The 125,770-nt window shown below is 51.8% G+C and overlaps 5 protein-coding genes across 7 annotated transcripts; 2 read left to right on the top strand and 3 right to left on the bottom strand.

Moving 5' to 3' along the window:
- The first annotated feature begins 27,895 nt into the window (after positions 1-27,895).
- On the top strand, positions 27,896-45,869 carry GPATCH4 (G-patch domain containing 4). The gene is given in 8 exon segments (XM_038768657.1): positions 27,896-28,319; positions 31,823-31,950; positions 38,944-39,017; positions 39,126-39,218; positions 41,633-41,719; positions 43,297-43,391; positions 43,501-43,551; positions 45,143-45,869. Coding segments are annotated over 8 exon segments (1,017 nt in total). The 5' UTR covers positions 27,896-28,209; the 3' UTR covers positions 45,522-45,869.
- Positions 45,870-46,020: 151 nt separating this feature from the next.
- Positions 46,021-56,733, bottom strand: NAXE (NAD(P)HX epimerase). Its single transcript, XM_038768712.1, is given in 7 exon segments — positions 46,021-46,324; positions 47,390-47,537; positions 48,399-48,512; positions 48,625-48,705; positions 48,707-48,736; positions 50,643-50,751; positions 56,362-56,733. Coding segments are annotated over 7 exon segments (1,011 nt in total). The 5' UTR covers positions 56,688-56,733; the 3' UTR covers positions 46,021-46,121.
- Positions 56,734-82,330: 25,597 nt separating this feature from the next.
- On the top strand, positions 82,331-87,758 carry MEX3A (mex-3 RNA binding family member A). 2 transcript variants are annotated; one of them, XM_038769005.1, is made up of 3 exons: positions 82,331-82,541; positions 82,662-82,934; positions 86,587-87,758. In XM_038769005.1, exons 1-3 carry the CDS (start codon positions 82,331-82,333, stop codon positions 87,756-87,758), a joined length of 1,656 nt encoding a protein of 551 aa, XP_038624933.1. The 2 variants fall into 2 exon arrangements, with proteins under 2 accessions (XP_038624933.1, XP_038624932.1); XM_038769004.1 differs by having other exon boundaries at positions 82,331-82,934.
- An 8,139-nt stretch (positions 87,759-95,897) lies between these two features.
- Positions 95,898-104,863, bottom strand: RAB25 (RAB25, member RAS oncogene family). Its single transcript, XM_038768896.1, has 5 exons — positions 104,710-104,863; positions 97,689-97,884; positions 96,496-96,689; positions 96,226-96,306; positions 95,898-96,091 (listed from the first exon to the last, which is right to left on the bottom strand). The coding sequence occupies exons 1-5, from the start codon at positions 104,750-104,752 to the stop codon at positions 95,970-95,972; spliced, it is 636 nt and encodes a 211-aa protein (XP_038624824.1). The 5' UTR covers positions 104,753-104,863; the 3' UTR covers positions 95,898-95,969.
- A 6,445-nt stretch (positions 104,864-111,308) lies between these two features.
- LAMTOR2 (late endosomal/lysosomal adaptor, MAPK and MTOR activator 2) lies at positions 111,309-120,691 on the bottom strand. Of its 2 annotated transcripts, none has more exons than XM_038768762.1 (4): positions 120,570-120,691; positions 115,012-115,174; positions 114,812-114,897; positions 111,309-111,449 (listed from the first exon to the last, which is right to left on the bottom strand). In XM_038768762.1, the coding sequence occupies exons 1-4, from the start codon at positions 120,635-120,637 to the stop codon at positions 111,413-111,415; spliced, it is 354 nt and encodes a 117-aa protein (XP_038624690.1). In that variant the 5' UTR covers positions 120,638-120,691; the 3' UTR covers positions 111,309-111,412. The 2 variants fall into 2 exon arrangements, with proteins under 2 accessions (XP_038624690.1, XP_038624689.1); XM_038768761.1 differs by having other exon boundaries at positions 114,812-114,901; positions 120,570-120,686.
- Between the last annotated feature and the right edge of the window lie 5,079 nt (positions 120,692-125,770).

Below are 125,770 nucleotides of genomic sequence, written 5' to 3'. Positions count from 1 at the left end.
TCTCTGGGCCTCAGTTCCCTCATCTGTCAAATGGTGATGAAGATGTGCGCCCCACGTGGGACAACCGGATGACCTTGCATTCATTGAATTGTATTTATTGAGCGCTTACCGGGTGCAGGGCACTGTACTCAGCGCTTATATCTACCCTAGCCCTTAGAACAGTGGTTGGCACATAGTAAACGTTTAACAAATGCCATTACTATTCTATTTCCTTCCCTACTTTGACTCCTCTTCCCTCCCCTCCCTTTCCCTTCCCTCCCTCTCCACCTCCTCCCCCTCCCTTCCCTCCACTTCTCTCCCTCCCTTCCCTCCTCTTCCCTCCCCTCCCCTTCTTTCCCTCCTTTCCCTCCCTCCCCTCCTCTTCCCCCCTTTCCCTTCCCTCCCCACCCTCCCCCTCCCCTCCCTTCCCTCCCCTCCTCTTCCCTCCCCTCCCTCCTCTGCCCTCCCCTCCTCTTCCCTCCCCTTCCCTCCCCTCCTCTTCCCTCCCCTCCCCTTCCCTCCCCTCCTCTTCCCTCCCCCCCTCCCCTCCTCTTCCCTCCCCCCCCTCCTCTTCCCTCCCCTCCCTCCTCTGCCCTCCCCTCCTCTTCCCTCCCTACCCTCCCCTCCTCTTCCCTCCCTTCCCTCCCCTTCTCTTCCCTCCCTTCCCTCCCCTTCTCTTCCCTCCCTTCTCTTCCCTCCCCTTCTCTTCCCTCCCTTCCCTCCCCTCCTCTTCCCTCCCTTCCCTCCCCTCCTCTTCCCTCCCTTCCCTCCCCTCCTCTTCCCTCCCCTCCTCTTCCCTCCCTTCCCTCCCCTCCTCTTCCCTCCCCTCCCTCCCCTCCTCTTCCCTCTCTTCCCTCCCCTCCTCTTCCCTCCCTTCCCTCCCCTCCTCTTCCCTCCCCTCCTCTTCCCTCCCCTCCCTCCCCTCCTCTTCCCTCCCTTCCCTCCCCTCCTCTTCCCTCCCCTCCCTCCCCTCCTCTTCCCTCCCCTCCCTCCCCTCCTCTTCCCTCCCCTCCTCTTCCCTCCCCTCCCTCCCCTCCTCTTCCCTCCCCTCCCTCCCCTCCTCTTCCCTCCCCTCCCTCCCCTCCTCTACCCTCCCTCCCTTCCCTCCCCTCCTCTACCCTCCCTCCCCTCCCCTCCCCTCCTCTTCCCTCCCCTTCCCTCCCCTCCTTTCCCTGCTGTAATTTCCCTCCTCTGCTCTTCCCTCCTTCCTTGCCTGCGTCCCGCCCGGCCTTAGCAACGGCGCCGAATAAATATTTCCCGTTGGCCCGGGCCAGTCCCGCCGGGCCCCCTGCGTCACGGCCGGGGCCGGGGGCCGGGGGCCGGGGCCGGGCCCAGCCCCGCGCCGTCTGCCCTTGGAGGCGGGCACATCGGGGGGCACCCCCTCTCCAGCCCCCCAGTCACTCAGTCGTAGTGATTGATTGCTCACTGTGTGCAGAGCACTGGCCTAAGCGCCCTGGAAGTACAATTCAGCCACACAACGGGCCCACAACGGGCTTTCCCCTAGCCCCCTTCGGAGCAGGGGCAGAAAGTCGGGGGTCTGGGGGGGGGGGGACGTGGGGTGGCGAGGAGGGTAAACAGAGGCCCATCCGGAGTGGAAGGACTCGAACTCAGCCCCGCGGGAGAAAGGGGCGAGGCATGCCCCCCCCCCCCCCCCCCCCCCCAGCCCTCTGCCAATTTTCCCTCCTTCTGCCAGGAAACGGCGGGTCCGGACTGACTCACCAATTCTAGCTGTTTCCTCCGGGCCTGGGGGCCGGGGTCTCCCAGGGGGGCCGGGCATAACAGGGTGGATGAAAGGAATTTCAGGAAACAACTCCAAGTCTGGACCCACTCCCCACTCTGCCACCCGGACCCTCCCCCTCCAAAACAGAAGAAACAGATTCGGGGTGAAACCGGGGGGGTACAGCAAGCCCCTTCCCCTCAGATCCGTAGAGAAGGGGTTAATCGGGGGCAGGCCGGGGGGCTTCTGGAGGAGAGAGAGCATTGCAGGCTTCTTTTTTGGTTTTTTAATAATACTTGTTAGATGCTTACTATGTGCCAGGCCCTGTACTAATCAGGTTTGGCCCCAATCTGGATCCCACGGGGGCTCCCAGCTGCAGTCCCCATTTTACAGGTGGGGTAACCGTGGCACAGAGACGAGGGGTGACGTGCCCGAGGTCACACAGCAGATGCGTGGCGGAGCTGGGATTTCGGAACCAGGTCTTCTGGTTGCTGATTCTCAGGCCTTTTCAGAGAGAGAGAGAGAAAACAAGGGTGTGGGTGGGTTGGAGTGTGTCTCTCAGAGACAGAGATGGAGACAGAAGGGGATGGAGACACTCAGGGCCGCCTCCCTCCCTTCTCCCTCAACGGGGTGGGCCGGTGGGACCGGTTTGCCCTGCCCGCTTGAGCATGGGCGAGGGGAGCCCTTTCCCCGTCACTGTCCCGCCCCAGGCTCTGGGCCTAAGGGACCCAGAGCCCCTCATCCTCATCAATCATATTTATTGAGCGCTTACTGTGTGCAGAGCACTGGACTAAGCGCTTGGGAAGTCCAAGTTGGCAACATCTAGAGACGGTCCCTACCCACCAGTGGGCTCACGGTCTAGAAGGGGGAGACAGAGAACAAAACCAAGCATACTAACAAAATAAAATAAATAGAATAGATATGTACAAGTAAAATAAATAAATAAATAGAGTAACAAATATGTACAAACATATATACATGTGCTGTGGGGAAGGGAAGGAGGTAAGATGGGGGGGATGGAGAGGGGGATGAGGGGGAGAGGAAGGAAGGGGCTCAGTCTGGGAAGGCCTCTTGGAGGAGGTGAGCTCTCAGTAGGGCCTTGAAGGGAGGAAGAGAGCCAGCTTGGCAGATGGGCAGAGGGATTGGGGGCATTCCAGGCCCGGGGGAGGACGTGGGCCGGGGGTCGATGGCGGGACAGGCGAGAACGAGGTACGTTCTCGTCAATTATGCCCGCCACTGGGTTTTCCCGAAGCCCGCTGCCCAGTTTCTGACAAGCGAGTGAACAAGAGTCTTAAAGTTCACAGTAATTGTGGCATTTGTTAGGCGCTTACTCTGTGCCAGGCACCATACCCGCCGCTGGGGTGGATATAAGGTAATCGAGTTGGACCCAACCCCTGCCCCACATGGGGCTCACCGTCTTAATCCCCATTCTATCGATGAGGTAACTGAGGCATAGAGAAGTGATTCACCCAAGGTCACACAGCCGACCATAATAATCATAATAATAACTGTGGTATTTGTTAAGCGCTTATTACGTGCCAGGCCCTGTTTTGAGCACTGTGGTAGATACAAGCTCTTTTAGACTGTGAGCCCACTGTTGGGTAGGGACTGTCTCTATATGTTGCCAACTTGTACTTCCCAAGCGCTTAGTACAGTGCTCTGCACACAGTAAGCGCTCAATAAATACAATTGATGATGACTGTCTCTATATGTTGCCAACTTGTACTTCCCAAGCACTTAGAACAGTGCTCTGCACACAGTAAGCGCTCAATAAATACGATTGATGATGATGATACAAGCAGACCGGATTGGAGCCGATCTGTGTACCATACAGGACTCACAGTCTCATTTTACAGATGAGGTAACTGAGGCCCAGAGAAGTGAAATGACTTGCCCGAGGTCACACGACAGACAAGTGGCAGAGCTCGGATTAGAAGCCATGAGAACCAGCGCTTAGAACAGTGCTTTGCACATAGTAAGCACTGAATAAATGCCATCAGAAAAAAAAAAAGCAGCGTGGCTCAGTGGAAAGAGCACGGGCTTGGGAGCCGGCGGTCATAGGTTCTAATCCTGGCTCCGTCGCTTGTCAGCTGTGTGACTTTGGGCAAGTCACTTAACTTCTCTGGGCCTCAGTGCCCTCATCTGTCAAATGGGGATTAAGACTGTGAGCCCCATGTGGGACAACCTGATCACCTTGTATCCCCCCCCAGCGCTTAGAACAGTGCTTCGCACATAGTAAGCGCTTAACAAATACCATTATTATTATTATTATTATAACCTTCTGACTCCCAGGGGGAATTGGGACTAGAACCCAGATCCTTCTGGCTCCCAGGCCTGTTCTCTGGCCACTAAACTACGTTCCTTCTCTGGGCAGCTCTCAGCAAAATAACCTAGGCAATGGGTAGCATTGGACAATCAATCAATCAATCAATCGTATTTATTGAGCGCTTACTGTGTGCAGAGCACTGGACTAAGCGCTTGGGAAGTACAATCGAAGGAACCTTTTAATTCAAGCTGCCCATAATGCCCGCCATTTTTTAGGTATCATTCAGTGATTTGGAGGGCAACATTCTGACATCTGCTCAGGTGTTTGCACAAAATCCTCTAAAGATAAAGGATTGAGCGCACTGCCAATCTTTGTAGAGTTGGGAAATAGTCCCCCCAAAGTTCCGTGTTCGATGCTTCCAATTAGGGAATGTGCCTACCAGCTTTGTTATAATAATAATAATGGCATTTATTAAGCGCTTACTATGTGCAAAGCACTGTTCTAAGCGCTGGAGAGGTTACAAGATGATCAGGTTGTCCCGCGTGGGGCTCACAGTCTTCATCCCCATTTTACAGACGAGGTAACTGAGGCTCGGAGAAGTTAAGTGACTTGCCCAAAGTCACACAGCTAATTGGCGGAGCCGGGATTTGAACCCATGACCTCGGACTCCAAAGCCCGGGCTCTTTCCCACTGAGCCACGCTGCTTCTCTCCGAAGCGCTTAGTACAGCGCTCTGCACACAGTAAGCGTTCAGTGAATGTCATCGATCGTTTGATCGATAAGCTCCCTGCCTGGCGTTCGACGGGCCCCGCTGCCCGATTTCTGTTGGGCCCCCCCGTTGAGCTCCCTGGCCCTGCTCGCCCCCGGCCACAGTCGCCCTACAACCCAGATCTGCAGCCTCCCCCCAGCTTCTGAGCAGCCAATCGTATTTACTGAGCGCTTACTGTGTGCAGAGCGCTGTACTAAGCGTTCGAGAGAGTACAATTAAGAATAATAATAATGATGATGATGGCATTTGTTAAGCACTTACTATGTGCAAAGCTCTGTTCTAGTCCCTGGGGAGGATACCAGGTGATCAGGTTGTCCCACATGAGGCTCATACTTTTCATCCCCATTTTACAGATGAGGTAACCGAGGCACAGAGAAGTGAAGTCACATGGCTGACAAGCAGCAAAGCCGGGATTAGAACCTATGACCTCTGACTCCAAGCAGGGGCTCTTTCGAAGCAGCGGTGGAAAGAGCCCGGGCTTTGGAGTCAGAGGTCATGGGTTCGAATCCCGCTCCGCCACATGTCTGCTGTGTGACCTTGGGCAAGTCACTTAGCTTCTCTGAGCCTCAGTTACCTCATCTGTCAAATGGGGATGATGACTGTGAGCCCCACGTGGGACAACCTGATCACCTTGTATCCCCCCCAGCGCTTAGAACGGTGCTTTGCACATAGTAAGCGCTTAACAAATGCCATCATTATTATTATTATTATTATTATTAATGGGTTCTAATCCCTGCTCCACCCCTGGTCAGCTGTGTGACTTTGGGCAAGTCACTGAACTTCTCTGAGCATCTTTCAAATGGGGATGAAGCCTGTGAGCCCCATGTGGGACAACCTGATCACTTTGTATCCTCCCCCAGCGCTTAGAACAGTGCTTTGCACATAGTAAGCGTTTAACAAATGCCATCATTATTATTTCCACTGAGCCGCGAACAATAACCTGACGTATTCCCTGCCCACAACGAGCTTACAGTCTAGAGGGGGAGACAAACATTAATAGAAATAAATAAATTACAGATAAGGACATAAGATCTGTGGGTCTCCAGCGCCTGAGCCCCTCCTGCGTCCCCTCCCCCTCCAGCAGCCCCTCTCAGTGCTTACTGGGTGCAGAGCACTGTACTAAGCGCTTGGGAGAGGACAATAGAACAATAAACACAGTCCCTGCCCACAACAAGCTTACAGTCTAGAGAGGGAGACAGATACTAATATAAGTAAATGACAGATATGGACAAAAGCGCACAAGATCCGGGGTGGTGCTACTCCTGGGACCTTTCATTAATTCATTCAATCGTATTTATTGAGCGCTTATTGCGTGCGGAGCGCTGCCCTCAGCATTTGGGAGAGTATAATACAATAAACAATAAGAGAAGCAACGTGGCTCAGTGGAAAGAGCACAGGCTTTGGAGTCAGTGGTCGTGGGTTCAAATCCCGGCTCTGCCAATTGTCAGCTGTGTGACCTTGGGCAAGTCACTTAACTTCTCTGGGCCTCAGTTCTCTCATCTGTAAAATGGGGGTTGACTGTGAGCCCCCCCGTGGGACAACCTGATCACCTTGTAACCCCCAGCACTTAGAACAGTGCTTTGCACATAGTAAGCGCTTAATAAATGCCATTATTATTATTATTATTATTATTATTATTATAAAGTGTCGTTCCCTGCTCACTATGAGTTTACAGGCTAGACGTGAGGTGAGAAGCATTAATACAAATAAATAAAATGACAGATATGGACAAAAGTGCGGTGGGGTTGGTTGGCGGGGAGAGCAAAAGGAGCGAGTCAGGGCGACGCAGAAGGGAGCGGGAGATGAGGAAAAGTGGGGCTTAATCCGGAAAGGCCTCTTGGAGGAGATGGGCCAAGGAGAACCTGAGGGGGAAGGAGGAATGGGGGTGCGGGCTCCAACCGCTCGTTTGCCTGGTTGTTTGCATGGGCAGGAGATTCAAATCTCTTCCTGCCCATCCCGCGGGCCCTGGGCACTCCCTCAGCCCCGGCTCCCTGGCATCGCCGTGCCCCTGGACTCTGCCCCCTCTAACTGTACCTCCATCTCACCTATCCGGCCATCAACCCCTCTGGCACGAAACACCCTCCCTCCTCATTTCCGCCAGGCGCTGATTCCCCGCGCTCCCCCCCGTTCAAAGCCTTATTGCAGGCCCCTCTCCTCCAAGAGGCCTTCCCTGACTGCGCCCTCCTTTCCTCTTCTCCCGCTCCCTTCTGCGTCGCCCTGACTTGCTCCCTTTATTCATCCCCACCTCCCAGCCCCACAACACTTAATAAGAATGATGGTATTTGTTAAGTGCATACTCTGTGCCAGGCACTGTACTAATAATAAAACAGTGCTTTGCACATAGTAAGCGCTTAATAAATGCCATTATTATTATTATTATTATTACTCTGTGCCAGGCACTGAACTAATAATAATATTTATTTTATTTGTACATATCTATTCTATTTATTTTATTTTGTTAGTATGTTTGGTTTTGTTCTCTGTCTCCCCCTTTTAGACTGTGAGCCCACTGTTGGGTAGGGACTGTCTCTATATGTTGCCAATTTGTACTTCCCTAGCCCTTAGTACAGTGCTCTGCACATAGTAAGCGCTCAATAAATACGATTGATTGATTGATTGATTGATTGAGGTGAGTGATTAAGACTGTGAGCCCCCCGTGGGACAACCTGATCACCTTGTAACTTCCCCAGCGCTTAGAACAGTGCTTTGCACATAGTAAGTGCTTAATAAATGTCATTATTATTATTGTTATTATTACTCTGTGCCAGGCACTGAACTAACAATAGTATCTTGGTTTGCTAGAGAGCTTTTATTAGCAAGGCGCTCTCACATTAATTAGTTCTTTTCAACCCTCAGCGTGGCTGAGAAGCAGCGTGGCTCAGTGGAAGGAGCCCGGGCTTTGGAGTCAGAGGTCAGGGGTTCAAATCCCAGCTCCGCTAATTGTCAGCTGGGTGACTTTGGGCAAGTCACTTCACTTCTCTGGGCCTCAGTGACCTCATCTGGAAAATGGGGATGAAGACTGTGAGCCCCCCGTGGGACAACCTGATCACCTTGTAACTTCCCCAGTGCTTAGAACAGTGCTTTGCATATAGTAAGCGCTTAATAAATGCCATTAAAAAAAAAAACCCTCACAACACCCCTGTGGGGTAGGGACACGGGGCAGGTATTACTAGCCCCATTTTACAGATGGGTAAACTGAGGTACAGAGAAGTTAAGTGACTCACCCATGGTCACATGGGCTCTCCAGTTTCTCTGGGCCTCAGTTACCTCAACTGTACAATGGGGAGTAATACTGTGGGCCCCCCGTGGGACAACCTGATCACCTTGTGACCTCCCGGGCGCTTAGAACAGTGCTTTGCACATAGTAAGCGCTTAATTCTATTTATTTTATTTTGTTAATATGTTTTGTTTTGTCGTCTGTCTCCCCCTTCTAGACTGTGAGCCCGCTGTTGGGGAGGGACCGTCTCTATATGCTGCCAACTTGTACTTCCCAAGCGCTTAGTCCAGTGCTCTGCGCACAGTAAGCGCTCAATAAATACGATTGAATGAATTGAATGAATGAATAGACCGGTTCCCCGCCACTTCGCCACAGTTTCCAGATCTGACATTTATTTATCGCTATTTATGTCCGTCTCCCCCTCTGAACTGTAAACTCGTTGTTGGCCGGGAATGTGTGTGCTTATTATTGTACCGAAATAAGCCCACTGTTGGGTAGGGACCGTCTCTATGTGTTGCCAACTTGTGCTTCCCAAGCGCTTAGTACAGTGCTCTGCACACAGTAAGCGCTCAATAAATGCGATCGATTGATTTGTTAAGCACTTAACTTCGTGGCAGGCACTATACTAAGACGTGGGGTGGATACAGGGAAATCATCATCATCATCAATCGTATTTATTGAGCGCTTACTATGTGCAGAGCACTGGACTAAGCGCTTGGGAAGTACAAATTGGCAACATCTAGAGACAGTCCCTACCCAACAGTGGGCTCACAGTCTTAAAGGGGGAGACAGAGAACAAAACCAAACATACTAACAAAATAAAATAAATTCGGGTTGGACAGAGTCCCTGTCCCCCCATACAGCTCGCAGTCTCGATCCCCATTTTACAGATGAGGTAATTGGGGCCCAGAGAAGTGAAGTGACTTGCCCAAGGCCACACACCAGACAAGTGGCAGATCTGTGATTAGAACCCATGACCATCTGATTTCCCAAGCGCTTAGTACAGTGCTCTGCACACAGTAAGCGCTCAATAAATACGATCGATTGATTGATTGATTGAATCCCAGGCCCGTGCTCTATCCGCAACCCCACGTTGCTTCCCAAACTGGGTACGTTGCTCTGCACACACTAAGCGCTCCATAAATACTACTGAAGCAGCCTGGCCTAATACATAGGCCTGGGAATCAGAAGGGCTTGGGTTCTAATCCCAGTTCTGCCACTTGTCTGCTGCGTGGCCTTGGGCCAGTCACTTCACTTCTCTGGGCCTCATCTGTTAGCGAAGCAGCGTGGCTCAGTGGAAAGAGCGCGGGCTTTGGAGTCGGAGGTCGTGGGTTCAAATGCCGACTCTGCCACATGTCTGCTGTGTGACCTTGGGCAAGTCACTTAACTTCTCTGGGCCTCAGTTACCTCATCTGTAAAATGGGGATTAAGACTGTGAGCCCCACGTGGGGCAACCTGGTCACCTTGTATCCCCACCAGCACTTAGAACAGTGTTCTGCACATAGTAAGCGCTTAACAAATGCCATCATCATCATCATCTGTAAAATAGGAATTAAGACCGAACAGCGTGGCTCAGTGGAAAGAGCCCGGGCTTGGGAGTCAGAGGTCATGGGTTCGAACCCCGGCTCTGCCACTTGTCAGCTGTGTGACCTTGGGCAAGCCACTTACCTTCTCTGGGCCTCAGTTACCTCATCTCTGGGGCAACCTGATCGCCTTGCATCTCCCCAGCGCTTAGAACAGTGCTTTGCACGTAGTAAACGCTTAACAAATACCATCATTATTATCATTATTATTCATTCAATCATTTATTGGGCATTTACTGTGTGCAGAGCACTGTACTCAGCGTGTGGAAAGTACAATACAGCCACAATACAGCGAGATAAGGATGGTGTCCAACCCGATTTGCTTGGATCCACCCCAGCGTTCAGTACAGCGCGGGGAAGCAGCGTGGCTCAGTGGAAAGAGCCCGGGCTTTGGAGTCAGAGGTCATGGGTTCAAATCCCTGCTCTGCCACTTGTCAGCTGGGTGACTTTGGGCAAGTCGCTTAGCTTCTCTGGGCCTCAGTTCCCTCATCTGTAAAATGGGGATGAAGACTGTGAGCCCCACGTGGGACAACCTGATTACCTTGTATCTACCGCAGCGGTTAGAACAGTGCTTTGCACATAGTAAGCGCTTAAATACCAACATTATTATTATTGTTATTACAGTGCCTGGCATATAGTAAGCACTTAACAATGATCACAATTACTATTATGACAATGGATAAAGGCTCCCCGTTGTGACCCCCTTCCCCACCCTCCAAGCCCCCCGTCCTTCGGGATCTTGTGCCCCCTGATCCTACTAGAGAAGCAGCGTGGCTTAGTGGAAAAAGCCCGGGCTTGGGCGTCGGGGGTCGTGGGTTCTAATCCCAGCTCCGCCACTTGTCAGCTGTGTGACTTTGGGCAAGTCACTTCACTTCTCTGGGCCTCAGTTACCTCATCTGGAAAATGGGGATCAAGACTGTGAGCCCCAGGTGGGACAACCTGATGACCTTGTATCTACCCCAGGGCTTAGAACAGTGCTTGGCACTTAGTAAGCGCTTAATAATAATAATAATAATAATAATAATGTTGGTATTTGTTAAGCGCTTACTATGTGCAAAGCACTGTTCTAAGCGCTGGGGTAGAAACTAGGTCATCAGGTTGTCCCACGTGGGGCTCTCAGTCTTCATCCCCCTTTTACAGATGAGGGAACTGAGGCCCAGAGAAGTGAAATGAGTTGCCCAAAGTCACACAGCTGACAAGTGGCAGAGCCGGGATTTGAACCCACGACCTCTGACTCCAAAGCCCGGGCTCTTTTCACTGAGCCACGCTGCTTAACAAATAACAACATTATTATTATTCTTATTATCATTATCATTATTATTATTAATTAGTCCAGCTTCCTCTGCCCCCGCCCCACCCCCCAAGGGTCGGCGCAGCGCCCGCAGCGCCCCCTCGTGGTGCCAAATCAGCCCCGCAGGCTCCTGCACTCTAATCCCGGCTCCTCCACTTGCTTGCTGTGTGACCTTGGACAAGTCCCTTCACTTCTCTGGGCCTCAGTTCCCTCCTCTGTCAAATCATCATCATCAATCGTATTTATTGAGCGCTTACTATGTGCAGAGCACTGTACTAAGCGCTTGGGAAGTCCAAATTGGCAACATAGAGAGACAGTCCCTACCCAACAGTGGGCTCACAGTCTAAAAGGGGGAGACAGAGAACAAAACCAAACATACTAACAAAATAAAATAAATAGAATAGATATGTACAAATAAAATAAATAAATAAATAAATAGAGTAATAAATATGTACAAATATATATATATATATATATATATATATATATATATATATATATATATATATATATATATATATATATATATATATATATATATACAGGGAAGTGCTTGGGAAGTCCAGGATGGAGAATGTGAGCCCTCTGCTCCTCCTCCCCTCCCCATCGCCCCCACTCCCTCCCTCTGCGCTACCCCCTTCCCCTCCCCACCACACTTGTGTCTATTTGTATATATTGATTACTCTCCTTAATAATAACAATAATAATGATGGCATTTATTAAGCGCTTACTATGTGCAATGCACTGTTCTAAGCGCTGGGGAGGTTACAAGGGGATCAGGTTGTCCCACGGGGGGCTCCCAGTCTTCATCCCCATTTGACAGATGAGGTAACGGGCCCAGAGAACTTAAGTGACTTGCCCAAGGTCACACAGCAGACATGTGGCGGAGCCGGGCACTTATTAATGATGTGTATAGAACTATAATTCTATCTATTCTGATGGCATTGACACCCGTCTACTTGTTTTGTTTTGCTGTCTGTCTCCCCCTTCTAGACTGTGGGCCCGTTTTTGGGCAGGGATTGTCTCTGTTGCCGAATTGTACTTTCCAATAATAATAATAGCGTTAATAATGATGGTATTTGTTAAGCGCTTACTATGTGCAATGCACTGTTCTAAGCGCTGGGGAGGTTACAAGGGGATCAGGTTGTCCCACTGGGGGGGCTCACAGTTTTAATCCCCATTTTACAGATGAGGTAACTGAGGCACGGAGAAGTGACTTGCCCAAAGTCACACAGCTGACAGTTGGCGGAGTCGGGATTTGAACCCATGACCTCTGACTCCAAAGCCCGGGCTCTTTCCACTGAGCCACGCTGCTTCTCACTACAACAATAATAAAACAATAAATACGATTGATTGATTGATTGAGTAGTACAACCTGTATATATGTATATATGGTTGTACATATTTATTACTCTATTTATTTATTTATTTATTTATTTTACTTGTACATTTCTATCCTGTTTATTTTATTTTGTTGGTATGTTTGGTTTTGTTCTCTGTCTCCCCCTTTTTAGACTGTGAGCCCACTCTTGGGTAGGGACCGTCTCTATGTGTTGCCAATTTGTACTTCCCAAGCGCTTAGTACAGTGCTCTGCACATAGTAAGCGCTCAATAAATACGATTGATTGATTGATTGATTGAGCAGGGGCTGAGGGACAGGGAAGGCAAGATGGCGCCCGCCCGGGAACTACAGCCCCCACAAGGCACCGCGGCGGCCCCCAATCCGGCGGGAAAAGGGGAGCGCGCGAGTTCTCGCGAGACTTTCCTGGCCCGAAACTAGGCCGCGAAGCCTTCGATGGGGTGGCTCCCATGAGGAGAGGGCGGGCAACTGGGGCTTGCTGGACAGTGTGGGGGGCGAGGAGTCATTCATTCATTCCAATTTATTCATTCAATCATCATCAATCGTATTTATTGAGCGCTTACTATGTGCAGAGCACTGTACTAAGCGCTTGGGAAGTACAAATTGGCAACACATTGAGACAGTCCCTACCCAACAGTGGGCTCACAGTCTAAAATCGTATTTATTGAGCGCTTACTGTGTGCAGAGCACTGGACTAAGCGCTTGGGAAGTCCAAGTTGGCAACATACAGAGACGGTCCCTCCCCAACAACGGGCTCACAGTCTAGAAGGGGGAGACAGACAATGAAACAAAATATATTAACAAAATAAAAGAAATGGAATCGTAAATATGTACAAGTAAAATAGAGTAATAAATCTGTACAAACATATATACAGGTGCTGTATATATCTTACCTCCCATCTTACCTCCTTCCCTTCCCCACGGCACCTGTATATATGTATATATGTTTGCACATATTTATTACTCTATTTATTTTACTTGTACATAGCTATTCTATTTATTTTAGTTTGTTAGTATGTTTGGTTTTGTTCTCTGTCTCCCCCTTTTAGAGAAGCAGCATGGCTCAGTGGAAAGAGCACGGGCTTTGGAGTCAGAGGTCATGGGTTCAAATCCCGGCTCCGCCAATTGTCAGCTATGTGACTTTGGGCAAGTCACTTGACTTCTCTGGGCCTCAGTTCCCTCATCTGTAAAATGGGGATTAAAACTGTGAGCCCCCCGTGGGACAACCTGACCACCTTGTAACTTCCCCAGCGCTTAGAACCGTGCTTTGCACATAGTAAGTGCTTAATAAATGCCATTATTATTATTATTATTATTATTATTATTATTTTAGACTGTGAGCCCACTGTTGGGTAGGGACTGTCTCTATATGTTGCCAACTTGTACTTCCCAAGCGCTTAGTACAGTGCTCTGCACACAGTAAGCACTCAATAAATACGATTGATTGATTGATTGCTGTGGGGAGGGGAAGGAGTCGTGGCCCAGTAGTTAGAACCCGGGCCTGGGAATCAGAGGGACCTGGGTTCTAATGCTGACCCCACCTCTTGTCTGCTGCCTGACCTTGGGCGAGTCATTTAATAATAATAATAATAATAATAATAATATTCAACTTGTACTTCCCAAGTGCTTAGTACAGTGCTCTGCACACAGTAAGTGCTCAATAAATATGATTGATTGATTGATTAATAATAATGATAATGGCATTTATTGAGTGCTTACTATGTGCAAAGCACTGTTCTAAGCGCTGGGGAGGTTACAAGGTGACCAGTTGTCCCACGGAGGCTCACAGTCTTCATCCCCATTTTACAGATGAAGGAACTGAGGCCCAGAGAGTACTAATAATAACGGCATTTATTAAGCACTTACTATGTGCAAAGCACTGTTCTAAGCTCTAGGGAGGTTACAAGGTGATCCCCTTCTAGATTGTGAGCCCACTGTTGGGTAGGGACCGTCTCTATATGTTGCCAACTTGTACTTCCCAAGCGCTTAGTACAGTGCTCTGCACACAGTTAGCGCTCAATAAATACGATTGATTGATTGATTGATTGGAGGGTCCTGAATCCTTCTCAGAGCTTTGTCAAGAGGGCGATTGTTTCTGAGGGAGAGGATGGGAGCTGGACGGAAGAGGAGAGGGAAGGGCCTGGGGATGGCCCTGGGCATTCCTTCACTGTGGGATCCATGTGGATTGGCAGGGAGATGGGACAATTGAAGTAGGAGAAGGAGGAGGGAAGGAGTCTAGGCTCGGGGAGAGGGCAGAGGTGCCAACCCGATCATCAGTCGTATTTATTGAGCGCTTACTATGAGGTTTTGGGGAGGGAAACGGTCCGAAGGGCAGAGGTGGTGGGGTGAAGGCTGGCTTTGTCCACGAACTGGGGAGGAAGGGGTGGGGGGTTCGGGAGCCAGGATGCCGGGAGGGAAGGGCATGGCAGCCCGCCCGCCTTCCGCGAGGGCAGAGTTGGGAGAGTAGGAAAAATTCAACCCGGCTGGGGCCACTTGAGGGTGTTGGCTGGGAGCCACCCGTCCCAGCTCAGGAAGCAGATGGCCCGGGCTGGGGCCGCCGTGGCCACTGGGCCCGCCTCGGGACGATTCATTCTCCTTCGGTCAGTCAGTCCCGTTGACTGAGCGCTTACTGGGTGCAGAGCACCGGATTAAGCGCTCGGGAGAGGACCGGGCGACAATAAACGGACCCGTTCCCGGTCCGCAACGAGCTCACAGTCTTGAGGCGGGGAGACGGACGTGAATATAAAGGAATAAACGGGAGATGGGGACATAAGTGCTGTGGGGCTGGGAGGACAAAGAGAGCCAGGGTGACGCAGGCGGGGAGTGGGAGAAGAGGAAAGGATGGGCCTTCAGTGCGGCTCTGAAGGAGGGGAGAGTCATCGGCTTTGAGGACGGAGGGCATTCAAGGCCAGAGGCAGGACGTGGGCGAGACGAGGCCTGAAGCGCTAGAGGAGCAAACTGTGCGGCCTGGGTTGTAATAATAATAATAATAATGATGATGGTATTCGTTAAGCGCTTACTATGTGCCGAGCACTGTTCTAAGCGCTGGGATGGATACAAGGCGATCAGGTTGGCCCACGTGGGGCTCCCAGCCTTCATCCCCATTTCCCAGAGGAGGGAACTGAGGCCCAGAGAAGTGAGCCCGCTGTTGGGTAGGGACTGTCTCTCTGCGTTGCCGACTTGTACTTCCCAAGCGCTTAGTACAGTGCTGTGCACACAGTAAGCGCTCAATACAATTGATTGATTGATTGATTGATTGAAGTGCCCTGCCCAAAGTCACCCAGCGAAGTGGCGGAGTCGGGATTGGAACCCGCTTTGAAGGAGGGGAGAGTCATCGGCTTTGAGGACAGAGGGCATTCAAGGCCAGAGGCAGGATGTGGGCGAGACGAGGCCCGAAGCGCTAGAGGAGCAAACTGTGCGGCCTGGGTTGTAATAATAATAATAATGATGGTATTTGTTAAGCGCTTACTATGTGCCGAGCACTGTTCTAAGCGCTGGGATAGATACAAGGCGATCAGGTTGGCCCACGTGGGGCTCCCATCCCCATTTCCCAGAGGAGGGAACTGAGGCCCAGAGAAGTGAGCCCGCTGTTGGGTAGGGACTGTCTCTCTGCGTTGCCGACTTGTACTCCCCAAGCGCTTAGTACAGTGCTCTGCACACGGTAAGCGCTCAATACAATTGATTGATTGATTGATTGATTGAAGTGACCTGCCCAAAGTCACCCAGCGAAGTGGCGGAGTCGGGATTGGAACCCACTTTGAAGGAGGGGAGAGTCATCGGCTTTGAGGACGGAGGGCATTCAAGGCCAGAGGTAGGATGTGGGCGAGACGAGTCCCGAAGCACTAGAGGAGCAAAGTGTGCGGCCTGGGTTGTAATAATAATAATAATAATGATGGTATTTGTTAAGCGCTTACTATGTGTGCCGAGCACTGTTCTAAGCGCTGGGATGGATACAAGGCGATCAGGTTGGCCCACGTGGGGCTCCCAGCCTTCATCCCCATTTCCCAGAGGAGGGAACTGAGGCCCAGAGAAGTGAGCCCGCTGTTGGGTAGGGACTGTCTCTCTGCGTTGCCGACTTGTACTTCCCAAGCGCTTAGTACAGTGCTCTGCACACAGTAAGCGCTCAATACAATTGATTGATTGATTGAAGTGACCTGCCCAAAGTCACCCAGCGAAGTGGCGGAGTCGGCATTGGAACCCGCGACCTCCCAATAATAATAATAATAATAATTGGCATTTGTTAAGCGCTTACTATGTGCAAAGCACCGTTCTAAGCGCTGGGGAGGATGCAGGGCGATCAGGTTGCCCCACGCGGGGCTCACAGTCTTCATCCCCGTTTTACAGATGAGGGAACTGAGGCTCAGAGAAGTTAAGTGACTTGCCCGAGGTCACACAGCAGACGTGTGGGGGAGCCGGGATTCGAACCCATGACCTCTGACCCCCAAGCCTGGGCTCTTTCCGCTGAGCCGCACTGCTTCCCCTACTCTCCTTGTAGGTGAGGGAGGAGGAGGAGATCTGGGCTCTGCTCCGGCCCAGGGGACGTTGCTGGGGACCAGCGGGCTGCAAGCGCGCTGTCGCACACACACAAAAGCACACACTGTCACACTCACACACACCCCCTCCTCCTCGCCGGCCACCCAGCCGCCCGCCCCCTCACACCAGCCAAATGCCCAGTGAGGGATCTGAAGGTGACACCCCTGAGGCGCCCAGGACAGCTGCCGGAACACTTAATCCTGCTGGGGGGTGGGCCACGCACAGTGTGCATGCGTGTGTGTATGTGTGTGTGAGTGTGAGTGTGTGTCTGTATGTGTGTAGGACGTGGGGACATGCAGGGACAGGTGGGGGTGCCCCCCCCCCCCCCACCCCCACCCCCAGCCCACCAACCGCAGGAGAGCCCGGGAACACCAGTTCCCCCTTGGGATGTCTGGTCACTCATTCATTCATCATCATCCTCCTCATCAGTCGTATTTATTGAGCGCTTACTGTGTGCAGAGCACTGGACTAAGCGCTTGGGAAGTCCAAGCTGGCACCATCTAGAGACGGTCCCTACCCAACAGCGGGCTCACAGTCTAAAAGGGGGAGACAGAGGACAAAACCAAACATACTCACAAAATAAAATCAATAGAATAGATATCATCATCAATCAATCGTATTTATTGAGCGCTTACTGTGCGCAGAGCACTGGACTAAGCGCTTGGGAAGTCCAAGTTGGCAACATCTAGAGACGGTCCCTACCCAACAGTGGGCTCACAGTCTAGAAGGGGGAGGCAGAGAACAAAACCAAACATACTCACAAAATGAAATAAATAGAATAGATATGTACAAGTAAAATAAATAGAGTAACAAATATGTACAAACATATATACATATATACAGGTGCTGTGGGGAAGGGAAGGAGGTAAGATGCATTCACTCATTCATATTTACTGAGCGCCTACTGTGTGCAGAGCACTGTTTTAAGCACCCCGGAGAGGATGACGGTCCAATAAACAGACAGGTTCCCTGCCCACAATGAGCTCACGGTTCCCTCAACCCAGTAATAATAATAATCAATCAATCGTATTTATTAAGCGCTTACTGTGTGCAGAGCACTGGACTAAGCGCTTGGGAAGTCCAAGTTGGCAACATCTAGAGATGGTCCCTACCCAACAGTGGGCTCACAGTCTCAAAGGGGGAGACAGAGAACAAAACCAAACATACTAACAAAATGAAATAGAATAGATATGTACAAGTAAAATAAATAGAGTAACAAATATGTACAAACATATATACATATATACAGGTGCTGTGGGGAAGGGAAGGAGGTAAGATCGGGGGGATGGAGGGGGGGACGAGGGGAGAGGAAGGAAGGGGCTCAGTGTGGGAAGGCCTCCTGGAGGAGGTGAGCTCTCAGTAGGGCCTGGAAAGGAGGAAGAGAGCTAGCCTGGCGGATGGGCAGAGGGATTGGGGGCATTTCAGGCCCGGGGGATGACGTGGACCGGGGGTCATCATCATCATCATCAATCGTATTTATTGAGCGCTTACTATGTGCAGAGCACTGTACTAAGCGCTTGGGAAGTACAAATTGGCAACATATAGAGACAGTCCCTACCCGGGACAGGCGAGAACGAGGCACGGTAATATACGGGAAATATGGAAGTTCTGGAGAAACAGAAGCAGGGGGGCAGGTGCCAATTCAGGTCTGCTTGGCGCGCCAGCCTCCTCCCACAGGGGCTGCGCGGGTACCCGGCCCAGCTCGGAGCGGGGTGGGGGACCCCCCGGTTCACCCTCTTACCACCCTTCGCCCTGACTGGAGGCGGTCCCCCGGGGCCCGGGCACCCCTCTCTCCCCGCGGACGGTCCCGCCTCAGTCCCGGGGCTGGGCAGCCTGGTGGGCGACCCCTCCGTGGCTCACTGAAAAGAGCCTGGGCTTTGGAGTCAGAGGTCACGGGTTCAAATCCCCACTCCGCCAAACATCAGCTGTGTGACTTTGGGCAAGTCGCTTAAACTTCTCTGTGCCTCAGTTACCTCATCTGTAATATGGGGGTTAGAACTGTGAGTCCCCTGTGGGACAACCTGATCAACTTGTAACCTTCCCAGTGCTTAGAACCGTGCTTTGCACACAGCAAGCGCTTAACAAATACAATTATTATTATTATTATTCCTCATTCGCCATCTGCAATCCAGGGCGGGCAAGGGCGGCGGGGTGGGGATGGGCAGTGTGGAGGGCGGGAGGGCGGCGAGACGGTCCCTATCCAACAGCGGGCTCACAGTCTAGAAGGGGGAGACAGACAACATATAAACCAAATAAATAAAAAATAAATAGAATATGTACAAGTAAAATAGAGTAATATATATATACTCAAATACATGACATATACATATGTACACATATATATACTCAAACATACAAATATGTATATATACATATATACATACATATATACACATATACTCAAACATACAAATACATATTGAGTAATTACATATATGTACTCAAACATACAAGTATGTATATATACATATATACATACATATATACACATATACTCAAACATACAAATATATATTGAGTAATTACATCTATGTACTCAAACATACAAATATGTATATATACATATATACATACATATATACACATATACTCAAACATACAAATATATATTGAGTAATTACATCTATGTACTCAAACATACAAATATGTATATATACATATATACATACATATATACACATATACTCAAACATACAAATATATATTGAGTAAATATATATATATACTCAAACATATATACATATATATATACATACACACACACACATATATATATATATATATATATATATATACAGGGATATACATAGATACAGGGATTAGGGGCTTGAATGTCAGCTGTGATGAATGCCATTAAATGATGCAATAAATCCCACTGTTGGGTGGGGACCGTCTCTGTATGTTGCCAACTTGGCCTTCCCAAGCGCTTAGTACAGTGCTCTGCACACAGGAAGCGCTCAGTCAATACGATTGAATGAATGATTGAATGAATGAATGAATGATTAAGGGGCGCCTCCTTCTCCCCATTAGGCCTGGTCCCTCCTACCACGTGGAAAGAACGGAGGCGCTCGGGCCGCCCGGAAGTGCGTCACTGCGCAACCAGCGCGGCGGGAGGAAGTGAGAGAGAGATAGAGGGGCCCCGCCCTACGACCACTTCCGGTCCCTTCTAGGCCCTCGGAGGACTCCGTCCTTCCACGGCCACCCGACGCCCAAACCGCCGACGGGAAAACGAACACTAACGGTTTTATGAATGAATAACGGGTCCGGCTCCCTCCCGGCCCCGGGGAAAGGGGGCGGGGACGCGACGCCCACCACGTGACCGCGCGGGAATGCGGAGGGGCAAACCGGATGTGGGCGGGGGCACTTCCGCCTTGGGCGGGGCCACGTGACACGCCCAAACCCCGCCCACCGTGGCTCTCAGCCAATGGGGAGTCGTCTTCTGCAGGGCGGGGCGGGAGGGGGCGGGCGGACAAAGGAATCATTCATTCATCCATCCATTCATTCAAAAGTATTTATTAGTCAATCAATCAATCATATTTATTGAGCGCCTACTATGTGCAGAGCACTGTACTAAGCGCTTGGGAAGTACAAATTGGCAACATACAGAGACAGTCCCTACCCAACATTGGGCTCACAGTCTAATTAATCATCATCATCAATCGTATTTATTGAGCACTTACTATGTGCAGAGCACTGTGCTAAGCGCTTGGGAAGTACAAATTGGCAACATAGAGAGACAGACATCATCATAATAATGGCATTTGTTAAGCGCTTAATCATCATCATCAATCGTATTTATTGAGCGCTTACTATGTGCAGAGCACTGTGCTAAGCGCTTGGAAAGTACAAATTGGCAACATAGAGAGACAGACATCATCATAATAATGGCATTTGTTAAGCGCTTACTATGTGCCAAGCAGATAGGGGATTAGAACCCACACCCTCCGACTCCCAAACCCATGGGCAAGTCACTTAACTTCTCTGTGCCTCAGTTACCTCATCTGTAAAATGGGGATTAATAATAATAATAATAATGTTGGCATTTGTTAAGCGCTTACTATGTGCAAAGCACTGTTCTAAGCGCTGGGGTAGATACAAGTTGATCAGATTGATTGATTTATTTTATTTGTACATATTTATTCTATTTATTTTATTGTGTTAATATGTTTGGTTTTGTTCTCTGTCTCCCCCTTCTAGACTGTGAGCCCGCTGTTGGGTAGGGACCGTCTCTAGATGTGAAGTTCATTCATTCAATCGTATTTATTGAGCGCTTACTGTGTGCAGAGCACTGGACTAAGCTCTTGGGAAGTACAAGTTGGCAACATATAGAGACGGTCCCTACCCAACAGCGGGCTCACAGCCTGGAAAGGGGAAACAAACCAAAACATATTAACAAAATAAAATAAATAGAATAAACATGTACAAGTAAAATAAATAGAGTAATAAATATGTACAATCAATCAATCAATCATATTTATTGAGCGCTTACTGTGTGCAGAGCACTGTACTAAGCACTTGGGAAGTACAAGTTGGCAACATATAGAGACAGTCCCTACCCAACAGTGGGCTCATATACATATGTATATAGTAAGTGCTTAACAAATATAACGATAATAATGATAATGATGATAATAATAATAATAATAATAATAATAATAAAGCATTCCATATTTTTGATGTCTGTCTCCCCCACTCTAGACTGTGAGCTCGTGGTGGGCAGGGAATGTCACTGTTTATTATTGTATTGTGTTTTCCCAAGCGCCTAGTACAGTGCTCTGCACGGAGTAAGTGCTCAATAAATACGATTGAGTGAATGACTGAATGAGCAAGCAGTGGAAGATTGTGGTCAGGAAGGGAAGAAGGGAGGGGCAAGTGTTTTAATAAGGTGCAAAGAAATAGGTGAAGGGGGTGGATTTTTGAGGGAAAGTGGGAGATCTCCTCTAGAGATACTGTTGGGAAAGATGGGAGAGTACAAGAAAGGGACTGGGAAGGGGTAGGGGAGCTTTTAGGGAGATCGTATCTGAAGATAGTTTAGATTTTTTTTCAATAAAGTAGGTGGCCTTTACTGGGGGCAAGGGATGAAGAAAGCAGGGGGCTTGAGGAGGGAGTTAAATGTCTGGAACAACTGATAAGAGGAATGGGCATGGGTGTCAGTACGGATGGAGAAACAATTTTGCAGAGCAGAGGAGAGGGCAGAGCTAAAGCACACCAGAGTTAATTTGACGGGGATGAGGTCGGCCTGATATCTTGATTTTGCAGAGCAGAGGAGAGGGCAGAGCTCAAGCCCACCAGAGTTAACTTGAAAGGGATGAGGTCGGCCTGGTATCTTGATTTCCGCCTGCAGCAGAAGCACAAAAGGAAACAGATATTGCGGGGGGAAGTGGGGAGGCAGATGTCAGATTTGATCAATAAATGGTATTTATTGAGCGCTTACTAGGCATACAGCACTGTGCTAAGCGCTTGGGAAAGTACACTGTAACCAAATGAATTCATTCAATCATACAGAGTATCATCATCATCAGTCGTATTTATTGAGCGCTTACTATGTGCAGAGCACTGTACTAAGCGCTTGGAAAGTCCAAATTGGCAACATCTAGAGACAGTCCCTACCCAACAGTGGGCTCACAGTCTAAAAGGGGGAGACAGAGAACAAAACCAAACATACTAACAAAATAAAATAGATAGAATAGATATGTACAAGTAAAATAAATAAATAGAGTAATAAATATGTACAAACATATATACAGGTGCTGTGGGGAAGGGAAGGAGGTAAAATGGGGGGGATGGAGAGGGGGGCGAGGGGGAGAGGAAGGAAGGGGCTCAGTCTGGGAAGGCCTATCTCTGTTGTGCTTCAGAGATACTATCTGCCTCCCCCCGCAAACACAGGGAATGGAGTACAATGAGGTTATGGTCTAGAGGGGGAAAAAGACATTAATAGAAACATAAGTGAGAAGGAGTGGAGCTTCGGAGTCCCCGTTTGACTGTCACTGAGACTGTCACTGACACTGAGACCTGCCGGTCTCAGCTGCGCAACATTGCCAAGATCCGCCCTTTCCTCTCCATCCCAACCGCTACCCTGCTCATTCAAGCTCTCATCCTATCCCGTCTGGACTACTGCACCAGCCTTCTCTCTGATCTCCCATCCTCGTGTCTCTCTCCACTTCAATCCATACTTCATGCTACTGCCCGGATTATCTTTGTCCAGAAACGCTCTGGACATATTACTCCCCTCCTCAAAAACCTCCAATGGCTACCGATCAATCTGCGCATCGGGCAGAAACTCCTCACCCTGGGCTTCAAGGCTGTCCATCCATCCCCTCGCCCCCTCCTACCTCACCTCCCTTCTGTCCTTCTACTGCCCAGCCCGCAACCTCCGCTCCTCCACCGCTAATCTCCTCACTGTACCTCGTTCTCGCCTGTCCCGCCGTCGACCCCCGGCCCCCGTCCTCCCCCGGGCCCGGAATGCCCCCAATCCCTCTGCCCACCCGCCAAGCTCGCTCTCTTCCTCCCTTCAAGGCCCTGCTGAGAGCTCACCTCCTCCAGGAGGCCTTCCCAGACTGAGCCCCTTCCTTCCTCTCCCCCTCGTCCCCCTCTCCATCCCCCCATCTTACCTCCTTCCCTTCCCCATAGCACCTGTATATATGGTTGTACATATTTATTACTCTATTTATTTATTTATTTATTTATTTTACTTGTACATTTCTATCCTATTTTATTTTGTTGGCATGTTTGGTTCTGTTCTCTGTCTCCCCCTTTTAGACTGTGAGCCCCCTGTCGGGTAGGGACTGTCTCTATGTGTTGCCAATTTGTACTTCCCAAGCGCTTAGTACAGTGCTCTGCACATAGTAAGCGCTCAATAAATACGATTGATTGATTGATTGATTGTCACTCCCAACTGCGGGCCGCGAGGGACTGAAAATTACTCTCCCCTGCTTCGAAGCCTTACTGAGGGTCCATCGCCTCCAATAAGGAAGACGGCTTTGCACAGAATAAACCGTTGGAAACCCCCCTCTGACAGCAAATTTGTACCCGGTGGAAAAAGGAAGCCGGTTTCTATAAAGGCCTCCGTCATCCGTGGAAGAAGCAAAGAGGGATTCTGAGAGTCATTGATAACCGATCTGGCTTTCCTTTGGGACAACGGGGGTTTTGAAAGGTCTGTTTTTATATCGTTTCTCTGGGACGGTCCAAATAGGTCCTCTCCGCATCCTTTGGAAACAACCAAATTCCCATCTCCTTCCTAACACTGACCTTGCTTTTCTTTTTGGCATTTTCACTTCCGTGAAAGATGAAAACTTCTTATAAATAAACTCCTGCTTTGTGATACCTTTTCTACAACACTTGTTGGGGCTAGTTTGTTAGATCTCGGGGGACGGTCGTCTTTGCATTTTAGAGCCATCGTGGATGCCCCCGCGGTGTTGCCGACTTGTACTTTCCAAGCGCTTAGTACAGTGCTCTGCACACAGTAAGCGCTCAATAAATACGATTGAATGAATGAATGAATAAGACTTCCCTGACTAAGCCCTCCGCCCCTCTTCTCCCACTCCCTTCTGCACAGCTCTTACTCGGTCCTTCGTATTTCCTCCCTCCCATCCCCGCAGCACATGTGTATCTATCTGAAATTTATTATTATTAATAATAATAGTAATAACGATGGTATTTGTTAAGTGCTGATTACGTGCCAAGCACTGGGGCAGGTACTTGCCAACTTGTACTTCCCAAGCGCTTAGTACAGTGCTCTGCACATAGTGAGCGCTCAATAAATACGATTGATGATGAGGTACAGGGTGATCAGGTCATCCCACGTGAGGCTCGGTCTTAATCCCCATTTTAGAGATGAGGTAACTGAGGCACAGAGAAGATGAGTGACGTGCCCCAAGTCAGACAGCTGACAAGTGGTGGATCCGGGATTAGAACCCACGACAGATTAATGTCTGTCTCCCCCTCTAGACTGTGAGCTTGTTGTGGGCAGGAACGGGTCAGTTGTTACACTGTCATCATCAATCGTATTTATTGAGCGCTTACTGTGTGCAGAGCACTGGACTAAGCGCTTGGGAAGCACAAGTTGGCAACATATAGAGACGGTCCCTACCCAATAGTGGGCTCACAGTGCTCTGCACACAGTAAGAGCTCAATCAATACGACTGACTGAATGAATGATGATAATGGAACTTGTTAATAATAACAGTAATAGCATTTATTAAGCGCTTACTATGTGCAAAGCACTGTTCTAAGCGCTGGGGAGGTTACAAGGGGATCAGGTTATCCCATGTGGGGCTCACAGTCTTAATCCCCATTTTACAGATGAGGGAACTGAGGCGCAGAGAAGTGAAGTGACTCGCCCAGAGTCCCACAGCTGACAATTGGCGGAGCCGGGATTTGAACCCATGACCTCCGACTCCCAAGCCCGGGCTCTTTCCGCTGAGCCACGCTGCTTAAGTGTGCGAGCCCCATAAGGGACGGGCACTGTGCCCAACCTCATTACATTGTTTCCACCCAGGGCTTAGAAAAGTGCTTGATGATGATGATGATGGCATTTATTAAGTGCTTACTATGTGCAAAGCACTGTTCTAAGCGCTGCGGGGATACAAAGGAGGCCTTCCCAGACTGAGCCCCTTCCTTCCTCTCCCCCTCGTCCCCCTCTCCATCCCCCCATCTTACCTCCCTCCCTTCCCCACAGCACCTGTATATATGTCTATATGTTTGTACATATTTTTTTACTCTATTTATTTATTTAATTTATTTGTACATATCTATTCTATTTATTTTATTTTGTTAGTATGTTTGGTCTCTGTCTCCCCCTTTTAGACTGTGAGCCCACTGTTGGGTAGGGACTGTCTCTATATGTTGCCAATTTGGACTTCCCAAGCGCTTAGTACAGTGCTCTGCACATAGTAAGCGCTCAATAAATACGATTGATGATGATGACAAAGTGATGAGGTTGTCCCACGTGGGGCTCACAGTCTTCATCCCCATTTTACAGATGAGGGAACTGAGGCCCAGAGAAGTGAAGCGACTTGCCCAAAGTCACCCAGCTGACAAGTGGCGGAGCCGGGATTTGAACTCATGACCTCTGACTCCAAAGCCCGGGCTCTTTCCCACTGAGCCACGCTGCTTCTCTATGTGTCAAGCTTCCCATGCTTGACCCATGGGACATGCTTAACAAGTACCACAATTGGTCTTATTAGCTGCTAAAGTACTTGTTAAGAGATTATTATGTTTAAAGCATAATAAAACTACAATAATACTGTACTAAAGCGCTGTACTAAGGAGGGATAAATAAATAAATCCCTGACAGGGATTCTTCAGTGCACTTCCTCCTCAGCTCTTTTACAGCTCTTGCCAAGCAACCAGAGGATCGGCTACTGTGTCCAATCAATCAATCAATCGTATTTATTGAGCGCTGACTGTGTGCAGAGCACTGGACTAAGCGCTTGGGAAGTCCAAGTTGGCAACATATAGAGACAGTCCCTACCCAACAGTGGGCTCCAATCAATCGATCATATTCATTGAGTGCTTACTAAGTGCAGAGCACTGTACTAAGCACTTGGGAGAGTACCTGCCAACTGTGTTGGATTGTTCTGTCCCAATTGATCAACAGATTCATTCATTCAATCGTATTTATTGAGCGTTTACTGTGTGCAGAGCACTGTACTAAGCGCTTGGGAAGTACAAGTCGGCAACACATAGAGACAGTCCCTACCCAACAGTGGGCTCACAGTCTAGAAGGGGGAAACAGAGAACAAAACCAAACATACTAACAAAATAAAATAAATAGAATAGATATGTACAAGTAAGATAAATAGAGTAATAAATATGTACAAACATATATACAAGTACAAGTACAAAGTACAAGTAGAAGAGAATGGGGAATGGGGAAGCAGCATGGCTTAGTGGAAAGAGCCCGGGCTTTGGAGTCAGAGGTCATGGGTTCAAATCCCCGCTCCCCCACTTCTCAGCTGTGTGACTTTGGGTAAGTCACTTCACTTCTCCCGGGCCTCAGTTACCTCATCTGTAAAATGGAGATTAAGACTGTGAGACCCCCCGTGGGACAACCTGATCACGGTGTAACCTCCCCCAGCGTTTAGAACAGTGCTTTGCACATAGTAAGCGCTTAATAAATGCTACCGTTATTATTATTATTATTACAAGTACAAATAGATGCCCTTGATGGATGGATTACAGAAGCAGCCTGGCTCGACAGAAAGAGCACGGGTTTGGGAGTCAGAGGTCTTGGGTTCTAATCCCATCCATGCCACTTGTCAGCTGGGTGACTTTGGGCAAGTCGCTTCACTTCTCTGGGCCTCAGTTCCCTCATCTGTAAAATGGGGATGAAGACTGTGAGCCCCCCGTGGGACAACCTGATTACCTTGTATCCTCCCCAGCACTTAGAACGGTGCTTTGCACGTAGAAAGCGCTTAGCAAATGTCATCATCATTACTATTATTATTATTAAGAGAAGCAGCTGTTGCCCAGTGGAAAGAGCTCGGGCTTGGGAGTCAGAGGTCATGGGTTCAAATCCCAGCTCCGCCAATTGTCAGCTGTGTGACTTTGGGCAAGTCACTTCACTTCTCTGGGCCTCAGTTCCCTCATCTGTAAAATGGGGATGAAGACTGTGAGCCCCCCGTGGGACAACCTGATCACCTTGAAACCTTCCCAGCGCTTAGAACAGTGCTTTGCACATAGTAAGCGCTTAACAAATGCCATCATCATTACTATTATTAAGAGAGCGAGTTCCCATAACAACGGCCAGCCCAGGGACAGGGAGGACTAGGACTCTATCATCAGCGTTCAAGCAGCCTAGAGAGGCCCGTCCCGGGTGTCGGGGAGGACTTGAACTCTATGGTCGGAGCGTTCCAACAGCCTAGAGAGGCCCGGCGCGAGAAGCCCCCTGGGAAGATGGCGACGCCCAGCGTTGGGAGAGGGAGCCGACTCTATGGTCGGAACATTCCAGCAGCCTAGAGAGGCCCGGCCCGAGATGCCTCCTGGGAAGATGGCGACGCCCAGCGTTGGGAGGGTTGCCCCGACTCTATGGTCGGAACGTTCCGGTAGTCTGAGGCCCGGCCCGAGATGCCTCCTGGGAAGATGGCGACGCCCATTGTTGGGCGAGGGACCCGACTCTATGGTCGGAACATTCCAGCAGCCTAAAGAGGCCCTGCCCGAGATGCCTCCTGGGAAGATGGCGACGCCCGGCGTTGGGAGAGGGACTCGACTCTATGGCCGGAGCGCTCCAGCAGCCTAGAGAGGCCCGGCCCGAGAAGCCTCCTGGGAAGATGGCGGCGCCCAGCGTTGGGCGAGGGACCCGACTCTATGGTCGGAGCATTCCAGCAGCCTAGAGAGGCCCGGCCCGAGAAGCCTCCTGGGAAGATGGCGGCGCCCAGCGTTGGGCGAGGGACCCGACTCTATGGCCGGAGCATTCCAGCAGCCTAGAGAGGCCCGGCCCGAGATGCCTCCTGGGAAAATGGCGACGCCCAGCGTTGGGGGTGGGACTCGACTCTATGGTCGGAGCGCTCCAGCAGCCTAGAGAGGCCCAGGCCGGGAAGCCTCCTGGGAAGATGGCGGCCCCCGGCGCCTCACGTGGCGCTGTACTGAAGACCCCGACGTGAGGGTGAGGAGCTGCGGGGGAAGGCAGTAAGGAGAGAGCATTCATTCATTCAATCAATCGTATTTATTGAGCGCCTACTGTGTGCAGAGCACTGCACTAAGCGCTTGGGAAGTGCAAATCGGCCTGTGCCTGGGAGTCAGAAGGGCCTGGGTTCCAATCTTGCTTCACCCACTTGTCTGCTGTGTGACCTTGGGTAAGTCACTTCTCCCCCCACCCCCCCTTCTAGACTGTAAGCCCGTTGTTGGCAGGGATTGTCTCTACATGTTGCTGAATTGTTCTTCCCAAGCGCTTAGCCCAGTGCTCTGCACACAGTAGTTGCTCAATAAATATTTACCATTCTGTTTATTTTGTTAATGATAATAATAATAATGATGGTATTTATTAAGCGCTTACTATGTGCAAAGCGCTGTTCTAAGCGCTGGGGAGGTTACAGGGTGATCAGGTTGGCCCACGGGGGGGGCTCACAGTCTTCATCCCCATTTTCCAGATGAGGTCACTGAGGCCCAGAGAAGTGAAGTGACTTGCCCAAAGTCACCCGGCTGACAGTTGGCGGAGGCGGGATTTGAACCCATGACCTCTGACTCCAAAGCCCGGGCTCTTTCCACTGAGCCACGCTGCTTTAATTCTGTTTGTTTTGACGACTTTGACACCTGTCTCCATGTTTTGTTGTCTGTCTCCCCCTTAATAATAATAATAATGTTCGTATTTGTTAAGCGCTTACGATGTGCCAAGCACTGTTCTAAGCGCTGGGGTAGCTACAAGGTGATCAGGTTGTCCCACGGGGGGCTCACAGTCTTCATCCCCATTTTACAGATGAGGGAACTGAGGCCCAGAGAAGTGAAGTGTCTCTATATGTTGCCAACTTGGACTTCCCAAGCGCTTAGTCCAGTGCTCTGCACACAGTAGGCGCTCAATAAATACGATTGATGATGATGATGATGAAGTGACTTGCCCAAAGTCACACAGCGACTCTCTATGTTGCCAACTTGTACTTCCCAAGCGCTTAGTACAGTGCTCTGCACACAGTAAGCGCTCAATAAATACGATTGATGATGATGATGATGATGAAGTGACTTGCCCAAATTCACACAGCGACTCTCTATGTTGCCAACTTGTACTTCCCAAGCGCTTAGTCCAGTGCTCTGCACACAGTAAGCGCTCAATAAATACGATTGAAGGAATGAATTGAATGAATGAACAAGTGGCGGAGGCGGGATTTGAACCCACGGCCTCTGACTCCAAAGCCCGGGCTCTTTCCACTGAGCCACGCTGCTTCTCTAGACTGTGAGCCCGCTGTTGGGTAGGGACCGTCTCTAGATGTTGCCGACTTGTACTTCCCAAGCGCTTAGTACACTGCTCTGCACACAGTAAGCGCTCAATAAATACGATTGAATGAATGAACTTGGCGTCTCTGGGCCTCTTTTCCCGTCTGTCTAGAGGAGAAGCAGCGTGGCTCAGTGGAAAGAGCCCGGGCTTGGGAGTCAGAGGTCGTGGGTTCGAATCCCGCCCCCGCCACTTGTCAGCTGGGTGACTTTGGGCCAGTCACTTCACTTCTCTGGGCCTCAGTTCCCTCATCTGTGAAATGGGGATGTAGACTGTGAGCCCCCCGTGGGACAACCTGATGACCTTGTATCTACCCCAGCGCTTAGAACAGTGCTTGGCACACAGTAAGCGCTTAGCAAATACCAACATTATTATTATTATTATTATTATCTGTAAAATGGGGATTACGGCCGTGACCTCCATGTGGGACAGAGACTGTGTCCAACCCAATCACCATTGTAGCTACCCTGGCGATTAGTATAGTGAACACTTAAGATATACTACCATTATTATTAATAGTAATAATGATAAATAATAATTATGGTAATTGAAGCACTTACTATGTGCCAAGCATTGTTCTCAGGGCTGGGGTAGGCTGTGAGCCCGTTGTTGGGTAGGGACTGTCTCTGTATGTTGCCAGCTTGTCCTTCCCAAGTGCTTAGTCCAGTGCTCTGCACACAGTAAGCGCTCAATAAATACCGATTGAATGAATGAATGAATGAACTTGTACTTCCCAATCGCTTAGTACAGCGCTCTGCACACAGTAAGCGCTCAATAAATACGATTGAATGAATGAGTGAACTTGTACTTCCCAATCGCTTAGTCCAGTGCTCTGCACACAGTAAGCGCTCAATAAATACCGATTGAATGAATGAATGAACTTGTACTTCCCAATCGCTTAGTACAGTGCCCTGCACACAGTAAGCGCTCAATAAATACGATTGAATGAATGAACGAATTAACTTGTACTTCCCAATCGCTTAGTCCAGCGCTCTGCACACAGTAAGCGCTCAATAAATACCGATTGAATGAATGAACGAATGAACTTGTACTTCCCAATCGCTTTGTACAGTGCTCTGCACACAGTAAGCGCTCAATAAATACCGATTGAATGAGTGAATGAGTGAACTTGTACTTCCCAATCACTTAGTACAGTGCTCTGCACACAGCAAGCGCTCAATAAATACGATTGAATGAATGAGTGAACTTGTACTTCCCAATCGCTTAGTCCAGCGCTCTGCACACAGTAAGTGCTCAATAAATACCGATTGAATGAATGAATGAGTGAACTTGTACTTCCCAATCGCTTAGTACAGCGCTCTGCACACAGTAAGCGCTCAATAAATACTGATTGAATGAATGAACTTGTACTTCCCAATCGCTTAGTCCAGTGCTCTGCACACAGTAAGCGCTCAATAAATACCGACTGAATGAGTGAATGAACTTGTACTTCCCAATCACTTAGTACAGCGCTCTGCACACAGTAAGCGCTCAATAAATACGACTGAATGAATGAACGAATGAACTTGTACTTCCCAATCGCTTAGTCCAGCGCTCTGCACACAGTAAGCGCTCAATAAATACCGACTGAATGAATGAATGAACTTGTTCTTCCCAATCGCTTAGTACAGTGCTCTGCACACAGTAAGCGCTCAATAAATGCTGATTGAATGAATGAATGAACTTGTACTTCCCAATCGCTTAGTCCAGCGCTCTGCACACAGTAAGCGCTCAATAAATACGACTGAACGAATGAACAAATACAAGGTAATCAGGTTGTCCCACGTAGGGCTCAGTCAATCAGTCGTATTTATTGAGCGCTTCCTGTGTGCAGAGCACTGTCCTAAGCGCTTGGGGAGTCCAAGTTGGCAACTTATAGAGACGGTCCCTACCCAACAGCGGGCTCACAGTCTAGAAGGGGGAAGAGGGGGCTCACAGTCCATCCCGTTCGACAGATGAGGGAACTGAGGCCCAGAGAAGTGAAGTGGCTTGCCCGAAGTTACACAGCAGACAAGTGGCGGGGCCAGGATTAGAACCCACGACCTGTGAGTCCCAAGCCCCGGCTCTTTTTTCCACTGAGCCGCGCTGCTTTGTTATTAGGGGAAAGGCTTCGGGGGGTGGGTTTGGAGGAGCAGGGGTAGGGTCTGAAGCCCCCCTCCCTGTCCCCCCCAGCTGTCCAGCAGGTCGCCTGGACTCTCCTGCGCCCACCTCTGACCCCTGACCTTTGACCCCTGACCCCCCGCCATGGAGGGAGCGAGCCGAGGACTGAACTTCGCCGAGCGGCAGCTGCAACGCCACGGCTGGACCCCAGGTACTGTCGCCCCGCGGGGAGGAAGGCGGAGAGAGGAGATGCGATCGGATTTATTGAGCGCTTACTATGAGCAGGGCATTAATAATAATAATAATAATAATAATGGCATTTTTTAAGCGCTTACTATGAGCAGAGCATTAATAATAATAATAATAATGGCATTTATTAAGCGCTTAGCATGTCATCATCATCAGTCGTATTTATTGAGCGCTTACTATGCAGAGCATTAATAATAATAATAATGGCATTTATTAAGCGCTTACCATGTCATCATCATCAATCGTATTTATTGAGCGCTTACTATGTGCAGAGCATTAATAATAATAATAATAATAATAATGGCATTTATTAAGCGCTTACCATGTCATCATCATCAGTCGTATGTATTGAGCGCTTACTATGTGCAGAGCATTAATAATAATAATAATGGCATTTATTAAGCGCTTAGCATGTCATCATCATCAATCGTATTTATTGAGCGCTTACTATGTGCAGAGCATTAATAATAATAATAATGGCATTTATTAAGCGCTTACCATGTCATCATCATCAGTCGTATTTATTGAGCGCTTACTATGTGCAGAGCATTAATAATAATAATAATAATGGCATTTATTAAGCGCTTACCATGTCATCATCATCAATCGTATTTATTGAGCACTTACTATGTGCAGAGCATTAATAATAATAATGGCATTTATTAAGCGCTTACCATGTCATCATCATCATCATCAATCGTATTTATTGAGCACTTACTATGTGCAGAGCATTAATAATAATAATAATGGCATTTATTAAGCGCTTAGCATGTCATCATCATCATCAGTCGTATTTATTGAGCGCTTACTATGTGCAGAGCATTAATAATAATAATAATAATAATGGCATTTATTAAGCGCTTACCATGTCATCATCATCAGTCGTATTTATTGAGCGCTTACTATGTGCAGAGCATTAATAATAATAATAATAATGGCATTTATTAAGCGCTTACCATGTCATCATCATCATCATCAATCGTATTTATTGAGCGCTTACTATGTGCAGAGCATTAATAATAATAATAATAATAATGGCATTTATTAAGCGCTTACCATGTCATCATCATCAATCGTATTTATTGAGCGCTTACTATGTGCAGAGCATTAATAATAATAATAATAATGGCATTTATTAAGCGCTTACCATGTCATCATCATCAGTCGTATTTATTGAGCGCTTACTATGTGCAGAGCATTAATAATAATAATAATAATGGCATTTATTAAGCGCTTACCATGTCATCATCATCAATCGTATTTATTGAGCACTTACTATGTGCAGAGCATTAATAATAATAATAATAATGGCATTTATTAAGCGCTTACCATGTCATCATCATCATCATCAATCGTATTTATTGAGCACTTACTATGTGCAGAGCATTAATAATAATAATAATGGCATTTATTAAGCGCTTAGCATGTCATCATCATCATCAGTCGTATTTATTGAGCGCTTACTATGTGCAGAGCATTAATAATAATAATAATAATAATGGCATTTATTAAGCGCTTACCATGTCATCATCATCAGTCGTATTTATTGAGCGCTTACTATGTGCAGAGCATTAATAATAATAATAATAATGGCATTTATTAAGCGCTTACCATGTCATCATCATCATCATCAATCGTATTTATTGAGCGCTTACTATGTGCAGAGCATTAATAATAATAATAATAATAATGGCATTTATTAAGCGCTTACCATGTCATCATCATCAATCGTATTTATTGAGCGCTTACTATGTGCAGAGCATTAATAATAATAATAATAATGGCATTTATTAAGCGCTTACCATGTCATCATCATCAGTCGTATTTATTGAGCGCTTACTATGTGCAGAGCATTAATAATAATAATAATAATGGCATTTATTAAGCGCTTACCATATCATCATCATCATCAATCGTATTTATTGAGCACTTACTGTGCAGAGCATTAATAATAATAATAATGGCATTTATTAAGCGCTTACCATGTCATCATCATCAATCGTATTTATTGAGCGCTTACTATGTGCAGAGCATTAATAATAATAATAATAATAATAATAATAATAATGGCATTTATTAAGCGCTTACCATGTCATCATCATCAGTCGTATTTATTGAGCGCTTACTATGTGCAGAGCATTAATAATAATAATAATGGCATTTATTAAGCGCTTACCATGTCATCATCATCATCATCAATCGTATTTCTTGAGCGCTTACTATGTGCAGAGCATTAATAATAATAATAATGGCATTTATTAAGCGCTTACCATGTCATCATCATCAATCGTATTTATTGAGCGCTTACTATGGGCAGAGCACTGGGCTAAGCGCTTGGGAAGTACAAATTGGCAACATAGAGAGACAGTCCCTACCCAACAGTGGGCTCACAGTCTAGAAGGGGGAGACAAAACCAAACATACTAATAAAATAAAATAGAATAGATATGTACAAGTAAAATGTGCAAAGCATTCATTCATTCACTCGTATTTATTGAGCGCTCACTGTGTGCAGAGCACTGGACTAAGCGCTTGGGAAGTTCAAGTCGGCAACATAGAGAGACGGTCCCTACCCAACAGCGGGCTCACAGTCTAGAAGGGGGAGGCAGAGAACCAAACCAAAGATATTAACCAAATAAAATAAATAGAATAAATATGTACAAGTAAGATAAATACATAGATAGTACAAGTAAATAGAATAAATATGTACAAATAAGATAAATACATAGTACAAGTAAATGGAATAAATATGTACAAATAAGATAAATACATAGATAGCACAAGTAAATAGAATAAATATGTACAAATAAGATAAATACATAGGTAGCACAAGTAAATAGAATAAATATGTACAAATAAGATAAATATAGATAGTACAAGTAAATAGAATAAATATGTACAAATAAGATAAATACATAGATAGTACAAGTTTTTGCCAACTTGTACCTCCCAAGCGCTTAGTCCAGTGCTCCGCACACAGTAAGCGCTCAATAAATACAATTGATTGATTGATAAATACAGTAATACATACAAACACAGTCTTTTAGACTGTGAGCCCACTGTTGGGTAGGGACTGTCTCTATATGTTGCCAGTTTGTACTTCCCAAGCGCTTAGTACAGTGCTCTGCACATAGTAAGCGCTCAATAAATACGATTGATGATACAAAATACGATTGATTGATTAATAGAGTAATAAATACATACAAACATCTATGCGTATATACAGGTGCTGTGGGGAGGGGAAGGAGGTAAGGTGAGGGGGAGAGGAAGGAGGGGGGCTCAGTCTGGGAAGGCCTCCTGGAGGAGGAGCACTGTTCTGAGCGCAGGGGAGGTTACAAGGTGATCAGGTTGTCCCACGGGGGGGGGCTCACAGTCTTAAATCCCATTTTACAGATGAGGGAACCGAGGTCCAGAGAAGTGACTTGCCCAAAGGCACACGGCTGACAATCGGCAGAACCGCGATTCGAACCCACGACCTCCGACTCCAAAGCCCGGGCTCCTTTCCACTGAGCCACGCTGCTTCTCTAAATTCAAGAGCACTGCACTGAGCGCTTGGGAGAGCACAGGATAAAGATGGCAAGGGGGAGGAAGGGAAAAGGACAGTGGCCAGAGAGGGGACCGAGGGCGAATCGGGGCTGCTCCTTCATTCAGTTGTATTTATTGAGCGCTTCCTGTGTGCAGAGCACTGTACTAAGCGCTTCATCACAACTGACAGACCATCGCGGGGAGAGCCCAGGCCTTGGGCGTCAGAGGACCTGGGTTCTAATTCCAGCTCCGCCACTCGTCTGCTGTGATGATGATGATGGCATTTGTTAAGCGCTTACTATGTGCTAAGCACCGTTCTAAGCGCTGGGAGGAGATACAAGGTGATCAAGTTGTCCCATGTGGGGCTCACAGTCTTCATCCCCATTTTACAGATGGGGGAACTGAGGCCCAGAGAAGTGAAGTGACTTGCCCAAGGTCACACAGCAGACATGGGGCGGAGCCGGGATTCGAACCCATGACCTCTGGCTCCAAAGCCCGGGCTCTTTCCCACTGAGCCCCGCTGCTTCTCTGTGGGACCTTTGGGCGAGTTACTGCGCTTCTCCGGGCCTCAGTTACCTCATTCGTTCACTCAGTCGTATTTATTGAGCGCTTACCGTGTGCGGAGCACTGTACTAAGCGCTTGGGAAGTGCAAGTCGGCAACATCTGTACAGTGGGCATCAAAACCGTGAGCCCCACGTGAGGCAGGGATTGTGTCCAACCTGATCGCCTTGTATCTACCCCAACACTTAGAGCGTCGTTTCTGCCGATTTTCAGTGGTGTGACTTTGGGCAAGTCACTTCCCTTCTCTGGGCCTCAGTTCCCTCATCTGTCAAATGGGGATGAAGACTGTGAGCCCCCCGTGGGACAACCTGATCACCTTGTAACCTCCCCAGCGCTTAGAACAGTGCCTGGCACATAGTAAGCGCTTAATAAATGCCATTATTATTAACAGGGCTTGGCGCAGAGTAAGCGCTTAGCAAATGCGACAGTTACTGTCACTCTCCCCACCTTCAAAGCCTTATTGAAGGCCTATTCCCAGCGCTTAGAACAGTGCCTGGCGCATAGTAAGCGCTTAATAAATGCCATTATTATTAACAGGGCTTGGCACCGAGTACATGCTTAGCAAATGCGACAGTTACTGTCACTCTCCCCACCTTCAAAGCCTTATGGAAGGCCTATTCCCAGCGCTTAGTGCAGTGCCTGGCGCATAGTAAGCGCTTAATAAATGCCATTATTATTAACAGGGCTTGGCACAGAGTGCGTGCTTAGCAAATGCGACAGTTACTGTCACTCCCCCACCTTCAAAGCCTTACTGAAGGCCTATTCCCAGCGCTTAGAACAGTGCTTGGCGCATAGTAAGCACTTAATAAATGCCATTATTATTAACAGGGCTTGGCGCAGAGTAAGCGCTTAGCAAATGCGACAGTTATTGTCACACTCCCCACCTTCAAAGCCTTATTGAAGGCCTATTCCCAGCGCTTAGAACAGTGCCTGGCACATAGTGAGAAGCAGCGTGGCTCAGTGGAAAGAGCCCGGGCTTTGGAGTCAGAGGTCATGGGTTCAAATCCCAGCTCCACCACTTGTCAGCTGTGTGACTTTGGGAAAGTCACTTCACTTCTCTGGGCCTCAGTTACCTCATCTGTCAAATGGGGATGAAGACTGTGAGCCCCCCGTGGGACAACCTGATCACCTTGAAACCTTCCCAGCGCTTAGAACAGTGGCTGGCGCATAGTAAGCGCTTAATAAATGCCATTATTATTAACAGGGCTTGGCGCAGAGTAAGCGCTTAGCAAATGCAACAGTTATTGTCACTCTCCCCACCTTCAAAACCTTATGGAAGGCCTATTCCCAGCGCTTAGAACAGTGCCTGGCGCATAGTAAGCGCTTAATAAATGCCATTATTATTAACAGGGCTTGGCACCGAGTACATGCTTAGCAAATGCGACAGTTACTGTCACTCTCCCCACCTTCAAAGCCTTATGGAAGGCCTATTCCCAGCGCTTAGTGCAGTGCCTGGCGCATAGTAAGCGCTTAATAAATGCCATTATTATTAACAGGGCTTGGCACAGAGTGCGTGCTTAGCAAATGCGACAGTTACTGTCACTCCCCCACCTTCAAAGCCTTACTGAAGGCCTATTCCCAGCGCTTAGAGCAGTGCCTGGCGCATAGTAAGCGCTTAATAAATGCCATTATTATTAACAGGGCTTGGCACAGAGTACATGCTTAGCAAATGCGACAGTTACTGTCACTCTCCCCACCTTCCAAGCCTTATTGAAGGCCTATTCCCAGCGCTTAGAACAGTGCCTGGCGCATAGTAAGCGCTTAATAAATGCCATTATTATTAACAGGGCTTGGCACAGAGTAAGCGCTTAGCAAATGCGACAGTTATTGTCACTCTCCCCACCTTCAAAGCCTTTTATTGAAGGCCCGTCTCCTCCATGAGGCCTTCCCTGTCAAAGCCCCCCTTTCCTCCTCTCCCGCTCCGCTCCGCCCTTGCACCCTTTTTATTCACCCCTCCCTCAGCCCCATCCCCACTCACGCCCATACCTGTAATCAATCAATCAATCGTATTTATTGAGCGCTTACTGTGTGCAGAGCACTGTACTAAGCGCTTGGGAAGTCCAAGTTGGCAACATATAGAGATGGTCCCTACCCAACAGTGGGCTCACAGTCTAGAAGGGCCCCAGACTGAGCCCCTTCCTTCCTCTCTCCCTCGTCCCCCTCTCCATTCCCCCCTTCTTACCTCCTTCCCTTCCGCGCAGCACCTGTATAGATGTATATATGTTTGTACAGATTTATTACTCTATTTATTTATTTCTTTTATTTGTGCATATCTATTCTATTTATTTGATTTTGTCAGTATGTTTGGTTTTTGTTCTCTGTCTCCCCCTTTTAGACTGTGAGCCCACTGTTGGGTAGGGACTGCCTCTATATGTTGCCAATTTGGGCTTCCCAAGCGCTTAGTACAGTGCTCTGCACATAGTAAGCGCTCAATAAATACAATTGATTGATTGATTGATAGAAGTAATTCACCGATGCTCGCGTCTGTCAGCCGCCCTACACCGTAACTCACCGATGCTTGCGTCTGTCAGCCGTTCTGCGCCGTAAGCTCGCTGCGGACAGGGACGGCGTCTCATTGCTATATTGTATGCTCCCTAGCGCTTAGTAGGGTGGCCTCACATAGTAAGCGCTCAATAAATATTGATTGATTGATTGATTGATAGAAGTAATTCACCGATGCTCGCGTCTGTCAGCCGCCCTACACCGTAACTCACCGATGCTCGCGTCTGTCAGCCGCTCTGCGCCGTAAGCTCGCTGCGGACAGGGACGGCGTCTCATTGCGATATTGTATGCTCCCTAGCGCTTAGTAGGGTGGCCCCACCCAGTGAGCGCTCAGTAAACGCCATCGGCGGATTGTTGTCCCCACCAGGGAAGGGCCTGGGCCGGCGAGAAGATGGGATCGCGACGGCCATCAGAGTCAAGATGAAGCAGGACAGTGCCGGGGTGAGGTGGGGGTCCGGGTGAGGGGACTGAGGGGGAGGGAGGGAGGGAGTAAATGTCCGGGGCGTGGGGGTCTCCTCACCGCCTCTGATGGTTCCCCCCCAACCCCAGGTGGGCCACGACCCCGCCGAGCAGTTCACCAACCACTGGTGGAGTCACCTGTTCAACCGGACGGCGGCCAAGATCGTGGTGGAGACGGGCCAGGTGGTGTGGGGGACGGGGGGCAGGTGGGGGACGGGGCCCCGTATGCGCGTCGGTGATGTCGTACTCTCATCATCATCATCAATCGTATTTTTTGAGCGCTTACTATGTGCAGAGCACTGTACTAAGCGCTTGGGAAGTCCAAATTGGCCACATATAGAGACAGTCCCAACCCAACAGTGGGCTCACAGTCTAAAAGTCCCAAACCCTTCGTAAAATGCTCTGCACGCAGTAAGTGCTCGGAAAATGCGAACGAATGGCCCTGCCGCTTGTCTCCTCGTCCCCCTCTCCATCCCCCCCCCATCTTACCTCCTTCCCTTCCCCACAGCACCTGTATATATGGATATATGTTTATACAGATTTATTACTCTATTTTACTTGTACATATCTATTCTATTGATTTTATTTTGTTAGTATGTTTGGTTTAGTTCTCTGTCTCCCCCTTTTAGACTGTGAGCCCGCTGTTGGGTAGGGACTGTCTCTCTATGTTGCCAATTTGGACTTCCCAAGCGCTTAGTCCAGTGCTCTGCACATAGTAAGCGCTCAATAAATATGATTGATGATGATGATGGCCTTCGGCAAGTCACTTCACATCTCTGTGCCTAAATCGGTGAAATGGGGTTTGAAACTGTGAGCTGTCTACGTTTGGTTCTGTGCCTCCCCCTTCTAGACTGTGAGCCCGTTGTTGTGTAGGGACCGTCTCTAGAAGTTGCCGAGTTGTACTTCCCAAGCGCTTAGTACAGTGCTCTGCACACAGTAAGCGCTCAATAAATATGAATGAATAATAATAATAATAATAATAATGGCATTTATTAAGCATTTACTATGTGCAAAGCACCGTTCTAAGCTGGGGAGGTTACAAGGTGATCAGGTTGTCCCACGGGGGGCTCACAGTCTTCATCCCCATTTTACAGATGAGGGAACTGAGGCGCAGAGAAGTGAAGTGACCTGCCCAAAGTCACACAGCTGACAAGTAGCGGAGCCGGGGTTTGAACCCACGGCCTCTGACTCCAAAGCCCGGGCTCTTTCCACTGAGCCACGCTGCTTCTCTAGGACAGGACTGACAGGGACTGTGTCCAACCCGATCAGCTTGTATCTACCCCAGCGCTTAGTATAGTGCGTGGCACATAAGAAGCGCTTCTCAGTGGAAAGAGCATGGGCTTTGGAGTCAGGGGTCATGGGTTCGAATCCCCACTCCGCCACATGTCTGCTGTGTGACCTTGGGCAAGTCAGTTAACTTCTCTGAGCCTCAGTTACCTCATCTGTAAAATGGGGATTAAAAGATTGTGAGCCCCACGTGGGGCAACTTGATCACCTTGTATCCCCCCAGTGCTTAGAACAGTGCTCTGCACATAGTAAGTGCTTAACAAATGCCATCATCACTATTATTATTATTACCAAATAAGCAGCGTGGCTTAGTGGAAAGAGCCCCAGCTTGGGAGTCAGAGATTGTGGGCTCTAATCAATCAATCAATCGTATTTATTGAGCGCTTACTCTAATCCCGCCTCTGCCACTTGGGAGTCAGAGATCGTGGGCTCTAATCAATCAATCAATCGTATTTATTGACCGCTTACTCTAATCCCACCTCTGCCACTTGTCAGCTGTATGACTTTGGGCAAGTCGCTTAATTTCTCTGTCCCCCACTTACTTCATCTGTAAAATGGGAATTAAGACGGTGAGCCCCACGAGGGACAACCTGATCACCTTGCATCTACCCCAGCGCTTAGAACAGTGCTCGGCACATAGTAAGCGCTTGAATCATCATCATCATCAATCGTATTTATTGAGCGCTTACTGTGTGCAGAGCACTGTACTAAGCGCTTGGGAAGTCCAAGTTGGCAACAGATAGAGACAGTCCCTACCCACCAGTGGGCTCACAGTCTAGAAGGGGGAGACAGAGAACAAAACCAAACATACTAACAAAACAAAATAAATAGAATAGATATGTACAAGTAAAATAGAGTAATAAATATGTACAAACATATATCCATATCAATCAATCAATCATATTTATTGAGCGCTTACTATGTGCAGAGCACTGCATTAAGCGCTTGGGAAGTACAAATTGGCAACATCTAGAGACAGTCCCTATCCAACATTGGGCTCACAGCCAAGCGCTTAGTCCAGTGCTCTGCCCATAGTAAGCGCTCAATAAATACGATTGATGATCAAAGGGGGAGACAGAGAACAAAACCAAACATACTAACAAAATAAAATAAATAGAATAGGTATGTACAAGTAGAATAAATAGAGTAATAAATATGTACATACATATATACAGGTGCTGTGGGGAAGGGAAGGAGATAAGATGGGGGGGATGGAGGGGGGGGGAGAGGAAGGAGGAATCATCATCATCATCAAATAGCACAATTATTATGATGATGATGATGGTGATGGTCCGCCCTGTCCCCTGCAGGATGGCGTGCGGATGAAGACCAAAGAGGACACCTCCGCCAGCCGTTCCCGCAAGGCCCCTCCTCTGCTGTACGGCCACTTCATCAAGGTGCGGAGGGCGGGTAGCAATGGGCGCCGTCGGGCCCCCTCCCCTTCCTTGCTTGCCCCCAATTCCCCTTAACTGCCCCACTTCTTGCCCTCTGTCCCTGCCCGTGCCCTCCTTTCCTCTTTCCCACCCCCTTTATTCACCAGCCCCACAGCACTTAAGGAAGCAGTGTGGTCTAGTGGGATCAATTCTTAATTCTCATTAGAATTAATTCTAATCCCGCCTCCGCCACATCATCACCATCAATCGTATTTATTGAGCGCTTACTATGTGAAGAGCACCGTACTAAGCGCTTGGGAAGTACAAATTGGCACACGTCTGCTGCGTGACCTTGGGCGAGTCGCTTCAGTTCTGGGCCTCGGTTACCTCAACTGTAAAAACGGGGATTGAGACTGGGAACCCCACGTGGGACGGGGGCCGCGTCCGACTTCGACTGCCCTTTGTCTACTTCAGTGCGGACCGTCATAATAATAATAATAATTGGGCTATTTGAGGATGGCTGTCTCTATATGCTGCCGATTTGTACTTCCCAAGCGCTTAGTACAGTGCTCTTCACACAGTTAAGCGCTCAATAAATACGATTGAATGAATGGCATTTAACAGCGCTTGGCACACAGTAAGTGCTTAACAAATTCCACAATTATTATTATATCCGTCTTTAATCCCCCCCACTCTGGGCCGTGAACTCCTTGCGGGCAGGGAACATGTCCATCAGCTCTGTTGTATAGTAATAATAATAATAATAATAATAATGGCATTTATTAAGCGCTTACTATGTGCAAAGCACTGTTCTAAGCACTGGGGAGGTTACAAGGTGATCAGGTTGTCCCACTGGGGGCTCACAGTCTTAATCCCCATTTTCCAGATGAGGGAACTGAGGCACAGGGAAGTTACGTGACTTGCCCAAAGTCACACAGCAGACAATTGGCAGAGGCGGGATTTGAACCCATGACCTCTGACTCCAAAGCCCGTGTTCTTTCCATTGAGCCATGCTGCTAAAGAATGATGGTATTTGTAAAGTGCTTACTATGTGCAAAGCACTGTTCTAAGCACAAGGTGATCAGGTTGTCCCACGTGGGGCTCACAGTCTTAATCCCCATTTTCCAGATGAGGTAACTGAGGCACAGAGAGGTTAAGTGACTTGCCCAAGGTCACACAGCTGACAAGTGGCGGAGCCGGGATTCGAACCCATAACCTATGACTCCAAAGCCCGGGCTCTTTCCACTGAGCCACGCTGCTTCTCTGTGTACTCTCCCAAGAGTTTAATACAGTGCTCTGTACCCAGGAAGCGTTCAGTACATAGGATTGATGGACTGTTCACCCCTAGAGAAGCAGCGTGGCTCAATGGAAAGAGCGTGGGCTTGGGAGTCAGAGGTCATGGGTTCGAATCCCTGCTCAGCCACTTGCCAGCTGTGTGACCTCGGGCAAGCCACTTCACTTCTCTGTGCCTTAGTTTCCTCATCTGTAAAATGGGGATTAAGTCTGTGAGCCCCGCGTGGGACAACACGATCACCTTGTACCCAGTGCCGGGAGCAGCGCTTCGCACATAGTAAGCGCTTAACACATACCAACGTTATCAGAGTGCCACGCTCACGGCCGGCGGGGAGCGGCCGGAGGAGAAGCCGCGGGACGGCGATGCCGGCGAGGACGCGGGCAAGATGGTCCCTGCTGCTGGGTGAGGTGGGGGCAGGGAGGGGGGAAGGGGGCACCGCAGGCGTGGGGGGCATGGGGAGAGGGGTGCCAGGCTGCGGGGGGTCCATCGTCGTCTTCCCTCCCCTCTCCAGGCTGACCGACGAGGAGCTAGTCCGAGCGTGCGGAGGCCGCACGGCCCACAAGTGAGCAGGGGTGGGCAGGGGGTGGACGGGCAGTGGGAGGGAGGCTTTCCCCCCCCTGCTCCTCTTCCCTCCCCTCTAACTTGACTTAAGGGCCCTTGGGTGGGTGATCGCGGCCCCTCAGCCGGCCGACGAGCCACCCCCTAGCTGCCACCTGTCTGCTGGGTGACCTTGGGCAAGTCGCTTCACTTCTCTGGGCCTCAGTCCCTCATCCTCGTGTCTCTCTCCACTTCAATCCATCCTTCATGCTGCTGCCCGGATTATCTTTGTCCAGAAACGCTCTGGGCATGTCACTCCCCTCCTCAGAAATCTCCAGTGGCTACCGATCAATCTGCGCATCAGGCAGAAACTCCTCACCCTGGGCTTCCGGGCTGTCCATCCATCCCCTCGCCCCCTCCTACCTCCCCTCCCTCCTCTCCTTCTCCAGCCCAGCCCGCACCCTCCGCTCCTCCGCCACTAATCTCCTCCCCGTACCTCGCTCTCGCCTGTCCCGCCATTGACCCCCGGCCCACGTCCTCCCCCGGGCCTGGAATGCCCCCAATCCCTCTGCCCATCCACCCAGCTCGCTCTCTTCCTCCCTTCAAGGCCCTGCTGAGAGCTCACCTCCTCCAGGAGGCCTTCCCACACTGAGCCCCTTCCTTCCTCTCCCCCTCGTCCCCCTCTCCATCCCCCCCATCTTACCTCCTTCCCTCCCCCACAGCACCTGTATATATGTATGTACATATTTTTTACTCTATTTTATTTGTACATATCTATTCTATTTTATTTTGTTAGTATGTTTGGTTTTATTCTCTGTCTCCCCCTTTTAGACTGTGAGCCCACTGTTGGGTAGGGACTGTCTCTATGTGTTGCCAATTTGTACTTCCCAAGCGCTTACTACAGTGCTCTGCACATAGTAAGCGCTCAATAAATACGATTGATGATGATGATGATGATGATCCGTCAAACGGGGATGAAGACTGTGAGCCCCACGTGGGACGCAGACTGTGTCCAACTCGATTAATAATAATAACGGTGGTATTTGTTAAGCGCTTCCTGTGTGCCAAGCACTGTTCTAAGCGCTGGGGGGGATACAAGGTGATCAGGTTGTCCCACGTGGGGCTCCCAGTCTTCATCCCCATTTTTTACAGACGAGGGAACTGAGGCCCAGAGAAGTGAAGTGCCTTGCCCAAGGTCACACAGCAGACAAGCGGCAGGGCCGGGATTAGAACCTACGTCCTTTAACTCCCAAGCCGATGCTCTTTCCACTGAGCCACGCTGTTTCTCTAATTTCACCCGAAACTAATTTCTCTAATTTCACGGCCTCAGGCAGGAGACCCCGAGGTCTTTGTACCAACCCCAATGCTCAGAACAAGTACCACAGTTATTATTATTTTCCCTTCCGATGGGAAGCATGCGGGACCCCTGTGGCCCCCTCTGCCCGCGACATACACACACACAGGGATGCTTCCATCAATCAGTCGTATTTATTGAGCGCTTACTATGTGCAGGGCACTGGACTAAGCGCTCAGGAAGTCCAAGTTGGCAACATCTAGAGACGGTCCCTGCCCAACGGTGGGCTCACAGTCCCACACACCCTACCCTGTCTCGGCAGGGGAGCCCGCCACGGTCTCACCATGAGCGCCAAGCTGGCCCGGCTGGAGGAGCAGGAGCGGGCATTCCTGGCTCGGCACGGGCAGGCAGCCGCCCCCGGCCCCCCAGCTCTACCCCCGGGGGACGGAACTGCGACGGCGGGCTTGGAAGACGACGGGGACTCGCGCAAGAGGAAGAAGAGAAAGAAAAAGAGGGAGGAGGATGAGGAGCCCGAGGCTCGGGAGACGCAAGAGTGTGGAGACAGCCAGGGAGTAAAGAAGAAGAAGAAGAAAAAAAAGAAGAAGAAAGAGAGGATGGAGGAGGAACTGGAGGAGGAGGAGGAGATTAGGGAGAATTTAGACGTGGCCCGAAGGAAAAAAAGGAAGAAAACAAAATCCTGAAGGGGCTGGGAGGGAGACCCCTCCCCGCCATCAGCGGAGTGGGGACAGATGGACAGGCAGAAAGCAGCGAACACCACCCTGCCTGGGAGGGGACCACTGCGGGCACCTTGGAAGTCAGGGTGCCCCATTCATCCCTCCATCCATCCTGGCGCCTTTTTGCAAGATAGTTCAACCAGTGCTGTGGATTTTTTTTTTATAATGGTGTTTATTAAGCGCTTGCTACATGCAAAGCACTGTTCTAAGTGCTGGAGCGTTCTTTTGGGGGGCCGGTGGCGGGCTCTGGGAGTCAGAAGGACCCCTCGTCTCCTCCTTTTAGACCGTGAGCCCACTGTTGGGTAGGGACCGTCTCTATACGTTGCCAACTTGGACTTCCCAAGCGCTTAGTACGGTGCTCTGCGCACACAGTAAGCGCTCAATAAATACGATTGAATGAATGAATGTGGACCTCTCGGGCCACCCTCCCCGCCCCGACTCATGGACACAGGGAAGGGGACTGGCATCATTTCCAAATCTGAGTTTGTTATTAAACCGATTAGCGCACGGTCACTGGTGGCCGGATTCCCACACCGGTTGGGGAGAGACGGAGGGGCACTGCCCGCCTCAGCTCAGGCGCAGGACACAGTCGGTGCCCGGATACGGGGGCAGGGCCAGCTGGTACTTCTCCGCCAGGGCTGGGGGCACGAAGCGGCCCCCCAGGTAGTGGTAGCGTCCCGTGAAGAAGCGGGCGGACAGCTTGGGGGCCGTGAGGGAGACCAGCAGGTCCGGCTGCAGGCCTTCCGCGCTGCCCTTCTCAACGTCCCAGCCTGGGAGGGGGTACGGAGGAGGGGTAGGGTGTCAGCTAATAGTAATGATAATAATGGTATTTGTTAAGTGCTTACTACGTGCCAGGCACTGTACTATGCGCTGGGATGGCTCAAGCAAATTCGGTTGGACACGGTCCTTGTCCCACATGGGGCTCAGATAAGGTAACTGAGGCACAGAGAAGTGAAATGACTTGCCTAAGGTCACATAGCAGACATGTGGCAGAGCCCATAACCTTCTGATTCCCAGGCCCGTCCCCTATCCGCTATGCCATGCTGCTTTTTTTTTTTTAAATGGCGTTTATTAAGTGCTTACTGTGTGCAAAGCACTGTTCTAAGCGCTGGGAAGGTTACGAGGTGATCAGGTTGTCCCACGGTGGGCTCACGGTCTTAATCCCCATTTTACAGATGAGGGAACTGAGGCACAGAGGTGAAATGACTTGCCTAAGGTCACATAGCAGACATGTGGCAGAGCCCATAACCTTCTGATTCCCAGGCCCGTCCTCTATCTGCTATGCCATGCTGCTTTTTTTTTTTTAAATGGCATTTATTAAGTGCTTACTATGTGCAAAGCACTATTCTAAGCACTGGGAAGGTTAGGAGGTGATCAGGTTGTCCCACGGTGGGCTCACGGTCTTAATCCCCATTTTACAGATGAGGGAGGCACAGAAGTGAAATGACTTGCCTAAAGTCACATAGCAGACGAGTGGCAGAGCCCATAACCACCTGATTCCCAGGCCCGTCCTCTATCCGCTATGCCATGCTGCTTTTTTTTTTAAATGGCATTTATTAAGTGCTTACTGTGTGCAAAGCACTGTTCTAAGCGCTGGGAAGGTTACGAGGTGATCAGGTTGTCCCACGGTCTTAATCCCCATTTTACAGATGAGGGGACTGAGGCACAGAGAAGTGATTTGCCCAAATCACATAGCTGACAAGTGGTGGAGTGGGGGATTTGAACCCATGACCTCTGACTCCAAAGCCCGGGCTCTTTCCACTGAGCCACGCTGCTGCTACTCAGCCGACCCAAGTCACCCTACGGGAGGTCGGGGGAGGGAAGGGTGGTCTTACCCGAGGGGACGTCGATGCTGGCGATGGGCACCGTCACCTTGGCCAGGACCTGCAGGACGTCGGCAAACGGTGGCCGCACGGGCCCAGCGAAGCTGAAGCCGAAGATGGCGTCGACCACGAGGCTGTAGAGCTGGTCGACCAGGGCGGGCTGGCGGGGAGAAGGGGAGGGTTGGAGGGCGGAGGCAGGGCAGGCACCATCATCATCATCATCAATCGTATTTATTGAGCGCTTGCTATGTGCAGAGCACTGTACTAAGCGCTTGGGAAGTACAAATTGGCAACATCTAGAGCCAGTCCCTACCCAACAGTGGGCTCACAGTCTAAAAGGGGAAGACAGAGAGCTAAACCAAACATACTAATAAAATAAATAGAATAGATATGTACAAGTAAAATAAATAAATAGAGTAATAAATATGTACATACATATATACAGGTGCTGTGGGGAAGGGAAGGAGGTAAGAAAGGGGGGACGAGGGGGAGAGGAAGGAAGGGGCTGAGTGTGGGAAGGCCTCCTGGAGGAGGTGAGCTCTCAGTAGGGCTTTGAAGGGAGGAAGAGAGCGAGCTTGGCGGATGGGCAGAGGGATTGGGGGCATTCCAGGCCCGGGGGAGGATGGGGGCCGGGGGTCGATGGCGGGACAGGCGAGAGCGAGGTACGGGGAGGAGATTAGCGGCGGAGGAGCGGAGGGTGCGGGCTGGGCTGGAGAAGGAGAGAAGGGAGGTGAGGTAGGAGGGGGCCAGGGGATGGATGGACAGCCTTGAAGCCCAGGGTGAGGACTTTCTGGCTGATGCGCAGATTGATTGGTAGCCACTGGAGATTTCTGAGGAGGGGAGTGACATGCCCAGAGCGTTTCTGGACAAAGATAATCCGGGCAGCAACATGAAGTATGTATACTGGTATACATACTGGTATACATGCCCCTGGTATGTATACTAGGGGTGGCCCGCTTGGCAGGGGAGGGTAGGTTGACCCGAAAGGGCCCGGGGCCTGGAGAAAAGTGCGTGAGCCCACCTCGGCAGGGATGTCGGCCAGGAAAGGGATCTCCATCTTCTCACACTGGGTCACCAGGCCTTCGAAGAGCGGCCGGCTCGGCCTCTTGGGGTAATACACGGTCGGCGCGTAGCCCTGGGGGCCACGACTGAGTTGGCGGGCGGGACTCCGACGCCCCGAGACCCCCCCCAAACAGCTCTGCTCCTCAGGTTCCCCCCCGGCCCCCCCCAGTCGCCCTCATACTCACAAACATCTTGAGGTGGCGTGCACAGACCAGGCCGTCTCCCCCGTTGTTCCCGGGACCACACAAGACCAGGACGGTGGGGGGGGCTGCTGGGGAAGGAGTCAGGGGGGTAGGCCTTGGGGGGGGCGGACACAGAAAGGTTTGAGTGACATCGCCTGTCACCTAAATGTCCCATCCCTAACCGCCCGCTGCCCCAGGAGAACCAGCCCATAGCGACTCAGCACAGACCACCCACTATCCGACTCCTCTCCATCCCTGATTCTTCTCCAGTGACCCATCCATCATCATCATCAATCGTATTTATTGAGCGCTTACTGTGTGCAGAGCACTGTACTAAGCGCTTGGGAAGTACAAATTGGCAACATATAGAGACGGTCCCTACCCAACAGTGGGCTCACAGTCTAAAAGGGGGAGACAAATCCAAACATACTAACAAAATAGAATAGATATGTACAAGTAAAATAAATAGAGTAATAAATCTGTACAAACATATATACAGGTGCTGTGGGGAAGGGAAGGAGGTGAGATGGTGGGGATGGAGAGGGGGACGAGCGGGAGAGGAAGGAAGGGGCTCAGTCTGGGAAGGCCTCCTGGAGGAGGTGAGCTCTCAACACCCCTGACCCGCCCCTCTCCATCCCCCAGGGATCTAGCATCATCATCAATAGTATTTATTGAGCGCTTACTATGTGCAGAGCACTGTACTAAGCGCTTGGGAAGTACAAGTTGGCAACACATAGAGACAGTCCCTACCCCACAGTGGGCTCACAGTCTAAAAGGGGGAGACAGAACAGCATCATCATCATCAATCGTATTTATTGAGCGCTTACTATGTGCAGAGCACTGGACTAAGCGCTTGGGAAGTACAAATTGGCAACACATAGAGACGGCCCCTGCCCAACAGTGGGCTCACAGTCTAAAAGGGGGAGACAGAACAGCATCATCATCATCAATCGTATTTATTGAGCGCTTACTGTGTGCAGAGCACTGGACTAAGCACTTGGGAAGTCCAAATTGGCAACATATAGAGACGGTCCCTACCCAACAGTGGGCTCACAGTATAAAAGGGGGAGACAGAACAGCATCATCATCATCAATCGTATTTATTGAGCGCTTACTGTGTGCAGAGCACTGAACTAAGCGCTTGGGAAGTACAAAATGGCAACATATAGAGACGGTCCCTACCCAACAGTGGGCTCACAGTCTAAAAGGGGGAGACAGAACAGCATCATCATCATCAATCGTATTTATTGAGCGCTTACTATGTGCAGAGCACTGGACTAAGCGCTTGGGAAGTCCAAATTGGCAACACATAGAGACAGTCCCTACCCAACAGTGGGCTCACAGTCTAAAAGGGGGAGACGGAGAACAGAACAGCACGGCCCCAAACCCCCAACTCTCCTCCAACGATCCAACAAGGCCCGTCCGTCATCCCTAACCCTTCCCCCCGTGGCCCAACGTGTCCGATTCCCCCCCACCTTCTCCGATATCCCGGGCCGCTCGGGCGTGGATGTGTCCGAACCCCCGTGAAACCTGGCGGCGTGTGATCCGCCCCTTCCTTCCTCTCCCCCTCTCCATCCCCCCCATCTTACCTCCTTCCCTTCCCCACAGCACCTGTATATATGGATATATGTCTGTACATATTCATTACTCTATTTATTTCCCCCCTTTCCATCCCCCCATCTTACCTCCTTCCCTTCCCCACAGCACCTGTATACATGATTGTACAGATTTATTACTCTATTTATTTGTTTTACTTGTACCTATCTATTCTATTTATTGTATTTTGTTAGTATGTTTGGTTTTGTTCTCTATCTCCCCCTTTTAGACTGTGAGCCCGCTGTTGGGTAGGGCCCATCTCTAGATGTTGCCAACTTGGACTTACCAAGCGCTCAGTCCAGTGCTCTGCACATAGTAAGCGCTCAATAAATACGATTGATGATGATGATGATGATGATGATGATCCGCCCACCCTGGTGGTCCCTCTCGGGCGGGCAGGGCCCCGGGTGGACGGGTCCCCTGACCTTGGCGATGGCCGTGGCACAACTCAGTCCAGCAAGCTCCATCAGCTGGTCCACGCTGAACCGGTATTCGGTGAACAGGTCCTGGTCCACCGCCTGCGCCTCTTGCTGGCTGCGGGGCAACGGGGACGGGTGATCGGGCCAGGAAATAATAATAATAATAATAATAATAATAATAATCATAATAACGATAGCATTGATTAAGCGCTTACTATGTGCCAAGCACTGTTCTAAGCGCCGGGGAGGTTACAAGGTGATCAGGATGTCCCACGGGCGGGGCTCACAGTCTTCATCCCCATTTTACAGGTGAGGGCACTGAGGCACAGAGGAGTTAAGCACTTCATCATCATCATCATCAATCGTATTTATTGAGCGCTATGTGCAGAGCACTGTACTAAGTGCTTGGGAAGTCCAAATTGGCAACACATAGAGACGGTCCCTACCCAACAGTGGGTTCACAGTCTAAAAGGGGGAAAAGTTGCCCGAAGTCGCACAGCTGACAAGCGGTGGGGCCGGGATTTGAACCCACGACCTCTGACTCCAGAGCCCGGGCTCCTTCCGGTGAGCCACACCGCTTCTCATAAGGAAGCAGTGATTGATAAGGAGATCAATCAGCTGTATTTACTGAGCGCTTGCGATGTACACAGCGCTGAACTAAAGCGCTTGGGAAAATACTAATTAGCAGAAACATGAGCCCACTGTTGGGTAGGGACTGTCTCTGTGTGTTGCCAATTTGTACTTCCCAAGCGCTTAGTACAGTGCTCTGCACATAGTAAGCGCTCAATAAATATGATTGATGATGATGATTCCCTGCCCATAACCAACTTACAGTCTAGAAAGCAACAAGTCACCCACAGCCCCAGGAAGGCGGTGAGGACGGCGGTCCCCTTTTTACGGTATTTATTAAGCGCCGTTAGAGAAGCAGCGTGGCTCAGTGGAAAGAGCCCGGGCTTGGGAGTCAGAGGTCATGGGTTCGAATCCCGGCTCTGCCACACGTCTGCTGTGTGACCTTGGGCAAGTCACTTCACTTCTCTGAGCCTCAGTTCCCTCATCTGTAAAATGGGGATTAAGACTGTAAGCCCCACGTGGGACAACCTGATCACTTTGTATTCCCCCAGCGCTTAGAACAGTGCTTCGCACATAGTAAGCGCTTAATACCATTATTATTATTATTAAAAGCCCAGGCCTGGGAGTCGGAGGTTGTGGGTTCTAATCCCTGCTCCGCCACTTCTCAGCTGTGTGACTTTGGGCAAGTCACCTCTCTGTGTCTCAGTCGCCTCATCTGTAAAATGGGGATGAAGACCGTGAGCCCCACGGGGGACAATCCGATCACCTTGTATCTAAGAGAAGCAGCGTGGCTCAGTGGAAAGAGCCCGGGCTTGGGAGCCAGAGGTCATGGGTTCGAATTCCGGCTCTGCCACACGTCTGCTGTGTGACCTTGGGCAAGTCACTTAACTTCTATGAGCCTCAGTTACCTCATCTGTAAAATGGGGATTAAGACTGTGAGCCCCCCGTGGGACAGCGCTTACAACAGTGCTTTGCACATAGTAAGCGCTTAACAAATACCATTATTATATTATTATTAAGAGCCCAGGCCTGGGAGTCGGAGGTTGTGGGTTCTAATCCCTGCTCCACCACTTCTCAACTGTGTGGCTTTGGGCAAGTCACCTCTCTGTGTCTCAGTCGCCTCATCTGTAAAATGGGGATGAAGACCGTGAGCCCCACGGGGGACAATCCGATCACCTTGTATCTCAGAGAAGCAGCGTGGCCCAGTGGAAAGAGCCCACGCTTGGGAGCCAGAGGCCATGGGTTCTAATCCCAGTTTTGCCACTTGTGTGACAAGGCAAGTCACTTAACTTCTCTGTGTCTCAGTTGCCTCATCTGTAAAATGGGGATGAAGACCGTGAGCCCCACGGGGGACAATCCGATCACCTTGTATCTAAGAGAAGCAGCATGGCTCAGTGGAAAGAGCCCGGGCTTGGGAGCCAGAGGTCATGGGTTCTAATCCCGGCTTTGCCACTTCTCAGCTGTGTGACTTTGGGCAAGTCACCTCTCTGTGTCTCAGTTGCCTCATCTGTAAAACGGGGATGAAGACGGTGAGCCCCACGGGGGACAATCCGATCACCTTGTATCTAAAAGAAGCAGCGTGGCTCAGTGGAAAGAGCCCAGACTTGGGAGCCACAGGTCACGAGTTCTAATCCCGGTTTTGCCACTTGTCAGCTGTGTGACTTCAGGCAAGTCACTTCAGTTCTCTGTGTCTCAGTTGCCTCATCTGTAAAATGGGGATGAAGACCGTGAGCCCCACGGGGGACAATCCGATCACCTTGTATCTAAGAGAAGCAGCGTGGCCCAGTGGAAAGAGCCCGGGCTTGGGAGCCAGAGGCCATGGGTTCTAATCCCAGTTTTGCCACTTGTTGTGTGACTTAAGGCAAGTCACTTAACTTCTCTGTGCCTCATTTACCTCATCTGTAAAACGGGGATGAAGACTGTGAGCCCCGATTGGGACAACCTGATCACCTTGTATCCCACCCCAGCTCTCAGAACAGTGCTTCGCACATAGTAAGCGCTTAACAAATGCCATCATTACTATTATTCATCATCATCATCAATCGTATTTATTGAGCGCTTACTGTGTGCAGAGCACTGTACTAAGCGCTTGGGAAGTACAGATCGGCAACATATAGAGACAGTCCCTACCCAACAGTGGGCTCACAGTCTAAAATTATTATTACAGCATAGGCACTGGGGCAGATATAAACCAAGGAGGAGCAGTGTGGCTCAGTGGATAGACCATGGACCGTCTCTATATGCTGCCGGCTTGTACTTCCCAAGCGCTTAGTACAGTGCACAGTAAGCACTCAATAAATACAATTGAATGAATGAATGAATGGGAGGCAGAAGGTCGGGAGTTCTGATCTCCACTCTACCACCTGTCTGCTGCGTGACTTTGAGCAATTCCATTTACTTCTTTGGGCCTCAGTTAACTCTTCTGTAAAATGGGGATTGAGACCGTGAGCCCCATGTGGGACAGGGACTGTGCCCAATCCGAATTGCTTGTATCCTCCCCAAAGTACAGTGCCTGGTACATAATAAGCGCTTAACAAATAATAATAATAATGATGGTATTTGTTAAGCGCTTACTATGTGCGAAGCACTGGGGAGGATACAGGGTAATCAGGTTGTCCCCTGGGGAGCTCACAGTCTTAATCCCCATTTTCCAGATGCGGGAACTGAGGCCCAGAGAAGTTAAGTGACTTGCCCAAGGTCATACAGCAGACAAGTGGCAGAGGAGAGATTAGAACCCACGTCCTCTGACTCCCAAGCCCGGGCTCTTTCCACTAAACCGCGCTGCTTCTGTACCTTGGGCATGTCACTTCTCTGGGCCTCAGTTCCCTCACCTGGAAAATGGGGATTGAATGTGAGCCCCATGTGGGACGGGGACTGTGTGCAATCTGATTAACTTTTATTTACCCCGCGTTTAGAAGAGTGCTTGGCACAGAGTAAGCGCTCAATGAGCACCAAAATTATTATCACTAATAAATAATAATAAATAATGGTGGCGTTTATTAAATGCTCACTATGTGCAAAGCACTGTTCTAAGTGCTGGGGAAGTTACAAGATGATCAGGTTGTCCCACGGGGGGCTTACAGTCTTAATCAATCAATCGTACTTATTGAGTGCTTACTGTGTGCAGAGCACTGTACTAAGCGCTTGGGAAGTACAAGTTGGCAACATATAGAGACAGTCCCTACCCAACAGTGGGCTCACAGTCTAAAATCCCCATTTAACCCCCATTTTAAAGATGAAGGAACTGAGGCACAGAGAAGTTAAATGACTTGCCCAAAGTCACACAGCTGAAGCTCCCTCTCCACAAGGTTGGACACAGCCCCTGTCCCACGTGAGGCTCACATCCTTTACCCCCATTTGACAGATGAGGGAACTGAGGCCCAGAGAAGTAAAGCAGCATGGCTTAGTGGCAAGAGCCCAGCGTGGCTCGGTGGAAAGAGCCCAGGCTTTGGAGTCAGACGTCACGGGTTCAAATCCCATCTCCGCCAATTGTCAGTTGTGTGACTTTGGGCCAGTCACTTCTCTGTGCCTCAGTTCCCTCATCTGTAAAATGGGGATGAAGACGGTGAGCCCCCTGTGGGACAACCTGATCATCTTGTAACCTCTCACTCTGCACACAGTGACTGCTCAAAAAAGACCACTGTTTGATTGACTGATTGATGGGTGGAGCTGGAAGCAGGACTCCAGCTACTCATCATCATCGTCATCATCATCAATTGTATTTATTGAGCACTTACTGTGTGCAAAGCACTGTACTAAGCGCTTGGGAAGTACAAGGTGGCAACATATAGAGACAGTCCCTACCCAACAGTGGGCTCACAGTCTAAAAGGGGGAGACAGAGAACAAAACCAAACATACCAACAAAATAAAATAAATAGAATAGATATGTACAAGTAAAATAAATAGAGTAATAAATGTGTACAAACATATATCCGTGTATACAGGTGCTGTGGGGAAGGGAAGGAGGCAAGATGGGGGGATGGAGAGGGGGACGAGGGGGAGAGGAAGGAAGGGGCTCAGTCTGGGAAGGCCTCCCCCCCTCTGCTCTACCCCCTTCCCCGCCCCACAGCACTTGTGTATATTTGTACATATCTATTATTCTATTTCTTTTATTAACGACGTATTTATATCTGCAGCGTGGCTCAGTGGAAAGAGCCCGGGCTTTGGAGTCAGAGGTCAGGGGTTCAAATCCCGGCTCCGCCGCTTGTCAGCTGGGTGACAGTGGGCAAGTCACTTCACTTCTCTGGGCCTCAGTTACCTCATCTGTAAAATAGGGATGAAGACTGTGAGCCCCCCGTGGGACAACCTGATCACCTTGTATCCTCCCCAGTGCTTAGAACAGTGCTTTGCACATAGTAAGCGCTTAAAACAGTGCTTTGCACATAGTAAGTGCTTAACAAATACCAACATTATTATTATCTATAATTCTATTTATTTTGATTCTATTGATGCCTGTCTACTTGTTTTGTTGTCTGTCTCCCCCTTCTAGACTGCCAGCCCGTTGTTCAATCAATCAATCAATCGTATTTATTGAGCGCTTACTGTGTGCAGAGCACTGTACTAAGCGCTTGGGAAGTACAAGTTGGCAACATAGAGAGACAGTCCCTACCCAACAGTGGGTAGGGATTGTCTCTGTTGCTTGTACATGTTTGTACGTATTTATTAATCTATTTATTTATTTATTTTACTTGTACATATCTATTCTATTTATTTTATTAGTATGTTTGGTTTTGTTCTCTGTCTCCCCCTTTTTGGCTGTGAGCCCACTGTTGGGTAGGGACTGTCTCTATACGTTGCCAACTTGGACTTCCCAAGCGCTTAGTCCAGTGCTCTGCACACAGTAAGAGAAGCAGCGTGGCTCAGTGGAAAGAGCCCGGGCTTTGGAGTCAGAGGTCATGGGTTCAAATCCCGGCTCTGCCACTTGTCAGCTGTGTGACTTTGGGCAAGTCACTTCACTTCTCTGGGCCTCAGTTTGCCTCATCTGCAAAACGGGGATGAAGACTGTGAGCCCCCCGTGGGACCATCTGATCACCTTGTAACCTCCCCAGCGCTTAGAACAGTGCTTGGCACATAGTAAGTGCTTAATAAGTGCCATTATTATTATTAGTAGTAGTAAGCGCTCAGTAAGTACGATTGATTGATGTTTGGACTTACCTGAGGTACTTCATGGCGGCGGGGCCCGTCCCGCCCCGGCGCGCGCCGGATCCCAGAAGCCCTCGCGCCGGGCAAGACCCCAGAATCCCCCGCGCCGGGCAAGACCCCAGAAGCCCTCGCGCCGACCCGCGCGCGCCGCACCTCAGCAGCCCCAGGCCCAACCCCAGCCCCAGCAGCGCGCGCAGCCCGGACATGGAGCCTACCGCCTCCCCTCCCCCCAGCCCCCTCCAGAACCGCGCATGCGCCGAGGCTGTCTCGTCTGCGCAGGCGTCGTGGGGGTGGGGGGTGTCTCTCCTCTGCGCAGGCGCCATGCGCTCCCGGAGCATTTATTCATCCATTCAACCGTCGTCTCTCCACTGCGCAGGCGCCATGCTCTCCCGAAGCATTTATTCATCCATCCAACCGTCGTCTCTCCTCTGCGCAGGCGCTCCCAAAGCATTTATTCCTCCATCCAACCGTCGTCTCTCCTCTGCGCAGGCGCCATGCGCTCCCAGAGCATTCATTCATTCAACCGTATTCGCCTCTGCGCAGGCGTCGTTGTGGGGAGGGGTGTGTATCTCCTCCCCCTTCTAGACTGTGAGCCCCCTGTCGGGTAGGGACCGTCTCTCTATATTGCCAACTTGTACTTCCCAAGCGCTTAGTACAGTGCTCTGCACACAGTAAGCGCTCAATAAATACGATTGAATGAATGAATGAATGTGTCCTCTGCGCAGGCGCCATGCGCTCCCAGAGCATTTATTCATCCATTCAACCGTCGTTTCTCCTCTGCGCAGGTGCCATGCGCTCCCAGAGCATTTATTCATCCATCCAACCGTCGCCTCTCCTCTGCGCAGGCGCCATGCGCTCCCGGAGCATTTATTCATCCATTCAACCGTCGTCTTTCCACTGCGCAGGCGCCATGCGTTCCCAGAGCATTTATTCATCCATCCAACCGTCGTCTCTCCTCTGCGCAGGCGCCATGCGCTCCCGGAGCATTTATTCATCCATTCAACCGTCGTCTTTCCACTGCGCAGGCGCCATGCGTTCCCAGAGCATTTATTCATCCATCCAACCGTCGTCTCTCCTCTGCGCAGGCGCCATGCGCTCCCGGAGCATTTATTCATCCATTCAACCGTCGTCTCTCCTCTGCGCAGGCGCCATGCGGTCCCGAAGCATTCATTCATCCATTCAACCGTATTCTCCTCTGCACAGGCGTCGTTGTGGGGGGGAGGGGTGTGTGTGTGTGTGTCTCCTCCCCCTTCTAGACTGTGAGCCCACTGTCGGGTAGGGACCGTCTCTCTATGTTGCCAACTTGAACTTCCCAAGCGCTTAGTACAGTGCTCTGCACACAGTAAGCGCTCAATAAATACGATTGAATGAATGAATGAATGTGTCCTTTGCGCAGGCGCCATGCGCTCCCAGAGCATTTATTCATCCATTCAACCGTCGTCTTTCCACTGCGCAGGCGCCATGCGCTCCCAGTGCATTTATTCATCCATTCAACCGTCGTCTCTCCACTGCGCAGGCGCCATGCGCTCCCAGATCATTCATTCATCCATTCAACTGTACTCCCCTCTGCGCAGGCGTCGTTGTGGGGGGGGGGGGGAGAGGTGTGTGTGTCTCCTCCCCCTTCTAGACGGTGAGCCCGTCGTTGGGTAGGGACTGTCTCTATATGTTGTCAACTTGTACTTCCCAAGCGCTTAGTACAGTGCTCTGCGCATAGTAAGCGCTCAATAAATACGATTGAATGAATGAATGTGTCCTCTGCGCAGGCGCCATGCGCTCCAGGAGCATTTATTCATCCATCCAACCGTCGTCTCTCCTCTGCGCAGGCGCCATGCGCTCCCGGAGCATTCATTCATCCATTCAACCGTCGTCTCTCCTCTGCGCAGGCGCCATGCGCTCCCAGAGCATTTATTCATCCATTCAACCGTCGTCTCTCCTCTGCGCAGGCGCCGTGCGCTCCCAGTGCATTTATTCATCCATTCAACCGTCGTCTCTGCTCTGCGCAGGCGCCATGCGCTCCCGAAGCATTCATTCATCCATTCAACCGTATTCTCCTCTGCGCAGGCGTCGTTGTGGGGGGGGGGAGGAGGGGTGTGTGTGTGTGTGTGTGTGTGTTTCCTCCCCCTTCTAGATTGTAAGCCCCCTGTCGGGTAGGGACCGTCTCTCTATGTTGCCAACTTGTACTTCCCAAGCGCTTAGTACAGTGCTCTGCACACAGTTAGCGCTCAATAAGTACGATTGATGATGATGATGAATGAATGAATGTGTCCTCTGCGCAGGCGCCATGCGCTCCCGGAGCATTTATTCATCCATTCAACCGTCGTCTCTCCTCTGCGCAGGCGCCATGCTCTCCCGGAGCATTCATTCATCCATTCAACCGTATTCTCCTCTGCGCAGGCGTCGTTGAGGGAGGGAGGGTGGGTGTGTGTGTGTGTGTGTGTGTGTGTGTGTGTGTGTGTGTTTCATTCATTCATTCAATCGTATTTATTGAGCGCTTACTGTGTGCAGAGCACTGTACTAAGCGCTTGGGAAGTACAAGTTGGCAACATAGAGAGACGGTCCTTACCCAACCGTGGGCTCACAGTCTAGAAGGGGGAGACAGAGAACAAAACAAAACATATTAACAAAATAAAATAAATAGAATAAGTATGTACAAATAAAAAGAATAAATAAATAGAGAATCTCCTCCCCCTTCTAAACTTAACAAATGCCATTATTATTATTATTATTATTATTATTATCATTATTATTATTATTACTCCCCAATGTCCCACTGCATCCCCTGTCCTGAGCACCCTTCCCTGACATGATGGGGCGGAGGACAGAGACACACAACAACTTCAACGCGCGTGTTCACCTTGTATTTACCCCAGTGCATAGAACAGTGCTTGGCACATAGTAAGCACTTACCAAATACCATCACTATTATTATTATTATTCTAAGCTCTGGGGAGTGAATTCATTCATTCATTCAATCGTATTTATTGAGAGCTTACTGTGTGCAGAGCAGTGGACTAAGCACTTATTACAGTTATTGTTATAAAGAGGGAAGCAACGTGGCTCAGTGGAAAGAGCCCGGGCTTTGGAGTCAGAGGTCGTGGGTTCAAATCCTGCCTCCACCACTTGTCAGCTGTGTACCTTTGGGCAAGTCACTTCACTTCTCTGGGCCTCAGTGACCTCATCTGGAAAATGGGGATTAAGACTGTGAGCCCCCCGGTGGGGCAGCCTTATCACCCTGTAACCTCCCCAGGTCTTAGAACTGTGCTCGGCACATAGTAAGCGCTTAGTTCATTCATTCATTCATTCAATCGTATTCATTGCACGCTTACTGTGTGCAGAGCACTGGACTAAACGCTTGGGAAGTACAAGTTGGCAACATCTAGGGACGGTCCCTACCCAACAATGGGCTCACAGTCTAGAAGGGGGAGACAGACAACAAAACAAAACATGTGGACAGGTGTCAAATCATCAGAATAACTTGTTACTTGTTACTTGTCACTTCCCAAGCGCTTAGTCCAGTGCTTTGCACACAGTAAACGCTCAATAAATACTATTGAATGAATAAATTTTGTTAATATGTTTTGTTTTGTCCTCTGTCTCCCCCTTCGAGACTGTGAGCCCACTGTTGGGGCGGGACCGTCTCTATATGTTGCCGACTTAGACTTCCCAAGCGCTTAGTCCAGTGCTCTGCACACAGTAAGCGCTCAATAAATATGATTGAATGAATGAATGAAATAGAAGTAAAGCTAGATGCACATCATTAACAAAATAAATAGAATAGTCTCCCCCTTCTAGACTGTGAGTCCGCTGTTGGGTAGGGACCCTCTCTATATGTTGCCAACTTGTACTTCCCAAGCGCTTAGTCCATGGCTCTGTACACAGTAAGCGCTCAATAAGTACGACTGAATGAATGAATATGTACAAGTAGAATAAATGGAGTAATAAATCTGTACAAGCATATATAAAGGTGCTGTGGGGAGGGGAAGGAGGTGGGGATGGGGAAGCGGAGAGGAAAAAGGGGGCTCACAGTGCTTAGAACAGGGCTCGGCACATAGTAAGTGCTTAACAAATGCCATCATCATCATCATTATTATTATTATTGAGTGAATGATGACTGACTGACTGATTGACAGTGAGGTGGGGGAAGAAGGAGTCTCCCGGATTCAGGGGTCCCAGTTCCCAGCCGTCCCATTCATAGCCCCTCCCGGGGCCCGACACTGGAGCTTGTCCGGTGACCAACTGTCGCGGCTCCGGTGTCTCCATTCATTCATTCATTCATTCATTCATTCATTCATTCATTCATTTCTCCCCCTTTTAGACTGTGAGCCCACTGTTGGGTAGGGACTGTCTCTATATGTTACCAATTTCTACTTCCCAAGCGCTTAGTCCAGTGCTCTGCACATAGTAAGCGCTCAATAAATACGATTGATGATGATGATGATGATTCATTCATTCATTCTCCGTGCCTCTTACCTCATCTCTCATTCATTCATTCATTCAATCGTATTTATTAAGCGCTTACTGTGTGCAGAGCACTGGACTAAGCGCTTGGGAAGTCCAAGTTGGCAACAGCTAGAGCCGTTCAATCAATCAATCAATCAATCATATTTATTGAGCGCTTACTGTGTGCAGAGCATTGGACTAAGCGCTTGGGAAGTACAAGTTGGCAACATATAGAGACGGTCCCTACCCAACAGTGGGCTCACAGTCTAGTAATAATAATAATAATGATAATAATAATACTAGCATTTATTAAGTGCTTACTATGTGCAAAGCACTGTTCTAAGCACTGGGGGTAGATACAAGGTAATCAAGTCCCTACCCAACAGCGGGCTCACAGTCTAGAAGGGGGAGACAGACAACAAAACAAAACATATTCGCAAAATAAAATAAATAGAATAAATATGTACAAGTAAAATAAATAGAGTAATAAATATGCACAAACATACATACATATGAGAAGCAGCGTGGCTCAGTGGAAAGAGCCCGGGCTTTGGAATCAGAGGTCATGGGTTCAAATCCCCGCTCCGCCACTTGTCAGCTGGGTGACTCTGGGCAAGTCACTTCACTTCTCTGTGCCTCAGCTGCCTCATCTGTAAAATGGGGATTAAGATTGTGAGCCCCCCGTGGTACAACCTGATCATCTTGTAACTTCCCCATCGCTTAGAACAGTGCTTTGCACATAGTAAGCGCTTAATAAATTCTATCATTATTATTATTATATACACCCCCTCTGATTGGTTCCGCCCCAGGTAGCCCCGCCCACCCTCCGTACTAGCCCCACCCCTGACCCAGAGAGCTCCGCTCCCCTCTGATTGGCTCCGCCCGAGAGCTCCGCCCACTCTGATTGGCCACGCCCCAGAGAGCTCCGCCGCTCTGATTGGCCCTGCGCCAGATAGCCACGCCCACCCTCCGGACTAGCCCCGCCCCATCCCAGAGAGCTCCGTTCCCCTCTGATTGGCTCCGCCCGAGAGCTCCGCCCACTCTGATTGGCCACGCGCCAGAGAGCTCCACCCCTCTGATTGGCCCTGCGCCAGATAGCCACGCCCACCCTCCGGACTAGCCGCGCCCCATCCCAGAGAGCTCCGTTCCCCTCTGATTGGCTCCGCCCTAGAGCTCCGCCCACTCTGATTGGCCACGCCGCAGAGAGCTCCGCCCCTCTGATTGGCCCCGGGCCGGATAGCCCCGCCCACTCCCAACTTGTACTTCCCAAGCGCTTAGTACAGTGCTCTGCACACAGTAAGCGCTCAATGAATACGATTGAATGAATGAATGAATGAAAATAGAATAAATAAGTCTCCAGCCGCCGGGGCGCCAGGGTCCCCCGACCGGTTCCCAAGGGAACCCTCGAAAGTGTCACACACACACACACACACACACACCCATCCTGACTCCGGAAGGTCCAACATACCCTCAAGGCCCGCCCCCATAGCCCCGCCCACCCTCCGGACTAGCCCCGCCCCTGCCCCAGAAAGCAACGCCCCACTGATTGACCCCCCCGTGCCATATAGCCCCGCCCACTCTCCGGACTAGCCCCGCCCCTGCACCAGAGAGCACCGCCCTTCTGATTGGCCCTGAGCCAGATAGCCCCTCCCACTTGCCGGACTAGCCCCTCCCCATCCCAGAGAGCTCCGCCTCTCTGATTGGCCACGTGCAAGATAGCCCCTCCCACTCTCCGAACTAGCCTCGCCCCTGCCCCAGAGAGCTCCGCCTACTCTGATTGGCTCCGCCCCAGAGAGCTCCTCCCACTCTGCTTGTCCACGCCCCAGAGAGCTCCACCCCTCTGATTGGCCCCGCGCCAGATAGCCCCGCCTACTCTCCGGACTAGCCCCGCCCCTGTCCCAGGGAGCTCCGTCCCTTCTGATTGGCACCGTTTCAGAGAGCCCCTCCCACCCTCCGGACTAGCCCCACCACTGCCCCAGAGAGCTCCTCCCCTCTGATTGGCCCCGACCCAGAGAGCTCCGCCCCCTCTGATTGGCCCCGCCCCTGCCCCGATAGCTCCTCGCCCTCTGGTTCCTCCCCACAGAGCTCCGCCTATCCGCCGGACCAGGCCCACCCACCCTCCGGGTCAGCCCCGCCCCCTCTGATTGGCCCCGCCCCATTCTCTGGACAAGCCCCGCCCACCCTCCGGACTAGCTCCACCCACTCTGATTGGTCCGGCCTCAGAGAGCTCCGCCCACTCCCTGGACTAGCCCCGCCCCTCTGACTGGCCCCGCCCCACGGAGCTCCGCCCACTCCCTGGACTAGCCCCGCCCACCCTGCGGACTAGCCCCGCCCATGCCCCGATAGCCCCATCCCTCTGGTCTGGCCCCACCCCTGCTCCAGAACTCCGCCTTCCTTTAGGATTAGTCCCGCTCCACCTCCTCTGGATTGGACCCGCCCCCCGAGAGTCCCGCCCACCCTCTCGATCGGCCCCGCCCCCCGAGCTCCGCCCACCTTCTGGATTGGCCCCGCCCCGATAGCTCCACTCACCCTCCGAACTATCCTGGCCCCTGCCCCAGAGAGCTCCACCCCTCTCCGGACTGCCCCCCACCCCTTCCGTTACTGGCCCCGCCCACCTCCCGTTCTAGCCCTGCCCCAACCCCGAAAGCTCCGCCCACCCTCCGGATTGGCTCCGCTCCAGAGAGCCCCACCCACCCTCCGGACAAGCTCCGCCCCCGATTGGCCCCACCCCACCCAGAGAGCTGTGGCCTCCTCTGATTGGCCCCGCCACGGAGAGCCCCGCCCACTCTCTGGGATAGCCCCGCCCACCACCATCCGGTCTGGCCCCGCCCCTGCTCCGGATTGGCCCCACCCGAGAAAGCTCCACCCCCCTCTGATTGGCCCGGTCCCTACTCCGGAGAGCTTGGCCTCCCTTTGATTGGCCCCGCCCCGTATAGCTCCTCCCCCTGTGGGTTAGCCCCGCCCACCCTCCGGACTAGGCCCACCCCTTCACCAGAGAGCTCCCCTCTGATTGGCTCTGCTCCCTTTGAATTGGCCCCTCCCCAAATAGCCCGGCCCACCCTCCGGACTAGCCCCGCCCCAGCCCCAGATTCATTCATTCATTCGTTCAATCGTATTTATTGAGTGCTTACTGTGTGCAGAGCACTGTACTAGGCGCTTGGGAAGTACAAGTTGGCAACATACAGAGACGGTCCCTACCCAACAGCGGGCTCACAGTCTGGAAGGGGGAGACAGACAACAAAACAAAACATATTAACAAAATAAAATAAATAGAATAAATATGTATAAGTAAAATAAATAGAGTGATAAATATATACAAACATATATACATATATACATATACACACCCCCTCTGATTGGTTCTGCCCCAGATAGCCCCACCCACTTTCCGGACTAGCCCCACCCCTGTCCCAGAGAGCCCCGCCCCTCTGATTGGCCCCACGCCATTCATTCATTCATTCAATCGTATTTATTGAGCACTTACTGTGTGCAGAGCACTGTACTAAGCGCTTGGGAAGTACAAGTTGGCAACATGTAGATAGCCCCGCCCACCCACCGCACTAGCCCCGCCCCTGCCCCAGAGAGCTCCTCCCCCTCTGATTGGCTCCACCCCAGGGAGCTCCGCCCATGATGACTGGCCCCGCCCCAGATAGCCCCGCCCACCCGCCGGTCTAGCCCCCCTGCCTGGTAGCTCCGCCCCTCCGATTGGCTCCACCCCCTCTCAAATGGCCCCGCCCCGGGAGCTCCGCCCACTCTGATTGGCCCCGTCAGAGAGCCCCGCCCTCCCTCCGAATTAGCCCCGCCCCTGCCCCAGATAGCTCTGCTCCCTCTGATTGGCCCCGTCCCCGATAGCCCCGCCCCTCTGATTGGCCCTGCGCCAGATAACCCCGCCCACTCTCCGTACTAGCCCCGCCCCTTCCCCAGAGAGCTCCCCTCCCCTCTGATTGGCTCCGCCCCAGATAGCTCCGCCCCCTCCGGATTGGCCCCGCCCCAAAGAGCTCCGCTCTCCTCTGATTGGCTCCTCCCCCAATAGCTCCGCCCACCTTCTGGATTGGCCCCCCCTCCCCAAGAGCTCCGCCCCCCCGGGCCACCAATAGAAATGATGGCTTTTGTTAAATGTTAAACATTTAAAACTTTGTTAAATGTTGATGCCATTTATTAAGCGCTTACTATGTGCAAAGCACTGTTCTAAGCGCTGGGCGACAACACAAGGGTATTATGTTGTCCCCCGTGGGGCTCACAGTCTCAATCCCCATTTTCCAGATGAGGCCACTGAGGCAGAGAAGTGAAGTGACTTGCCCAGAGTCACGCAGCGGACAAGTGGAGGAGCGGGATTAGAACCCACGACCTCTTAATCCCAAGCCCGTGCTTTTTCCAGTAAACCACGCTGCCCCCTTCCAGATGCTCCGCCCACCCTCCGGACTAATGATAATAATAATAATAATAATAGCACGGACTTTGGAGTCAGAGGTCATGGGTTCAAATCCCAACTCCACCAATTGTCAGCTGTGTGACTTTGGGCAAGTCACTTCACTTCTCTGGGCCTCAGTGACCTCATCTGTAAAATGGGGATAAAGACTGTGAGCCCCCCGTGGGACAACCTGATCACCTTGTAGCCTCCCCAGCTTTTAGAACAGTGCTTTTCACATAGTAAGCGCTTAATAAATGCCATTATTATTTTATTATTATTAATAATGGTATTTGTTAATAATAATAAATAACGTTGGATTTTGTTAAGCGCTTACTACGTGCCAAGCACTGTTCTAAACGCTGGGGGGATACAAGGTAATCAAGGCTTTCCCAGGTGGGGCTCACAGTCTTAAGCCCCATTTTACAAATGAGGAAACTGAGGCCCAGAGAAGTGAAGTGACTTGCCCAAAGACAGACAGCTGACAAGCGGCGGAGCCGGGATTTGAACCCACGACCTCTGTCTACAAAGCCCGGATTCTTTCCACTGAGCCATGCTGTTAAGCGCTACTAGAGCTTGGGGGCTTGGGAGTCAGAGGTCGTGGGTTCAAATCCCGGCTCCGCCACTTGTCAGCTATGTGACTTGGGGCTAGTCACTTCACTTCTCTGGGCCTCAGTTTCCTCACCTGTAAAATGGGGATTAAAACTGTGAGCCCCCTGTGGGACAACCTGTTCACCTTGTAACCTCCCCAGCGCTTAGAACTGTGCTTGGCACGTAGTAAGCGCTTAATAAGTGCCATCATTATTATTACTATGAGTCAGGCAAACAGTGCTTGGCAAATAGTAAGTGCTTAATAAATGCCATCATTATTATTACTATGTGTCAGGCAAACAGTGCTTGGCACATTGTAAGCGCTTAATCAATCAATCAATCATATTTATTGAGCGCCTACTGTGTGCAGAGCACTATACTAAGCGCTCGGGAAGTACAAGTTGGCAACATCTATTCTATTTATTTCATTTTGTTAACATGTTTTGTTTTGTTCTCTGTCTTCCCCTTCTAGACTGTGAGCCCACTGTTGGGTAGGGACCGTCTCTCTATGTTGCCAACTTGTACTTCCCAAGCGCTTAGTCCAGTGCTCTGCACACAGTAAGTGCTCAATAAATACGACTGATTGATTGATTAATAAATGCCATCATTATTATTACTATGTGCCAGGCACTGTTCTAAGCGCTGGGGCAGTTATAAGGTGATCAGGTGATCTCCACTGAGCCACGCTGCTTCTCCAAGGGAGAGGGCTCCCAACTGTACTTCCCACACTGTACAATGTGTTCCCAACTTGGACTTCCCAAGCGCTTAGTACAGTGCTCTGCGCACAGTAAGCGCTCAATAAATACGATTGAGTGAGTGAGTGAGTGAGTGAGGGGGCTTCCAGGAGGCGGAGAGCTGCAGTCAATCAATCAATCAATCAATCGTATTCATTGAGCGCTTACTATGTGCAGAGCACTGTACTAAGCGCTTGGGAAGTACAAATTGGCAACACATAGAGACAGTCCCTACCCAACAGTGGGCTCACAGTCTAAAAGGGGGAGACAGAGAACAGAACCAAACATACCAACAAAATAAAATAAATAGGATAGAAATGTACAAGTAAAATAAATAAATAAATAAATAAATAGAGTAATAAATATGTACAACCATATATCCATATATACAGGTGCTGTGGGGAAGGGAAGGAGATAAGATGGGGGGATGGAGAGGGGGACGAGGGGGAGAGGAAGGAAGGGGCTCAGTCTGGGAAGGCCTCATCCTCATCCTCATCCCCCTCCTCCCGCAGAAATAGTGCTTAGAGATCCCCAGGGACGGGGGCAGAGGGAGGCGATTTATTCAATCGTATTTATTGAGCGCTTACTGTGCGCAGAGCACTGTACTAAGCGCTTGCAGGGTCCCTCCTCGCCCCTGTCCCCTGTCTAGCCTCACTCCCTTCTACTGCCGTTGCTGCTCTCAGGGGGAGGGGAGGGAGGGAGACCCTGTCCTCTTTGTTTCCCTCCCCGCCCTAACTAATAATAATAATAATAATGATAATAATGGCATTTATTAAGCGCTTACTATGTGCAAAGCACCCCTCCAACCCCCACTGGGTATCTACGGTACTCATTCATTCATTCAATCGTATTTATTGAGCGCTTACTGTGCGCAGAGCACTGTACTAAGCGCTTGCAGGGTCCCTCCTCGCCCCTGTCCCCTGTCTAGCCTCACTCCCTTCTACTGCCGTTGCTGCTCTCAGGGGGAGGGGAGGGAGGGAGACCCTGTCCTCTTTGTTTCCCTCCCCGTCCTAACTAATAATAATAATAATAATAATAATAATGGCATTTATTAAGCGCTTACTATGTGCAAAGCACCCCCCCAACCCCCACTGGGTATCTACGGTACTCATTCATTCATTCAATCGTATTTATTGAGCGCCTACTGTGTGCAGAGCACTGTACTAAGCGCTTGCAGGGTCTCTCCTCGCCCCTGTCCCCTGTCTAGCCTCACTCCCTTCTACTGCCGTTTCTGCTCTCAGGGGGAGGGGAGGGAGGGAGACCCTGTCCTCTTTGTTTCCCTCCCCGCCCTAACTAATAATAATAATAATAATAATGATAATAATGGCATTTATTAAGCGCTTACTATGTGCAAAGCACCCCCCCAACCCCCACTGGGTATCTACGGTACTCATTCATTCATTCAATCGTATTTATTGAGCGCCTACTGTGTGCAGAGCACTGTACTAAGCGCTTGCAGGGTCCCTCCTCTCCCCTGTCCCCTGTCTAGCCTCACTCCCTTCTACTGCCGTTGCTGCTCTCAGGGGGAGGGGAGGGAGGGAGACCCTGTCCTCTTTGTTTCCCTCCCCGCCCTAACTAATAATAATAATAATAATAATAATAGCATTTATTAAGCGCTTACTATGTGCAAAGCACCCCCCCAACCCCCACTGGGTATCTACGGTACTCATTCATTCATTCAATCGTATTTATTGAGCGCCTACTGTGTGCAGAGCACTGTACTAAGCGCTTGCAGGGTCCCTCCTCTCCCCTGTCCCCTGTCTAGCCTCACTCCCTTCTACTGCCTTAGCTGCTCTCAGGGGCAGGGGAGGGAGGGAGACCCTGTCCTCTTTGTTTCCCAACCCCCACTGGGTATCTACGGTACTCATTCATTCATTCAATCGTATTTATTGAGCGCCTACTGTGTGCAGAGCACTGTACTAAGCGCTTGGCAAGTCCAAGTCAGCAACATCTAGAGACGGTCCCTCCCCAACAACGGGGTCACAGGCTAGAAGGGGGAAGACGGACAACAAAAACAAAACATGGAGACAGGTGTTTTGATGTTGCCAATTTGTCCTTCCCAAGCGCTTAGTACAGTGCTCTGCACATAGTAAGCGCTCAATAAATACGATTGATGATGATCCAACCCCCCTAATTCCCAAGACACCAGGAGAAGGGGGAAAACTGACAATTAACCCAACACGACACCTACAAACCTACCTTCTAGACTGGAAGCCCACTGTTGGGTAGGGACCGTCTCTAGATGTTGCCAACTTGGACTTCCCAAGCGCTTAGTCCAGTGCTCTGCACACAGGAAACGCTCAATAAATACCATTGAATGAATGAATGAATACAGGTGTTTGTGTGTGAGCGTGTGTATAATAATAATGATGGTATTTGTTAAGCGCTTACTATGTGCCAAGCACTGTTCTAAGCGCTGGGGGGGATACAGGGCAATCAGGTTGTCCCCCGTGGGGACAGCGCTTAGTACAGTGCTTGGCCCCCAGTTACGTACTTAAATACTTCTTCTTATTATTATTATTAATGAATGGTCACTCATTCATTCATTCTTTCAATCGTATTTGTTGATAATAATAATGATGGCATTTGTTCATTCATTCAATTGTATTTATTGAGCGCTTACTGTGTGCGGAGCACTGGACTAAGCGCTTGGGAAGTACAAGTTGGCAACATATAGAGACGGTCCCTACCCAATGCTATAATAATGATGGCATTTATTAAGCGCTTACTACGTGCAAAGCTCCGTTCTAAGCGCTGGGGAGGTTACAAGGTGATCAGGTGGTCCCACGGGGGGCTCACCGTCTTCATCCCCATTTTACAGAGGAGGGAACTGAGGCCCAGAGAAGTGAAGTGACTTGCCCAAAGTCACCCAGCTGACAGCTGGCGGAGCCGGGATTTGAACCCATGACCTCTGCCTCCAAAGCCCGGGCTCTTTCCACTGAGCCACGCTGCTTCTCACTACAACAATAATAAAACAATAAACGGACACATTCCTTCCCCACAGTAAGCTTACAGTCTAGACGGGGGCGGGGGAGAGAGAGAGAGAGACATTACTATAAATAAATAGATAGATAAATAAATAAATAAATGGATAGATAAATAAATAAATAGATAAATAAATAGATAAATAGATAAATAGATAAATAAATAAATAAATGACAGATAGAGTCATAAGCAGCAGGTCCCAGTGAATACAGTCCGGGGCTTGGGAGTCAGAGGTTGTGGGTTCTAATCCCGCCTCCGCCACTCAACCGATCGATCAATCAATCAATCCTATTTATTGAGCGCTTACTGTGTGCAGAGCGCACTCGTCCGCTGTGTGACGTTGGGCAAGTCACTTCGCTTCTCTGGGCCTCGTTTACCTCAACTGTAAAATGGGGATTGAGACCGTGAGCCCCACGTGGGACAGGGACTGCGTCCGGCCCGGTTAGCTTGTATCTACCCCAGTCAATCAATCAATCGCATTTGATGATGATGGCATTTATTAAGCGCTTACTATGCGCAAAGCACTGTATTTATTGTATGTATTTATTGAGCGCTTACTGTGTGCAGAGCACTGTACTAAGCGCTTGGGATGTACAAGTTGGCAACAAATAGAGACGGTCCCTACCCAACAGTGAGTTTACAGTCTATAAGACTGTGCCACTTACTACCCCAGCGCCTAGTACGGTGCTTGGCCCATAGTGAGCGCTTAATAAGTACCACAATTATTATTAACATCATACGCTGTGGGGCTGGGAGTAGGGGATGAATAAAGAGACCAAGTCAGGGCGACGCAGAAGGGAGAGGGAGAAGAGGAAAGGAGGGTGCAGTCAGGGAAGGCCTCTTGGAGGAGATGGGCCTTCGATGAGGCTTTGAAGCGGGGGGAGTCACAATATAATAATAATGATGGCATTTGTTAAGCGCTTACTACGGGCCAAGCACTGTGCTGAGCGCTGGGGTGGACACAGGGTGATCAGGTTGTCCCACGCGGGGCTCCCGGTCTTCATCCCTATTTTACAGACGAGGGAGCCGAGGCCCAGAGACGCGAAGTGACTTGCCCAAGGTCACACAGCAGAGGAGCGGCGGAGCCGGGATCTGAACCCGCGACCTCTGACTCCCAAACCCAGGCTCCATCCACTAAGCCACGTCCATTATCCCCGGGGTAATAATAATAATAATAATAATAATGATGATGACATTTATTAAGCGCTTACTATGTGCAAAGCACCGTTCTAAAATAAATAATGGCATTTTTATTAAGCGCTTACTATGTGCAGAGCACTGTTCTAAGCGCTGGGGAGGTTACAAGGTGATCAGGTTGTCCCATGTGGGGCTCACAGTCTTAATCCCCATTTTACAGATGAGGGAACTGAGGCACAGAGAAGTGAAGTGACTTGCCCAAAGTCACACAGCGGACAATTGGTGGAGCCGGGATTTGAACCCATGACCTCTGACTCCAAAGCCCGGGCTTTTTCCACTGAAACATGCTGCTTCTAAGCACTGGGGTAGATACAAGGTAATCAAGTTGTCCCACGTGGGGCTCACAGACTTAATCCCCATTTTCCAGATGAGGGAACTGAGGCCCAGAGAATCAATCAATAGTATTTATTGAGCACTTACTGTGTGCAGAGCACTGTGCTAATCCCCGGGATAATAATAATAATAATGATGATGGCATTTATTAAGCGCTTACTATGTGCAAAGCACCGTTCTGAGCGCTGGGGTAGATACAAGGTAATCAAGTTGTCCCACGTGGGGCTCACAGACTTAATCCCCAATTTCCAGATGAGGGAACTGAGGCCCAGAGAATCAATCAATCGTATTTATTGAGCGCTTACTGTGTGCAGAGCACTCTGCTAATTCCCGGGGTAATAATAATAATAATAATAATAATAATAATAATAATAATAATAATAATGACATTTATTAAGCGCTTACTATGTTCTAAGCGCTGGGGTAGATACAGGGTAATCAAGTTGTCCCACGTGGAGCTCACAGACTTAATCCCCATTTTCCAGATGAGGGAACTGAGGCCCAGAGAATCAATCGTATTTATTGAGCACTTACTGTGTGCAGAGCACTGTACTAAGCGCTTAATGAGGCAACTGAGGCACAGAGGAAGTGAAGCGGCTTGTCCAAGGCCACACAGCTGACAAGTGGTGGAGTCAGGATTTGAACCCACGACCTCTGACTCCAAAGCCCGGGCCCTCTCCACGGAGCCACGCTGCTTCTCCAAGACCAAGGGGTAGACGCGGGATAATCGGATCAGACGCGTTCAATCAATCAATCAATCAATCAATCGTATTTATTGAGCGCTTACTGTGTGCAGAGCACTGTACTAAGCGCTTGGGAAGTACAAGTTGGCAACATATTGCCAACATATATGTTCACCCTGCCACCCAGAGAGAGGGAGAGTGGGGAGTTTATTGCCTATTGTACAGATGAAGAAACTGAGGCCCAGAGAGAAGAGGTGTCCTACTGTCGTGGCCGAGCGGCTAGAGCGCTTAGAACAGTGCTTTGCACATAGTAAGCGCTTAACAAATGCCATTATTATTATTATTAGAGCCCAGCCTGGGAGCCAGGCGGACCTGGGTTCTAATCCGGGCTCCACCGCCTGTCTGCCGTGTGACCTTGGACAAGTCGCTTCACTTCCTCTGTGCCTCAGTTGCCTCATCTGTGAAATGGGGATGAAGACGAGGGACGGGGACGGTGTCCACCCCGATTAGCCCGCATCTACCCCGGCGCTTAGTACAGTGCCTGGCCCATAGTAAGCGCTTAACGAGTACTGTAATAATAGCAGCTGAAGCAGCTTGGCTCAGTGGAAAAAGCCCGGGCTTTGGAGTCATTCATTCATTCAATCGTATTTATTGAGCGCTTACTGTGTGCAGAGCACTGGACTAAGTGCTTGGGAAGTCCAAGTTGGCAACATAAAGAGAAGGTCCCTACCCAACAGTGGGCTCACAGTCTAGAAGAGGTCACAGGTCATGGGTTCGAATCCTGGCTCCGCCGCCTGTCAGCTGGGTGACTTTGGGCGAGTCGCTTCACTTCTCTGGGCCTCAGTTCCCTCATCTGTAAAATGAGCCCGCCGTCGGGTAGGGACCGTCTCTATAATGTTGCCAACTTGGACTTCCCAAGCGTTTAGTCCAGTGCTCTGCACACAGTAAGCGCTCAATAAATACGATTGAATGAATGAATGAATGAGGATTAAAACCGTGAGCCCCCCGTGTGGGACAACCTGATCACCTTGTAACCTCCCCGGCGCTTAGAACAGTGCTTTGCACATAATAAGCGTTTAAAACAAATGCCATCATTATTATTAGTAGTATTACTAATAATTAAGTGGCGTACCTAAAGTCCCACAGCAGGTCAAGGAGAGAATTGGCTTAACAAATACCATTATTATTATTATTATTAATGATAATAATTAAGTGGCATACCTAAAGTCCCACAGCAGGTCAAGGAGAGAATTGGCTTAACAAATACCATTATTATTATTATTATTATTAATAATAATAATTAAGTGGCGTACTTAAAGTCTCACAGCAGGTCAAGGAGAGAATCGGGCCTAGCAGCCCAGCCCCCTCCCCTTTTCTTCGTCCTGGGCCCCCTCCATCCTCCGTCCACACTATCAATCAATCAATCAATCAATCAATCGTGTTTATTGAGCACTTACTGTGTGCAGAGCACTGGGCTAAGCGCTTGGGAAGTCCAAGTTGGCAACATCTAGAGACGGTCCCTACCCAACAGTGGGCTCACAGTCTAGAAGAGGTCACAGGTCATGGGTTCAAATCCCGGCTCCGCCCCCTGTCAGCTGGGTGACTTTGGGCGAGTCGCCTCACTTCTCTGGGCCTCAGTTCCCTCATCTGGAAAATGAGCCCGCTGTCGGGTAGGGACCGTCTCTATAATGTTGCCAACTTGGACTTCCCAAGCGCTCAGTCCAGTGCTCTGCACACAGTAAGCGCTCAATAAATATGGTTGAATGAATGAATGAATGAGGATTAAAGCCGTGAGCCCCCCGTGTGGGACAACCTGATCACCTTGTAACCTCCCCGGCGCTTAGAACAGTGCTTTGCACAGAGTAAGCGTTTAAAACAAATGCCATCATTATTATTAGTAGTATTACTAATAATTAAGTGGCGTACCTAAAGTCCCACAGCAGGTCAAGGAGAGAATTGGCTTAACAAATGCCATTATTATTATTATCATTAATGATAATAATTAAGTGGCATACCTAAAGTCCCACAGCAGGTCAAGGAGAGAATTGGCTTAACAAATACCATTATTATTATTATTATTAATGATAATAATTAAGTGGCATACCTAAAGTCCCACAGCAGGTCAAGGAGAGAATTGGCTTAACAAATACCATTATTATTATTATTATTAATAATAATAATAATTAAGTGGCGTACTTAAAGTCCCACAGCAGGTCAAGGAGAGAATCGGGCCTAGCAGCCCAGCCCCCTCCCCTTTTCTTCGTCCTGGCCCCCCTCCATCCTCCGTCCACACTATCAATCAATCAATGAATCAATCAATCGTATTTATTGAGCACTTACTGTGTGCAGAGCACTGTACTAAGCGCTTGGGAAGTCCAAGTTGGCAACATCTAGAGACGGTCCCTACCAAACAGTGGACTCACAGTCTAGAAGAGGTCACAGGTCATGGGTTCAAATCCCGGCTCCGCCGCCTGTCAGCTGGGTGACCTTGGGCGAGTCGCCTCACTTCTCTGGGCCTCAGTTCCCTCATCTGTAAAATGAGCCCGCTGTCGGGTAGGGACCGTCTCTATAATGTTGCCAACTTGGACTTCCCAAGCGCTCAGTCCAGTGCTCTGCACACAGTAAGCGCTCAATAAATACGATTGAATGGATGAATGAATGAGGATTAAAACCGTGAGCCCCCCGTGTGGGACAACCTGATCACCTTGTAACCTCCCTGGCGCTTAGAACAGTGCTTTGCACATAATAAGCGTTTAAAACAAATGCCATCATTATTATTAGTAGTATTACTAATAATTAAGTGGCGTACCTAAAGTCCCACAGCAGGTCAAGGAGAGAATTGGCTTAACAAATACCATTATTATTATTATTATTAATGATAATAATTAAGTGGCATACCTAAAGTCCCACAGCAGGTCAAGGAGAGAATCGGGCCTAGCGGCCCAGCCCCCTCCCCTTTTCTTCGTCCTGGGCCCCCTCCATCCTCCGTCCACACTATCAATCAATCAATGAATCAATCAATCGTATTTATTGAACACTTACTGTGTGCAGAGCACTGTACTAAGCGCTTGGGAAGTCCAAGTTGGCAACATCTAGAGACGGTCCCTACCCAACAGTGGGCTCACAGTCTAGAAGAGGTCACAGGTCATGGGTTCGAATCCCGGCTCCGCCACCTGTCAGCTGGGTGACTTTGGGCGAGTCGCTTCACTTCTCTGGGCCTCAGTTCCCTCATCTGTAAAATGAGCCCGCCGTCGGGTAGGGACCGTCTCTATAATGTTGCCAACTTGGACTTCCCAAGCGTTTAGTCCAGTGCTCTGCACACAGTAAGCGCTCAATAAATACGATTGAATGAATGAATGAATGAGGATTAAAACCGTGAGCCCCCCGTGTGGGACAACCTGATCACCTTGTAACCTCCCCGGCGCTTAGAACAGTGCTTTGCACATAGTAAGCGTTTAAAACAAATACCATCATTATTATTAGTAGTATTACTAATAATTAAGTGGCGTACCTAAAGTCCCACAGCAGGTCAAGGAGAGAATTGGCTTAACAAATGCCATTATTATTATTATCATTAATGATAATAATTAAGTGGCATACCTAAAGTCCCACAGCAGGTCAAGGAGAGAATTGGCTTAACAAATACCATTATTATTGTTATTATTATTAATAATAATAATAATAATTAAGTGGCGTACTTAAAGTCCCACAGCAGGTCGAGGAGAGAATCAGGCCTAGCAGCCCAGCCCCCTCCCCTTTTCTTCGTCCTGGCCCCCCTCCATCCTCCTTCCACACTATCAGTCAATCAATGAATCAATCAATCGTATTTATTGAGCGCTTACTGTGTGCAGAGCACTGTACTAAGCGCTTGGGAAGTCCAAGTTGGCAACATCTAGAGACGGCCCCTACCCAACAGTGGGCTCACAGTCTAGAAGGGGGAGACAGGAGCAGACACCACCACCAGAGCCGGGGGTCATCTCACAGAGAGGCAGCGTGGCTCGGAGGAAAGAGCCCGGGCTTTGGAGTCAGAGGTCATGGGTTCAAATCCCGGCTCCGCCAACTGTCGGCTGGGTGACTTTGGGCAAGTCACTTCACTTCTCTGGGTCTCAGTGACCTCATCTGTAAAAGGGGGATGAAGACTGTGAGCCCCCCGTGGGACAGCCCGATCACCTTGTAACCTCCCCAGTGCTCAGAACAGTGCTTTGCACATAGTAAGAGCTTAACAAATGCCATCATTATAGAGAAGCAGCGTGGCTCAGTGGAAAGAGCCCGGGCTTTGGAGTCAGAGGTCATGAGTTCAAATCCCAGCTCCGCCGACTGTCGGATGGGTTACTTTGGGCAAGTCACTTCACTTCTCTGGGCCTCAGTTCCCTCATCTGGAAAATGGGGATGAAGACTGTGAGCCCCCCGTGGGACAACCCGATCACCTTGTAACCTCCCCAGCGCCTAGAACGGTGCTTTGCGCATAGTAAGCGCTTAACAAATGCCATCATTATAGAGAAGCAGTGTGGCTCGGTGGAAAGAGCCCCGGCTTTGGAGTCAGAGGTCATGGGTTCAAATTCCGGCTCCGCCAACTGTCAGCTGTGTGACTTTGGGCAAGTCACTTCACTTCTCTGGGCCTCAGTGACCTCATCTGTAAAAGGGGGATGAAGAGTGAGTCCACTGTGGGACAACCCGATCACCTTGTCACCTCCCCAGCGCCTAGAACGGTGCTTTGCACATAGCAAGCGCTTAACAAATGCCATCATTCTAGAGAAGCAGAGTGGCTCGGTGGAAAGAGCCTGAGCTATGGGTTCAAATCCCGGCTCCGCCAACCGTCGGCTGCGTGACTTTGGGCAAGTCACTTCACTTCTCTGGGCCTCAGTTCCCTCATCTGGAAAATGGGGATGAAGACTGTGAGCCCCCCGTGGGACAACCCGATCACCTTGTAACCTCCCCAGCGCCTAGAACGGTGCTTTGCGCATAGTAAGCGCTTAACAAATGCCATCATTATAGAGAAGCAGTGTGGCTCGGTGGAAAGAGCCCCGGCTTTGGAGTCAGAGGTCATGGGTTCAAATTCCAGCTCCGCCAACTGTCAGCTGTGTGACTTTGGGCAAGTCACTTCACTTCTCTGCTGGGCCTCAGTTCCCTCATCTGTAAAATGGGGATGAAGAGTGTGAGCCCCCCGTGGGACAACCTGATCACCTTGTAACCTCCCCAGCGCTCAGAACAGCGCTTTGCACATAGTAAGCGCTTAACAAATGCCATCATTATAGAGAAGCAGCGTGGCTCGGTGGAAAGAGCCCGGGCTTTGGAGTCAGAGGTCATGGGTTCAAATGCCGGCTCTGCCGACTGTCAGCTGTGTGACTTTGGGCAAGTCACTTCACTTCTCTGGGCCTCAGTGACATCATCTGTAAAAGGGGGATGAAGACTGGGAGCCCCCCGTGGGACAACCCGATCACCTTGTCACCTCCCCAGCGCCTAGAACGGTGCTTTGCACACAGCAAGCGCTTAACAAATGCCATCATTCTAGAGAAGCACAGTGGCTCGGTGGAAAGAGCCCGAGTCATGGGTTCAAATCCCGGCTCCGCCGACTGTCGGCCGGGTGACTTGGGGCAAATCACTTCACTTCTCTGGGCCTCAGTGACCTCATCTGTAAAAGGGGGATGAAGAGTGAGCCCACTGTGGGACAACCTGATCACCTTGTAACCTACCCAGCGCTTAGAACGGTGCTTTGCACATAGTAAGCGCTTAATAGATGCCGTTATTATTATTATTATTATTATTATTATTATCTCATCCAACCCCCGGTCCTCAGGTCAGCTCCCGGGGCTCCCCTTCGCGGCCTGGGTCCCTCCGGTCTCCGCACCCCGTCTCCGGCCCGATCCGCCCCGCTTCCAAACCCTTCCCACCCGACGCCTTTCCTAGACTCTCGCCTCCGTTCATCTGAGTCCAGTGCTCTGCACACCGTGAGCGCCGATCAGTCAGCGCTTAGTACAGTGCTCTGCACACAGTAAGCGCTCAATAAATACGATCGATGGTGATGATGATGATTTATTAAGAAGCAGCGTGGCCTAGTGGATAGAGCCCAAACCCGGGGGTCAGAAGGTCACGGGGGTCTGATCTCGGTTCCGCTGTGTCCCCTCGGGCAAGTCACCTCACCCCTCTGTGCCTCAGTGGCCTCCTCTGAAAAATGGGGCTGGAGACCTGTGAGCTCCATGTGGGACGGGGAGACTGCGTCCAACCCGATTTATTTGTTCCCACTCCCTTCTTTAGTACAGCAGCGCGCTTCTTTAAGGAAGCAGCGTGGCTCAATGGAAAGAGCATGGACTTTGGAGTCAGAGGTCATGGGTTCAAGTTCCGGCTCCGCCAACTGTCAGCTGTGTGACTTTGGGCAAGTCACTTCACTTCTCTGGGCCTCAGTTGCCTCATCTGTAAAATGGGGATGAAGACTGTGAGCCCCCTTGGGACCACTTGATCACCTTGTAACCTCCCCAGCGCTTAGAACAGTGCCTTGCACATAGTAAGCGCTTAATAAATGCCATTATTATTATTATTATTATTATTATGATGATGATTATTATTATTATTTCAGCGCCTGGCACATAGTAAGTGCTTAACAAATACCAGCGTGGTTCAATGGAAAGAGCCCGGGCTTTGGAGTCAGAGGTCGTGGGTTCAAATTCTGTCACCACCAATTGTCAGCTGTGTGACTTGGGGCAAGTCACTTCACTTCTCTGGGCCTCAGTACCCTCATCTTTAAAATGGGGACGAAGATTTGGTAAGTGCTTAACAAATACCAGGGTGGCTCAATGGAAAGAGCCCGGGCTTTGGAGTCAGAGGTCGTGGGTTCAAATTCTGACACCTCCAACTGTCAGCTGTGTGACTTGGGGCAAGTCACTTCACTTCTCCGGGCCTCAGTCCCTCATCTGGAAAATGGGGACAAAGACTTAGTGCTTAACAAATACCAGCGTGGCTCAATGGAAAGAGCCCGGGCTTTGGAGTCAGAGGTCGTGGGTTCAAACTCCGGCTCCGTCAACTGTCAGCTGTGCTACTTGGGGCAAGTCACTTCACTTCTCTGGGCCTCAGTTCCCTCATCTGTAAAATGGGGATGAAGACTGTGAGCCACCCGTGGGACAACCGATCACCTTGTAACCTCCCCAGCGCTTAGAACAGTACTTGGCACATAGTAAGCGCTAATCAAATGCCATCATCATTACTATCGTTAAATACCGTTATTACTGAACGCTGACTCTGTGCAGAGCGCTGTACTAAGCGCTTGGGAGAATATAAAAGAGTTCTCCACCATTTCCCCGCCCATAAGGAGCACTATTCCTACTCATGGAGGCTACAATTACTACAATCTCCCCTACCCGCTGCGCTGCGTAACGGGCCTGGGGGCTGGAGGGGTGTCATAGCTGATGGAAAATCCCTTCCTCCCAGCCCCCTCACCTCCAGACTTTTGGACCCCCCTGCAATGATGCCCGAGTCTCCACCCCCCACACACAGTGTCCCCCTCCACCCCCACCCCCTCACCCCCCCAGTGTCCCCCTCCACCCCCCCACCACCCCCACAGCATCCCCCTCCACACCCCCACACCTCCATTCCCACAGTGTCCCCCCTTCATCCACCCATCCACCATTCCCACAGTGTCCCCCCTTCATCCACACACCCACCACTCCCATAGTGTCCCCCTCCCCATCCACACCACCCTCGCAGTGTCCCCCTTCACACCCACACCCCCACCACTCCCACAGTGTCCCCCTCCCCATCCACACCCTCAGTGTCCCCTTTACATCCACCCCCCCACAGTGTCCCCCTTCACACCTCCACCACCCTCGCAGTGTCCCCCTTCACACCCACACCACCCTCGCAGTGTCCCCTTTCACCCCCACACCCCCACACCCCCACAATGTCCCCCTCCCCATCCACACCACCCTCGCAGTGTCCCCTTCACACACACCCCACCCCCACAGTGTCCCCCTTGCACAGTGTCCCCCTTACAGCCACCCCCCCCACAGTGTCCCCCTCCCCATCCACACCCCCCTCGCAGTGTCCCCCTTATAGCCACCCCCCACACCCCCCCAGTGTCCCCCTCCCCATCCACACCCCCCTCGCAGTGTCCCCCTTCACACCCACACCCCCCTCACAGTGTCCCCCTTACAGCCACCCCCCCACCCCCACAGTGTCCCCCTTCACACCCACACAACCCTCAGTGTCCCCCTTACATCCACACCCCCACCACTCCCACAGTTTCCCCCCTCCCCATCCACACCCCCCTCGCAGTGTCCCCCTTCGCACACCCCCTACCCCTACAGTGTCCCCCTCCCAATCCACACCCCCCTCACAGTGTCCCCTTTACATCCACCCCACCACCATCCCCCCAGTTTCCCCCTCCCGACCCACACCACTCTCAGTGTCCCCCTTCAAACCCCCACCCCCCCACAGTGTCCCCCTTCACACCCACACCCCCCCACCCCCCCAGTGTCCCCCCTCCCCATCCACACCACCCTCACAGTGTCCCCCTTCACCCCCCCACCCCCCCCAGTGTCCCCTTCACCCCCCCACCCCCCACCCCCCCCAGTGTCCCCCTCCCCATCCACACCACCCTCACAGTGTCCCCCTTCACACCCACCCCCCCCACCCCCCCAGTGTCCCCCTCCCCATCCACACCACCCTCACAGTGTCCCCCTTCACACCCACCCCCCCCACCCCCCCAGTGTCCCCCTCCCCATCCACACCACCCTCACAGTGTCCCCCTTCACACCCACCCCCCCACCACTCCCACAGTGTCCCCCTCCCCATCTACACCACCCTCGCAGTGTCCCCTTTCACACCCACCCCCCCACCACTCCCACATTGTCCCCTTCCCCATCCACACCCCCCTCACAGTGTCCCCCATCACATTCACCCCCCCCACAGTGTCCCCCTCCCCATCCACACCACCCCCACAGTGTCCCCCTTCACCCCCACACCCCCTCCACTCCCACAGTGTCCCCCTCCCCATCCACACCCCCCTCACAGTGTCCCCCCCCAGACCCCCAGACCGGGAGAAACGGTCCCCCCCAACTGAACCAACCGTCCCGCCCACGGTCACGGGGCGGGGGGGATCCCCCTCACCCGGGCCCGCCCCCCCCGTTGGGCCGGAGCCCCCTCCCCCTCCGGGGGGTCTCAGTGAGAAAGCAGACCCCCCCCCCCCGCCCCCCTCCCAGCGGAGTTGGACGCCCCCCACCCCCTTTTTCTCCCGGGCCACAGGGCCGGGAGCCGGGGGGCCTGGGTGGGTGGGCGGGTGGGGGGTCGGGTGGGTGGGTGGGTGGGGTGGGGGACAGAGGGACTCCAATTCCCGGCATCCTCGGGGCCCCGCCCCACCCCCCACCCCCCGGCCCAGCCCCCGCTCCATGCTGCTGCAGCCAGACAATTTAAACAAAAGGAGTTTGCAGCGGGCGGCTGGGGCCGGCCGGCTTGGCGGGCTCGGGCCGCCCCGGACGGGGACGGGCGGGAGGAGGAGGAAGAGGGAGGAGGGAGGAGGAAGAGCGAGGAGGGAAAAAGAAGAAAAGGAGGAGGAGGAGGAGGAGGAGGAGGAGGAGGAGGAGGAGGAGAAGGAGCCGAGCGGCCCGCCGGGGGGCTGAGGAGCCGGACTGGGGGGCGGCGCCCCGGCCCGGAGGGGGACAGGACGGGACAGGACGGAGGGGACGGGCCTCTCGACTTAGATTCGGGCTAGGGGAGGGGGGTGGGAGTCGGGGGCCCGTCCGGGCAGGGGGGCCCCTCCCTTCCTTTGTTCTCCCCCTCCCCAGCCGGGCCTTGCGTCTCTCCCCCGGGTGGGTCGTCTGGGTGTGGGGGTGTGTGTGTGTGTGGGTGTGTGTGTGTCCCCCTCCCCAGCCGGGCCTCTCCAGTGGCTGGTGAGTGTGTGTGTCTGTGTCTGTGTGTGTGTCCCCCTCCCCAGCCGGTCCTCGTGTGGCTGGTGTGTGTGTGAGTGTGTGTGTGTGTGTGTGTGTGTGTGTGTGTGTGTGTGTGTGTGTCCCCTTCCCCAGCCCCGCAGCCCCCTCCTCAGGGTCGAGGACCTCCGGGTGTGTCTCTGTGTGTGTGTGTGTGTGTGTGTGTGTGTGTGTGTGTGTGTGTGTGTGTCCCTCCCCAGCCCCCTCCTCAGGGTCGAGGACCCCCGGGTGTGTGTGTGTGTGTGTGTGTGTGTGTCCCTCCCCAGCCCCCTCCTCAGGGTCGGGACCCCCCGGGTGTGTCTCTCTGTGTCTCTGTGTGGGTCTGGTGGGTGTGTGTGTGTCCCCCTCCCCAGCCCCGCAGCCCCCTCCTCAGGGTCGAGGACCCCCGGGTGTGTCTCTGTGTGTCTCTGTGTGTGTGTGTGTGGTGTGTGTCCCCCTCCCCAGCCCCTCAGCCCCCTCCTCAGAGTCGGGACCCTCGGGTGTGTCTCTCTGTGTCTGTGTGGGTGTGGGTGTGGGTGTGTGTCCCCCTCCCCAGCCCCCTCCTCAGGGTCGGGACCCTCGGGTGTGTCTGTGTGTGTGTCTCTCTGGGTGTGTGTGTGTGTGTGTGCCCCCCCTCCCCAGCCCGGCATCCCCCTCCTCAGGGCCGGGACCCCCGGGCGGGCGGCGTGGTCTTTTGGGGGGCGGCGGGGGGTCGCCATGCCGAGTCTGGTTGTGCCGGGGATCATGGAGCGGAACGGGGGCTTCGGGGAGCTGGGCTGCTTCGGGGGTCGCGCCAAGGAGAGGGGGCTCCTGGGGGACGATCGCGCCCTGCAGCTGGCCCTCGACCAGCTCTGCCTGCTGGGCTTCGGGGAGACCCCCGCCCCGCCCGGGGGGGCAGCGGGGGCGGGAGGGGCGGCGGGAGGGGGAGCGGGGGGCTCCCCCAACGCCCCCAACCCCGGGCCCCCCGCCCCGGACGGAGACGACGGCGACGACCACCACGGGGGCGGCGGGGGGGACGCCCCCTCCCCCAGCCCCCCGCCCCCGGGACCCCCGGGACCCCCGGGACCCCCCCCTCCCCCTCCCCCCCCTCCCCCTCCTCCGCCCCCTCCGCCCCCTCCTCCGGGCCCCCCGAGCCCCCAGACCCCCGAGCCCGGGGTTGGGGGTGGGGGTCCCCCCCCGGGGGTCCCGGGGGTCCCGGGCCCGAAGCTGTGCGCCCTGGCCTACAAAGAGGCGGAGTTCCGCCTGAAGAGCAGCTGCAACACCACCGAGTGCGTCCCGGTCCCCAGCTCCGAGCACGTCGCGGAGATCGTGGGGCGACAAGGTAGGCGACCCCCCCGACCCCCCCGACACCCCCGACCCCCGCAACAAAACTTCACGGCCCAGACTCTCTCTCCTCCCCCTTTCCCCCGCGGGACCCCTCCCCACACCGCTCCCCAAACCCGACCCCCTCTGTGGACCCCCTCCCTACACTTTTCCCCAGACCCCCTCCCCAGACTTCTCCCCAAACTCCCTCTCCGAACCCCCTTAGGACCCCCGCTTCGGACCCTTCCCCAGACTTTTCCCCAAACCCCCTCTCCGCCCCCCTCTTGGGACCCCTCCCCAAAGACCCCCTCTTTGGGCCCCTCCCTCCCCAGGCTTCTCCCCAAACCCTCTCCGACCCCCTTTGTGGACCCCTCCCCAAACCTCTCCCCGACCCCTCCTTAGGACCCCTCCCCAGACTACTCCCCAAACCCCCTCTCCTCCCCCCCTTGGGACCCCTCCCCAAAGACCCTCTCTTCGGACCCCCTCCCTCCCCAGACTTCTCCCCAAGCCCCCTCTCCGACCCCCTCTTCGGCCCCCCTCCCTCCCCAGACTTCTCCCCGCCCCCCTCTTCGGACCCCCTCCCTCCCCAGACTTCTCCCCAAACCCCCTCTCCGACCCCCTCTTCGGCCCCCCCTCCCCAGCCTTCTCCTCCGACCCTCTCTCCGACCGCCTTTTCGGCCCCCTCCCCAGCGACCCCCTCTTCGGCCCCCCTCCCTCCCCAGACTTCTCCCCAAACTCCCTGTCCGAGCCCGTCTTCGGACCCCTCCCCAAAGCTCCCCATGACCCCCTCTTCGGACCCCTCCCCAGACTTCTCCCCGACCCCCTCCTCCGATCCCTCCCCAGACTTTTTTCCCCGACCCCCCGCTTCGGGCCCCTCCCCAAACCTCCCCACGACCCCCCTCTTCGGACCCCCTCCCCAGACTGCTCCCCAACCCCCCTCTCCGACCCCCTTTTAGGCCCCCCTCTTCGGTCCCCCTCCCCAGACTTCTCCCCGACCCCCTTTGTGGACCCCCTCCCCGGACTTCTTCCCCGGCCCCCTCTTCGGACCCTTCCCCGGACTTCTCCCCAGGCCCCCTCTCCGACCCCCTTTTCGGACCCCTCCCCAACGCCCCCCTTTGTGGACCCCTCCCCAGACTTCTCCCCGACCCCCGCTTCGGACCCGCTCCCCAGACTTTTCCCCAACCCCCTTCTCCGACCCCCTCCCCGACGACCCCCTCATCGGACCCGTCCCCAAACCTTCCCACGACCCCCTCTTCGGACCCCCTCATCGGACCCGTCCCCAAACCTTCCCACGACCCCCTCTTCGGACCCCCTCCCCAGACTTCTCCCCAAACCCCCTCTCCGACCCCCTCTTCGGACTCCTCCCCAGATCCCTTCCCGACCCCCTCTTAGGACCCCCTCCCCAACGACCCCCTCTTCGGACCCCACCCCAAACCTCTCCCCGACCCCCCCTTAGGACCCCTCCCCAGACTTCTCTCCCCAAACCCCCTCTCCGACCCCCCCACTTCGGCCCCCTCCCCAGATCCCCTCCAGACTTCTCCTCAGACCCTCTCTCCAACCCCCTTTTCGGACCCCTCCCCAGACTTTTCCCCAAACCCCCTCCGACCCCCTTGGTGGACCCCCCTCCCTCAAAACCTTTCCCCGACCCCCTCTTCGGCCCCCCTCCCCGGACTTCTCCCCCACCCCCTTTGTGGGCCCCCTCCCCAACCCTCCCCAGCTACCCCCTCCCCAGATTTCTCCTCCGACCCTCTCTCCAACCCCCTTTTCGGCCCCCTCCCCAAACCTCTCCCCGACCCCCTCGCAAGACACAAAGGAATCGGAGGGGCGGGGGACGGTGGCCCCCTCCTCCGGGCCGCCCTCCGGCCCCCACCCCCGCCTTCCCCCAGCCGAGTGGCTGAGAGCGGGCCGGGGGGTGGGGTCCCGGGGGTCCCCCCCATCACTCCCACCCCAATATGGGGGTCCGTGGGAGGGGGCGACTCTCTTTGTGAGCCCCGGGGGGGGAGTTGAGTGTTCCCAGGGGGGTCGGGGGTCCCTTCCCGCCTTCCAGGCCTCTAGGAGAGGGCTCTCCTGGACTGGCATCTCCGGGGAGGGGTCTCCGGGGAGGGGTCCCTGAAGGAGAAAAGAGGGGGAGCCCAGCTGGTCCAGAGTGGAAATTGGGGAGGGGCGCCAGGGGAACGGGGCCCCGCTCCGTGGGAACAATAAGTAGGGGGAGGAAGGATGGGGGCCAGGTGGGCCGGGGGTGTGGGTGGGACCCCCGGGCGGGAGAGAGGGGCATTCAGACAAAAAGAAGAGGGGCGGTGGGAGATGGAGGCCAACAGGGCCATTCCCCCGCCTCCGTGCCAGGCTGCCCCTTTTCTTCTCACCAGGCGCCTGAGAGAGAAAGGCCTGGGCCCGGTGGGCCTTTGTGCCTCCGCGTTCCCGGGAGGGCCTTTGTGTGTCTGTGTGTGTCTGCGTTTTGTGTGTTTGTGCGGCCCCGTAGCCGGCGGCGGGTGAGAGCCGTGTGGACCGGCGTGGCCGGGGCGTGGGGCAGGGGGTCCCTCGGCCCCGGGGAGCCGGGGTCTGGGTGTCTCCGCCCGGTCGCTTCTTCTATTTGCCCACCCAGGCCCGTGAAGGGGGCTTACGCGTGGGCGTGGGGGTCCCATCCCCATCCCCGACTCTGCGCTCGTGCGATGGTGCCCGCGTCGGTGGCGGGGTCCGAGAGTGGGGTTTTGGGGGGGATTAGAGGTCTCCCCCAGCCTCTTCCGTTATTCATTCCTTCATTCAATCGTATTCGTTGAGCGCTTACGGCGGGCAGAGCACTGGACTGAGCGCTTGGGAAGTCCAAGTTGGCGACATCCAGAGACGGTCCCTACCCAACGACGGGCTCACCGTCTCCCCCTCCCTCTCCCCACCTCCCCCTCCGGGGTCACCGCCCCACCCCCTTTCAATCAATCAATCAATCGATCGTATTTATTGAGCGCTTACTGTGTGCAGAGCACTGGACTAAGCGCTTGGGAAGTCCAAGTTGGCGACATCCAGAGACGGTCCCTACCCAACGACGGGCTCACCGTCTCCCCGCCTCCCCCTCCGCGCCCCGACGGAGTCCGGGGGTCACCGCCCCGCCCCCTTTCCATCAATCAATCAATCGATCGTATTTATTGAGCGCTTACTGTGTGCAGAGCACTGGACTAAGCGCTTGGGAAGTCCAAGTCGGCAACATCTGGAGACGGTCCCGCCCCGACAGCGGGCTCCCAGTCTAGAAGAGACTTTCTAGGGAAGAGTCTTTCTAGGGAAGCAGCGTGGCCCGGTGGAAAGAGCCCGGGCTTTGGAGTCGGGGGTCATGGGTTCGAATCCCGGCCCCACCAATTGTCGGCTGTGTGACTTTGGGCGAGTCACTCCACTTCTCTGGGCCTCAGTCCCCTCGTCTGTAAAGTGGGGATGAAGACTGTGAGCCCCCCGTGGGACAACCTGATCTCCTTGTAACCTCCCCAGCGCTTAGAACGGTGCCTGGCGCATAGTAAGCGCTTAATAAATGCCATCATTATTATTATTATTATTTGTCCCTCCAAGGGGCGGAGCGGATCCGGTGGGGTTCAGCAGGTGGGGGGTCGAAGGTCGTCCGGGCCGACCCGGGGAGGGGACGGGGGGCCCCGGGTCGCCCCGACTCACGCCCCCCGCTCCCACCCCCGCAGGTTGTAAGATCAAGGCGCTGCGGGCCAAGACCAACACGTACATCAAGACGCCCGTGCGCGGCGAGGAGCCCGTGTTCATGGTGACCGGCCGGCGGGAGGACGTGGCCACGGCCCGGCGGGAGATCATGTCGGCGGCCGAGCACTTCTCCATGATCCGCGCGTCGCGCCACAGGGCGGGCGCGGCGGCCTCCTCGGCGGCGGCGGCGGCCGGCGGGTCCTCGGCCTTCTGCGGGCCCGGCGGCGGCGGCGGCGGCGGCGGCGGCGGCCCGGGCTTGCCGGGCCAGGTGACCATCCGCGTGCGGGTCCCCTACCGCGTGGTGGGACTGGTGGTCGGGCCCAAAGGGGCCACGGTGAAGCGGATCCAGCAGCAGACCAGCACTTACATCGTGACGCCCAGCCGCGACCGCGACCCCGTGTTCGAGATCACGGGCGCCCCGGGCAGCGTGGAGCGGGCGCGGGAGGAGATCGAGACCCACATCGCCGTGCGCACCGGCAAGATCCTGGACTACGGCGGCGACGCCGACTTCCTGCCCCCGCTCAGCCCCGAGCCCGGGCCCGAGGGCCGGCCCGCCGACGCCTGGCGGCTCCCGGGGGCCGGCGGGCGGGCCCCGGGCGGCCCCCGCTCGGCCGGCCTGGGCTGCCTCGGGGACGGCGGCGCCGAGATGGCCGGCGACCTCGGCTACGGCTACCTCTTCCCCGGCTACGGGGTGGGCAAGCAGGACGTCTACTACGGGCTGGCGGACGGCAGCCCCCCGCTCTGGGCCGGCCAGGAGGGGTCCGTCCTGTTCGCCGCGGCGGCGGCGGCGGCCCAGGCCCAGGCCCAGGCCCAGGTGGCCCCGGCCCGGCCCGGCGGCGGCCCCCACCGCCCGCCTTCGTCGTCCTCGTCGTCCTCGCCCGGGGGAGGCCTGGACCTGCCGGGCCTGGCCGCCCGCCGGGCCCCCGGGGACCCGCTGACCGTCTTCCCCAAGCTGGGCGCGGGCGTGCTCAGGACCCCGGCGCCCGGCGCCCGCGACTGCGTGGTCTGCTGCGAGAGCGAGGTCACGGCCGCCCTGGTCCCCTGCGGACACAACCTGTTCTGCATGGAGTGCGCCGTGCGCATCTGCGAGCGGACGCAGCCCGTGTGCCCCGTCTGCCACAGCTCCGCCACGCAGGCCATCCGAATATTCTCCTAGGGCCCCGGCGGGGAAGGGGGGGGCGGCCCGGGCCGCCGTCCGCCCGGGCCCGGGTCGCGCCCCACCGCCCTCGCCCCCCCAAAGTCTTATACCTCAGCCGATCGGAGAGGGACTCGGGCGGAGGGGGGCGGTGGCGGCGCTGGAGGGGCGGGGAGGGGTGTCACCCCACCCGCGTCCCGGGCCCCTTCCTCTGCCCTCCTCCCACCCCGCCCCGCCGTCCAACCGGAAAAAGCAAAAAAAAAACCGGGGGAGACGCTTGTCCACGTCGTCCCCTCCTCCCCACGCCGGTCCCGGTCCCCTGGGGGAGGGTCCCGTTCTCCGCCGCCCCCCTCCAGGGCTCTCAGCTGCGATCTCACGCTCCCCCCACCCCACCTTCCCCGCGCCTTCGGCCCCTCGGCCCCCTCCGGTCGTCGCCTTCTCCGCCTCGATTTCTCTCATTCTCCGCGTCTCTCCTGGAGCGGATTCGCTCTCGGGTTTCCCGGGTCCCTGTCGATCTCCACATTTCCGTCTCCCCGGTATCTCTCCCTCCTCTCCGTCCCCTTCCCCAACCCGTGGGAGCGCAGCTGACGAGATCTGGGGGCTCCTCCTTTCCCCCGACCCTCCCCGCCCAAGACCCCCTTCCCTCTCCCTGGCCAGAAAATGGGATGAAATTTGGCATATCGACCCGCCTCTGAGACCCCTCCCAAGGGTAGGGGGGATCGGGCGTCTGGGGGGCCCGGGGAATCCGTAGATATTGAGGCGGCCGACGGGGCCCCCCAACTGCCCGCCCCCTTCCAGGGGTCGATGTGAGGGCACGGGGGACCCTGAAATTGGGGTCCCCTGCTCACTGAGGTGGGGAAGGGGGCTGGGGGGACGGGGGTCGTGTCTCAGAGGGAACTTTTGCCGGGGAGTGGTCCCCGTCCCCCGTCTGCCCAGACTGGGGGGGTCCCCGGTTCCGCTGGCCGGACCGGGAGACGTCGGGAAGGGGACGAGACGTCGGGGCGAGAACGGACGGGGAGGGCGGGGGGAGCCCCGGTCCCTCCCGCTGCACTGAGTGGGATGAGGAGACGAAACCAAATTAAGGCCTGCGCCCCGGAGCGGAGGGGATGGGGGGCGGCCGGGAGACGGCGGCCGTCCGGGGTGGTCCGTCCCGGGCGCGCAGACGGGGTCCGGGGAAGCCCTCTTCCTCCTCCCCTCCGCCCCCTCCCCTATTTCCTAAAGGCTGTTGACTGTTACCTTATAGCCACGTAGGTAGGCAGGCAGATGGACAGGCGAGGGAGGCGCCTGGATTCGGAGGAGAGCGAGAGAAATGAACAAAAAAAAAAAAGAAAAAAACACTTCTTTATAATTTAATATTCTATTTTAATAAAGGCGTTTATTACCGTATAAATGTAGCAAAGATCCTGGGCTGATATGAGGATTAAAAAGAAAAAAAACTTTTTATTAGGTAATTTATTATATGGCAAAGGATATTTTATTTTATGATAAAGCGATCCTCAGAAAAAAAAAACATAGATAAAAAATAAAAAATTTTAGGAGGGCGTAGAGGTCTATGTAGGCAGAGAGAGCGGAATACGTTTGTATCCAGAGTTAAAGCTTAAAAAGAGAAAAGTCTTTTAATATATGTTGAGGTTTATTTTGTCCTTTTCTGTTCATTAATCTTTTTTGGTTCTTTTGGTTTCAGTGTGGGAGTTGTGAGCAAAAAGCCCCTCCCACCGGGACACGAGGAGACAGGAGAGAAACAACCCCCCCCCCCCCAAATCACACACACGTGCACACACCCAAGCACGCACACAGACACGCACACAGACGAGTGCCCGATCGAGAGGAGCCGGAGGAGAGGACGGGCTGACTCTCCGAGCGTCTTGTCCCGGAGTTCTCCGTCGGCTCCCCCGCTTCCCGGCGGAGGGGTGGGTGAGACCAGAGGCCCCCGAGTGAGCAGGTGAGAACGGAGATCGGATCCCGCCCGTCCACCCGTCCGTCCGTCGACGGTCCCCATCGAGCGCTTACCGGGTGCCGAGCGCTGTCGGCGAGCGCCGGGGTCGGTGGGCCCGTTTCCCGCCCGCCGCGAGCTTCTAGTCTAGCCCGTCGCCTCTCGGTTTGAGCTCCCCGGATGGGACGGAGTAAAAAAGGGGAGGAGGAGACCCGCCGTCCGTCCGTCAGGGCCGGACTTTTTACCTCGCCCGTTGTCTGGCCCCTTCCCTCCTCCCCCGTGGGTCGTGGATGGGAGGGGGTCCTTAGACTACTGGGGCGACGGGTGCTCCTCGGGTGGGTCCCGAGAGGCCAACCCCACCCGGGAGAGAAGAGTCCACCCCTGGGATCCCCAGGAGGTTATTTCCAGGCCAAATTTGCCACGGGCAGTGGGTTTGTGGTCTCCGTTTCCCTCCTCGGGGTCCTGGGTCAGCGGCGGGGACTGGGCGAGCTCCTGGGAATTTGGAAGCCCCCATCCACGGGGTCAGTGCTTAGGCCCCCAGCTTTGCCCATCGCCGGGCAAGCGGGGAGGACCAAAGGGAATCGGACTGACGGGGCGTCTTGGGCCTTCTGGTCACCACGTTTGTTAAGCACTTACTACGTGCCAGGCGCTGTACTCGACGCTGGGAGGAACACGAGCGGATGGGGTCGGACACAGTCCCCGTCCCGTGTGGGGCTCACCATCTCCGTCCCCATCTCACGGGCCCGGAGAAGCAGAGTGGCTCGTCCGAGGCCACGCGGCCGACGGCTGGCCGAGGTGGGATGGGAGCCCACGGCATCCCGATTCCCGGGCCCGGGCTCTAGCCGCTAGGCCGTGCCGCTTCGGGAGCGAGGGAGAGGCGGGAAGCTGGAGGGCACACGGGAGGCACAACATACCCGCTCACACGCACGCACACGACGAGAAGGACGAGGGTGGAGGTGTGAGTCTCCCCCTGGGCAGTATCTGAGACTGGGGAAGGGGCGCCTTGCCCCGCCGCCCCCCTGCACAGAGAGCGATAAGAGGAGATTTAATAGGAACGACCTAGTTTTGTGGGGTTTTTTTTTTAACCAAAAAAAAAAAAGAGAGAAGAGTACTACAAATACTAAATAATAAGAATAATTGAGATTTATTTCATATAATCCTAGAGAAAGAGTTGAGACGGAGAGAAAATACATAGTGGCGTAGTAGATGATGTGCCCGTAGCTTAAACTCTAGTAACGGGGAAGGGTCAAAGGGTGGAGGACGGAGGGCCCTCACCCCCAACCCCCCTGGGGGGAAGTGGAGGAGGGTGGGAGGGGGGCCGGGTAAAGGGTGGGAGGGAAATCTCGCTGATGGTCATCGCGGTCGTCTCCCGCCCCCCTCCCCGAACCCCGTTACCGTCTACCCTCCCTCCATCCCGCTGCAGAGATGTCCGCTCTAAGGCGGGTGGTCTCGAGCGGCCCTCTCCGCTCTAGAAGATCCCGGCCGGAGGTGGGGGAGTGGGACAGGGCAGAGATCGGGGACCGAAGCCGGGTGAGGGGAGGGTCTCCGACCCCTTAATGGGGATAAGAAGGGGGCAGTGATAGCGTCCCTCGAGACTGCAGCGGAAGGGATGGCGGGTAGACAACCGAATGGGCCTTCCCCGCGAACGCCCGCTCAGATCGGTGAAGGTTCGGAGGCAGGGGAAGGGACGAGATGACCTCTGGTAGGGGTCGCGGGCCCAGATGGGAACCTTCCTTCGCCCCCCACCGCTCCCCAGACCCTCGGGGCTGGGGGCCAGCGATAAGGCCCACGACCGGCTTCGTGGTGATGGGGGTCTGGGGGCGAGGGAATGGGGGTGGGGGGTCCGCGGTCCCCCCCTTCTGACCCTCTCCGGGCCTTCGGCACTTGGCAGCGGGTGCCCGCCCCTCCATGGGGCAGGATTTGGGGGGGAAGGGGGTTCCGGGGGGAGTCGTTTCCTTAGCACTTGGGACCCCGGTTCCCGGCCCTCTCCAGGCCTCCGACCCCAAAACTCGTGTCCGTAGATTGGGGGAGGGATGGGGGGTCCGGGGGTCTCCCCGCCGTAGCGCGTAGGGGTAGGAGCGGGGGCCGGGGGGCTTTGGGGCGCTCGGCCCGGGAGGGGAGAGGGTTAGGGGTCTGTATTCAACGTGTTTATCCAGGAATTAATTTTATTAAAAGTATCATTGCTACGGGCTGCAGCGTGTGACTACCCTGGGGGTGGGGAGGGGCGCCGGGGAAGGGGGCGCAGACTTGAATGAGGGGAGCCCCGAATCAGGGGCAAGTCGGGGGGGCCCGGCGGAGCCCCCCATAATCACTGGGAGGCGGGTGGGGTGGACCCCAAAGTCCCAGCTGGCAGGCCCTGCCCCTGGCTGAGCCCTAATGGGGCAGAGCCACCATGGCGTAGTAAGAATAATGATGACGATGACGGCGTTTGTTAAGTGCTTCCTTGTTAAGGGCTCACAGTCTCAATCCCCATTTTCCAGATGAGGGAACTAAGGCCCAGAGAAGTTAAGTGACTTGCCCAAGATCACACAGCTGACACGTGGTGGAGTAGGGATTCGAACCCATGACCATATAAAAGTGCTGTGAGGGGAGGAAGGAGGTAGGGTGGGGGGGTGGGGAGGAGGAGAGGAAAAGGGTTATTACTATTATTAATGTTATTGTGGGGGGTTTTTTTGGCATTTATTAAGCGCTTACTATGTGCAGAGCACTGTTCTAAGCGCTGGGGGGATACAAGGTGATCAAGTTGTCCCACGTGGGGCTCACAGTCTTAATCCCCATTTTACAGATGAGGTAACTGAGGCGCAGAGAAGTTAAGTGACTTGCCCAAGTTCACACAGCAGACATGTGGTGGAGGCTGGATTCGAACCCGTGACCTCTGACTCCAAAGCCCGGGCTCTTCCCACTGAGCCACGCTGCTTCTCTGTAATTGTCGGAGCAGACAAGCGGTGGAGCCGGAATTAGAACCCAGGTCCTTTTGACATCCAGGCCCCGGCTCTAACCGCTCTCTGTAAATACGATTGTAAATTGTAAATTTACAGTGAGCCCACTGTTGGGCTGTCTCTCTATGGTGCCAACTTGTACTTCCCAAGCGCTTAGTACAGTGCTCTGCACACAGTAAGCGCTCAATAAATATGATTGATTGATTGCTGACCGAGCGTGATGATGGAAACGATGATAATGATAACAATTACGGTGTCTGATAAGCGCTTACTACGCGCCAATAATAATTGTTATTATTATTGTTATTCTTAAGCGCTGGGGAGGTTACAAGGTGATCAGGTTGTCCCACGGGGGGCTCCCGGTCTTCATCCCCGTTTTCCAGATGAGGTCACTGAGGCCCAGAGAAGTGAAGCGACTCGCCCAAAGTCACCCAGCTGACGGGGGGGGCGGAGCCGGGATTGGAACCCGTGACCTCTGACTCCGAAGCCCGGGCTCTTTCCACTGAGCCACGCTAATGATGCTCAGGACCTATATCCCCTCTAAAGAACATCCCTACCAACTAATTCCATATATTCCAAACGTACAGAAGCAGCGTGGCTCAGTGGAAAGAGCCCGGGCTTTGAAGTCGGAGGTCATGGGTTCAAATCCCGGCTCCGCCAACTGTGTGACTTTGCTGCTCCAGGTTGGGGGGGGGGTCAGGGGGCCGTGGTGGGGAGCCGGCCCGGGGTGGAGGGCGGTTGGCCCCCGGCCCCCTGGAAACGTAAGACTGACCGTGGTAGTCGTTCAGCGCTTACTACGGGCCGGGCACTGTACTAAGCGTCAGGGCGGTCACGAGCAAATCGGGTTGGACACATGACGACAGTAACGATGACTGTATCTGCTAAGCGCTTACTGTGTGTCAAGCACCCACAGGGGCCTCCCGCTCCTGACCCCCGTTTTACAGATGAGGGAACCGAGGCCCAGAGAAGCCAAGCGACTTGCCCAAGGTCACGGAGCGGACAAGCGGTGGAGCCGGAATTAGAACCCAGGTCCTTCTGACATCCAGGCCCCGGCTCTAACCGCTCTCTGTAAATACGATTGACTGGCTGACCGAGCCTGATGATGGAAACGATGACGAGAACAGTGCTTGGCACATAGTAAGCGCTTAACAAATGCTATTATTATTATTATAACAATAATTATGGTATCTGATAAGCGCTTACTATGTGCTAATTATTATTATAACAATAATTATGGTATCTGATAAGCGCTTACTATGTGCCAAGCACCGTCCTGAGCGCCGGGGTAGAGACGGGTTACTCCGATTGGACACAGTCCCTGCCCCACAGGGGCCTCCCGCTCTTGACCCCCGTTTTACAGATGAGGGAACCGAGGCCCAGAGAAGCCAAGCGACTTGCCCAAGGTCACGGAGCGGACAAGCGGTGGAGCCGGAATTAGAACCCAGGTCCTTCTGACATCCAGGCCCCGGCTCCAACCGCTCTCTGTAAATACGATTGAGTGGCTGACCGAGCCTGATGATGGAAACGATGACGAGAACAGTGCTTGGCACATAGTAAGCGCTTAACAAATGCCATTATTATTATTATTATAACAATAATTATGGTATCAGATAAGCGCTTACTACGTGCCAAGCACCGTTCTGAGCGCCGGGGTAGAGACGGGTTACTCCGATTGGACACAGTCCCTGCCCCACAGGGGCCTCCCGCCCTTGACCCCCGTTTTACAGATGAGGGAACCGAGGCCCAGAGAAGTCAAGCGACTTGCCCAAGGTCACGGAGCGGACAAGCGGTGGAGCCGGAATTAGAACCCAGGTCCTTCTGACATCCAGGCCCCGGCTCTAACCGCTCTCTGTAAATACGACTGACTGGCTGACCGAGCCTGATGATGGAAACGATGACGAGAACAGTGCTTGGCACATAGTAAGCGCTTAACAAATGCCATTATTATTATTATAACAATAATTATGCTATCTGATAAGCGCTTACTACGTGCCAAGCACCGTTCTGAGCGCCGGGGTAGAGACGGGTTACTCCGATTGGACACAGTCCCTGCCCCACGGGGGCCTCCCGCTCTTGACCCCCGTTTTACAGATGAGGGAACCGAGGCCCAGAGAAGTCAAGCGACTTGCCCAAGGTCACGGAGCGGACAAGCGGTGGAGCCGGAATTAGAACCCAGGTCCTTCTGACATCCAGGCCCGAGCTCTAACCGCTCTCTGTAAATACGATTGACTGGCTGACCGAGCCTGATGATGGAAACGATGATGGACTGTGAGCCCACTGTTGGGTAGGGACCGTCTCTATATGTTGCCAACTTGTACTTCCCAAGCGCTTAGTACAGTGCTCTGCACACAGTAAGCGCTCAATAAATACGATTGATTGATTGATTGATTGATAATAATAACAATTACGGTATCTGATAAGCGCTTACTACGTGCCAAGCACCGTTCTGAGCGCCGGGGTAGATACGGGGCAATCAAGTTGTCCCACGTGGGGCTCACACTTTTAATCCCCATTTTAATAATAGTGGTGGCATCCGTTGAGCGCTTACTTACAGATGAGGTCACCGAGTCCCAGAGAAGTGAAGTGACTTGCCCTGGGTCGCACAGCCGACAAGTGCCGGGATTGGAACCCACGTCCTCCGACTCCCGAGCCCGGGCTCTTTTCCACGGAGCCGCGCTGCTTCTCACCAACGAGCAAAGGGCGGGCAGAGAGAGAAAAAAGAAGAAAATGATAGCGCTTACGTTGTTCGAAGTGCTGGGGTGGATAGGCCTTAGTCAGGGTGGGGTTCATCAGATGCACGCTACGGAAAAGAGACACAGAGAGATGCGAGCGCTTAGTCCAGTGCTCTGCACACGGTAAGCGCTCAATAAGTACGATCGGATGAATGCAGAGACCAAGCGGTGAAGGAAAAAGGCCGAGGGAGCCGGGGTCCGGTCTGGGCGGGTGGCGGGAAGCGCTGTGGACGCCCCCGGAGCGGCCCTCCTGCCCAACTCCCCCAAGGCCTTCCCAGGAGCGTGGCTCAGTGGAAAGAGCCCGGGCTTTGAAGTCAGAGGTCACGGGTTCAAATCCCGGCGCCGCCAACCGCCAGCTGGGTGACTTTGGGCGAGTTATTTCACTTCTCAGAGCCTCAGTTACCTCACCTGTCAAACGGGGATGAAGACTGTGAGCCCCCCGTGGGACAACCTGGTCACCTTGTAACCTCCCCAGCGCTTAGAACAGTGCTTGGCACGTAGTAAGTGCTAAAGAAATGCCACCATTATTATTATTATTATCGTTAGAAAAGGGCTTTATTCCAAGAGTAGGGAGAGGGGGGTCCACGCGTCCGGGGCCTCGGCTCGCGGGCCGGTCCGGGGGTGGGCTTCAGAGGTTGACGCAGCAGGCGGCTCTCTTTTCTCCAGACCCCGGCTCCGGCCCGTCGCCCAGGGCCACCCCGGATGCCCGGGCGCCGTTCTGCCGCTGCTTGGACACTTTGGCGAAGATCTCTGCGAGGGGAGGAGCGGGGTCAGAGGTCGGGCGGAAGGGCGGTCAGGATGCCCCACCGGCTTTCCCCCCCCTCCATCCTCTCCCGGGGTCACCTCGGGTCCCTCCATCCTCTCCCGGGGGGTGCGGGACTGACCTCTTAGGACCGTCTCGAAGGCCAGTTCCACGTTTGTGGAGTCCAGCGCCGACGTCTCGAGGAAGAGGAGGCCGTTGTTCTCTAGAGGAGGAGGAGGAGGCCGCGGAGGTCGGGGTTGGGGGCCGGTGTCGCATCACCGAGGGCCACCCCGGCCCCAGGGAGGGGGACGGTGGGGGCGGCAACCGGGCCCGGGGGGCAGGAGTGCGGCCTGAGGACCGGCCGGAGGGGAGAGGGAAAGGCCACGGGCGTCCCGGGGGGGGTCCCACGCACCGGCGAACGTGCGAGCCTCGTCGGTGGGCACCTGGCGGGCCTGGGCCAGGTCGCACTTGTTGCCCACCAGCATGACGACGATGGTGGCCTCGGCGTGGTCGTACAGCTCCCGCAGCCAGCGCTCGGCCACCGCGAACGACTGCTGCTTCGTCACGTCGAACACCAGCAGGGCTCCCACCGCCCCCCGGTAGTAGCTGCGCCGCGGGGTCGCCGGAGGCCGCGGGGCCGGGAGACACCGGACAAGGAAGAGGCAGGGAAGCACGGGGAGAAGGCCAGGGAACCAAATAAGCGGGGGGGGCTGGATCCCCTGGACGGAGGGGTCGCCCCCACCCCTGGTCTCCAACCCCCGTGCCCACCCGGCATTCCCTCACAGATAATAAAATAATAATGATGCAATAATGATGTTAAGCGCTTACTATGTGCAAACCGATGGCTCGGTCTGAGAAGCCCCCCGCGACTCCCCCAAAGTGCCCCCTCGCCACCCGCGCGAGCACTCATCCAGAAGTGACGGTTTGGCCCGTGCGACGTCCCGGATCCCCGCCTCCCCCGGGGACCCCCCACGGCGCTCACCCTGAACGATGGTTTTCGTGGAGCGCTTACTACGTGCCGAGCGCTGTTCTAAGCGCCGGGGTGGATACAAGGTAACCGGATCGGACACAGTCCCTGTCCCACGCTGTCCCCATTTTACAGATAATAATAATAATGATGATGGTATTTGTTCAGCGCTTCCTTTGTGCAGAGCACTGTTCTAAGCGCTGGGGAGGTTACAAGGTGATCGGGTGGTCCCCCGGGGGGCTCCCAGTTTTAATCCCCATTTTCCAGATGAGGTCACCGAGGCCCAGAGAAGTGCCCGAAGTCAGACAGACGACAGCTGGCGGGGCCGGGATCTGAACCCAGGACCTCTGATTCCCAAGCCTCGGTTCTTTCCACTGAGCCACGGTGCTTCATCCGATGAGGGAACTGAGGCCCAGAGAAGTGAAGTGACTTGCCCAGGGTCACCCAGCAGACCTGAGGCGGGTCTCTGACCCCCGGGCGGCCCACGCTGTTGCTACCAGGCCCTGCCGCTTGCCGCGGAAGTGATGGTTCGGCCTACGCGACGTCGCCGCCTCCCCCGCCGGGGACCCCCGGCCCCGTCCCCACCCCGGGGTGCGCGGGGGACCCCCGGCCCCGTCCCCACCCCGGGGTGCGCTCACGCGGAAGTGATGGCGCGGTAGCGCTCCAGGCCGGCCGTGTCCCAGATCTGGGCCTTGACGGCGGCCGAGCCGACCAGCACGGTGCGGGTGGAGAACTCCACGCCGATGGTGGTGCGGCTGTCGTGACTGAACTCGTTGCGCGTGAACCGGGATAGCAGGTTCGTCTTGCCCACGCCGGATTCTCCGATGAGCACCACTGCGGGCACGGGCGGGGCGGGAAGGGAGGGGAGGGGAAGGGAAGGGAAGGGAAGGGAGGGGAGAAGAAGGGAAGGGAAGGGAATGGAAGCGAAGGGGAGAAGAAGGGAAGGGAGGGGAAGGGAAGGGAAGGGAAGGGAAGGGAAGGGAAGGGGAAAAGAAGGGAAGGGAAGGGGAAAAGAAGGGAAGGGAAGGGGAAAAGAAGGGAAGGGAGGGAAGAAGAAGGGAAAGGAAGCGGAGGGGAGAAGAAGGGAAGGGAGGGAAGAAGAAGGGAAGGGAAGGGGAAAAGAAGGGAAGGGAAGGGAGGGAAGAAGAAGGGAAGGGAAGGGGAAGGGAGAAGAAGGGAAGGAAGAAGAAGGGAAAGGAAGGGGAGGGGAGAAGAAGGGAAGGGAAGAGAAGGGCAGGGAAGGGAGGAGAAGGGAAGGGAGGAGAAGGGAGGGGAGGAGAAGGGAAGGGAGGAGAAGGGAAGGGAAGGGAAGGGGAAAAGAAGGGAAAGGAAGGGAAAGGAAGGGAAGGGAGGGGAAGGGGAGAAGAAGGGAAAGGAAGGGAAGGGAGGAGAAGGGAAGGGAAGAGAAGGGGAGGGGAGGGGAAGGGGAGGGGATGGGAGGGGAAGGGAAGGAAAGGGGAGAAGAAGGGAAGGGAGGGGAAGGGAAGGGAAGGAAAGGGAAGGGAGAAGGGAGGAGAAGGGAAGGGAAGCGAAGGGAAGGGAGGGGAAAGGAAGGGGGGAAGGGAAGGGAGGGAAGGGGAGGGGAGGGGAGGGGAAGGGAAGGAAAGGGAAGAAGAAGGGAAGGGAAGTGAAGGGAAGGGAGGGGAAGGGAAGGGAAGGGAAGGAAAGGGAGGGGAAGGGAAGAGAGGGGTCTCTGTCACTCAGTGTCTCTGTCTCCCCACCACTGGGAGGTGGAGGAGGGGGAGAGATGGGTCTCTCGTGGGTCCCTGACCTGCCTCGGGGGGGGGGGGGGGGGGTTCTGTCTGACCGTGAGCCTGTTGTTGGGTAGGGATTGTACTTTCCAAGCATTTAGTCCAGTGCTCTGCACACCGTAAGTGCTCAATAAATACGATGGAATGAATGAATGAATGAATGACCTGCCGGGGGGAATGGGGAGGGAAGGGAGGGGTCTCTCGGTGTCTCTGTCTCTCCCTCCTCTGGGGGGGTCTCTGTCTCTGACCAGCCGGGGGGCAGAGGAGATTCATTCATTCATTCATTCAATCGTATCTATTGAGCGCTAACTGTGTGCAGAGCACTGGACTAAGCGCTGGGAAGGGGAGGTCCAAATTGGCAACATCTAGAGACGGTCCCTACCCAACAGCGGGCTCACAGTCTAGAAGGGGGAGACAGACAACAAAACAAAACATATTCACAAAATAAAATAAATAGAATAAATATGTGCAAATAAAATAAATAAATAGAGTAATAGGAGATGGCTCATTCTCTCTGTAGTGTGTGTGGAGCTTCTACTGTGTGCAGAGCACTGCGGTCCGGTGGGTTTCTCCGTGTCTCCCGGGGCGGGGGGCGATGGACGGATTCAGAGGCCTCCGGGGACACGGCCTCGAAGAAAGCCAGGCACGTGCTCTAAAAGCGCTTAGCACAGCGCTCTGCACATAGTAAGCGCTCAATCCATACCACTGAATGACTGAATATTTCTATTTATTCTGATGGTATTGACGCCTGTCTACTTTTTGGGTTTTTTTTGTCTGTCTCCCCTCTTCTAGACAGTGAGCCCCTTGTTGGGCAGCGACTGTGTCTCCATCTGTTGTCGAATTGTAGTTTCCAAGCGCTTAGCACAGTGCTGTGCACATAGTAAGCGCTCAGTCCACACGATTGAATGACTGAATATTTCTATTTAGTCTGATGGTATTGACGCCTGTCTACTTTTGGGGGTTTTTTTGTCTGTCTCCCCCGCTTCTAGACAGTGAGCCCCTTGTTGGGCAGCGACTGTGTCTCCATCTGTTGTCGAATTGTAGTTTCCAAGCGCTTAGCACAGTGCTGTGCACATAGTAAGCACTCAATCAATACAATTGAATGAGTGAATAATTCCATTTTTCTATTCTGATGGTATTGACACCTGTCTACTTGTTTTGACGTCTGTCTCCCCCCTTCAAGCCTGTGAGCCCCTTGTTGGGCAGTGACGGTGTCTCTGTTGCCAAATTGTAGTTTTCTAGCGCTTAGCACAGTGCTGTGCACATAGTAAGCGCTCAATCAATATGATTGAATGACTGAATAATTCTATTTCTCCATTCTGACGGTATTGACGCCTGTCTACTTGTTTTGGCTTTTTTGTCTGTTTTCCCCCTTCTACACAGTGAGCCCCTTGTTGGGCAGCGACTGTGTATCTGTTGCCGAACTGTAGTTTCCAAGCGCTTAGCACAGTGCTGTGCACATAGTAAGCGCTCAATCAATATGATTGAATGAGTGAATAATTCTATTTCTCTACTCTGATGGTATTGACAACTGTCTACTTGTTTTGATGTCTGTCTCCCCCCTTCTAGCCTGTGAGCCCTTTGTTGGGCAGGGACTATCTCTGTTGCCGACTTGTAGTTTCCAAGCGCTTAGCACAGCGCTGTGCACATAATAAGCGCTCAATCAATACGACTGAATGAGTGAATAATTATATTTCTCCATTCTGACGGTATTGACACCTGTCTACTTGTTTTGGGTTTTTTGTCTGTCTCCCTCCTTCTAGACAGTGAGCCCCTTGTTGGGCAGCGACTGTGTATCTGTTGCCGAACTGTAGTTTCCAAGCGCTTAGCACAGCACTCTGCACATAGTAAGCGCTCAATCAATACGATTGAATGAGTGAATAATTCTATTTCTCTATTCTGACGGTATTGACACCCGTCTACTTGTTTTGTTTTTTTGGTCAGTCTCCCCCCTTCTAGCCTGTGAGCCCCTTGTTGGGCAGGGTTGCCAAATTGTAGTTTCCAAGCGCTTAGCACAGCGATAAGCGCTCAATCAATACGATTGAATGAGTGAATAATTCTATTTCTCTATTCTGATGGTATTTACACCTGTCCACTTGTTTTGTTTTTTTCGTCTGTCTCCCCCCTTCTAGCCTGTGAGCCCCTTGTTGGGCAGGGACTGTGTCTCTGTTGCCAAATTGTAGTTTCCAAGCGCTTAGCACAGCGATAAGCGCTCAATCAATACGATTGAATGAGTGAATAATTATATTTCTCTATCCTGACTGTATTGACACCCGTCTACTTGTTTTGTTTTTTTTATCAGTCTCCCCCCTTAATAATAATAATAATAGCATTTATTAAGCCCTTACTATGTGCAAAGCACTGTTCTAAGCACTGGGGAGTTTACAAGGTGATCAGGTTGTCCCACGGGGGGCTCACAGTCAATCCCCCTTTTCCAGATGAGGTAACTGAGGCCCAGAGAAGGGAAGTGACTTAATAATAATAATAATAATAATAACAATGGCATTTATTAAGCGCTTACTATGTGCAAAGCACTGTTCTAAGCAGTGGGGAGTTTACAAGGTGATCAGGTTGTCCCACGGGGGGCTCACAGTCAATCCCCATTTTCCAGATGAGGTAACTGAGGCCCAGAGAAGGGAAGTGACTTAATAATAATAATAATAATAACAATAATAATAATGACAATGGCATTTATTAAGCACTTACTATGTGCAAAGCACTGCTCTACGCGCTGGGGAGTTTACAGTGTGATCAGGTTGCCCCACGGGGGGCTCACAGTCAATCCCCCTTTTCCAGATGAGGTAACTGAGGCCCAGAGAAGGGAAGTGACTTAATAATAATAATAATAATAACGGCATTTATTAAGCGCTTACTATGTGCAAAGCCCTGTTCTAAGCGCTGGGGAGTTTACAGTGTGATCAGGTTGTCCCACGGGGGGCTCACAGTCAATCCCCCTTTTCCAGATGAGGTAACTGAGGCCCAGAGAAGGGAAGTAACTTAACAATAATAATAATAATAGTAACAATGGCATTATTAAGCACTTACTATGTGCAAAGCACTGTTCTAAGCACTGGGGAGTTTACAAGGTGATCAGGTTGTCCCACGGGGCACTCACAGTCAATCCCCCTTTTCCAGATGAAGTAACTGAGGCCCAGAGAAGGGAAGTGACTTAATAATAATAATAATAATAACAATAATAATAATGACAATGGCATTTATTAAGCACTTACTATGTGCAAAGCACTGCTCTAAGCGCTGGGGAGTTTACAGTGTGATCAGGTTGCCCCACGGGGGGCTCACAGTCAATCCCCATTTTCCAGATGAGGTAACTGAGGCCCAGAGAAGGGAAGTGACTTAATAATAATAATAATAACGGCATTTATTAAGCGCTTACTATGTGCAAAGCACTGTTCTAAGCGCTGGGGAGGTTACAATGTGATCAGGTTGTCCCACGGGGGGCCCACAGTCTTAATCCCCCATTTTACAGATGAGGTAACTGAGGCCCAGAGAAAGGAAGTGACTTAACAATAATAATAATAATAGTAACAATGGCATTATTAAGCACTTACTATGTGCAAAGCACTGTTCTAAGCACTGGGGAGTTTACAAGGTGATCAGGTTGTCCCACGGGGGGCTCACAGTCAATCCCCCATTTTCCAGATGAAGTAACTGAGGTCCAGAGAAGGGAAGTGACTTAACAATAATAATAATAATAACAATGACATTTATTAAGCGCTTACTATGTGCAAAGCACTGTTCTAAGCGCTGGGGAGTTTACAAGGTGATCAGGTTGTCCCACGGGGGGCTCACAGTCAATCCCCCATTTTCCAGATGAGGGAACTGAGGCCCAGAGAAGTTAAAAGTGACTTGCCCAGTCAGGTTGTCCCACGGGGGGCTCACTTTCAATCCCCCTTTTCCAGATGAGGTAACTGAGGCCCAGAGAAGTGAAGTGACTTCAATCAATCAATCAATCAATCAATCGTATTTATTGAGCACTTACTGTATGCAGAGCACTGTATTAAGTGCTTGGGAAGTCCAAGTTGGCAACATATAGAGACGGCCCCTACCCAACAGTGGGCTCACAGTCTAAAAGGGGGAGACAGAGAACAAAACCAAACATACTAACAAAATAAAATAAACAGAATAGATATGTACAAGTAGAATAAATAGAGTAATAAATCTGTACAAACATATATCCATATATACAGGTGCTGTGGGGAAGGGAAGGAGGTAAGATGGGGGGATGGAGAGGGGGACGAGGGACTCGCCCAGAGTCACCCAGCTGACAAGTGGCGGAGCCGGGATTCGAACCCAGGACCTCAGACTCCAAAGCCCGGGCTCTTTCCACTGACCCCCTTGTTGGGCAGGGACTGTCTCTGTTGCCGACTTGTAGTCAGCGCCCAATCATTCATTCATTCCATCGTATTTATTGGGCGCTTACTGTGGGCAGAGCACTGGACTAAGCGCTTGAGAAGGACAAGTATATATGTATATATATATATGTTTGTACATATTTATTACTCTATTTATTTATTTATTTATTTTACTTGTACGTATCTATTCTATTTATTTTATTTTGCTAGTATGTTTGGTTTTGTTCTCTGTCTCCCCCTTCTCGACTGTGAGCCCGCTGTTGGGTAGGAACTGTCTCTAGATGTTGCCAGCTCGGACTTCCCAAGCGCTTAGTCCAGTGCTCTGCACACAGGAAGCGCTCAATAAATACGATTGATTGATTGATTGATTGAAGAGTAGTGGACAGAAGTGATTTCCAGGAGGCCTTCCCAGACGGAGCCCCTTCCTTCCTCTCCCCCTCGTCCCCCTCTCCATCCCCCCAACCTTACCTCCTTCCCTTCCCCACAGCACCTGTATAGATGTTTGTACATATTTATTACTCTATTTATTGATTGATTTATTTTCCTTGTACCTATCTATTCTATTTATTTTATTTTGTTAGTATGTTTTGTTTTCTTGTCTGTCTCCCCCTTCTCGACTGTGAGCCCGCTGTTGGGTAGGGCCCGTCTCTCTATGTTGCCAACTTGGACTTCCCAAGCGCTTAGTCCAGTGCTCTGCATACAGTAAGCTCTCAATAAATACGATTGATTGATTGATTGATCGATTTCCAGGAGGCCTTCCCAGCCTGAGCCCCTTCCTTCCTCTCCCCCTCGTCCCCCTCTCCATCCCCCCCACCTTACCTCCTTCCCTTCCCCACAGCACCTCTATATATGTAAGTACATATTTATTACTCTATTTACTTATTTTACTTGTACATACCTATTCTATTTATTTTATTTTAATATGTTTTGTTTTGTTGCCTGTCTCCCCCTTCTAGACTGTGAGCCCAATGTTGGGTAGGGCCCGCCTCTAGATGTTGCCAACTTGTCCTTCCCAAGCGCTTAATCCAGTGCTCTGCACACAGTAAGCGCTCAATAAATACGATCGAATGAATGACAGTCACTTCACTTCTCTGGGCCTCAGTTCCCTCATCTGGAACAGGGGGGTGAAGCCTGGGAGCCCCCCGTGGGCCACCTGATCACCCCGTATCCTCCCCAGCGCTTAGAACAGTGCTTGGCACCTAGTAAGCGCTTAATAAATGCCATCATCATCATTATTATTATTATTTTACAGATGACGTTTGGTTTTGTTGTCCGTCTCCCCCCTTCTGGCCTGTGAGCCCAATGTTGGGTAGGGACTGTGGCCAACTTGGACTTCCCAAGCGCTTAGTCCAGTGCTCTGCACACAGTAAGCGCTCGATTGAATGATTGATCGATGGACAAGTGGCACACAATAAGCGCTCAATCGATTGACTGATCGATGGACAAGTGGGCAACCGTGGATCGGATGGGAGGAGGCCTCCCCGCGGTCTAGCCCCGATCCCTCCCGCTGCAGGGCCCGCTCCCCCTCAGCTCACCCTTGAAGACGAAGTTGTAGTCGTCGTCCGGCCGGGTCCCCATGGCCGAGGACTGGTTGGGACGGAGGAAGCGGACGAACAGGAAAAACCAGGAAGGCGGGGCCCGTGACGACACCGCAGGTTGCACAGGTAGGGACCAAGCCGCAAGCTAATCCTCTACCAGCCATCAATCAATCATCATCATCATCAATCGTATTTATTGAGCGCTTACTATGTGCACAGCACTGCACTAAGCACTTGGGAAGTCCAAGTTGGCAACATCTACAGCCAGTCCCTACCCACCAGCGGGCTCACACTCTAAAAGGGGGAGACAGAGAACAAACCCAAACAGACTCACACAATAAAATAAATAGAATAGATAGGTACAAGTAAAAGAAATCAATAAATAGAGTAATAAATAGGTACATACATATATAGAGGTGCTGTGGGGAAGGGAAGGAGGTAAGATTGGGGGGGATGGAGAGGGGGAGAGGAAGGAAGGGGCTCAGTCTGGGAAGGCCTCCTGGAGGAGGTGAGCTCTCAGCAGGGCCTTGGATCAATCAATCGTACTTACTGAGCGCTTACTGTGTGCGGAGCACTGGACTAAACACTTGGGAAGTCCAAGTGGGCCACGCGGAGAGCCGGCCCCTACCCACCGGCGGGCTCCCAGTCGAGAGCCCTGTATATATGCTTGTACATATTTATTGTTCCATTTATTTTACTTGTACATATCTATTCTATTTATTTTATTTGGTTAGTATGTTTGGTTTTGTTTGTACATATTTATTATTCCATTTATTTTACTTGTACAGATCTATTCTATTGATTTTATTTGGTTAGTATGTTTGGTTTTGTTTGTACATATTTATTATTCCATTTATTTTACTTGTACAGATCTATTCTATTGATTTTATTTGGTTAGTATGTTTGGTTTTGTTCTCTGCCTCCCCCTTCTAGACTGGGAGCCCACTGTTGGGTAGGGACCGTCTCTAGATGTTGCCAGCTTGTACTTCCCAAGCGCTTAGTCCAGTGCTCTGCACACAGTAAGCACTCAATAAATACAACTGATTGATTGATTGATTGATTGATTTTATTTTGTCAGTATGTTTGGTTTTGTTCTCTGTCTCCCCCTTTTAGACTGTGAGCCCACTGTTGGGTAGGGGCTGTCTCTAGATGTTGCCAACTTGGACTTCCCAAGCGCTTTGTACAGCGCTCTGCACACAGTAAGTGCTCAATAAATACGATTGATTGATTGATTGATTTCCAGGAGGCCTTCCCAGACTGAGCCCCTTCCTTCCTCTCCCCCTCGTCCCCCTCTCCATCCCATCTTACCTCCTTCCCTTCTCCACAGCACCTGTATATATGGATGTACATATTTATTACTCTATTTATTTACTTATTTTACTTGTACCTATCTATTCTATTGATTTTATTTTGTTAGTAGGTTTGGTTTTGTTCTCTGTCTTCCCCTTTTAGACTGTGAGCCCATTGTTGGGTAGGGACCGTCTCTATATGTTGCCAATTTGTACTTCCCAAGCGCTTAGTCCAGTGCTCTGCACACAGTAAGCGCTCAATAAGTACGATTGATTGATTGATTGATTGTATTTTGTTAGTATGTTTGGTTTTGTTCTCTGTCTCCCCCTTTTAGACTGTGAGCCCACTGTTGGGTAGGGACTGGCTCTATATGTTGCCAGCTTGGACTTCCCAGGCGCCTAGTCCAGTGCTCTGCACACAGTAAGCGCTCAATAAATACGATTGATTGATTGATTGAAGAGTAGTGGACAGAAGTGATTTCCAGGAGGCCTTCCCAGACTGAGCCCCTTCCTTCCTCCCCCCCCGTCCCCCTCTCCACCCCCCCATCTTACCTCCTTCCCTTCCCCACAGCACCTGTATATATGTATGCACATATTTATTACTCTATTTACTGATTTATTTTACTTGTACCTATCTATTCTATTGATTTTATTTTGTTAATATGTTTGGTTTTGTTCTCCGTCTCCCCCTTTTAGACTGTGAGCCCACTGGTGGGTAGGGCCTGTCTCTAGATGTTGCCAACTTGGACTTCCCAAGCGCTTAGTCCAGTGCTCTGCACACAGTAAGCGCTCAATAAATACGATTGATTGAGAAGGGGGAGACACACAACAGCATCAGGGGCCTGGGGGCCTAAGCCCCAACAGGGTCGGGCGCCTTAATAATACTGATCATGGGATTTATGAAGCGCTTACTATGTGCCCAGCACTGTTCTAAGCGCTGGGGAGGGGATACAAGGTGATCAGGTTGTCCCCCGGGGGGCTCACGGTCTTCATCCCCATTTGACAGACGAGGGAACTGAGGCCCACAGAATAATAGTAATAATGATGGTGTTTGTTAAGCGCTTACTATGTGCCCAGCACTGTTCTAAGCACTGGGGAGGGGCTCACGGTCTTCATCCCCATTTGACAGACGAGGGAACTGAGGCACAGAGAATAATAATGATAATGATGGTGTTTGTGAAGCGCTTACTATGTGCCCAGCACTGTTCTAAGCACTGGGGTAGGTACAAGTTCATCAGGTTGTCCCCCAGGAGGCTCACGGTCTTCATCCCCATTTGACAGACGAGGGAACTGAGGCCCAGAGAATAATAATGATAATGATGGTGTTTGTTAAGCGCTTACTATGTGCCCAGCACTGTTCTAAGCGCTGGAGAGGATGCAAGGTGATCAGGTTGTCCCCCAGGGGGCTCACAGTCTTCATCCCCATTTGACAGATGAGGGAACTGAGGCCCACAGAATAATAATGATAATGATGGTGTTTGTGAAGCGCTTACTATGTGCCCAGCCCTGTTCTAAGCGCTGGAGAGGATGCAAGGTGATCAGGTTGGCCCCCGGGAGGCTCACAGTCTTCATCCCCATTTGACAGACGAGGGAACTGAGGCCCAGAGGATAATAATGATGTTTGTGAAGCACTTACTATGTGCCCAGCACCATTCTAAGCGCTGGGGGTGGGGGGGGGGGGGCTCACAGTCTTCATCCCCATTTGACAGATGAGGGAACTGAGGCCCACAGAATAATAGCAATAATGATGGTGTTTGTTAAGCACTTACTATGTGCCCAGCACTGTTCTAAGCGCTGGAGAGGATGCAAGGTGATCAGGTTGGCCCCCGGGGGACTCACGGTCTTCATCCCCATTTGACAGACGAGGGAACTGAGGCCCAGAGAATAATAATAATAATGATGGTGTTTGTTGAGCGCTTACTATGTGCCCAGCACTGTTCTAAGCGCTGGGATAGGTACAAGTTCATCAGGTTGACCCCTGTGGGGCTCACAGTCTTCACTCCCATTTGACAGACTAGGGAACTGAGGCCCAGAGAATAATAATAATAATAATGATGGTGTTTGTTAAGCACTTACTATGTGCCCAGAACTGTTCTAAGCGCTGGGGAGGGGATACAAGGTGATCAGGTTGTCCCCCGGGGGGCTCACGGTCTTCATCCCCATTTGACAGATGAGGGAACTGAGGCCCAGAGAATAATAATGATGGTGTTTGTGAAGTACTTACTATGTGCCCAGCACTGTTCTAAACGCTGGGGTAGGTACAAGGTGATCAGGTTGTCCCCCATGGGGCTCGTGGTCTTCATCCCCATTTGACAGACAAGGGAACTGAGGCACAGAGAGTAATAATGATAATGATGGTGTTTGTGAAGCGCTTACTATGTGCCCAGCACTGTTCTAAGCGCTGGAATAGGTACAAGAGATCAGGTTGTCCCCCGTGGGGCTCACGGTCTTCATCCCCATTTGACAGATGAAGGAACTGAGGCCCAGAGAATAATAATGATGGTGTTTGTGAAGCGCTTACTATGTGCCCAGCACTGTTCTGAGCACTGGGGTAGGTACAAGGTGATCAGGTTGTCCCCCGTGGGGCTCAAGGTCTTCATCCCCATTTGACAGATGAGGGAACTGAGGCACAGAAAATAATGATGGTGTTTGTGAGGCACTTACTATGTGCCTAGCACTGTTCTAAACGCTGCGGGGGATACAAGGTGATCAGGTTGTCCCATGTGGGGCTCATGGTCTTCATCCCCATTTGACAGATGAGGGAACTGAGGCCCAGAGAAGTGAAGTGACTGGCCCAAAGTCACACAGCAGACAAGTGGCGGAGCCGGGATTACCTTCCCCACAGCACCTGTATATATGTTTGTACATATTTATTACTCTATTTATTTATCTTACTTGTACCCATCTATTCTATTTATTTTATTTTGTGAGTATGTTTGGTTTTGTTCTCCGTCTCCCCCTTCTAGACTGCGAGCCCACTGTTGGGTAGGGACTGTCTCTAGATGTTGCCAACTTGTACTTCCCAAGCGCTTAGTACAGTGCTCTGCACACAGTAAGCGCTCAATAAATATGATTGATTGGGACCCACGTCCACTGACTCCTAAACCCAGGCTCTTTTCACTAGGCCATGCTGCACCGTAATAATAATAATAATAATAATAATAATAATAATGATGATGGTATTTGTGAAGCGCTTACTATGTGCCGAGCACTGTTCTAAGAGCTGGGGGAGGTTACAAGGTGATCAGGTTGTCCCAAGTGGGGCTCACAATCTTCATCCCCATTTTCCAGATGAGGGAACTGAGGCCCAGAGAAGGGAAGTGACTTGCTCAAAGTCACCCAGCTGACAAGTGGCGGAGCCGGGATTAGAACCCACGACCTCTGGCTCCCAAGCCCGGGCTCTTTCCACTGAGCCACGCTGCTTCTCTAGAGTAGAGAAGATAGGAGTAATAATAATAATGATGATGGCATTTATTAAGCGCTTACTATGTGCCGGGCACTGTTCTAAGCGCTGGGGGAGACACAAGTTTATCATGTTGTCCCAAGTGGGGCTCACAATCTTCATCCCCATTTTCCAGATGAGGGAACTGAGGCCCAGAGAAGGGAAGTGACTTGCTCAAAGTCACCCAGCTGAAAGCGGCGGAGCCGGGATTCGAACCCACAACCTCTGGCTCCCAAGCCCGGGCTCTTTCCACTGAGCCACGCTGCTTCTCTAGAGTAGAGAAGATAGGAGTAATAATAATAATGGCATTTATTAAGCGTTTACTATGTACCAGGCACTGTTCTAAGCGCTGGGGGAGACACAAGTTTATCAGATTGTGTCAAGTGGGGCTCACAATCTTCATCCCCATTTTCCAGATGAGGGAACTGAGGCCCAGAGAAGTGAAGTGACTTGCTCAAAGTCGCCCAGCTGACAAGTGGCGGAGCCGGGATTCGAACCCACGACCTCTGGCTCCCAAGCCCAGGCTCTTTCCACTGAGCCGCGCTGCTTCTCTAGAGTAGAGAAGATAGGAGTAATAATAATAGTAATGATGGCATTTATTAAGCGCTTACTATGTGCCGGGCACTGTTCTAAGCGCTGGGGGAGACACAAGTTTATCATGTTGTCCCAAGTGGGGCTCACAATCTTAATCCCCATTTTCCAGATGAGGGAACTGAGGCCCAGAGAAGGGAAGTGACTTGCTCAAAGTCGCCCAGCTGACAAGTGGCGGAGCCGGGATTCGAACCCACGACCTCTTGCTCCCAAGCCCGGGCTCTTTCCACTGAGCCACGCTGCTTCTCTAGACTAGAGAAGATAGCAGTAATAATAATGATGGCATTTATTAAGCACTTACTATGTGCAAAGCACTGTTCTAAGCGCTGGGGCCAGACTGAGCCCCCTCCTCCCCCTCTCCATCCCTCCCGCCTTACCTCCTTCCCCTCCCCACAGCACCTTTATATATGGATATATGTTTGTATGGATTTATTACTCTATTTTATTTGTACATATTTATTCTATTTATTTTATTTTGTTAATATGTTTTGTTTTGTTGTCCGTCTCCCCCTTCTCGACTGCGAGCCCGCTGTTGGGGAGGGACCGTCTCTCCAGGTTGCCGACTTGTCCTTCCGAAGCGCTCAGCCCAGTGCTCTGCACGCAGTAAGCGCTCAATAAATCCGGCTGGATGAATGAATGGAGTGAATAACGCGCCGCTCGTGCCCGGGGCAGGGCTTCCGCGCAGGCCTCACGCTGCGATAAGCGCTGGGAGACGCCGCTGGCTCTCTCTACGCCCTCCCCTCGCCCACCACCAAGGAGCCAGGGGGTTTATTCTTTTAGACTGTGAGCCCACTGTTGGGTAGGGACTGTCTCTCTATGTTGCCAACTTGGACTTCCCAAGCGCTTAGTACAGTGCTCTGCACACAGTCGGCGCTCAATAAATACGATTGATTGATTGATTGGCCTTCCCAGACTGAGCCCCCTCCTTCCCCTCTCCATCCCCCCATCTTACCTCCTTCCCTTCCCCACAGCACCTGTATATATGGATATATGTTTGTACGTATTTATTACTCTATTTATTTATTTGTCTTGTACATATCTATTCTATTTATTTTATTTTGTTAGTATGTTTGGTTTTGTTCTCTGTCTCCCCCTTTTAGACTGTGAGCCCACTGTTGGGTAGGGACTGTCTCTATATGTTGCCAATTTGTACTTCCCAAGCGCTTAGTACAGTGCTCTGCACACAGTAAGCGCTCAATAAATACGATTGATGATGATGATGATGATGATGATGATGATTCCTCCCCCGCTACCGGGATGACCTGAGACGGACGGTCTGACAAATGTTTTATTCGGTCCAGGGCCGGTTGATGTGTGTCGTTCCTTTCCCCCACCCGCGCGACACGTTCTTCGGCAGGTTAAGATGCGGCGACTTGAGTTAGAGGCTCCTCGAGGTATTGGACCAGGGCCTGGGCCTGGGGGTAGGTGGGAGGAATAATAATAGTAATAATAATAACAATAATAATAATAATAATAATGGCATTTATTAAGCGCTTACTATGTGCAAAGCACTGTTCTAAGCGCTGGAGCACTGTTCTAAGCGCTGGAAGGAAGAGGTCATCGAGGGGGAGGGCGGTAAATATAACTGTTTGATTCATATAATAATAATAAATAATAATAATGGTATTTGTTAAGCGCTTACTATGTGCAAAGCACTGTTCTCCAATTCGCCCCTCCCGCCCCCAGCCCCGGAGCGATTACGTCCGTATCTGTAATTCTTTATCCGTCCGTCTTCCCCTCTAGACTGTAAGCTTGTTGCGGGCGGACAACGCGTCCCATTACTGCCCTCTCCCAAGCGCTTAGTACAGTGCTCTACACACAGTAAGTGCTCAATAAATATGATCGATTGCTTGATTCACATCCAATTCACCCCTCCCGCCCCCAGCCCCGGAGCGATTACATCCGTATCTGTAATTCTCTATACGTTCGTCTTCTCTTCTAGACTTCAAGCTTGTTGCGGGCGGACAATGCGTCCCATACTGCCCTCTCCCAAGCGCTTAGTACAGCGCTCTGCACACAGTAAGCGCTCAATAGGATTGATCGTTTGATTCATATTCAATTCACCCCTCCCACCCCCAGCCCCGGAGCGATTACGTCCGTATCTGTAATTCTTTATACGTCCATCTTTCCCTCTAGACTGTAAGCTTGTTGCAGGCGGACAATGCGTCCCATATTGTCCTCTCCCAAGCGCTTAGTACAGCGCCCTGCACAAAGTAAGCGCTCAATAAATATGATCGACTGCTTGATTCACATCCAATTCACCCCTCCCGCCCCCAGCCCCGGAGCGATTATGTGCGTATCTGTAACTTCTTTATACGTCCGTCTTCCCCTCTAGACTGTAAGCTTGCTGCGGGTGGACAATACGTCTCATATTGTCCTCTCCCAAGCGCTTAGTACAGTGCTCTACACACAGTAAGTGCTCAATAAATATGATCGATTGCTTGATTCACAGCCAATTCACCCCTCCCGCCCCCAGCCCTGGAGCAATTACATCCGTATCTGTAATTCTTTATACGTCCATCTTCCCCTCTAGACTGTAAGCTTGTTGCGGGCAGACAATGCGTCCCATACTGTCCTCTCCCAAGCGCTTAGTACAGCATCCTGCACACAGTAAGCGCTCAATAAATATGATTGACTGTTTGATTCATATCCAATTCACCCCTCCCGCCCCCAGCCCCGGAGCAATTACGTCCATATCTGTAACTTTATATGTCCGTCCTCCCCTCTAGACTGTAAGTTTGCTGTGGGCAGGCAATGCGTCTCATATTGTCCTCTCCCAAGCGCTTAGTACAGTGCTCTGCACACAGCAAGCACTCAATAAATATGATCGATCGTTTGTTTCATATCCAATTCACCCCTCCCGCCCCCAGCCCCGGAGCGATTATGTCCGTATCTGTAACTTCTTTATACGTCCGTCTTCCCCTCTAGACTGTAAGCTTGTTGCGGGCGGACAATACGTCCCATACTGTCCTCTCCCAAGCGCTTAGTACAGCACCCTGCACACAGTAAGCGCTTAATAAATATGACTGACTGTTTGATTCATATCCAATTCACCCCGCCCGCCACCTAGCCCCGGAGCGATTACGTCCATATCTGTAACTTCTTTATACGTCCGTCTTCCCCTCTAGACTGTAAGCTTGTTGCGGGCGGACAATGCGTCCCATACTGTCCTCTCCCAAGCGCTTAGTACAGCACCCTGCACACAGCAAGCGCTCAATAAATATGATTGACCATTTGATTCATATCCAATTCACCCCTGCCGCCCCCAGCCCCGGAGCAATTACGTCCGGAACTGTAACTTCTTTATACGTCCGTCTTCCCCTCTAGACTGTAAGCTTGTTGCGGGCGGACAATGCGTCCCATACTGTCCTCTCCCAAGTGCTTAGTACAGCACCCTGCACACAGTAAGCGCTCAATAAATATGACTGACTGCTTGATTCATATCCAATTCACCCCTCCCGCCCCCAGCCCTGGAGCGATTACGTCCGTATCTGTAATTCTTTATCCGTCCGTCTTCCCCTCTAGACTGTAAGCTTGTTGCGGACGGACAATGCGTCTCATACTGCCCTCTCCCCAGCGCTTAGCACGCTGTAAGCGCTCAATAAATACGACTGATTGATTCATGCCCAATTCACCCATCCCGCCTCCAGCCCTGGAGCAATTCCGTCCATAGCCGTAATTTCTTTATCCATCCGTCTTCCCCTCTAGACTGTAAGCTTGTTGCGGGCGGACGTTGCGTCTCTTATATTGTCCTCTCCCAAGCGCTTAGCATGCTGTAAGCGCTCAATAAATACGACTGATTGATTCATACCCAATTCACCCATCCCGCCTCCAGCCCCGGAGCAATTCCGTCCATAGCCGTGACTTCTTTATCCGTCCGTCTTCCCCTCTAGACTGTAAGCTTGTTGCGGGCGGACGTTGCGTCTCTTATATTGTCCTCTCCCAAGCGCTTAGCACGCTGTAAGCGCTCAATAAATACGACTGATTGATTTATGCCCAATTCACCCATCCCGCCTCCAGCCCCGGAGCAATTCCGTCCATAGCCGTGACTTCTTTATCCGTCCGTCTTCCCCTCTAGACTGTAAGCTTGTTGCGGGTGGACGCTGCGTCTCTTATATTGTCCTCTCCCAAGCGCTTAGCACGCTTTAAGCGCTCAATAAATACGACTGATTGATTCATACCCAATTCACCCATCCCGCCTCCAGCCCCGGAGCAATTCCGTCCATAGCCGTGACTTCTTTATCCGTCCGTCTTCCCCTCTAGACTGTAAGCTTGTTGTGGGCGGACGATGCGTCTCTTATACTGTCCTCTCCCAAGCGCTTAGCACGCTGTAAGTGCTCAATAAATACGACTGATCGATTCATACCCAATTCACCCATCCCGCCTCCAGCCCCGGAGCAATTCCGTCCATAGCGGTGACTTCTTTACGCGTCCATCTTCCCCTCTAGACTGTAAGCTTGTTGTAGGCAGACGATGTGTCTCTTATATAGTCCTCTCCCCAGTGCTTAGCACGCTGTAAGCGCTCAATAAATACGACTGATTGATTCATACCCAATCCACCCATCCCGCCTCCAGCCCCGAAGCAATTCCGTCCATAGCCGTGACTTCTTTATCCGTCCGTCTTCCCCTCTAGACTGTAAGCCTGTTGCCGGGGAACGACGCGTCTCTCATATTGTCCTCTCCCCGGCGCTTAGCAGGCTGTAAGCGCTCAATAAATATAACTACCAGCTCCTGCGTCCCCCCAGCGCGCGCCCGGGGTGTCTAGGGGAGGCGGTACCTTGGCTTTGAGCATCCCGAACCCCACGGTCTCCTTGGCGTACATACACAGGAGGAGGTTGGCCACTCGGGTGATGGCGACGCGGCCTTCCTGGAGGGGAGGGACGGGGGGGTGACAATCTCCCCTGGGAACGGGGGGGACGCGGGGGGATTGAGGGGGGCGACCCCTTCCCCCCTCCGGGGCCCCCCCCCCGGGCCCACCATGCAGTCCATGAGGATGAAGCGCAGCTGGTCCTCGTTGAAGGCCTGGTGGCCGTTGCGGTCGTAGGCGGCCCAGATGTTGCTGGCGATGGCGGCCGTCACCCGGGCGTCCGTGTCCCCGTACCCCGAGTAGGCCAGCAGGGAACCCTCGCTGTTCAGCAACCTGCAGGGGGGGGGGCGAGGGAGAAAATATCACGCCCCCTAATAATGGATCGTTATGGTATTCATTATTATTAATAATAATAATTAATAATAATAATAATGGCATTTATTAAGCGCTTACCGTGTGCAAAGCACTGCTCTAAGCTGTTCCCCTCCTTCCCCCTCCTCTTGCCTCCTTCCCTTCCCCACAGCACCTGTATATTTGTATATATGATTGTACGTATTTCTCCATCCCCCCATCTTGCCTCTTTCCCTTCCCCACAGCACCTGTATATATGTATGACTGTACATATTTCTCCATTCCCCCCGTCTTGCCTCCTTCCCTTCCCCACAGCACCTGTATATATGTATATATGATTGTACGTATTTCTCCACCCCCCCATCTTGCCTCCTTCCCTTCCCCACAGCACCTGTATATTTGTATATATGATTGTAAGTATTTCTCCATCCCCCCCATCTTGCCTCCTTCCCTTCCCCACAGCACCTGTATATATGTATATATGATTGTACATATTTCTCCATCCCCCCCATCTTGCCTCCTTCCCTTCCCCACAGCACCTGCATATATGTATATATGATTGTACATATTTCTCCATCCCCCCGTCTTGCCTCCTTCCCTTCCCCACAGCACCTGTATATATGTATATATGATTGTACATATTTCTCCATCCCCCCCCATCTTGCCTCCTTCCCTTCCCCACAGCACCTGTATATATGTATATATGATTGTACATATTTCTCCATCCCCCCATCTTGCCTCCTTCCCTTCCCCACAGCACCTGTATATATGTATATATGATTGTGCATATATAATGATAATAATAATAATAATGATGGCATTTGTTAAGCGCTTACTATGTGCAAAGCACTGTTCTAAGTGCTGGGGGATACAGCATGATCAGGTTGTCCCACGTGGGGCTCACAGTCAATCCCCATTTTACAGATGAGGTAACTGAGGCTCAGAGAAGTTAAGGGACTTGCCCAGGGTCACACAGCAGACATGTGGTGGAGCCGGGATTCGAACCCCTGACCTCTGACTCCAAAGCCCGGGCTCTCTCCACTGAGCCACACTGCTTCTCTGCTGCTTCTCTGTATACATATATACAATGTATACACAATATACAATGGGGAAGCAGTGTGGCTCAGTGGAAAGAGCCCAGGCTTTGGAGTCAGAGGTCATGGGTTCTAATCCCGGCTCCGCCACTTGTCAGCTGGGTGACCTTGGGCAACTCACTTCACTTCTCTGGGCCTCAGTTCCTTCACCTGGAAAATGGGGAGGAAGGCTGTGAGCCCCACGGGGGACAATCTGATTACCTTGTATCTACCCCAGCGCTTAGAACAGTGCTTTGCACATAGTAAGCGCTTAATCATCAATCAATCATATTTATTGAGCGCTTACTGTGTGCAGAGCGCTGGACTAAGCGCTTGGGAAGTCCAAGTTGGCAACATCTAGAGACGGTCCCGACCCAACAGTGGGCTCACAGTCTAAAAGGGGAGACAGAGAACAAAACCAAACATACTAACAAAATAAAATAAATAGAATGGAGTAATAAATATGTACAAACAAAAGGTCGTGTGTTCAAATCCCGGCTCTGCCACTTGTCAGCTGGGTGACCTCGGGCAAGTCACTTCACTTCTCTGGGCCTCAGTTCCCTCATCTGGAAAATGGGGAGGAAGGCTGTGAGCCCCACGGGGGACAATCTGATTACCTTGTATCTACCCCAGCGCTTAGAACAGTGCTTTGCACATAGTAAGCGCTTAATAAATGCCATCATTATTATTATTACATATTTCTCCGCCCCCCCATCTTGCCTCCTTCCCTTCCCCACAGCACCTGTATATATGATTGTACAGATTTATTACTCCATTTATTTAACTTGTACATATCTATTCTATTTATTTTATTTTATTAGTATGTTTGGTTTTGTTCTCTGTCTCTCCCTTTTAGACTGTGAGCCCACTGTTGGGTAGGGACCGTCTCTATATGTTGCCAACTTGGACTTCCCAAGCGCTTAGTACAGTGCTCTGCACACAGTAAGCACTCAATAAATACGATTGATTCCCCCCTCCATCCCCTCATCTTGCCTCTTTCCCTTCCCCACAGCACCTGTATATATGATTGTACAGATTTATTACTCTATTTATTTATTTTACTTGTACATATCTATTCTATTTATTTTTTTTTGTTAGCATGTTTGGTTTTGTTCTCTGTCTCCCCCTTTCAGACTGTGAGCCCGCTGTTGGGTCGGGACCATCTCTATATGTTGCCAATTGCACTTCCCTAGCGCTTAGTACAGTGCTCTGCACACAGTAAGCGCTCAATAAATACGATTGATTGACTGATTGATTGACTGATTCTAGCCTGTGAGCCTGCTGCTGGGTAGGGACCGTCTCTAGATGTTGCCAACTTGGACTTCCCAAGCGCTTAGTCCAGTGCTCTGCACACAGTAAGCACTCAATAAATACAATTGATTGATTGATTCTAAGCGCTGGGGCGGTTACAAGGTGATCGGGTTGTCCCACGTGGGGCTCACAGTCTTCATCCCCATTTTCCAGATGAGGGAACTGAGGCCCAGAGAAGTGAAGTGCCTTGCCCAAAGTCACACGGCCGACAACTGGTGGAGCCGGGATTTGAACCCAGGACCTCTGACTCCAAAGCTCGGGCTCTTTTCCACCGAGCCGCGCTGCTTCTCATAAGCGCTTACTATAGGCCAAGCACTGTTCTAAGCGCTGGGTAGATAGAGCAGCATCGTGGCTTAAGACTGTGAGCCCCATGAGGGGCAACCTGATCTACTCAGTGTGGCTCAGTGGAAAGAAAACGGGCTTTGGAGCCAGAGGTCATGGGTTCGAATCCCGCTCCGCCAATTGTCAGCTGTGTGACTTTAAGCAAGTCACTTCACTTCTCTGGGCCTCAGTTCCCTCATTTGGAAAATGGAGATTAAGACTGTGAGCCCCGCGGGGCACAAGCTGATGGAGAAGCAGCATGGCTCAGTGGAAAGAGGCCGGGCTTTGGAGTCAGAGATCATGGGTTCAAATTCCCGCTCTGCCAACTGTCAGCTGTTTGACTTTGGGCAAGTCACTTCACTTCTCTGTGCCTCAGTTCCCTCATCTGGAAAATGGGGATGAAGACTGTGAGCCCCCCGTGGGACAGCCTGATCACCTTGTAACCTCCCCAGCGCTTAGAACAGTGCTTTGCACATAGTAAGCGCTTAATAAATGCCATTATTATTATTATGGCAGAGAAGCAGTGTGGCTCAGTGGAAAAAGCCTGGGCTTTGGGGTCAGAGGTCATGGGTTCAAATCCCTGCTCTGCCAACTGTCAGCTGGGTGACTTTGGGCAAGTCACTTCACTTCTCTGTGCCTCAGTTCCCTCATCTGTAAAATGGGGATAAAGACTGCGAGCCCCACATGGGACAACCTGATCACCTTATAGCCTCCCCAGTGCTTAGAACAGTGCTTTGCACATGGTTAGCACTTAATAAATGCCATTATTATTATTGTGGCAGAGAAGCAGCATGGCTCCGTGACAACGGCCCGGGCATTGGGGTCAGAGGTCATGGGTCCAAATCCCGGCTCCGCCAACTGTCAGCTGTGTGACTTTGGGCAAGTCACTTCACTTCTCTGAGCCTCAGTTCCCTCATCTGTAAAATGGGGGTGGAGACTGTGAGCCCCCCGTGGGACAACCTGATCACCTTGTAACCACCCCAGCGCTTAGAATAGTGCTTTGCACATAGTAAGCGCTTAATAAATGCCATCATTATAAGTCACTTCACTTCTCTGGGCCTCAGCTCCCTCATCTGTAAAATGGGGATTAAGACTGTGAGCCCCCCCGCCCCGACCATGGGACAACCTGATCACCTGGTAACCTCCCCATAGTGCTTTGCACGTAGTAAGCGCTTAATAAATGCCATCATTATAGGTCACTTCACTTCTCTGGGCCTCAGTTCCCTCATGTGTAAAATGGGGATTAAGACTGTGAGCTCCCCCCCCAACCAAGGGACAACCTGATCACCTGGTAACCTCCCCATACTGCTTTGCACATAGTAAGCGCTTAATAAATGCCACCATTATAAGTCACTTCACTTCTCTGGGCCTCAGTTCCCTCATCTGTAAAATGGGGATTAAGACTGTGAGCCCCCCCCCCAACCATGGGACAACCTGATCACCTGGTAACCTCCCCATTGTGCTTTGCACATAGTAAGCGCTTAATAAATGCCACCATTATAAGTCACTTCACTTCTCTGGGCCTCAGCTCCCTCATCTGTAAAATGGGGATTAAGACTGTGAGCCCCCCCGCCCCGACCATGGGACAACCTGATCACCTGGTAACCTCCCCATAGTGCTTTGCACGTAGTAAGCGCTTAATAAATGCCATCATTATAGGTCACTTCACTTCTCTGGGCCTCAGTTCCCTCATGTGTAAAATGGGGATTAAGACTGTGAGCTCCCCCCGCAACCATGGGACAACCTGATCACCTGGTAACCTCCCCATACTGCTTTGCACATAGTAAGCGCTTAATAAATGCCACCATTATAAGTCACTTCACTTCTCTGGGCCTCAGTTCCCTCATCTGTAAAATGGGGATTAAGACTGTGAGCCCCCCCCAACCATGGGACAACCTGATCACCTGGTAACCTCCCCATAGTGCTTTGCACGTAGTAAGCGCTTAATAAATGCCATCATTATAGGTCACTTCACTTCTCTGGGCCTCAGTTCCCTCATGTGTAAAATGGGGATTAAGACTGTGAGCTCCCCCCCCAACCATGGGACAACCTGATCACCTGGTAACCTCCCCATACTGCTTTGCACGTAGTAAGCGCTTAATAAATGCCACCATTATAAGTCACTTCACTTCTCTGGGCCTCAGTTCCCTCATCTGTAAAATGGGGATTAAGACTGTGAGCCCCCGCCAACCATGGGGCAACCTGATCACCTGGTAACCTCCCCATTGTGCTTTGCACATAGTAAGCGCTTAATAAATGCCATCATTATAAGTCACTTCACTTCTCTGGGCCTCAGTTCCCTCATCTGTAAAATGGGGATGAAGACTGTGCGCCCCCCGCCCCATGGGACAACCTGATCACCTGGTAACCTCCCCATAGTGCTTTGCACGTAGTAAGCGCTTAATAAATGCCATCATTATAAGTCACTTCACTTCTCTGGGCCTCAGTTCCCTCATCTGTAAAATGGGGATTAAGACTGTGAGCCCCCCCGCAACCAAGGGACAACCTGATCACCTGGTAACCTACCCATAGTGCTTTGCACGTAGAAGGTAATTAATAAATGCCATCCTCATCATTATTATTACTATTATTATAAGACTGTTGACCCTCCCACCGCTCTGGCCCTGGTTCTCCCCAGCCCCTTCTATCGAGCTGGACGCCCCCCGACTCACAGAGTGCTTTGGACTCCCCCGGTGTTAGCCTGGCTGAGCACTTGGGTCAAGGCCTTGGGGCGCAGCATGGCGGCCACCAGGCCCCGAGCACCTTCCCCTCTTCCGCCCTCCTCCCGGCCGACTGCGCCTGCGCGCTGCCTTTCCCCCCGCGACGCCCCCTGGGAGTCGTAGTTCTCCCCGCCGCGCGGCGCCCCCTGGGAGCCGTAGTTCTCCCCGCCGCGCGGCGCCCCCTGGGAGTCGTAGTTCTCCCCGCCGCGCGGCGCCCGCTGGGAGTCGTAGTTCTCCCCGTCGCGCAGCGCCCCCTGGGAGTCGTAGTTCCCCCCGCCGCGCGGCGCCCCCTGGGAGTCGTAGTTCTCCCCGCCGCGCGGCGCCCGCTGGGAGTCGTAGTTCCCTCCGCCGCGCGGCGCCCCCTGGGAGTCGTAGTTCCCCCGCCGGCTCCGCACCACGTGACTGGGCGCGCGCGGGCTCCCAGGGCCGGCCCGCATTCATTCATTCACTCACTCAGTCGTATTTATTGAGCGCTTACTGTGTGCGGAGCACTGTACTAAGCGCTTGGGAAGTACAAGTTGGCAACATCTAGAGACGGTTCCTTCCCAACAACGGGCTCACGGTCTAGAGGGTCTCCCCCGCGTCCCCCTCTCCATCCCCCTCATCTTACCTCCTTCCCTTCCCCACAGCACCTGTATATATGTTTGTACATATTTATTACTCTATTTATTTATTTCACTTGTACATATCTATTCTATTGATTTTATTTTATTTTATTATGTGAGACCAACCTGATCACCTCGTATCTCCCCCCCAGCACTTAGAGCAGTGCTTTGCACATAGTAAGCGCTTAACAAATGCCATCATTATTATTATTATTGTAACCTCCCCAGCGCTTAGAACAGTGCTTTGCACGTAGTAAACGCTTAACAAATGCCATCATTATTATTATTATTGTAACCTCCCCAGCGCTTAGAACAGTGCTTTGCACATAGTAAGCACTTAACAAATGCCATCATTATTATTGTTATAGTAACCTCCCCAGCTTAGAACAGTGCTTTGCACATAGTAAGCGCTTAACAAATGCCATCATTATTATTGTTATAGTAACCTCCCCAGCTTAGAACAGTGCTTTGCACATAGTAAGCGCTTAACAAATGCCATCATTATTATTATTGTAACCTCCCCAGCATCTAGAACAGTGCTTTGCACATAGTAAGTGCTTAACAAATGCCATCATTATTATTATTATTGTAACCTCCCCAGCGCTTAGAACAGTGCTTTGCACATAGTAAGCGCTTAACAAATGCCATTGTTATTATTATTGTAACCTCCCTAGTGCTTAGAACAGTGCTTCGCACATAGTAAACGCTTAACAAATGCCATCATTATTATTATTATTGTAACCTCCCCAGCGCTTAGAACAGTGCTTTGCACATAGTAAATGCTTAACAAATGCCATCATTATTATTGGTATTGTAACCTCCCCAGCGCTTAGAACAGTACTTTGCACATAGTAAGTGCTTAATAAATGCCATCATTATTATTATTCTCTGGGCCTCAGTTCCCTCATCTGGACAGTGGGGATGAAGACTGTGAGCCCCCTGTGGGACAACCTGATCACCTTGTATCTCCTCCCCCCCCCCCCCGCGTTTAGAACAGTGCTTTGCACATAGTAAGCACTTAACAAATGCCATCATTATTATTGTTATTATTGTAACCTCCCCAGCGCTTAGAACAGTGCTTTGCACATAGTAAGCGCTTAACAAATGCCATTATTATTATTATTATTATTATTATTATTTTGTTAGTATGTTTGGTTTTGTTCTCTGGCCCCCCCCCTTTTAGACTGTGAGCCCACTGTTTGGTAAGGACTGTCTCTCTATGTTGCCAACTTGTACTTCCCAAGCGCTTAGTCCAGTGCTCTGCACACAGTAAGCGCTCAATAAATACGATTGATTGATTAGAGGGGGGAGACAGATGACAAAACAAAACACGTGGACGGGTGTCAAGTCAGCAGAATAAATAGAAGTAAAGCTAGATGCACATCATTAAATAAATAGAATAGTAAATATGCTCATTCATTCATTCAATCGTATTGATGGAGCGCTTACTGTGTGCAGAGCACTGCGCTAGAGAAGCAGCGTGGCTCAGTAGAAAGAGCCTGGGCTTGGGAGCCAGAGGTCGTGGGTTCTAATCCCAGCTCCACCACTTGTCTGCTGTGTGACTTTGGGCAAGTCAGTTCCCTCATCCGTAAAATGGGGATGAAGACGGTGAGCCGCCGCCGTGGGGTCACCTGATCACCATGTAGCCTCCCCAGTGCTTAGAACAGTGCTTTGCACATAGTAAGCACTTAATAAATGCCATCATCATCATTATTATTATTCTTCTCTGGCCTTCAGTTCCCTCATCTGTAAAATGGGGTTGAAGACGGTGAGCCCCACGGGGGACAACCTGATCACCTTGTAGCCTCCCCAGCGCTTAGAACAGTGCTTTGCACATCATAAGCACTTAATAAATGCCATCATCATCATTATTATTATTCTCTGGCCTTCAGTTCCCTCATCTGTAAAATGGGGATGAAGACGGTCAGCCCCCCCGTGGGGCCACCTGATCACCTTGTAGCCTCCCCAGCGCTTAGAACAGTGCTTTGCACATAGTAAGCTCTTAATAAATGCCATTATTATTATTATTCTCTGGCCTTCAGTTCCCTCATCTGTAAAATAGGGATGAAGACGGTGAGCCCCACGGGGGACAACCTGATCACCTTGTAGCCTCCCCAGAGCTTAGAACAGTGCTTTGCACATAGAAAGCACTTAATAAATGCTATTACTATTATTATTATTATTCTCCGGCCTTCAGTTCCCTCATCTGTAAAATGGGGATGAAGACGGTGAACCCCCCCCCCCCCCGTGGGGCCACCTGATCACCTTGTAGCCTCCCCAGCGCTTAGAACAGTGCTTTGCACATAGTAAGCACTTAATAAATGCCATCATCATCATTATTATTATTCTCTGGCCTTCAGTTTCCTCATCTGTAAAATGGGGATGAAGACGGTGAGCCCGACGGGGGACAGCCTGATCACCTTGTGGCCTTCCCAGTGCTTAGAACAGTGCTTTGCACATGCGCTTAATAAATGCCATCATCATCATTATTATTATTCTCTGGCCTTCAGTTCCCTCATCTGGAAAATGGGGATGAAGACGGTGAGCCCCACGGGGGACAACCTAGTCACCTTGTAGCCTCCCCAGCGCTTAGAACAGTGCTTTGCACATAGTAAGCGCTTAACAAATACCATCATCATCATCATCATCATTCTCCAGACTTCAGTTCCCTCATCCGTAAAATGGGGATGAAGACAGTGAGCACCCCCGGGGGGCCACCTGATCACCTTGTAGCCTCCCCAGTGCTTAGAACAGTGCTTTGCACATAGTAAGCACTTAATAAATGCCATCGTCATTATTATTATTATTCTCTGGCCTTCAGTTCCCTCATCCGTAAAATAGGCATGAAGACGGTGAGCCCCACGGGGGACAACCTGATCACATTGTAGCCTCCCCAGTGCTTAGAACAGTGCTTTGCACATAGTAAGCTCTTAATAAATGCCATTATTATTATTATTATCTGGGCCTCAGTTCCCTCATCCGTAAAACGGGGATGAAGACAGTGAGCCCCCCGTGGGGCCACCTGATCACCTTGTAGCCTCCCCAGCGCTTAGAACAGTGCTTTGCACATAGTAAGCACTTAATACATGCCATCATCATCATTATTATTATTCTCTGGCCTTCAGTTCCCTCATCTGTAAAATGGGGATGAAGACGGTGAGCCCCACGGGGGACAGCCTGATCACCTTGTGGCCTCCCCAGCGCTTAGAACAGTGCTTTGCACATAGAAAGCGCTCAATAAATGCTATTATTATTATTATTATTATTATTCTCTGGCCTTCAGTTCCCTCATCTGTAAAATGGGGATGAAGACGGTGAGCCCCCCCCCCCCCCGTGGGGCCACCTGATCACCTTGTAGCCTCCCCAGTGCTTAGAACAGTGCTTTGCACATACTAAGCTCTTAATAAATGTCATTATTATTATTATTATTATTATTATTATTATTATCTGGGCCTCAGTTCCCTCATCTGTAAAATGGGGATGAAGACAGTGAGCCCCCCCGTGGGGCCACCTGATCACCTTGTAGCCTCCCCAGCGCTTAGGGCAGTGCTTTGCGCGTAATAAGCGCTTCGCAAATGCCGTCACCTTCGATAAGTACGACTACAACAATGCCTTGCACATAGTAAATGCTTAATAAATGTTGTTATTATTATTATTATTATTATTATTATTATTATTATTATTACGATCGATTGATCGAACGAGGTAAGGGCTGAGGCGCTGGGCTTCGCGCCTCTGCGCTCCCAGAATGCCGCGCGGCGGCTGCTCTCCCCCTCCCCCCGCCCGTTTCGAGGCCGAGCGCGCGTGCGCCTCACGTGGCCCGCTCCCAGAACTCCTTGCGCGCGCGCGCGCCCCCCGCCCTGTTTCGAGGCCGAGCGCGCGTGCGCCTCACGTGGCCCGCTCCCAGAACTCCTTGCGGGCGCGCGCGCCCCCTCCCGCCCGTTTCGAGGTCGAGCGCGCGTGCGCCTCACGTGGCCCGCTCCCAGAACTCCTTGCGGGCGCGCGCGCGCCCCCCTCCCGCCCGTTTCATTCATTGCTTCATCCATTCAAACGTATTTATTGAGCGCTTACTGTGTGCAGTGCACTGTACTAAGCGCTTGGGAAGTCCAAGTTGGCAACAGATAGAGACGGTCCCTACCCAACAGCGGGCTCACAGTCTAGAAGGGGGAGACAGACAACAAAACAAAACATTCACAAAATAAAATAAATAGAACAAAGATGCACAAATAAAGGCCTCCTCCTTCCTCCCCATCCCCCCCCGCCTTACCTCCTTCCCCTCCCCACAGCACCTGTATATATGTATATTTGTACGTATTTATTACTCTATTAATTTTATTTGTACATATTTATTCTATTTATTTTGTTTTGTTAATATGTTTTGTTGTCTGTCTCCCCCTTCTAGACTGTGAGCCCGCTGTTGGGTAGGGACCGTCTCTACATGTTGCCAACTTGGACTTCCCAAGCGCTTAGTCCAGTGCTCTGCGCACAGTAAGCGCTCAATAAATAGGATTGAATGAATGAATGAAATAGAGTAATAAATCCGTACAA

Source organism: Tachyglossus aculeatus, chromosome Y4 (assembly GCF_015852505.1).
Source record: "Tachyglossus aculeatus isolate mTacAcu1 chromosome Y4, mTacAcu1.pri, whole genome shotgun sequence".
NCBI lineage: Eukaryota > Metazoa > Chordata > Mammalia > Monotremata > Tachyglossidae > Tachyglossus > Tachyglossus aculeatus.
The sequence above is the reverse complement of the archived record's forward strand: the minus strand, read 5'-3'. Positions and strand labels throughout refer to the sequence as shown.

Bases quoted from the DNA above. Each gene is read 5' to 3' on its own strand.
- RAB25 (XM_038768896.1), bottom strand. From the start codon at position 104,752: ATGGGGACCCGGCCGGACGACGACTACAACTTCGTCTTCAAGG. The intron at 97,885-104,709 runs GTGAGCTGAGGG...CCGTGCCCGCAG, and splicing joins CTACAACTTCGTCTTCAAGG to TGGTGCTCATCGGAGAATCC. The intron at 96,690-97,688 runs GTGAGCGCACCC...CCCGCGGCGCAG, and splicing joins TACCGCGCCATCACTTCCGC to CTACTACCGGGGGGCGGTGG.
- MEX3A (XM_038769004.1), top strand. From the start codon at position 82,331: ATGCCGAGTCTGGTTGTGCCGGGGATCATGGAGCGGAACGGGGGCTTC. The intron at 82,935-86,586 runs GTAGGCGACCCC...CCACCCCCGCAG, and splicing joins GGAGATCGTGGGGCGACAAG to GTTGTAAGATCAAGGCGCTG.
- LAMTOR2 (XM_038768761.1), bottom strand. From the start codon at position 120,637: ATGCTGCGCCCCAAGGCCTTGACCCAAGTGCTCAGCCAGGCTAACACC. The intron at 115,175-120,569 runs GTGAGTCGGGGG...CCCCCCCTGCAG, and splicing joins GGGGGAGTCCAAAGCACTCT to GTTGCTGAACAGCGAGGGTT. The intron at 114,902-115,011 runs GTGGGCCCGGGG...CCTCCCCTCCAG, and splicing joins TCATCCTCATGGACTGCATG to GAAGGCCGCGTCGCCATCAC.